The sequence below is a fragment of the Petaurus breviceps genome, unplaced genomic scaffold (genome assembly GCF_028583685.1).
Source record: "Petaurus breviceps papuanus isolate PSGF00001 unplaced genomic scaffold, PetGlider_PUasm1.0 90792, whole genome shotgun sequence".
NCBI lineage: Eukaryota > Metazoa > Chordata > Mammalia > Diprotodontia > Petauridae > Petaurus > Petaurus breviceps.
The window spans coordinates 17,894,721-18,038,899 of NW_027187347.1; the positions used below are offsets into that span (position 1 = coordinate 17,894,721).

At 38.8% G+C, this 144,179-nt stretch overlaps 1 protein-coding gene across 1 annotated transcript; it reads left to right on the forward strand.

The window, feature by feature from the left end:
- The first annotated feature begins 56,790 nt into the window (after positions 1-56,790).
- Positions 56,791-112,680, forward strand: CFAP91 (cilia and flagella associated protein 91). Its single transcript, XM_069070032.1, has 15 exons — positions 56,791-56,871; positions 57,687-57,743; positions 60,534-60,715; positions 63,966-64,143; positions 79,987-80,144; positions 81,319-81,501; positions 85,753-85,895; positions 91,174-91,290; positions 96,411-96,482; positions 98,791-98,937; positions 100,115-100,336; positions 104,471-104,619; positions 105,013-105,104; positions 105,987-106,166; positions 112,094-112,680. The coding sequence occupies exons 1-14, from the start codon at positions 56,810-56,812 to the stop codon at positions 106,163-106,165; spliced, it is 1,941 nt and encodes a 646-aa protein (XP_068926133.1). The 5' UTR covers positions 56,791-56,809; the 3' UTR covers position 106,166; positions 112,094-112,680.
- Positions 112,681-144,179: the final 31,499 nt, after the last annotated feature.

A 144,179-nucleotide genomic window follows, 5' to 3' on the forward strand; every position in this document is an offset into this window, starting at 1 on the left:
TCCTTCCCCTTTCCTGTCCTATCTTGTCCTGTCCTTTCCTTTCCTTCCTTTTTCTACCTTCTGGCGCAGCCGCAGATGGCCTAGGCAGTAACATACTTTTTCAACTGAGACGGCTTAACAAAGCAATACATCCTCATATTTTTACTTAGAGGAACTGTGGGGTGGGCTGAATCATCTCTTGATCCCCCAGGTGCCCTTCAAGACCTTAAGTATCCTCCCTCCTTCCATAAGAGCACACACTAGTGCCGAAGTGAGGAAGATCTGGGTTCCAATTCTGCCTCAGACACTAGCTGTGTGTGTGTGTGTGTGTGTGTGTGTGTGTGTGTGTGTGTGTGACCCTGGGCAAGTCACTTAACCTCTGGCTGCCTCAGTTTTTTAGCTGTAAAGTGGGGATAATAACAGTACCTACCTCCCAAGCTTGTGAGAATCAAATAAAAGAATATTTGTAAAGCACTGGAGAAGAGAAAACCCAAGGGGGATATTCGGCAAATTATTTGGATTTATGGGAAGCAAAGTTTTCAAACAATGTTCAGTCGTGTCTGATTTTGTGACTACATTGGAGGTTTTCTTGGCAAAGATTCTGGAGTGGTTTGCCATTTCCTCTTCCAATTCATTTTACAGATGAGGAAACTGAGGTAAACAGCATTAAGTGATTTGCCTAGGGTCACAGCTACTAAGTGTCTGAGGCTGAATTTGAACTCGGGTCTTTCAGACTCCTGGTTCATCACTCTATCCACTGCACCACTTAGATGGTTTTTGTAAGGATTAAAACTATTAAAAAAAAAAAACAAATGGGCTGATTGAATGGGTAGTGAGTTCCCCCTCCTTGGAGACATTTAAACATAAGACTTGTCAGGAATATTGCAGAGGGCTTTTTATTTTTGTTTTTGTGTGTTTTTCTAGTAATAGGTTGGGATAGATTGCCACTTCCAGTACCCAAATTCTGTAATTTTATGATATTGTGTGAAAAGCACTGTGCTAGACTCTTAAGTATACAAAGACAAAATAGAAAGAAAGAAAAGAATCTGTGCTCTTTTTTTCAATTCTTCCCATTCCAATGAGAGGATATGAAGTCAGAGTATATGGGTTTGAGTCTTGGCTCTGCTACTTACCACCTGTTTGACCTTGGAAAAGGCATTTTTAACTTCTCTGGGCTCATGTTGCACATCTGTAAAATGAGAAAATTAGATGAGGTGATGTCTACGGCTCCTTTCAGCTCCAAATGTTACAACTGAATTTCTTCCTGCCAGCTGTTCTTATTCCTGTTTCAGCAAAGTTGTTTGATAATGGAATATTCTATACTCCAAGGAAAAAGGTTGTATGTTGATACCAAAGGATACTCTCTTCCTAAAGGAAATATAGAATCACATAAGAGAGGTAATTTATTTCTATTATTTTTGTTCAGCAACAGTTCTCAATCTTCCACTTCCTTACTTTTCCCTTGTATTGCTTAACAGATCATGAATTCAGAATATGCCACTTTTTATTTTTCCATTGCAAAAAGATATACCTTTTGAATTTATGAAAGGAAATAAATTTAAAAGCATTAATTTTTAGCTCATGACTTTATGTGACTTCAGTTTTTTGGTGTTTTTTTTTTTTTTTGCCAAATAATTATGTCATTTGATTTAGGGAATAAATTCTTAGATTTTAAAGGAAAATTTCCATTTATAAAATGATGTGTAAAATAAATTGTGTTTCCATGCCTCTCTTAAAAACCTTAATAACAGTCCCAGTAGCACACCTCCCAGAACTCTTCAAAAAACAAGCAAATGTCAAAGACTAGGAAGGATGTTAACCTTTTTTGTGGGGTGAGGGGCAGGGAGCAGAATTCACTTGGTTTTGAGGACAAATGATGAAAAGAGTATTCTAAAACTCTATCGTATAACCAACTTTCCTAGTTACTGTGCCTTTACTACTACTTTTATATGCTCTTATTACTCACACTTCTAATTTTTAGCCAGAAACATTTTCTAATATGAAAGAATTTAAGTCTTTGGGAAATTTGTTTTGTAACAACGGCTCAAGTATCTTCTTTGACATAGAAGCAACAAGTCCTTAAGTGGTTATCTAAATAGTTAATAGTATACTAGTTGGTAGAAGTGTTATCTGAATAGTTAATAGTATACTAGTTGGTAGAAGTTGACTGTCAAAGGAATCCTTTCCCAGTAGATGGTTTGGCCAATATAGTGAAGACCCTGTTAATAATATGGTCATTTTAATTCATTTTTTTAAATATTTCAGTTCTTAACTTAAATGAATGTAATTTTATTTAAATGGGCACCCTCTTTAGTGGCACGGCTTGAAAACCATTCATTTGTTCATTCTGAGCAACTCTTATCCATATTCCATATAACTCCATATTCCATATAATTGCCAGGGACAGTTCTCATTACCAGTGGGTGGTCCATGTGTTATCTCTCACTTCAGAGCCATAATTCTCCACAAGGGCAAGAGGCATGCTCTAGTTTCAGTTAAGAGAAAATACAGTTGTGGATCTCCTAGGACTGCTAGGGAAGTTATATATGGAGTGGAGCCAGGTTGGGGAGGACCTTGCCTAGGGTGTATAGGGAAGAACAAGTATGTGTTCTTTGGTAGCTTCCTATTTAGATGAATTATTCTTATTAATTAATTACTGGACTTAGTTGTTCTAAGCTTTGGGAGAACTGTAAATACTATGAGATTTTAAAAATTTCAGCCCCACCCTAGTCACAGCCCTGCCTTGTACCCACCACGTGATTCACCCATTTCCTTTTGTGGTCATACTTATCTTTATTAAGTTCACTCTTCTGTACGCAAGTCTTGCATCCAACTTGGATCTCCCCATTTTCCTTGAGTGACTTACAAATTTGCTTCTTCAGAAATTGTGGTATTCCATCTTTCATAACCATTTGACATCATCTGAAGAATACTGGTTTTAAAGATATGGACTTTTGTTTCAGGGAGAAGCTTTGAAAGCCCTGCACTATTTCCCCAATATAATCTACCCCATTCTCTTACTTCATCTTGAGCCCAGATCATTGTCCTTTTGCAAAGATATCTATCAATGCTGCTTTTTGGATCTAGCACTAAATGTGGAACCTTTACTAGACTTTGTGGAGTAGGAGTGACACCATATGTTGAGACTGAAGAATTACAGTGTCATTTTTGGATCTTGGTCCCGAATAACTGTAATATTACTTCAGTTTTGTATTTCTATTACCTTCTTTCTACCTCAAAGCCTCATTCCTCTTACAATGAACTCTTCAAATACTTCAGAGTCCAAGGGTATGGTAGAAGGAACACTCAGTTTACAATTAGAGATCCTTGATTTGAATCCTGGCTATTATTTATTTTGTGAGATTGGATAAGTCACTTCTTTATGATTCATCTTTCTCCTTCATAAGATAAGGGGCTTGGAGTAGATGATAAGACTTCTTTTTGCTTTTAAGCCTATATTATATTTATTTATTTAGAGCATATATTATAATATATTCCATTACTAAGAATAACCCTTGGTTAACAGTTTTTAAAAGATCAATTAGAACCTATAATTCTTGAATATATGGGATATCAAAGCTTTACCATACATAATTAAACTATAAGTCACATCAGTATCATCCAGGGCTGCAAGGAAGATGTGTCAGGAGAGATATGACCTTGATCCACCCCCAAAGCCAACCAAGTGGTGGTTTTGATACCTTTTAGGGAAAATCTAGCCTAATCCACTTGTATTTAAGAGGGTAGGGGGAAGGAGGAACCCTGGTAGATAATATCTAATCAATCAACCCTGGTAGATAATATCTAATCAATCAGTAAAGATTTATTAAGTACCTGCTATGTTCCAATCACTGTGCTAAGCTCCAAGAATACAAAAAGGCAAAAGACAGTCCCAGCCTTCAAGGAGCTTACAATGTAATGGGGGAAACAACATGCAAACAAATATATACAAAGCAGCTATATACCTGAGAAATAGGAAATCATTAACAGAGGGAAGTCACTAGAATTAAGAGGGGTTGGGGAAGGTGTCTCCTAAAAGATGGGATTTTAATTGAGATTTAAAGGAAGGCAGGGAGTTCAGTAGTCACAGGGGAAGAGGGATAGTGTTCCAGGCATGGAGGACAGTCAGAGAAAATGACTGGAGCAGATAGATGGATTAGCAAGTAGGCCAGTGTCACTGGGTGAGAATGCATGTTGGGGAGTAAGATGTAAAAAGACTGGAAAGATTGAAGGGATCTAGCTTATGAAGGGCTTTGAATGACAAATAGAACATTTTACATTTGCTCTTGGAGGCAATAGGAAGCCAATGGAGTTTATTGATTAGGAGGGTGACATGATCACTTTAGTGACTGAATGGAATATAGATTTGAGTGGGGAAAGACTTGAGGCAGGCAGGCCCACCAGCAGGATATTGCAGTAATTGAGGCATAAAGTGATGATGAGGGCCTGCACCAGAATGTTGGCAGTCAGAGGAGAGAAGGGCAGGGAGGGGTGTATTGGTGTCAAGTCTGAAAACAAATGAACAAAAAGTCACAGAAGTTATGCAACCACTATTAACTCTGAAAATAACCAAAGAGCTCATATAACCACACTTAACTCTAAGAAATAAAATAAAAACAAAATAAAACCACAGAGCTAACAGTGGTCATAAGAAAAAAAGCTTTCTTTATTCCATTGGAGGAGGGAAGCTAAACACGTGCCCGGGCTTCCTCTAGTAGGAGAGCTACTGTAGTGTGGACAAATCTCAATACATATACTTGTGGTTATGCAGTGAGCTGTAGCCCTGACAATGATGGATAACATCAACAATGAGACAAGTTTGAGTCGTAGCAGGACTTCATGACCCAAACATGGGTACTTGTCTGAGTTCAGGGACCATCTGGGGCTGGTGCGAAACCTGGGATTTTGCTGCAGCTAAATTCCTCCAGAGGATGAGTGCAAAGTATTGTTGTTATGCCAACCTTAGGGCACAGTTTGCTTACTGGGCCTTACCTCTGGAAAACAAGGTGTCTCCTAATAGTAAAAAGAGAGGAGCATAGGGATCCTGACATTGAAGAGATCATTGCAAAGGTGAACTTGACAGGCCTGGGCAAGGGCTTGGATATGGTGGGTAAGAGACAGTGAAGAATGCACGATAACTCCTAGGTTGTGAGTCTGAGGGACAGGAAAGATGGTGTTGCCTTTACAGTACTAGGGAAACTGGGAGGGAAGTAAAGTTTAGTGGGGAGTGTAATTAGGTGCGTTTTGGACATATTATAGAGTTTAAAATGTCTACTGGACATCCAGTTTGAGATGTCTGAAAGGCAGCTGGAGATGTGAGACTGGAGGTCAGCAGAGAGATTGGGGCAGGATAGATTTAAAAATCATCAACATAGAGAGATGGCAAAGTCCTAAGGATCATCTAGATCTCACCACTTAAATAACTTTAGGATTGTAACTGGACAATTCTCCTGGCATAGGCAATTGTTGCTATTGTTATTCAGTTGTGTCTGATTCTTTATGAACTCATTTGGGGTTTTCTTGGGCAAAGTTACTAGAGTGGTTTGCCGTTTCCTTCTCCAACTCATTTTACAGATGAGAAAACTGAGGCAAACAGGGTTAACTGACTTGCCCAAGGTGACACAGAGGCAACATTTGAATTCAAGAAAATGAATCTTTCTGATTCCAGGGCCAACAACCTATCCACTTCACCACCTAGCTGCCTTTGACTTCATAGGTAGTACTAAGAGGAAGAAGAACAAAATTTATAGGTCCCCTCCCACTCCCACCCCCTGTGTAATCCCACCTATTCCTCCAGCGAGTAAATCATCATAAGGAAAAAGAAAAAAAAAGTGTGGTGGCAAAAAAAAAGCCAGAAATTCTAGGCTTCTTATTCTCCTCTTGGAAGGACAGAGTCTTAGATTTCAATCATTTGGTCCATGAAGTGGGTGATACCACATCTTTGCAATTCACACTGGGTCTCCTTATGCAGTATGTTGATAAATAAGCTGGAACAGCACCAGGGTCAGGCCATGGCACTGATGATGATACTTCCAATACAGTCAAAAATTCACTCTGCACCAGAGTCATCTACATGAAAGTGGCTAAGATGTCATAAGCCTCTTGCATGTTACCTGTTCCAAGATCTAGGCTGATACCAAGGCTTTGCCAATGCTGTCACCTACTATATATTCCCTGACTCACCAAAACCTTTTCCTCCTAAAGATCCACATCAGAGGAATAATAATAAATCTTTGCCTCCTTAAAGGCCTCTGTGGAGGAGCTGCCTTCTTCCACAGTGGCTAAAAAAGCACCCTCCCTCATCCCTATCCAAAGACTCAATATTACCACCAAGTCAGCTGGGGATCCCCTTCCTTCCAAGTAAGTACAACTTCACCATAGTTATATAACACAGTTTTACCTTTCTCTTACTGTTAGAAAACTAGGTACCTACCTTCCAATAATATCATGGCTTAGCCCCCCAAGTCTTTTCTGAGAAGGAACTGTCTGAACCCTGCTAGAGGGAAGTCTGTCAATTGAGGGGGGACCTGAGGGGGACTGAGGCTCAGGTGACTCTGTAAAGGAGAAGGAACAAGAAAGTGCCAGAGAGTCTGCTATTATATTTTGTCCAAAAGCAGTCCATTCTTATCAAGTAAGTCTTCCTGGAGTACCAATAAACTATTGGACTGGAAAGCCATTCACCTTCCTGTGTGATTTTTCATAGATGTGGCTTCTAGGAGATTGAAAGCCAGAACAAAATACCTTATAAAACATGTCCTATTGAATACAATTATGCACTGGAAGTTCACTATCTCCTATTGCCAGAGCAACATTTTAACCCTGGCAAGGTGTCAAAGTCCAAGATTGCCCTTTGAGAGACTCTTCTCTATACTTAGCACATCATTATTCCAAACTCTTGTCACCCATCCCAGGTTCAGTGGGTATGAACTTCTGGAGCTGTCCCTATTCCATGTATCAGAGCACACTGGAGTTGCAGAAAATGGCTAGGGCTTTTATAGGGAAGAGTAGTGTCTTGTCCAGGCTTCCTACCTCTGATGTCACAGGCAAGGAGATACAATAACTCTGCCATGGAGCAGGAAAGAATCCATACACAGAAGATTCCATAAAAGGGAGATGAGTGCAGGCCAGGGAAAGTAGCATTTTCAGACCAAAGACAACTGGTAACAAGAAATACTAAGTCTCCCAAAACGGGTTGGTTTTTTTTTTTTTTTTGAGGCTACCACAGTAATGAAAGACAACGATAATGGCAACAAATCTATATTATTATAGAGAGAGTTCAAAATGGGTCTTGGAAATAAAGCGACAGTTTGGTTCCTATCAAGTTAACATAAAAATCTTTTAGTTTGGAGTCAACAGTTGACAAATGACAGAAATTTACAGAAACAAGTACAATATTTGTTATGTCTTTTGTTTCCTTTTTTGTTTATTGTTTTTATTTCTTATATTTCTGTTTTATCTATTTGAATACTTGTTCCTGTAAAGAGATTAATTTTAAGGACCCCCCTCATATCAACAACAAATTGTTTCCTATTAAAATATAAAACATCCCCTTTTTTTGGTGATAGTTATTGTGGTATTCTCTATGTCCTGTACTTCCTAATTCTTTTCTGATAGGAAGTGTTTATAATACATAGATATGAGGTTTTGGTGTAGTCTACAAGCCTTTGTCTTTCCTGATTCCTTACTCCTATTCCATACTTTTTTATAATTTAAAATTTTTCTTTTTTATTTTTATAAATTAGACAAATACGAACATTTTCTTAAACAAAGTGGATTCAGTATGACACTATCAAACTATTAAAAACAACTTATTATATACATATATATATATAATTTAACATTACCCTGCTTTCCCCCTTGTGAACTTCCTTTAGCTTTTTTCTTCGAATTAAAAAAAAGTTTCATGTATGTTTTTTTCTTTTTTTTTTGTTATCATTATCATTAACTCCCCTCCTCCACATTTCCCCTATAAATCACTCCTCCCAGGATCCTCACATAACAAATGAGTATAACTAAACAAGATAAATATACACTGAAATGAAAATTCATTGTCTAACCTTATCTTCTGCTACAATTGTAACTCATGATTATAGATAACATAAACAACAATTTTATGAAGTGCCTAGTAAATTCCAGGCTGTGTGTTTGATGCTGGATGTACAATCACAAAACAAAAAAATAGCACTTGGTAGTTTATAAAGCATTTTTGTATTATGATACTTATTAAAGAAACTGAGGTTCAACCTGGTTAGTATAGGAGAGAGTATAAGGACTCAGAGGGTCCTATGCCTTTAAGTTCAGTATTTTTTCCACTATGATGTATTGTCTCTCACTTCCTGTTATTTTCCATAATATGCTTTCTACTTTAGTTGCCTCTTCACTGAATTCCACACAACTTATGCATCCTTATTCTAGTCTTTGTTCCTTCACTTATTGTGGTCACAGGACTGTAGGGTTTACATCAAGAAAAGACTTTAGATTGGGTAAGTCACTTAGCCCCAATTGCCCTCCAAAAAGCAAAAAAACAAAACAAACAAAAAAAACCTTTAGAGATCATCTCGTCCAATCTCCCAACCAGAATTTTATGGATAATTAAACAGGTCTCTAGATGTATTGATTTGACTGAGGTTGCACAGTTAACAAGAACCAATATTTGAACCTGGGTCATCTGGATTCAAATTCACTGCTTTTATCACACCCTCTTACTTGTATATCCCTATTCTACTATACTTCAGGATCACAAACAGCACAGATAGTGAATAGCAAATGAATCCACTTACCCAAGTCAATAGCAAATAGAAATCAAAGAAGGAATTTAGATGAGATTATACCAGATAGTACATAGAGTGAAGGAGCTCTCCCACTGGGAATGAGATATCTCAGTTCAACAAAGAGAAAGAGTCCCAGATTTCACCCAAAGGGAAATTCCTCAGTCTTGACTGTAGTAAGTTGGGGATAGGGCATGACCAAGGTGCTACGTAGCTCCTCTAAATGTTGGTTTATTCCCAGTCTTTTTCTACCTTCAAGAATCTGTTCTGAAGAGATTCTGGAACTGAGTCTTCTCTCTGGAAGCTGGAAGCTAGACCGGGATTTCTCTTCTCTGAAGGTCTTGCTAGCTCTGTCTATCCAAAAGTTGAGGAACATTGGATAATCAATCTCCATTAAGGAGGAGAATTATATACCAAGGGACTTTGAGCCATGGAAATGAAAGAAGACCACATGACTTATAAACATCTGATAATTCAACCTGAGATGTACACAGAGCCTATGAAAGAGAGTAAGACTTGAAAGGAAGATGAGAGGTAGTTTATAGAGGCTTTTATCACACTAAGGAATTTGTATTTTAATAATAATATCTAGCATTTATACAGCTCCTTAAGGTCTTCAAAGCACTATACATGTTATCTCATTTGATTATTTGATCCTTACAATCACCCTGTAAGGCAGGTTCTGTGATGATCCTCATTTTACAGATGAAGAAACTGGGCCTGAGGTTGTGATTTGCCTAGTGTCAATCCCGCAGCTAGTAATTATAGGAGGTGGGATTTAAATTCAGATCTGTTCTCTAAATCTAGAGTTCTTAACCACTGTGCCCCCTATCTGCCTCAGATTTTATCTTTTGTTTTATCCTTCAAGCCATAGAAGTTATGAAATTTTTCAAGTAGGACAGTGATATGATCAGAAGTGTATTGCTTTATCCTCGAGCCATAGAATTCGTGAAAATATTCAAGGAGGACAGTGAGTTTTATGATCTGAACTGTACATTAAGAAGATTTTTTGGACAATTGTGTAAAGGATGGATCAGAAAGGGGGCATGGCTGGTGGAAGGGAAACAAACAGCTGTTTTATTAGAAGGCTAATACAATAGTCAGATAATTAGTATTGAGGGCCTAAACAAAAAGTTAGAGCAGTATAACTGGATAGAAGGGAAAGAATTTGAGATATTGGAGAAGTACAATTAAGGGGTGAGGGCAATTGCTTTGATATTTGGAGAGTGAGAAGGAGTTAATACTTGAAAATGAAGTTATGATCCACAGAACCAGGGCAGGAGAATGAATCTGTTTGGGGTAGAAAATAAGCTCGGTTTCGAACATGTGTTTGAGGTGCTAGTGGGACATCCTAACACTGATATCCAGCAGGCAGTTAGAAATCACCTGTGCTCAGTAGACAAAACGGTGCAGTGCTGTGCAAGCAAGAAGAGCTACTGAGTTGAGAACAGAGATAGCAAGACAGCCCTGCACTAATCTGGGTGCCAGATTTTGGACTACATCAATTGTAGCTTGAATGGGAAGTAAAGGTGTGAATCCACTAAACTTTATGGGGAAGAATTAGTAGGATTTGGGTGTAGATTGGAGATGAGATTTCAATGTTAGATGATCTCAGAGAATGGCAGTCAGCAGAAGTGTGGAAGTAGGAAAAGGAATTTGACTTAGGGGGGAAGATGTTAAGTTTATAGGATCATGATCTACAGCTGGAAGGGACCTTCTCAGAGGTCTAGTCATATTTTTTCTTTTCACAAAGGAGGAAACTGAGGCCCAGAGAGGATAGGTGACTTTGACCAAGGTCACACACCTAGAGTCAGAGGTGAAATTAGAATCCCGATGCTTTGACTTCAGAGCCAGAAACTGAGTCCCAGAAAGGTTGAGGAACTTGCTCAGGGTCACATCAAACCTAGTTCTTTCCACTGCAGTTGTGGTTATGTTGAGCTTGAGTCTTTTAAGGCAGCATATCCTCATTCCCTGATGTCGATTGGAGGTGAGAAGGACTAGAGGTTTGATGAAAGGTCAAGGAGATAAGAGGTTTTATAATTACTAACTTTAGAGGTGTTGAAACCCTGAGAGTGCATGGAATTACAGGGCATCACATCACAGTAAAGAAAGGACCTGAATGAAGGCTCCAGGATATGGGCAAGTTGAGGGGAAAGTGCTAAACATAATAAGCCAATGACATAACATCTCCAGGGTGTCATTAGAGAAGGGGAAATCTACTAGAATTTAAAGGCCTTTATAAAACTCTTCTTTGTAATGTCATGACTGTCCTGTTTGGGGGTGGAAAGCACTGGCTTTCCAGTTAAAAGGTCCTTACTGCCTGAGTGAATGGGGCAAGGCACTGAACCTTCCTAAATCTGTTTTCTCATCAGTAAAATGGATGAAACCTAAGTGTCTCATCTCCAAATCTCAGGAAACCCGGCCCCATGCTGAACCCTGCCGGGGACGCGTCCTCGCTTCAGGAGCCTGAGACACTCCGCTACAAGGAGACCGCACGCACCGCATCAGAAAGCAAAATCTTCCGGGAATACGGAGCAAGTGTGGCGGTTTTCCGAAGTGAAAACCCCGGTTTTTCCTCAAGGCTCCGGGATTCCCCTAAAAGGCTGCTGGATTGAGTCTGCAAACAACCGTGGCGCTTCCTGGGGTGCTCTAACCTAGCCCCAGGAACCCAGTCCCTGGAGAAGCCGCAAGGTAACCAGATGACGGCGGCTCACCCCAGCCTTTCCCAGGACACCCCAACTACGCCTGCGCAACGGTTGCCATAGCGACGCCGCCCAACAATCTCCAGGTCTAGCCTGCGAGGGCTTGACCCAGGGCGTAAAGGACGCCACCATGAGCCGAGTGGTGACCATTAAGCAGCCCCCTCCCCAGCATCCCCGGTTCCGGCTAAGGCCAGGGCTTGGGGGCACCGTAGCCAGTGGGCGACTGTATGACTACCTGTACGGTAAGGATGGGACTCGCGCGCTACCCGGCTCCCACCACCCCCCAAAGTCGGCGGGAACTCCTTCCGGTAGAGGGACAGGAGGCTGGAGTTGGTTAGAGCCAAACTTAAGTGTCGTGTCTACGCAGGCACTGGGTGTTTCGGAGATTAGGAATCCCGCGCCCCTTGGGATGCGCAGTTGGGGCGCTCTCCCTCCTCGCCTTACACCCTATCGGCTCCTCACTGCGCAGGCGCGGTCTTGATCGCTGGTTTTGAGTGCGAGGTCCCCGGGGACCCCCTCCCGGCCGGGGCACCTTCTGTCCAATGAAACCGACCTTTTTTAAGCGCTTACTGTATGTGTGGCACCAAGTGCCAGGGCGTGGGGCTGCAGAGACAAAAAAAGGCGCAGACCCTGCCTTCAGGGAGCTTCAGTTCTTCTGGGGTGGGAAGGGCATCGTGTATTCAAATAAGGTGTCAATCAATGAGCTCTTGTTCAGCCCGTCTATGTGCCAGGCTCTCCAGTAAGCATTGGGTATACAAAGAATGGGGAATAAACAAAAACAAACAAACCAGAGTCTCTACCCTTGAGGAGCCCACACTCTGATGGGGGAGACGAAATGCAAACAAGATATATACAGATTAAATTGGAGAAAATCTCAGAAGAAAGGGACTTCCGTTAAGGGCGATGAGGAAAGGCTTCTTGTTGAAAGCGGGGATTTTGATTGAGAACAAAGTACAAACCGTATATACAAAATACACAGTAATTCCCCAAGGAGAAGGTGCATTCACCCGGAGATCAGGAAGTGCTTCTTACAAGAAGCAGACACTTGAGCTAAACCCTGAAAAGAACTATATACTAGATACGGTGTGTTACATGGGTTGAGAATGTCAGGTACCATTGGAACAGGAGAACTGCCATGCCAATTCACACCATAGATTTAGCGCTGGAAGAGACCGTACAGGTCGAACCCAACCAGTACAACTTGAGGCCCGTGAAAGTTAAGTGTTTGCCCAATGTCCCTCAACTAGCAAACCCAAGGTCGTCAGACCTGAACTATGTGTAAGCTGGATGTCCTGTAGACTCATCACTCTGTGTATCCAAAACAACTCATTTTTCCCTAAAGAACTCCCCCATCATGCTAATTTTCTGTCAAGATCATTATCATTCTTCTATAGTCACCAAGATTCACTTTGGAATAATCTTCAACTCTTCATTCTCCCTCATCCTAGATCTAATCATTTTCAAGAAATCTAGGGTTGTTTTCAGTGACTCTTGTTCCAAAACCATTAGTTATCTCCGATTATACCTTAAGTGTCTTATGTGTACACACATATGTATATATGCACACACATATATGCATACATATACATATATGTGTGTGTATTAGTTCATGTTCCTATAGTTCAACATTTACAAAGTATTCTTCCCACAACAGCTCTGTGAAACATATGGTTTACCTGTTTTATAGATGAGGTCTAGAGAGACATGATGTGCTTGGGGTCAGAATCAGGTTTTGAACCTTCTGTTTCCAAGTCCAGCACTCTTTCTTGGGCTCTCATCTTTTCTCTCTGTACCCTACCTCTGTGACCTCATAAGTTCCCATAGGTTTATTTGATTATTGTCTCTATGCAGGTGCCTCCGAAATCAATCTATTTCTCCGTCTACCATTCTGTCATCTCTCCATTTACATATTTACCATTTTCTGGCCCTCAACAACTGTTTTCTGGGCTATTGCCTCCAAATTGGTGGTCTTTCCAATGAGCTCCTCTCCTCTCCAATCCATCCTCCACACAACTACCAAGTTGATATTCCAAAAGCACAAGTGTAATCAGATCATAATCCTGCTCATCGAACTCCAATAATTTCTTCTTGACTTTTGAATGACATTGAATTCTTCTGGAAATTTAAAACCACTCACAGTCTGGCTACAACTTACCTTTTCTGGATTCCAAAAAAAGTCATTTAGTAGCATATATAGTACCTTCCTGCCAAACTGTCTTACTAGTTGTTCCTCATGTGCAACGTTCTGTCTGTCATTTCCATGCCTTTATGTACATGTCTGAAATGCAGTCCCTCGTTTCTGTCTCTCAGAACTCTTATCTTCTTTCAAGGCCCAGCAACAAGTGCTATTCCTACACACAAAACCTTTCCAAGTTTACTTTTCTCCTATCCCCCTCTTCTCATTGTTAGGGTATTCAATCCTTCAAATTATATATATATATATATATATATATATATATATATATATATATATACACATATATATGTAATTTGTGTATTTGTGTACATGTTATTTTCTTCAATAAAATGTAAGCTTCTTGAGCCTAGGAGGACTTGTTCCATTCTTATTTGTCCCTAGCAGAGTTTAGTCAAGGTTTGATAATTGCTTGTATAATTGAATAGCATACACCTGTCAATCTTTTGCTATAAAAACATAAAGCTGCATGCATAGCTGATTTTAAAACTTTTGATTTTCAGTTCTGAATTCTCTCCCTTCTTCCTTCCCCTCCCCACCCTTTAGGAAGGCAAGAAATACTATACCCGTTATATAATTGAAGTCATGCAAAACAAATTTCCACATTAATATGTTGCAAAATAGAAAAAGAAAAAGTGAAAGAAAATATACTTCAATATGTACTCAGAGTCTGTCAGTTCTCTTCCTGGAGGTGGATAGCATTTTTCATCATAAGTCCCTGTATTGATCAGAGTATCCAAATCTTCACAATTGATTATCATTACAATATTGCTGTTGAATGTATACAGTGTTCTGTTTCTGTTTTGCTTTGCATCAGCTCATATAAGCCTTGCCAGGTTTTTGTGAAATCATCTCCATCATTTCTTACAGCATAATAATATTCCATCACAATCATATACCACAGCTTGTTCAGCCATTTCCAATTTATGGTTGTTTTTATTAAGTTGTTTCAGTCATGTCCAACTCTTTGTGACCCTATTTGGGGTTTTCTTGGCAAAGATACAGGAGTAGGCTTTGCCATTTCCTTTTCCAGCTCAGGAAGATGAGGAAACTGAGGCAAACAGCATTAAATGACTTGCCTAAGGTCATATAGCTAGTAAGTATCTGAGGCTAGACTTGAACACAGGCCTTCCTGACTCCAGGCCTGATGTTTTATCTACTCTGCCTCCTAGGTGCCCTAGATGCCCCAGATAGGCAAACCCTAAATTTCCAATTCTTTGACACCACAAAAAGAACTGCAATAAATATATTTGTATATATAGGTCATTTCCCTTTTTCTTTGATTCCTTTGGGATATAGACCTAGTAATAGTATTGCTGGGTCAAAGGATATGTACAGTTTTGTAGCCGGTTGGGCATAGTTACCAATTGTTCTTTAGAAGGGTTGGATCAGTTGACAACTCTACCAACAATGCATTAGAGTCCCTTTTCCACATCCCCTCAAATACTTATTCTTTTCTTTTTCTGTCATATTAACCAATCTGATAGGTGTGAGGTAGTATCTCACAGCTGTTTTTACTAATAGTGATTTAGAGCATTTTTTTTTGTGACTAATTTTTTTTTTTTGTCTTTTTTGGAGAAGGGAAGGCAGGGCAATTGGGGTTAAGTGAGTTGCCCAAGATCACACAGGTAGGTGTTAAGTGTCTGAGGCCAGCTTTGAACTCAGGTCCTCCTGACTCCAGGGCCCATGTTCTAGTTACTTTGCCACCTAGCTGCCCCCTTTCCTGTGAATATTGTTAGCTTCGATTTCTTATTCTGAAAACTGCCTGTTCTTATTCTTTGACCATTTATAAATTGAGACATGTTTCCTATTTTTATAAATTTGTATCAGTTCCATATATATTTAGGAAATGAAACCTCTATCAGAGAATCTTAATGTAAATTTTTTTCTCAATTCCCTGTTTTCCTTCTAATTTTGACAGCATTGGTTTATGTAAATCCTATTAAACTTAATCAAAATTATCCATTCCTTTCCCCCATCCCCAAAACCTTTCTGTATCTTATTTGGTTATGACCTCTTCCCTTACCCATAGATCTGAGAGGTAATCTTTTCCACGTTCCCTTAATTTGCTTATGTCTTATTTGTTTTATGTTTAAATCATGTACCCATTTTGAGATTATCTTGGTATACAGTGTATCAACATGGAAAAATTCAGATCAGCTAGGTGATCAATAAATAAAGTGAGACTGAAACATGATAGTGTTAGTAACGTGGACCGCAATACAAGATGCAAAGCAGCATGCAGACAACATTGATTTCCAAAAAGATGAGCAAAGTACATACAGGAAGAGTGAGGAGTCCCTGAAAAGAGGGCAGATAAAATGTCAAGGCCAAAAGGGAACCAATTAAAAATGTCATCGATCCACCAATGGTGGGAGGGATCAAACTCAAGCCTCTAAGCCAGGAATGCCAAAAGCCAGATTTTTCTACTAAGGGGTAATGGGTTGGGAGTGACCTATCACCAAAGTTTATTTAATCATACATCTTACTTCTCAGATTTCCTTTTTAGCCATCTTGTCTTTTGGAAGTATCTTCTCATGTATATTCTAAAATAGGTGGTCTCATTCTCAGGGGAGCTTTGAAGAGGGCACCTCTGCAGTAGATTTCCTTTTCTGGTTGCATATCACTTGTAGATCCTTAGATGTTCTCCCTGAAATTTTTTATAAAACATTTCAATACATTTTAATGCAACCTCTTAAATATCATTCCTCTAATAACCAGTTCGTGTAGTGAAAACCATCTCAACCTTTTGGTTCTGATAATATTAAATTAGGAACCCATAGTTCACTTAACACTTCAGAGAATTTTGGTTCTTAAATACCCTTTGCTGTTTCTATCTTTATATAAACTCTGTACCTGATATAGATACTGCTAATAATAAGCTAAAGAATCTGAAAAAAAATCCATGAGAATGTGACCTGTAAAATGAGTCCTTCTGGTTCAAGATTTTTAATATTTACCAAAGTAGACTTATAAGCTATGTCTAAGAATGGTTTTCTGTGAATAGAGCACCGGCCCTGGAGTTAGGAGGACCTGAGTCCAAATCCAGCCTCAGACACTTAACACTTAGTAGTCGTGTGACCTTGGGTAAGTCACTTATCCCCAATTGCCTTGCTTTACCCCCTCCAAAAAGCAAAAAAAAAAGGATGCTTTTATAAAGTAATATTGACTCTATCATCATTATCTTTCTGCAATGTAAGTTAGCAGACTATTACATTAATATATTTAAGAAAATTAAATACAAACTGAAAAATCAAAAGCTAAATATTATAAGATACTACAAAAGGCATAATTCTCAAACCTTTTAAATATATGTATATAATCATTTGATTTTGTTGTCTTCTTAAAATTTTTACTGCAGTCATTATCTAGAACTCTAAAATTTTCAATTCCAGATTTTTCCCTTTTGTAACTCCAGTGAATTCCAGTTAAGGATTAGGGACTGATAAGGATCTAATTCTTACATAAAAACATAGGTACTTTTTATAAGATGTCTGCTAATACACAAATGAAAACACTAAAAGGTTGCAAATTGCACCTCAATTGTAGCAAAAGGTCCTGGGATATGGGATATGTAAATACACTAATAAAGTTCAAAGCAAAGCAAATTAAATAAGTGGTCAATAGTAAAATATATTTGCATTAGGGGACGTACTCTACAAACAGATGTTAATTTTGCATTAAATAATAAACCCAAATAAAATTTACTTTCTCTTTGAAGTAACACAAGATATTCCATAAGGCTTCTCTAAGAAAACTGGTTGCACTGAAAGTCTTTTCTTCAAAACAAAAGAAGTTTCTGATTTTAACTTGACCTATTAATAAGCTCTATCATCATTGTCTAATTACTGCTATGTCATTCTGAAAAATTTAAGGACTTTATCAATATGCAAATGCACGCTATAAACAGGCATATGACAAGGCCAAATGCTCATCTATCTAGATGTTTAGGATGTGGGAATGACTATAATCCCAGACTGAAAACAGGGAACTCATATAGTAGCATCTTATAGCAATGCAGAGATGTTAAAGAATTATGACAATAAGATTCATTGTAAAAAGTGAAAATCATAGCTTAATTTGCTCCGGTTAGAGAGAATTGCTGTGAATGACGAGGCAGGTTGGGACCATTGTAGCAGCATCAATATTGGTCCTCCAGGCCTAACCCCAAAGACACAGAATGACTTAACACATTTATAACAGGATAAAGGAACCTCAGACCCATTTGATTTCAGATGAGAATAGTATAACCAGCCAAGTATATGACAAGATACCACAGCCAGGCTCAGAATTAACCAGGTGAGGAAATTTCTTGCATGGGAAACTGAGTCAAGAGGGTCCTGTCTTTGCCTTCCCAAGGTCTTCCTCCCAATCTTTTCCCCAGTGACAGATAGATACACATTGATCATATATCACAGAACATTCACTCAATTAAGTTGCTGGCATATTTCAAAAATAGTGCATTAATGACTCACAGATTGACTAGACAATCATGCCTGAAATAAAAACTTAGAATAATATTAGATTATAGCCCCATGAGATTTCACCTCAAGTAGCAAATTTCACTAATCATGCTAAGGGACACACACACACACACACATAGTTATAAGTATAGTTTTTTTTTTTTTTAACAAATTACTCTCTTGTTGCTGTAAATAAACTTACAATAAAAATTATCAGGCTTTTTAAAAAATCACACAAAAGATTTTACTTAACATTCTTTTATCCTATTATTCTCTTTCTGAAATAGAGCTTAAAATTCATCTTGATGTAAAAGTCAGTCATTAGAATTTAATAAAGCAATTATATTGTATAAAATCACATAGTGAATATGTGAGTTTATTCAAAATACTGACAGCAATGTCCAGACTAACAAATATTCTTTTTTCAAAGTATTATATGTTAATATTATTAAAACAAAAATAAATCATCAAGACTGGAGTCTGTAAAGACTAAGTTGGTGGGGCGGCTAAGTGGCGCAAAGACGACCTGAGTTCAAATGTGACCTCAGACACTTAACACTTACTAGCCATGTGACCTTGGGCAAGTCACTTAATCCCAATCGCCCTGCTTCCCTCATCCAAAAAGCAAACAAAACAAAAAAAGACTAAGTTGGTTAAAGGTGTAATGTTAGTACAGACCAATCTGAGTATAGCTGCATAATTTTCATAATCACAAAGTAGTGCATAAATAATTTATTTACTATGAACACAGTTAAATTTTTCCCCTCCCTTATCCAAAAAGTCTTTATAGTGGGGAATGGGGATCCTGTTCCCTAAATAAACCAAAACATAAATTTTTTTCACAGGGCTGATAAAGTTCTTTGGACCTTGCTCAAGAAACTTGGCATAAAGAGATCCTTACAAAGTCTTTCTCCCCCTCCCCCCCAAAGTAAGCAATTATTATTGCACCCTTTAAAAATAAACATAATTAAATACTTCAGAGATTTTAACATTATTACAATAACCTCCAATAACTTAATAATTTCACAGTACCCAAATAAAAAAATAATACAAATCACCGATGACATAATTTTGATTACATTTACAACATTTCTTGTAAAATAGTTCCCCAGAATTTACAATGCAAGATAATTTAGGAAAAATGATAATAATATTCACATCATCAATTCAAAACATGAAACAAAATTTAGTACTAATCAGATGGTATTTAGTCAAATGCATTTCCAAATTACTTTTACATAGAAAAACATTTATCCTACCACAAGTGGCTCTTAAAATCATAGCTCTCATAATTTGGATAGGTGTTAGTACAACACACATTTCACATTTCATTAAAGACCAAATTAGCAAAAAGTAACATATACATAGGCCAATGAAGTTACACAAGACAAATGAATCTCACAGTAGAATTACAAGGAGATACATATGAGGCTTTACCAGTTTAAATTTACAACTTATTGTTAGTTCAATTCAAAACATGTAAGCCTAAATATTATAAGGGCTTTTAAGATATCAGGAGTCTGCTTTTCAAAGCTTAAAGTAAAATATCTGCTACATCAAAATCACAGTAAAGACCTGATTATTATCTGTTGTATTTATAAATGAACAGTTTCAAAAAATTTATGTCATTCTTTTAACAATTGAATTTGTGGGGTGGCTAGGTGGCACAGCGAATAGAGCACTGGCCCTGGAGTCAGGAAGGAGGACTTGAGTTCAAATCCGACCTCAGATACTTAACACAAAACTAGCCGTATGACCTTGGGCAAGTCACTTAATACCAATTGCCTCCAAAAAGCAACAAAACAAAACAAAAAAACAATTGAATTTGTAAGTTTAATCAGTAACCTAAAAGAATCCAGATTTAAAGAGAACTTACCACTTTATCAATACTTCTAATACAATAAATTATCAAATTAATGTCAAGTATAATCTTTATCCATAATATAGACTGGTAAATTGAGGTAACTTGTTTTAAAATCACACAATTGGTAAATTACCTGATTCATGGATTTTTTAAAGATGTTGTCTTAATGTCAAATAGTAAAATAAATTCTGGCTTATCATAAGCCAGAGTTCTAGCTCATTAAGAGAGACACATTTCATTTAAAACAAAACCAGAGTAAAATCAATCACATCTGCATCAGTTTTCCAAATGGTATCACACAGAATCTTAATTTATAATTTCAGTTATTTAGAATTTTTTTTCTCACAAGGGCCTGTATCTGAAGTAATTCATATTATAAGGGCCACTGTTTTCAGATAGTCTACTGCTAAAGATTTCTAAATGGTGTTCAAATATTAATTTTAGTCTACCCTAAATATCATTCTTACCAGCACATTTTAATTTAGTTTGAATCTGGGTTCTTCAATTGCAGAAAGATGACATTGCTCGCCAATTCACTCCTAGCTCTCTATAATGTTTCTCTATCTACTTTCAAATCAAGGTAAATTGCTATTACTGCAGTTTCCATAAAATAAAGTTTCTCACATATTTCTTCTTCTTTTTTTTTTCAAAGCATCGGGGTTAAGTAACTTGCTCAAGGTTACACGGCCAGTTATTTCTGGGTGTGGTGCTGAGTATCCAAGGCCGGGATTTGATCCAGGTCATCCTGACACTGGAGCCGGTGCTCTTACTCGCTGAGCCACCTGGCCGCCCCTCACACATTTCTTATTCCAACCAAAACCAAAAATCTCCCTTGAAGCCATCATTCAATATACTTAAACTTTCTCATATTTCTCTGTATATATCTGCAGTAGTGCTAAAAACCACACCTTTCTTATTCCTGTCATATTCTTCTCTTAAACTTTTATTTTGTTCACTCCCTAAATTCTCCTTTCAATAGTGTTTCGGACTATCTCTCTCATTAATCTTTACTTTAGGTAATTTTTCCTTTATAATTTGAGATTACATTAGTAATCAAAACCAGTGATTCCCTAAAAACTGTTACTGTAGTTGTGACTTTGCCAATAACTTGTAATACTTAAACTCTATTGAATTATTGCTAGTTCTTCTATTCCCTAAGAGATGGAAGCACCAAAATTCTTTAAGATATTTTTAGTAATTATCAAAATCTTTAACGGGTTATAAAAACTTGGTCTTTTTAAGTAGTAATTAAGTTCTGTTACATTATTTCAAGTTACTCTCTTAAACAAACTTCTCTTTTATGGGCAAGAAGATAGTCCATTAAAAATAAGTAGGAGTCTTATAATTTACAGCAAAATTTCTAAATTCAGAACACACAATTCAAAAAGTCATTTCTAAATTGACTTTAATTTAATTTGTAAACCCCCCAAGTATCCATTTAGATTTTTATTTTCATCAAATCCAATTTATAATCCCCAGAGGATTCTGGGAAGATGGCAGAATAAAGCAGGAAATTACCTGGCTCTTCTAAATTCTACCACAAACAATATAAAATAATGCCTCAAAGTGAACTTTTGAGCAGTAGAAATAATTAAAAGTCAGAGTAAAGCAGTTGTCCACCTCTGACAACTTGGGAGGACTTTAGGAAAGACCTGACCTCCGGGAGTGGTGGTTTGACCTGATTGAAGTGCAAATTGCTCCAGGCAGATACTGCTAAATCAATAGACAGCAAAAACCCTAGGGGAAGCTGAGTTGGGAGGCAGCCTCAGCTTTAGGAACTTTCACCTCATGGACAGGGTGGGGGTCAGAGAGCTGATTGGAGGAGATTGTAGGGCTCTCCACCAGTGCTGGATGCCAGTCCCAGTTGCACTGACCTGACATGGTCTTACCCTCTGGCTGTGGGTGAGTAGGAGTGAGTACTTGCTGGTGAGTGCAGTCCTAGAGAGTGGGGACCCTGCTGGCCGTGAGCATTCTCTTGAGTCCCTGCATTTGTCCCAGGACAGATGGATGGACTGAAACTTGCAAATGTAGGAGAGACCACAGGGAACAAGAGTATTTGTGGTGACTGTTACAGGGGACTCTTGTTGTGACTCAGGGGTACAAAAGAATGCCTGAAGTTAGGTCCCTGTATAGAACTCAGAAAACAATAGCACAAAAAACCTGAATCCTGAGATATTACACCACAGGAATAGAGCCAGACTTTAACACAAAGTTAACAGAAGAGAAATAAGTCACTAAAATAATGATGATGATGATAATGAGTAAGCAAAAAGAAATAACCCAACCATAGTTAGTTCCTATGGTGATAGAGAAGATCTGGGTTCAAACTCAGAAGAAGATAATGAAGTTAAAACAGCTACTTCTATCTCAAAATAAGAAGCAAAATGGTCACAAGTTCCAACAGAGCTTTTGGAAGAGCTTAAAGAGGACTTTAAAAATCAAGTAAGTGAAGGGGCGGCCAGGTGGCTCAGTGAGTAAGAGCACCGGCTCCAGTGTTGGGATGACCTGGATCAAATCCGGGCTCAGATACTCAGCACCACACCCAGAAATAACTGGCCATGTAACCTTGAGCAAGTTACTTAACCCCGATTGCTTTAAAAAAAAATCAAGTAGAGGTTGAGAAAAAATTAGGGGGAAAAATAAGAGTAATGCAAGAAAATTAAGAAACTTATGAAAAGAAAGTCAACCAATGGGAAAAAGAGAAAAAAACTTACAGAAGAAAATAATTCCTTAAAAATTAGAATTGGGCAAGGGAAAGCTAATGACTTCATAAGACACCAAAAAATAAACAAAATCAAAAGAATGAAAAAATAGAAGAGAATGTGAAACATCTCACTAGAAAAACAACTGATCTGAAGAACAGATTGAGGAGACACAATATAAGAATTGCTGGACTAACTGAAAGTTATGATCAGAAAGAGTCTAGATACTAAACTTCAAGGGATTATTAAGGGAAATTGCCCTGAAGTTTTAGAAGAAGAGGATAAAGTAGAAATAGAACTAAATCCACTGATGTTTTTTCACCACCTAAAAGAGATCACAAACTGAAAATTCACGTTAGACTTGTGAGGAGGAATAGGGTAAAAAGAATAAGAAGTGATGAAAATAGGACAGAGGGAAATTTACAACTATGAATTATAACTTTGAATGTGAATGTAATGAACTCACCTATTAAACAGGAATGGTTAGCAGAATGGATTAAAAACTAGAATCCAACAATATGTTGCTTACAGGAAAAAAACATTTAAAATGAGAGATACATATAAAGTAAATATAAAGTGCTGGATTAGAATTTATTATGCTTCAACTGATGCAAAAAAAGCAGGGGTAGCAATCATGATCTCAGACAAAGTTAAAAGTAAAATTGATTTAATTAAAGAGATAAACAGGGAAACTACATAATGATGAAAAGTTCCATAGATAACAAAGTCATATCAATGCTAAACCTATAGGCACCAAATGCTAAAACACCCACATTTTTATAGGAAAAGCTAAATTAATTACATATGGAAATAAATAACAAAACTATAACAGTGGGAAACTTCAATTTTTTCCTCTCAGAATTAGATAAATCTAATTTAAAATAAAAACACCTAAGAAAGAAGTCAAGGAGATGAATACACCATTGGATAAGCTAGATTTCTGGATAAGATAGCTATCTGGAGAGAATTGAATTGGATTAGAAAGAAATACAACTTTTTTCTCAGTGTTACATAGTACCTTTACAAAAATTTACCACATATTAGGGCATAAAAACTTTATAGTTAAATGCAGAAAATCAGAAATATTAAATGCACCATTTTCGGATCACAATGCAATAAAAATTATATTTGATAAAGGATTTTGGAAACATTAAAAATTAATTGGAGACTAAATAACCTAATATTAAAGAACTGAATGTATTAAAGAACAAGTTATAGAAACAATAAATAATTTTATTAAAGAAATTGTTTTGTTTGTCCTTCATTCTCAAGAGGACCATATCATCAGGGAGATGATGACATGACTTGCAGTTGATTTTGATTTGAGTGAGGGAGGGCTGGGCAAGGTCACCAGCCTCACTTTCTCCTCCAAAGCCATCTGGGTCCAGTGGCCAGATATTCATCAGGACAACTGGAGATGGCTCAGGATTCAATGGAAGACCCTGGCCTTTTTAGGCTGAGGTCTTTTTAGGTTCTCACTTTGAGTGAGTTAAGGCCCATTCAGTAAATAGGTATGTAACTCCATGGCTGAGTGCATGCTCTGCATATATGAGGTCCTGGGTTCGATGCCTGGTATCTTCAAAGGTGGTAGTGTTTTTATTAAAGAGAATGATAATAATAATGAAACAACATATTGAAATCTACGGGATGCAGCAAAAGTAATCACAAGAAGATTTATATCTCTAAATGCATACATCAGTAAAATAAAGAGATCAATAAATTAGGTATGCAATTTAAAAACTAGAACAAGAACAAATTAAAAATCCCCAATTAAACGCTAAATTGGAAAGCCTAAAAATTAAAGATGAGATTAAAAAATTTTTATTCTGATATTAAGTAATAAAACAAGTATTCCTATAACATAGAAGAATAGAAAAAGAGGTGATTGCACATGAAACTGTAAATCTATTATGTACAACTTGCTATTCTTTTAAAATATATATTAAAGTTATCTTCTAACTTTATTTTTCTTTGTTTCTTCCATTGGCCTCCCCTGCCTCAGAGATGGCTGCTATTAGACTCAAATATGTTTGTGTGTGTGTGTGTGTGTGTGTGTGTATAAATTATTCCACATGTACTTCTATTTATTAGTTCCTTCTCTGGATGCAGATAGCATCTTCTTTCATAGGTCTTTTGTAGTTAGAGTATTTATAATAGTCAAAATAACTTAGTTGCTCAAAGTTGTTCTTATAACAATATTGCTGTTACTGTATACAGTGTTTTCTCGGTTCTACTCATTTCGCTCTTCATTATTTCATGCAAGTCTATCCATGTTTTTCTAAGATCATTGAGTTCATCATTTCTTATAGCACAGTAGTGTTCCATCATGATCATATACCACAACTTGTCCAGACATTCCCCAACTGATGGGCATCCCTACAATTTCCAATTCTTTGCCACCACAAAGAGAGCTGCTATAAATATTTTAGATCATATAGGTGCTTTTCCTTTTCCCCTAATCATCTCTGGAAATGGACCAAGTAGTGGTAAGTTTAATAAAATTGAATGTAAGAAAACCATTGAATTAATAAATAAAACTAGAAGTTGGTTTTGTTAAAAAAAAACAGTAAAAATCAATAAACTATTGGTTAATATGATAAAAAAGAAAGAATACCAAATTCCTAGCATTAAAAATGAAAAGTGAATATTTTATTAATGAAGATGAAATCAAATCAATTATTAGGAGTTATTTTGCCTAGTTACATGCCAGTAACTAACAATTTAAGTGAAATGGAAGAATATTTACAAAATATAAATTACCTAGATTAACAGAAGAGAAAATTGAATATCTACCGTGTTTCCCCGATAATAAGACCTATCCCAAAAATAAGCCCTCCCCTTACTGTGTAAGATTTCTCTAAAATAAGCCCTCCCCTGAAAATAAGCCCTATTGAGATTGCTACTGCCCCCCCCGTGAAACGCACGCCGCGCTCCGAGCTGCATCCAATCAGAGCTGCAGCAGTGAGCGCATCATCCTGTTCTTTCCCAGTGATTTGCTTATTGAATAAAGGTACATTTTTTGGTTCACATTTACCTGTTTATTAAAACTGCTGTCAATGTTCATTAAAATAAGCCCTCCCCTGAAAATAAGCCCTCTGGTGTTTTTCTGTCCAAAAAAAATAATAAGACAGTGTCTTATTATCGGGGAAACATGGTAATAAACCTATTTTATAAAAAGAAATTGACCAGGCCTTAAGTGAACTTCCTAAGAAAAAAGCATCAGGTCCAGATGGATTTTACACATGAATTCTACCAAACATTTAAAAATCAACTAATTCAAATATTAAATAAATTATTTGGAATAATAGGCATAGAAGGAGTCCTACCAAACTCTTTTTATGAAATAAATATGATGTTGATATGTAAACAAGGAAGAGCAAAAACAGAGAAAGAATTATAGACCAATTTTATTAATGAAAATGGATACAAAAATTATAAATAAAAGACTACAATAATACATCACAAAAATTATACATGGCAACCAAGTGGAATTTATACCAGGAATACAGGGATGGTTTAATGTAAGGGAAACTACTGATACAATTGATTATGTCAATAACAAAAGTAGCAGGAATCATATTATTATATCAATAGGTGCATAAAAGCCTTTGACAAAATACAACACTCATTCCTATTAAAAATACTCAAAAGTGTAAGTATAAATAGATTTTTCCTCAAAATGATAAGAAGTATCTACCTAAAACCATAAGCAAGCATTATTTGTAATAGGGTTAAATTAGAATCCTTTCCAGTAAGATCAGGAGTGAAACAAGGATGTCTATTATCACCAATATTATTCAATATTGTATTAGAAATGCTAGCAATTTTTAATAAGAGAAGAAAAAGAAATGGAAGGAATCAGAATGACCCACAAGGTAATAAAACTATCTCTCTTTGTAGACAATGTGAAGATATACTTGGAAAATCCTAGAGATTCAACTAAAAAGTTAGTTGAAATGATAATTTTAGCAAAGTAGCAGGATATAAAATAAGCCCACATAAATTATTAACATTTCCATATATAACCAACAATTCATTGCAAGAAGAACTAGTAAGAAATACCCATTTAAAATAATTGTAGACTATATAAAATACCTGGGAGTATACCTGCCAAGACAAACCTGGGAACTACCTGAATATACTTATGAAATGCTTTTTATACAAATAAAGTAAGATTTAAATCATTGGAGAAATATTCATTGTTCATGAGTGGGCCAAGCAAAATAATAATAAAAATGCCAATTTTACTTAAATTAATATATTTGGTTAATGCCATCCCAATTAAGCTACCAAAAATTATTTTATTGAGCCAGAAAAAAATAGTAATAAAATTAGTTTAGAGGAATAAAATATCAAGAATATCAAAGGAGTTAATGAAAAATAATGTAAAGGAGGGAAGTTTACTAGCACCAGATCTTAAACTATATTATAAAGCAGTAATTATCAAAACTCTCTGGCACTGGCTAAGAAACATAAAGGTGGATCAGTAGAATAGAGTAGACAATGCACAGTAGTAAATGATTATAATAATCTTGCATTTGACAAATGTAAAGATATTAGCTCTTGGGATAATAATACGGTATTTGTTAATATTGTTGGGAAAACTGGAAAGCAGTCAGGCAGAAGTTGGTATAGATCAACATCTTACACCATTTACCAAGATAAGATCAAAATGGATACATGACTAGATATAAAAGGGAAATATCATAAGAAAACTAGAAGAACATGGAACATGTTACCTATCAGACTTATGGATAAGAGAATAATTTGTGAATAAATAAGAGCTAGAGATCATTCTGATATGTGAAATGGAAAAGGTTTTGTACAAATAAAACCAATGTGGTCGTGATTAGAAGGAAAGCAGAAAATTGGGGGGGGGCAATGATAAGATAGTTTCTTGAAAGATAAAGGTCTCATATCTCAGATATATAGAAAACTTTGTCAAGTTTATAAAAATATGTTTCATTCCTCATTTTATAAATGGTCAAAGGATATAAACAGGAAATTTTTCATTGAAGAAATCCAGATTATATATAATAATATAAATTCTCTAGATCATTATTGATTAAATTAAATTAAAACAACTCTGAGATATCTCACACCTATCACATAAGCTAAAATTATGGAAGGAGAAAATGACAAATATTGGAGGGGATATGGAAAAATTGTGACATTAATACACTGTGAACTGATCCAATCATTTTGGAGAGCAATCTGGAATTATGCCCAAAGAGTTATAAAACTGTGTACCCTTTGACCCAGCAATACTACTATTATGTCTATTTCCAAGAAAAAGGAAAAGAACCAATATGTTCTAAAATACTTATGGTAGCTTTCTTTATAGTAGAAAACAACTGGGAAACTGAGGGGATGCCCATCATTTGGGGAATGACTAAACAAGTTGTGGTGTATTGTTTTAATAGAATACAAATGTGCTGTAAGAAATGATGAGCTGGTTGATTTTAGAAAAATATGGATAGACTTGAATGAAATAATGAAAAGTGAAATGAGCAGAATCAGGAGAACATTATATACAGTAACAGCAATATTGTTTCAAGAATAATTGTGGGGGGCAGAGCCAAGATGATGTAGTAAAAACAGGGACTTGCTTGAGCTCTCCTCCAAATCCCTCCAACTACCTGTAAAAAATGACTCTAAACAAATTCTAGAGCAACCGAACCTGAAAAATGACAGAATGAAACAAATTTCCAGCCCAAGACAACCTAAAAGTTCAACAGGACGGGTCTGTTGCACGAGTCTGAGAGAGGAGCACAGTCCAGTGCAAAATGCACCAGCACAGATTGTGCCCCGCAAGAAACCTGGAGCAGGCCCCAGGGGACTGAATCACTGGAAGGTGTGACAGTTTCAATACACTAACACCATAGACAACTTAGAAGTAGGAAAGGTCTTTCAGATCTGGGTGAGAGAGGAGCGTGTTCTGGCTCCAGTCACAGGGTGGTGTCAACAGGTGCTTCTGGAGCTCTCAGCCCACAGATGGTGGGGGGATAGGGGAGGGCAGGAATCTAGTGGATGATCAGAGGGGGATTTCAGGGATCTTTTTGCTGGCACTGAGGCAGGATTTTCTTGCTTTGCCCATGCTTGGATCTGGGTCTCAGTCTGGGTAGTAGTCCTGGGGTGAGGAGGAGTGCTGGCATGGTGGAGCTTATGGCAGCAGTGGAGAGGGAATCCTCCTCACAGTTTCAAGGGAGAAAAGAGTGCTTGTGGTCACTCACAGACCAGACCACAGGCCAGGAGAGAAGTAAACACTTCTCCTTTGATCATACCACCTTGGAAGAACTGAAAATTTGCAGGTCCCTGGAAGCATCTCTGAAAACAGCTGCATAAACCCTGAAGCTTGGGACAGTATACCCTCCACACTGGAAGCAGAGTCCTACCTTACTTAACAAAGAGCTAAAAAGTCAAGAAATTGACTGGGATAATGAGCAAACAGTAGGAAAAATATCAGACTATAGAATCTTACTTTGGTGACAAAGAAGATCAAAACACAAAACCAGAAGACAATACTCCTACATCCAAAGCTTCTGGGAAAAATATGAATTGGTTAAAAGCCATGAAAGACCTCAAAAAATATTTTGAAAATCAAGTAAGAGAAGTAGAGGTAAAATTAGAAAGAGAAATGAGTGATGCAAGAAAATCCTAAAAAATGAATCAAAAGTTTGCTAACGGAGACCCCCCCCCAAATTACTGAAGAAAATAATACCTTAAAAAATAGACTAACCCAAATGGTAAAGAGTCCAAAAAGCCATTGAGAAGAATGCCTTAAAAAGCAGAATTGGCCAAATGGAAAAGGAGGTCCAAAAGTTCACTGAAGAAAATAATTCCTTAAAAATTAGAATGGAGCAAATTGAAGCTAATAACTCTATGAAAAATCAAGAAATTATAAAACAAAAACAAAAGAATGAAAAAATAGAAGACTGAAATACCTCATTGGAAAAATAACTAATGTGGAAAATAGATCCAGGAGAGGTAATTTTAAAATTATTGAACTACTTGTAAGCCATGATCAAAAAAAGAGCCTAGACATCATCTCAAGAAATTATCAAGGAAAACTGCCCTGATATTCTAGAACCAGAGGAGAAAATAGAAATAGAAATAATCTGCCATCATCTTCTGAAAAAGATCCAAAAATGAAAAGTCCTAGGAATATTGTAGCCAAATTCCAAAGTTCTTAAGTCAAGGAGAAAATATTTCAAGCAGCAAGAAAGAAACAATTCAAGTATTGTGGAACACACAATCAGTATAACACAAGATTTAACAGTTTATGCATTAAGGGATTGAAGGGCTTGGAATAAGATATTCCAGATATTAAAGGAGCTAAGATTAAAACCAAGAATCATCTACCCAATAAAACTGAGTGTAATACTTTAGGAGAAAAAATGGAAATTCAATGAAATATAGGATTTTTGAGCATTCTTGATGAAACGACCAGAGCTGAATAGAAAATTTGACTTTCAAATACAAAACTCAAGAGAAGAATGAGAAAGAAAACAGGAAAGAGAATCATAAGTAACTTATTAAAGTTGAACTGTTTAAATTCCTACATGGAAAGAAGATTATTTGTAACTCATGAGACCTTTATCAGTATTAGGGTAGTTGGAGGAAATACAAACACACACACATACACAGGGTACAGAATGAGTTGAATATGAGGGATGATAGCTAAAAAATAAAATTAAAAGGTGAGAGAGGAATGTACTAGAAGAAGGAAAAAGGGAGAGGTAGAAATGGGGTAAATTATCTCACATAAAAGAGGCAAGAAAAAGCTTTTACAATGGAGGGGAAGAGGGGGGAGGTTAGAAAGAATGGGTAAACCTTACTCTCATCGGATTTGGCTTAAGAAGGGAATAACTCAGTTTGGTTTGGAAATCTACCTTACCCTTTGGGAAAGTAGGTATAAATGGGATAAAAAAAGGGGATGATAGAAAGGAGGGCAGATTGGGGGAGGGGGAAATCAGAAGCAAACCACTTTTGGGAAGGGATAAGGTTAAAGGAGAGGATAAAATAAATGGGGGGGCAGGATAGGATGGAGGGAAATATAGTTATTCTTTCACAACACGACTGTTATGAAAGTATTTTGCATGACTACACATGTACAACCTGTATCAAATTGCTTGCCTTCTCATTAATGGTGGGTTAGGAGAGAGGAAGCTAGAGAATTTGGAACTAAAAGTTTTAAAAACGAATGTTAAAAATTGTTTTTACATGCAGCTGGGAAGTTATATAGGAAATGGGGCATAGAAATCTATTTTGCCCTACAGGAAAATAGAAGGGAAGGGGATAAGAGAAAGGAGAGGGTGATAGAAGAGAGGGCATATTGGAGGAGAAGGGGTAACCAAATGTATGCCTTCTTGGGATGGGGAGGAGGGGAGAGATGGGGAGAAAATTTGGAACTCAAAATCTTGTGGAAGTGAATGTTGAAAACTAAAAATAAATTAATTAATAAAAAGTAATATTTTAATGAAAGCAAAATTGTTTTTCTACCATTAAAAATAAAGTGATATATTTTAATTATTTTTAAATAATAATTGTGAACAACCAAGTTATTTTGAGTGCTATAAATACTGAAATCAACTATAAAGGACCTATGAAGGAAGAAGATGACATCCACCTCCAAAGAAAGAATAAATAGAAGTATTCATTGTATGGTTTTAGATACATTTATAAATCTGTGCCAAATGGTGGCCTTCTCTAGTATGGGGTGGGGAGGGAGAGGGAAATAATTTGGCTCTTAAATTGTAATTATTAAATAAAATCTTAATTACTTTTTGGTTATTCTCCAATTCATACAACTTTTCTCTTCTTCATGAAACAGGAAAGACTTAACATTGAAAATGTGAGCTTCACTTTAAAAAAAAAAACTTCTTGTTACTCCTAACAAGCATCTCTCTAATCAGAAAATGATCTTCCTTTCTTGGCTGTAAAACAATAAGTCTGTCTTCTGGGGACGGGGGAGAAGGGGAGGTAACTGGTCTTAAAACAAATTCTAAAGAATGTTTACCTAAAACTTGTTAGAATACTTCAGCATTTATAAAACCATTTAAACCAAATGGAATTTCAGTCATAAATTTAGTCTCAAATTAACTTATGTCATAAATTTCTGTAAATTGGGGAAAATATTCCTCCACCACACCTTACCTGTGTTTCCTCCTCACATCGTAACTTGGCCGCAGTTAAAAGAAAGAAACCCTTTTTTTTCCTCAAGAAAAGAATTTCTCTTTACTCTTGCTCTTCAGAAAAAAGATTAGTTTGACTTTTAAATGTAGTTAATATGGCAAAAGAGAGACAAAAGCATTTACTGGCAATGTCCTCCTTATTATCAGGGTTAAGCCTTACTAGCCTGTTGAGTTGTTTTAAAATTCCATCCTTCTTGGTTTCAGCTGAAGCACATAACTGACTTCACCCAGAAGCACATAACAATAAACATAAATTTGTTCTAATCTCATTTAACATTTCCTGGAGGGAGGCAAATTTAGATTCAGATTCTTATTTACAATCATCTTGTACCAAAGGAAAACACATCCCACTGGGGGGTTTTGATGGAGGGCCCCACCTTTATTATCCCCTGCTATTGTGGCAGGTATCTGTAGCCGTGGCCAATGGGTTAACTGGCAGCCATCCCAGATAGTGACTGCCCATCTCCATACATGGAGACCTAATTACCAATGGGAAAACCTTAATGATTAGTTACCAGAAACCTTTGAATAAATCCCCAAAGAACTCAAACAAGGTGGGAGTTCAGAGATCTGATAGGGGACTGAGGGAAGAATAATCTGGGTCCTGGGGTCTAGAGGGACATAATGGATCCACATTGGTACCAAACTACAGGGCTGAGTCCAGGGGCTGTCAGTGAATGCCCTTTTTTGAATACCACTTTTGACACCAAAAATGTCAACCTAGAAAAACTTAGACCTGCTAGGTGATCAGTAAATAAAGGGAAAAATTTATTCAGCATCAAGAAGCTGCAATTCATGACAACATGCTGCTTTATTCAAATAGCACTGCTCGGGTAGAGAGGGGAGAAGGGGATTCTTATAGGGCATAGTCATGGGAAACCGCAAAAGGGTGTATTGTCTGGATACACAGAACAGCCAGACTGCAGAAAGAGAATGTTATAGATGTTGAGAGATTATAAGAACAAGGTCACAGAAATGTCCTTGGAAGTGTCTCTGTCCAGGAAAAGGGGCAGTTAGAAATTGCTAGAGTATGTGGGGGTGGTCTTGGGGATAGTTAGAAAGTGCTGATCAGAGCAGTATAGGGGCCTGGATTTTTCACAGGGGTTGACAAGTGTGAGATATTGGTCTATACCTCATTTCTGCCACACTGCTTTCCAGTTTTCTTAGTAGTTTTTGTCATATAAAGAGGTCTTGTCCAAGTAGCATGAACCTTCAGGTTTATAAAATACTACTTTACTGATTATTGTGTACCTAATCTCTTCCACTGACCAACTACTCAATTTATTATCCTGTACCAGATTGTTTTAATGATTACCACTTTTTAACATAGTTTGAGAACTATGTTATTAAAAGCAGCAAGGCTGCTTTCCTTCACTTTTTTTTTTCATTGATTCCTTTTATATTCTTGACTTTTTGTTCCTGCAGATGAATTTTTTTTTCTAATTCTGTAAAATAATTCTTTGGTAGTTTCATTGGTATGACACTGATAAAGTAAATTAATTTAGGTAGTATTGTCATTTTCATTATATTGATTTGGCCTACCCATAAGAAATGAATATTTCTCCAGTTGTTTAGATCTGTCTTTATTTGTGTTTTGTATTTTGTAATTGAGTTTGTATAGTTCCCATGTGTGTCCTGGCAAGTATACTTCCAAGTATTTTATAGTGTCTGCAGTTATTTTAAATGGAATTTCTCTTTCTATCTCTTTCTGCTAGGGTTTGTTGGTAATATATAGAAATGCTAATGATGAGTTATTATGTAACTGCTTAAGTTGTTCATTGCTTTAGCTAGTTTGTTTTTCTTTTTAGTTCACTCTCTAGGGTTCTCTAAGTATACTGTCATGCCATACGCAAAAAAAGGAAATTATAGTTTTGTTTACTTGTTGCCTATGCATATTCATTTTTTCTTGTCTTATTACTATAACTAGTATTTATAATACAACATTTAATACTAATGGTAGTAATTAATATCTTTGCTTCACAACCCTGATCTTATTGGAAAGGCTTCTAGTTTATCACCATTACAGATAATGCTTGGTCTTGGTTTTAGATAGATATTATTTATAATTTTAAGAAAAGCTCCACTTGTTTTCTACTGTTTTTAGGAGAGATGGATGTTGTATTTTGTTGATATAATCACATGATTTTTGTCATTTTTTGTTATTGATGTGGTCATTTATGCTTGTAGTTTTCCTAATATTGAACCACACCTGCATTCCTTGTATAAATCCAACCTGATCTTAGTGTATTTATATATTGCCGTAATATCTTTGCTAGTATTTTGTTTAGAATTTTTGCATCAATATTAATTAGGGAAATTGGTCTATAGTTTTCTTTCTCTGTTTTGACTCTCCCTGGTTTAGGTATCAAAACTATATTTGTGGTAGATGGAATTTGGGAGGACTACTTTATCTATTTTTCCAAACATAGTATTAGTATAGTATTAGAATTAATTGGTTTTAAAAAAATGTTTGGTAGACTATGCTTATAAATCCATCTAGTCTTTTTTCTTTAAGGAGCTCACTTATGACTTCTTAAATTTCTTTTTTAAAGTTAGGATTATTTAAGTATTTTATTTCCTGTTCTGTTAATCTGGGCTATTTATATTCTCATAAACATTCATCCATTTCATTTAGAGTGTCAATTTTATTGGCATGTAGTTGGGGAAAAGAACTCCTAGTAATTACTTTAATTTCATCTTCATTGCTGGTACATTCACTCTTTTCATTTTTGATACTGGTAGTTTGGCTTTTTTTTTAAATCAAGCTAACAAATATTTTATTTTATTGTCTCTCATAAAACAAGCTCCTTTTTAAAATTTCTTTGTTCAATGATTTTTAAAATTTTTGATTTAATTACTTTTTCACTTGATATTCACAGTTTCTAATTTGGTATTTAATTGAGGATTCTTAATTCAACAACACCAAATCAAAATCCTGAAATGTTTCATTTATCTCTTTAATTGATGTAAGTGTTTAGAGATATAAAATTTACCCTAAGTATTGCTTTGGATGTATCCCACAAATTCTGTTATGTTGTCTCATTGCTATCATTATTTTAAAAGAAATTATTGTTTGTATGATTTGTTCTTTGATCCACTCATTCTTTTTGTTAAGATTAGTTTCCCATGAATTTTTAATCCATTCTTCCAGTGCCCTTTATTGAATGTAATTTTTATTGCCTTATGGTCTGGAAAGGGTACATTTAGTATTTCTGCTTTTCTGAATTTTTGTAAGGATTTATGTTCAAATACATGGTCAGTTTTTGTGAGAGTGCCATGTATAGTTGAGAAATAGTATATTCCTTTCTATTCCCATTCAGTAGTGTCCAAAAATCTATTATAGCTAACTTTCATAAAATTCTGTTCATTTCTTTAACTTCTTTCTTATTTATTTTATGATTAGATTTATCTAGGTCTGTGAGGGGTAAATTGAAGTCCCTCAATAGTATAGTTTTAATATTTATTTATTCCTTTAACTCATTTAATTTTTTTCTTTAAGAATTTGAATATTATGCCATTTAGTGCATATACATATGATGTTGATATTACTTCATTGTCTATAGTGCCTTTAGCAAGATTTACAAAGCCCTTTTCCTCAACACAACCCTACAAGTTACATAGGGTAAGTAATAGTGCCATTTTGCCACTTAACTGAGGCTAAGGAGTATCAAGTGATTTGTTGCAGATGTAGTAGTAGTAGTTGGCAGAGCTGGGGTCCATTTCCAAGTCTTTTAATTCCAGCAGCCTTATTTCACTATGTTGTCTCCTTAAAGTTTGAAGGATAGCCAGAAACTTAAGATACCATTTTTAATTGAAGAAGGGGTAGAGTTGCTAGTATTACCAGTACGTTTTGTATACTTGCCACATTGTTTCTTAGCTTCCTCTTTTTTGCTTACCTTCATATGCTTGCGATCTTTTCCTGCAATTTATTCTGGTTGTTCAGTATTTTGCAACCCAGAAAAACTTATTAACATCTCTAGACTTGGAAGGTTCAATTTAAATTCATTCTTGCAGATTTTAAAAAGTATTAAATAAAAATGGTCATCATAGTGCCATTGACAAAGGAATACCAGTATCTATACTTTTCTTTTTGTGGACATTCGTATTTCAGTCCTGATTTTGTCTCCAAATCTGTGCTCTCTCCATAACAAAATATTTCCATATTTCCATGGTAACTCACTTTTTAAAGTGCCTTTAAAATGGAACTTTGTTTTGAGTTCTTTTGATAAGTCTCTAAAGTTGTAGTGAAAAGAGCCTAGGACTTGAACTCAAAGAATCAGGGTTTGATTCCTGGTTCTGATAGTTACTATAATCCTTTGTGACCAAGGGCAAGTGTGTTACCTCTCTGGGCCTCAACTTCCTTATCTAAACAATGAGGGAACTGGACTAGATGATAGATGTCTAAGGCTTCTTCTAAATCTTTTCTTTGAGCTTTTGTTTACTCTTCTTTGTCTTCACTTATTTACTACTTCAAATAGCTTAGTGAGGAATGAATTCTGCTTACAGAAACCATGTTGCCTTATACTAAAGTAGGTGCCTAATAAACTCAATTTAATAAACATTTATTATGTACCTACTATGTGCTAAAGGTAAAAACACGGAGGGTAAAAACACAGAAAACATGTCCTTCACTAAAGGAGTTTATATTCCACTGAAAGGTAATATAAGATGTTCACAAATAAATACAAAACATATAAAGTAATTTATAGAGAGACAGTGATAATAACTGCAGGACTAGACGGTAGTGGAAAAGTTGAAGTCAAGAGGATTATTCCTCAGCAAAGGCATTTTGTAAGGGGGAACCTGAACTATAGACGTTTGTCAGTCACACTGTTTCTACCAAGAGGTTATGCTTACTGATGTTCAGTGGGCAGCTGTCCAATTCATATTCCATCATTTGACAGAATCTCTGTTAGGTATTGAAAATCAGAATCTCTTCTTTCTAGTCCCTAGGATCTCTTTGGGATCAGAATTATGTTGGTAACCTGCCAGTCTTCTGTTAACGATGACTGTAATTATAGGTTATGTGTTTTGGTGAAAGCTTACTCATGCGATCTTTCAAACCCTTGCCTAGATGCCAGCTTGCAGTTATTTATAGCTGGTGATTAGGTCTAGAAGCTTCTGTGAATTTGGCATCGTTTGTTCGAACAATACTGACCTTTCAACTTCAAAAGGTAGTTTGGAAGTGCAGTTCTCTAGTATCGTTAGTAAAATTGAAGCAGAATCCATCCAATACAATTAACCCTCTTTTCTCTTTTTCTTTCATATTCTTTTAAATCCATTACCTTACCCTTTGTGCATCAGTCTTCTTATTGCATCACTAACTGGCACAACCTACCTTTGTTGTGTTTTGTCTTGTAAGATGCTTCTCAAGTCTTTTTTTTTTTTTTTTTACTTATGTAACATTTTATTAGCACTTGATCTGCTATAGTTTGGGAGGTTTTCTATTTTCCTTAATCAACAATTACTCTATTTTTTAAAGTTATATTTTGCCCCATCCACAAAAGTACCTCTTACTTTGTGGGGGCTGTTGTATTTTTCATGAATATGGTCATTGCAACCAGATTGCTTTCCTTTGAATTCCTTTGTCATTTACTTGCTGTCTCTTACAACTCATTAGGCACTTATTAGATGCTACTTTGTATTAAAGCTATTTTTTCATGTTTACATGTTTTGTATTTGTAAATAGATTCCAAATTCCTGGAGGAAGGGATTGCTGGGCCTTTTTATTTTTTGCCTTTTTGTAGATGTGGATACTTAATAAATATTTATTCGTGATGATGTTCAAACATTTAGTCTGTTTTGACCTCTGGCATATTTTTGCTAGGGTTCTCCAAAAGAATTTTGCAGTATTTATTACTTTAATCCTTTTAGTTTTCCCTAATAAAGCCAAAATTTTATCGTAGTTTCTTTGCCTTAAGTTGAATGCCTATATGAAGGGGTTTTCTTTGTTGGTTTTTGGTCTCTGTCTCACTAGAACTTGATTGTGGGTTTTGTTCTGCACTAATTTCTATTTGTTACTGAGAACTTAGAACAGTATATTCCTTTCCTGGTAGATGTGTAAAGTGCATTTTAGAAGAAATAATTTTCAAACTCATACTACAAGATGTTATTTGGACACAAGCTATCTAAAGGACAGGGGTCTCCAATCTACTGTACTTCCTCTTTGGTCAGATCACATTTAGAAGTAGTGTGATCATGGAGTAGTGACGGATGTATTTACAGAGGAGTGTGTTCTGGATGATGAGGGTTTCTATAAACTATAATTTGAAGAACAATTGAAAAAAACTAAAGATACTTAATTTTTAAAAGAGATGATTTGATGGACATTATAAGTGTATTCAAATATTTGAAGGATTATCCTGTGGAAGATGAGTTAGACTTACTCTATATGACTTCAGAAGACAGAATTAGGACCAAGAGATGGAAGTTTCAAGGAGGCAGATTTTGAAAAATTATAGCAACAAACTTTCCTACAATTAGGCTAGTTTAAATAATTGACTTAACTTGCTTGTGGAGTTGTTAGCTCCCCTTTATTTAAAGAATTCAAGGTCAAACTAAAGGACAACCTGTATAGGACATTGTGAAAGGGAATGCTGCTCTTAATATTCCATGGTTATACCAGTTGGCTGATTATTTATTATCCCTGGACTGCAGCTTCCAACACATCTTGTGACCCTAAGACATTTCCTGGGAGGATGGATTCTGACTGGAGACTATATGAGGAAGATAGCGCTGATGACCCCCACACCTGAAATCATTATACCTACATTTCTTTCCCCTACCTCCTACCTTATCATTTGTTTGGCTCTAGGTAAGGACATTCTCACCCTCAAAAAAGTGAAGAGTGTAGTATAAGGAGATATTTGGGGTTAATATATAGCTATATGTTGCATCCTGAAGTCAGGAAGACCTGAGTTCAAATGTGGCCTCATATATTTACTAGCTGTGTGAACCAGACACTGTCTCAGTTTCCTCATCTGTACAATGAACTGGAGAAGGAAATGGCAAACCAAGCTAGTGTCTTTGCCAAGAAAAACCCAAATGAGGTCACAAAGAATTGGAAACAACTGGAATGACTGAACAACAACATACATTCCTATAGCAACATTTCCTCAAATATTGAATAGTGAATACTACTATGAATATAAATTTCCATATTTACAGAATGCACTGCAATTTGCTTTCATCTTCAGCCTGAAATACTGCTTATTGTTGGACTTCTAAATGTAAAATGAATGTACTGCTACATTGCCTTAATGAGCATGTTTTTATGAAAGTTGGTTAATTTGCCTTTTGAAGTTTGTGTGATGTTGTTTTGTCAACTTTTAGGGTCTGAAATTGAAATAATAGGAGTCAGCTCAGAACTCCAATGAATGTTTCAAGGGATTTGAAAAGCCGTGCCCCCCCCCCCCCACACATAATGAACATGCTCAGTTTTGATCTAAAATTTCATTGATGTGGATCAAGTCTTGTGATCAAGACTATGCTAAACTGAGGCATCAAGTTCTGAGCACGTTCAATTTATTGGTAGTAAGACTAGGAATTACCAATAAAAGAAATCCCTCAGCTCCTCAGCAAGCTAAAAGACTTGAGGTAAGGCAAGCTAGCTTTTTTTAATGACTTTTCTGGGAAGCATATAATGAAGAAGAGGACTTCATAGGTGGAGAATGAACTATGATTGGTTATAAAGCCTAAAGAAAACAATATGATTGGTAGCATTTTAAGTGTGTGTGTGTGTGTGTGTGTGGCAACAAGAGTGGCTGGAAATTAGGAATGTGGGGCTAGTAATAATCCCATTCTTGTCATTAAGGAATGCTGATTGATTTATGGAGCCTATCTGCAGCCTTTAGGTAAACAGAGGTAAGGTAACTTGCCTAAGGTCACACAGCTAACAAATTTCTGAGAGCAGATTTTGACTCAGGTTTTTTTGAGCCATGATTATCTTTTTTTTTTTTTTTTTGCTTTTTGGAGGGCAATTGGGGTTAAGTGACTTGCCTAAGGTCACAAGGCTAGTTTTTGTGTTAAGTGTCTGAGTCTAGATTTGAATTCAGGTCCTCCTGACTCCAGGGCCAGTGCTCTATTCACTGCCATGATTATCTTAATGCCAGACAATAAATATATTTTGAATTAGGTTCTAATTTAGTACAATTATCCTATTTAATAGTTTCACGACAAAATTTTATCCAAATCAGATCTGGATTTTTGATTGGTAATATTTAAAGCTTCAAAAAAAAAAATTCCCATAAGTCTTTAGTTGACAATACTTCCAAATCACGTGCTCAATGTTATCAGTTAGCTCAATCTCAAAGACTCCCAGCTGCCCATAACTTTCTCTTTATTTCTTTTTAAATCAAGCCCCAAAACCCAAACCAATTCCTTTTGGGTTCACAATCTAGCCCCCACTTTCTCACCTGTCCCCAAGGCTATTCAGTTTTAACTCTGTGTAAAAGATAGGAAGAGACTCTAAATGGCAGCCTCATATTTCCATACCTCTACTTTGGAGCCTGAGAGTTTCATTATGTAATTTTATTGCTTATGGCTTCCATATCATAAAGAATAACCACGTAACATTTCTCATGTCCTTCTTATCTCAACAGATCAAAAATCTTCCTCAAACCTTTCTTTGCAGAACTCCAAACTCCTTTTACTTTCAAACCCTATTTGCTTAAAATTTCCCACTTCTCTCTCTGTCTCTGTGTATGTGTATGTGTGTATGTATGTATACACACACACACACACATATCCCTCCAGTGGACTTTGGTTAAAACTCTTTAAAATAGGACCTATCTTTTCCATTCTTATCCAACACCACTCTTTCATATCCCAGACTATCTATAAACCCATCTTCATTCCACTGAATTTTTCCTTTACAATTTGGCACAACAGTTTTTATTCAACCCTGGTTAATTGCAATACTGTTGCCTTTGGCTTCTTAAGAGTTTACAAATGCATGGTCTTATTCAGTTTGTAATTTATTTATAACACCACCTCGAAAGTTTTCCTTAAGTGGGAATATGGTCAGAAGGGGTGGCAGAGGCAGTGGTACCCAGAGGTCTAATGGGTCTTTACAGTTTAAACACTTTATCTGCACTGGGTTTAAAAGGGGCTGAGCCCATTTCAACAGAATGAACATAGAACACAAGGCAGGAAACCTGCAGTGACTTTTCTCTGCTGGTGAGGGATAGGAGAGCAGATCTAAATTCTCCCACCCTTATTTAACAGCTTACAAAGATCTGAACTATTGAAACAACACTTTAATGTTTTTATATTATTCACTGTATTTTTCCAACTTAAATTTTACTTGCTCTTTAATTTTAAACAATTGCTTTTAGTGCAAGGGGGAATTTAAACAAAAGTTTCTTTCTGTGAACCAGGAAAGAGTTAATAATAAACAATTCTTAAGTACTAGATACAAACTGCAAACCTGTTTTTCTTTTTCTTTTTTCCTTTGGAATTTCACTGATAACTCTTTCTTCCTTCCTTCCTTCCTTCCTTTTTCTTTTTTTCTTCACTCTCTTTTTTATTTTTTAGTTTATATCATTCATTTCCACAAGATTTTGAGTTACAAATTTTCTCCCCATTTTCCCCTACCCACCACCCCAAAACAGCGATCCCACTTAATATCCCCTCCCCCAATCTTCTCTCTCCCATATCTTCCCACATCCCCCCTCCAACTTTCCAGTAGGGCCTGGTGGATCTCTATGCCTTAGTGCCTATATATCTTATTTCCCAGTTGCATGTAAAGTAATAGTAATAATAATATATATGTATATGTGTATATATATATATTTTTTTTAAACATTTGATTTTAAAACTTTGAATTCCAGATTCTTTCTCTTCCTCCCTTGTCACCCACCCTTGCTGGGAAGACAAGCAATTCAATATCAGTTGTACATGTGTAGCTAAGCAAAACATTTCCATAGTGGATATATTGTAAAAGACTGACTCTATTTCCCTCCTTCCTATCCCACCTCCCACTTGTTCTGTTCTCTGCTTTGATCCTGTCCCTTTTCAAAAGTGGATGCTTCCAACTTCCCTCCACCCCAGCCTGCCCTCCCTTCCATTGTCCCCCCCACCATTCCTTACCCCCTACTCTCCTGTAGGGTGAGATACCCTATTTAGTGTGTATGTCATTCCCTCCCCAAGCCAAATTCAATGAGAATAACGTTGACTCATTCCTTTTTGCCTTCCTGTTCTTCCCCTCCATTGCAACAGTTTTCCTTTGCCTCTTCTATATGAGATAATTTACTCCATTCTGTCTCTCCCCATCTCCTTTCATTATATTCCTCTCTCACCTCTTAATTTCACCTTTTAAGTATCACCCCTTCCTATTAAATTGGTCCTGTGCCCTCTATCTATGTATACCTATACACATATATACATACATTCACATATGTATTCATATGCCCATATACCCTCCTATATACACATATATGTATACATACATATATATATATATATATATATATATACATATTTCTATTCCCTTCAACTATTCTCATACTGAGAAAAGTTTCATAAGTTACAATTATCATTTTTCATGTAGGAATGCAAATAGTTCAACTTTGATACATTCCTTATGATTTCTTTTCCCTGTTTACCTTCTCATGCTTCTCTTGCTTCTTGTATCTGAATGTCAGATTTTCTGTTCAACTCTGGTTTTTTCATCAAGAATGCTTGAAAGTCCTCTATTCACTGAATGATGACATTTTCCCCTGAAACATGATACTCAGTTTTGCTGGGTAGGTGATTTTTGGTTTTAATCCCAGCTCCTTTGACCTCTGAAATATCATATTCCAAGCCCTTCAATCCCTCAGTGTAGAAGCTGACAGATCCTGTGTTATCTTGATTGTGTTTCCACAATATTCAAATTGTTTCTTCCTGGCTGCTTGTAATATTTTCTCCGATCTGGGAATTCCGGAACCTGGCTATAAAATTCCTAGGAGTTTTCTTTTTGGGATCTTTTTCAGGAGGTGATTGGTGGATTCTTGCAACCTCTATTTTGCCCTCTGGTACTAAAACATCAGGGCAATTTTCCTTGAGAATTTCTTGAATTTCTGGGTTCTTTATTTTGATTATGACTTTCAGGTCAGTCCAATAATTTTTAAATTATCTCTCCTGTATCTATTTTCCAGGTCAGTGGTTTTCCCAATGAGATATTTCACATTGCCTTCTATTTTTTTCATTTGTTTAGATCTGTTTAATAGTATCTTGATTTCTCATAAAGTCACTAGCTTCCATTTGCTCCAATCTAATTCTGAAGGAATGATTCTCTTCAGTGAGGTTTTGAGATGCTTTTTCCATGTGGCAAATTCAGCTTTGTAAGGCATTCTTCTCCTCATTGCCTTTTTGAGTCTCTTTTGCCATTTGAATTAGTCTATTTTTTAAGGTGTTATTTTCTTCAGTCAGGTTGTTGAGTCTCATTTCATGATTTTCTTGCATTGTTCTCATTTCTCTTCCCAATTTTTCCTCCACTTCTCTTATTTCATTTTCAAAATCCTTCTTAAGATCCTCTATTGGGCAGCTAGGTGGCGCAGTGAGTAAAGCGTCGGCCCAGAGTCAGGAGGACTTGAGTTCAGTTCTGGCCTCAGACACTTAACACCAACACAAAAAACTAGCTGTGTAACCTTGGGCAAGTTACTTAATGCCCATTGCCCTCCAAAAGGCAAAAAAAAAAAAGTCTTTAAAAGACTCATGATGGAGAGAAATATGTGCATCCAGAGAAAGAACTAGAAAGAACTAAGTTTATATCCAGGTGGAAGCAAAATACCTGATCTTTTTCATTCTCTTATTTAGTTTTATGTCCTCTTTACCATTTTTCATTCCAGCTGGTACAATCCATCCTTATAACCTGACTAATGTATAACGTGAAAGTATTTACAGATCCTATACTTGACTATAAGCCACCATGGGGGGGAGGGCAGTGAGGGGGACAGAATGTGAAATTCAAGGAATTGTGGAATTGAATCCTATAAACTAAAAGGAAACAAACAAATTAACTTAAAAAAATTTTTTTTTTTTAATTTCCTCTATTGCCTGTAACTAGCTTGTATTTTTCTTGGAATCTTTTGGTGCAGGAATTCTGACTTCATTGTCTTCCTCCTGTTCCATGCCGTGATCTTTTTTTGTCCCCAAAAATAGGAGTGTAAAGTTGGGTTGCTCTGCTTGGTTTGCTTACCTTGTTTGCTCATGTTGCCACTCAATTACTTGACTTTTGGGTTTTTTGCCACAGTAGGACTCTGCTACCAGACAGGGGAACTTTGTCCCAATCGCTGGGGTTTTCTTAGCTGCCGAAGGTATTAGTTGGGTTCCCTCTCTGAAGCCTCCACATTCTCTGGCAAGCTGGTCAAGCACCCCAGGACCTCCACCCTAGAACGCAATCCAGATCCAAGCAGGTTAAAGCAAGAGTTATTACCCCTGAAACTGGTCACTTGGTTCCCCTACAATCTATAGGCGAGGAGATCTGAAGCAGCATGGCCCTGGAGCCTCAGCTGCTTCTCACCCTGGGTGCAAAGGCCAGATCACACTCCCGGACACCCTGTTCCCACAAAGTCTATACTGACCTCTCACTTTGTCTTTGGCATCTATGGGTTGATAATTCTGGAAACCGCCACAGCTGCTGGTGATCTGAAGTCCCTCCAGCCAGCAGCTGGTCAGACTCCCCTGAGGCTAAAACCTCAGGCTCTTGCGGGGCTGGACTCAGCTCCCAAAGCACTGCACTGGCCCCTTCCTGCCAGCCTGCTGGGCTGTCTTCAGCGGGAGGTTAGCTTCTTTCTATCATTTTGTGGGTTCTGTAGCTCTAAAGTTTGTTTAGAGTCATTTTTTACATGTATTGAAGGAAGTGGAAGCCGGAGCTTTGCGGAAATCCTGTTTCTTTTTGCTTTATGGAGGGCAGTTGGGGTTAAGTATCTTACCCAAGGTCACATGGCTAGGTTTTTTTGGTGTGTGTGTGTTAAGTGTCTGAGGCGGGATCTGAACTCGGGTTCTCCTGACTCCTGGGCCGGCACTCTACTCACTGCGCCACCTAGCTTCCCCAAGGAAGTCTTGTTTCTACTCCTCCATCTTGACTCCACCTCCCTTTCTTTTTCTTTTTGAACATAGGTCTTTTAAACTTTATTTTTTTAAAAAATGAATCTTTGTCATTTTTAATAAAGTTACTTTTCCCACTTAATAGTATTTTGTTTTTTCCAATTACATGTAAAGATGGTTTTTAACATTTACTTGTATAAGATTTTTAGTTCCAATTTTTTTCCCTCCCTCTTCACCCCCGTCTAAGATGGCATGTAATTTGATATAGACTATACACGTACAATCCTATTAGACATATTTCCATATTAGTCAAGTCATGAAAGAAGAATCAGAACAAAAGGGAAAAACCATAAGGGAAAAAAAAGATAACATAGCATGCTTTAATCTCATTCAGACTCCATAAGTTCTTTCTCTGGTTGTGGATAGGATTTTCCATCGTCTTTTGCAATTGTCTTAGGTCATTGCATTGCTAAGAAGAGCTAGGTCTATCTATCAAAGTTGGTCATTGCACAGTGTTGCTGTTACTACGTACAGTATTCTTTTGGTTCTGCCCACTTCACTCAGCATCACTTCATTTAAATCTTTCTGGGTTTTTCTGAAATCTGCCTGCTCCTTATTTCTTATGGAACAATAGTATTCCATTGCAGTCATATACCACAACTTGTTCATCCCTTCCCCAACTGATGGGCATCCCCTCAATTTCCAATTCTTTGCCACCACAGAAAGAGCTGCTATAAATATTTTTGTACATTGTTATTCTTTTCCCTTTTTAATGATTTCTTTGGGATATAGACTTAGTAGTGGTATTGCTGGGTCAAAGGGTACGCACAGTTTTATACCCCTTTGGGAATAGTTCCAGATTGCTCTTCAGAATGGTTAGACACTGATACTACTTTCAAACCAGCTTCAGTTCCCTTTTCTCTAATCAGTGAAATTATCTTCTGCTTTGCACTAAAGCAGTAAATCTGCCACTTTCCAGATATAGAGTAATTAAGGATCTATGTGTTGTTTCCCTGTAACTTTCACAGTTCTATCCTCATTTTTCCTTAAATTCTACAGTTACCTCAAAACTCAGTAAAACATTTCAACATTTATAAAAACAATTAAACTACATTTTGGAAATTCACAGCCAGAGAAATTTTAGTCTCTGATTATTCACTAATCAATTTACAATACTAAAAATTTCTGCATACTGAGAATGAATATTCCCTCTTCTTTGTGTTTCTTGTCTGTCTTCTAACTTGGCTAAAGTTAGAAGACAGAAACTTTTTTATTCTGAAGACAAAAAGATTTTGTCTGACCAGGTCCAATCTAAAAAGTAATTTGAATTATAAAAAACAGATAGCATGACATAAGAACACTTAGCACAAGTAGAAGTCCCTTTACAGGCCAAATTTGAGATACACAGACACACACACACATACATACACTCTGTTTCTGGGCTTCCCTAACCCTCCCCCCCCTTTTTTTTTTAAAGCAGTTGGGGTTAAGTAACTTACTCAAAGTTACACGGCCAGTTATTTCTGGGTGTGGTGCTAAGTATCAGAGCCCAGATTCGATCCCAGGTTATCCCGACTCTGGGGCTGGTGCTCTTACTTGCTGCACCACCTGGCCACCCCTAAGCAGTTGGGGTTAAGTAACTTACTCAAGGTTACGTGGCCAGGTGTTTCTGGGTGGGTGCTAAGTGTCTGAGCCCAGATTCCATCCAGGTTATCCCGACTCTGGGGTTGGTGCTCTTACTTACTCACTGTGCTACCTGGCCGCCTCCCCCAACCCCTTTTAAAATGGGAAGTGTCCCTTATTATCCCTTCTGGCTTGGACCAGGAACCCCTTTGAATAAGAAAATTCTTCAAGAGTTCAGTTTCCTTACCAACTTGAACTGGGAGCCCCCCTTGAGGAGAAAAAATTTCCAAAGGTTCAATGTTGATTTTCCTGAATGAGTATTGATCCCTTAGGGGGATTTCCCTGGTTTTCAATGACCAACTATTGCCAAATGTCACTCTAAACACAAACAGTACATCAAGACAAACAAGCAGATTTGCAACTCTCCAATCAGCATGGATGGAGGCTTTACATTGGCTCACTAGAGTTGGGACTGAGGGATGAGTCAGGTATCTGGTGCCATCCTCTGTGGAGGAATTCTTCAGGGCAAAATTTCCCTGGAGTGCTGAGTTCCAGGGACCAGTATCCTTCCCCTATGCCCTTTGTGGTTTCCATTTAAGATGAAAATTAAGGCAAAATGAGGCATAAAGTTCTGAGCATGTTCAATTTATTGGCAAAGCTAGCAATTACCAATAAAAGGAGCCTTTCAGTTCCCAAGCAAGGTATAAGAACTCTAGGTGAAGCAAGCAAGCCTTTTTTATGTTTTTTTTTTTCTTCTGGGAAGCAGAGAACAAAGAACAAGACGTCATAGGTGGAACTTCAAGGCAGGAAATGAACTGTGATTGCCTGCAAAACCTAAAGAAAATAATATGATTGGGTAGCATTGTAGATATGGGGACAGTGTGATTGGCTGGAAATCAGGAATGTGGGGCTAGTAGCAACCCTTTTTTTGTTATTAAGGAATGCTAATTTATTTATGGATCCCATGTGCAACCTGCAGAGCTTGTTAGTGGTGCAGAGAAGAGAGATTTTCTGGTGCCCACCTGCATCTTGCAGGAATTGTTACTGAGATAACAGGTCTCCCTCACAAACTTCTGAAAATATGAACTTCTGAGCTTAACTCAGAGACAAAGAGATGCAATTTGGTATACAGAACACCTCTGGTGATACAGAATAGAGTCAGTTACAAAAATGGAGACAGTATTTATTTGATTTTCTCAATGTTCTCTTCACTGTGCATATCAAAACACTTCCATGTCTTCCCATCCTGTGCAATTAGATTCAAGTTCTTCTGCAGATCTTTCCCGGGGGTTCTGCCCAACATTCTGATACCTTCCCTTGAGTTCTCTTTCAGATGCATAGATTCCGTTGAATGTGCAGGCTATTCCTTCCTTGCTTTTGTTGTGTCACACACACATATGTTTGTGATGCTCACATGATGATACCACTTAGGTGGCATCATATATCTGTTAATAAGAGGATAGATTGTAATAATATGACAGGAACACAACCTAATGATGTTGACAGACCATAGTCATATCAGATATCACTGACACCACGGGGTAAGGTGGGTTTTCTTGCACCTTTGCTTTTGGTGCTCTCTCAGATGGTCCTGTTCTGAGATCCTAAACACTACTCACCCATCTCTAGAGGTTCAGTTAAGTTCCCATCAGTTGCTTTTTAAGGGCAGGTACCACATAGTGCAGTGACCTCTGTCTTAAAGTTCTTTACTTGGCTATCCTTACAGTGTTGCTAAAGGCTATAGAAATAAATTGGTACGTTCGATACTTGGTTGGTTTTTTTATGAAATTCATGCAACATTGTGGAATAAATACTTCTGTTATAATATTACTGGCCAGTCTACTCAGTGAACTCCCAGGATAAGACCAGGCCATTCAAGGTGTGTGTGTGTGTGTGTGTGTGTGTGTGTGTGTGTGTGTATGACCCCACTGGTCAACGGGAACCAGGGCAGCAGCAGAGTGAAGAAAATACATGTTGCATATCACAATGTGAGTTATTACACATGGAGAATTCACCGGAAACACCCTCAGTCTATAAACCTTCATCAGGTACCTGCTTAATGTTCTACGGTTTGATGGAAATCTTTCTAAAATTAAGTTTATGTCCTTCTCTGTCTTAAAACAGCAAATGAGGAACACAACATGATCTTCCTTGACTGAATTATAACACAGACATAACCTCAGGCTGTTGAATATAAGGCGATTTTCCCCACATCTAATGGGCCTATGTGACTGTACTTTGGGGGGTCTTATCTTATATTGTTGTTTTTCTGTCCCCTCTTACAAAGCTGTCGCTTTTCCCTACTGACTCTGTGCCAGCTTCTATCACTTCTCACTACCATACTTCTGCTGTTGTTTCTAATTTGCTAGTATTGTTTGATTAGCCACTTATTTGACTTGTGCATAAAATAAGAGTAAATAGGCTCTCAGTGAAGACCTGAAGACTTTTCCTATGAATAAAATTCATGAGCTTTATTGCATAGGTTTTATGGCATATTCCAGCTGCTCAGAGATCATTTCAGATTCTTGGCTGTCTTGCAAATGATTAAATTTATAGTGACTTCATGAGAGAAAGCATGCTTTTTAGCCATAAAGTGATATATGAATATGTTATTATTATTATTCTTACTAAATTTTTCTCCAGATGTTAAGGATTAGTTTCCTCTTTAGACATTATACCATGTCATTTTTTCTCAGCTCTGGGCATTTTCTCTGTCTGTCCCCCATAGCTTTAGCACTCTTCCTCCTCTGTTTCAATATTGACCTGACTTCCTTTAAGCCCCAACTAAAATCTTTTACTGGAAGTCTTCCCCAACTGCTCTTAATTCTAGTTCTTTCTCTCTGTTAATTATATAGTTCGCTTTGTATGTATCTGTCAGATGTTGTCTCCCCTGTTAGATTGTAAGCTCCTTGAGGGCCAGGACTGCATTTTCCCTTCCCTAGCACTTACCACAGTACCCAGCACATAGTAGGCACTTAATAAATGTCTTTCGATTATCACTGAACACAAAATGGGCCCTCATAAAAATTTCTGAGTTAAATATAAGGATTAGTTTTATACCTTATCTTGATTTTTTGAGGGAAAATTACTCATTGCTATTTTATTTGCACATGGGCAGAGTGGGCATCCATGGCCCTTCTTGGGTACGTGACACTTCTAACCTCCAAAGAGATGCAACTTAGTTTGTGTATGTGTGTAGGGTTGGTGGTGTTAAAGGAAGTAAAGTTGGGAACCTGTTATTCCTTTTCCATTTTCATTGACCTCTTTAAGCTGCTTTTGGAATACAAATTTGCCTATGGCAGTTTTTTTGACTGTGGAGTCATGAGGACAACCTGTTTTAGTATTGGGAAGTCTTGTAGATTTCTGTTTCATTCTCTGAGAAATTAATGTTGTTTTGACATTTTCTTCTTAGCTCACGAATAGCTTTGCCATATTGTTTATTCTTTTGCTTATGTTCTTATTGCAGATCCATTGTTTATAGTATCAAGTGCAAAGGACCATGCACAGGCTAATATCCAGGCTACTGTGATGAGAAACCAATTGGTAGGCCATTTCATCTTCCCTCACTTATTCAGGCAATTTAATAGGCCTGAAGCAGGCCTGAATTATCTTGTTGACTGTGTGCATTGATCATGTAAATTGAATAGCTGACAGATCTTCCCTAGGCTTTGTGTTGTAATGACACAATTACTTGGGACAAGACAGTTGGCCACTTGTTAACTCTTTATGAGGGTTAATGAAGTACTGTGAGTGTGTAAAATGTTTTAAAAATGTGATTGTATTACTTCCTCCATTTTTTCCTGTTTTACTTCTATTAGAAAAGAGTTCCCAGGTTTAGAAATATGTTTAGTAACCTGCAGAATTATCCAAGATACATGATGTATTTGAACCCCTCACATCCTGTCCCACTATTCATTGATCGAGAATGGCGAGGATGGGCGGAGCAACGTAAAGAAGCTCTCTACAGACTCACAGCGTAAGTGCCAGGCGACTTCAGCTTTCAAAAACTCTGCTCACACTATTGTTTTCCTTTTTCTGGTCAACTTAGTCTTTTGATTCAAATTATTCTGCTTTAAAAATAAATAGATTTCTAAAATGCATATAATTGTAATACCTAGACAAGTTGTCCTCAGACTTTCTTCCCCAATCCCCTTTGGCACCTGATGACATTTTGCGGTTATCTCGACACATTAACCCAATAACTAGTCGTAGGTGACTGAATAGAGGAGTTACCAATGGATCAGACCACATGTACGTAGGACAACTAGGAATCTGCCAGTGGACATAAGAATGCCTGAGAATTTGTGAGCCTGTGATTTACCTTATATAGTTCAGATTTCTTGGGGAAAAATTTTAAGCAGTTACTATATTTCTTGTAAGCATTTTCAGATATGTTCTTTAGAGAATTGTAGTTAGTACATTTTTTAGCAGAGAAGCCTAATTTCTGGAGTTGCTTTTCCTTTTGTTTATCCATAAGTTCATCCTTAGTAAGCACTTTTTGATACTAATGATGGGTATCTTCAGGCTAGGAACCAAAGAGTAATATTTTTAAATTATTCTTATTGTTTGGCCCTTAAAGACTGGAACATTTATGTAGTTTTATTGCAAGTGGATTTTGCCTTCATTTCTGACCCCTAACCTAAGAGTGACTGAGTGGCTACAGAAACTTCCATGCCTTCCTCACTGTTTACTACTTGAACTTTCTTTCCCTTTTCTTCTGAAGCCACCATATTGCCTGTAAATGCCTTCTCATTCATGCTTGTATGCATTTGCATAGATGTTCCTCAGCCCTTGGGTCAATCCTAGGTGGGCTCTTGATTGACAGGGGAAAAGGGCAGTCATTTCTCTAGTCCCAGCATTGGACTCCCTGGTCTCTAGACATTGATCCTCCTCACAATCCAAGGCCTTCACTCCATAGCTGCCACCTAACTCCTGTTACAAAATACTTAAAATAACATATGCTGAGTCTTTCCTCGAATGTAGGGTTTCTCCCTGAAGTGTAGGTAAATTCACAATCATTTGTGTACCCAAAGATTCCCAATCAACACAATAGATTACCTGTGTAAACTATAAGTGAAAAAAGAAAGGATTGTTGAGGAGAATAGAAGAAAGCTATTTTTAGTCATATATATTCATATTTCCAGAAGTAAAAATTCTCAGAAAAAAGTCCAAATGACAGTGTACACGTTTTGAGGACAGGAGAATTTTAGATATGAGCTGGGAAGCTGTATTTTCTTCTGCAGTTTATTTTGGGGTACCCTCTTTACATTTTCCATCCTCCCCAAAGATATTGCAGGTTCAAGGTATTCAGTGTGTCTTCAAGCCTCTTAAAAGCATAACTCATAAGCTCCCCTTCCCCCATGTATTTATTTTTACTAGTAAGCCAGAGGACACAACTGATTCAAAGAAAAACCTTTAATAAAATAGCGTAAAAAGAGAATCCAGGGCACACTCTCACACAAATAATTCTCGCTATCAGTGCACATAGGGTTCATGTATCCATGTGGTCTGGGCATATGCATGGCCAACACAGATGAATGAATAAGTAACCCAGTTCTTTGATATTGTAGGGTCACTATTGTGGTCATCTCTCGACTGTGCGGAGCCTACCCTTTCTTAGGTACTGCTTTCTCTTGAGTCTACTCCTGACTCTGGATTTCATCATCACTGCTGCCTGGGAGGTGTTTCTGCTTCCATTTATTCAGCATCAACCATAGTCTTCTGCTTAGGAATCTTGAACAGAAATGCTGCCCCTTCCCTATAAGAATAGGAATTGTCTTTGCCATTGTTGTGTTCCTAACTCAGAGTCTAAGCTTCATTTCTTTTGGTGAAAAAGGACTCAGTCATTGAACTAGGTAAAAGTGCCTTTCTCTCCATGAGGATAGAGGTCTTTCAGTAAGCTGATTCTTAACCCTGGGGGCTTAATAAACTCTTTTGTGGTATAGACCTACCATCTAGCTAATTAGAACCTATTTAGACATTTAGTTTGTCTTTCTCTTGTTAGCAGGATGATGGATTTGTACCAAGCCTCTAACTTTGGGTTAACTCTTTATGGGAATACTGTGCCTTTAAAATCTTTTTCCGGGGCTCTGTTCATATTGTTCATAAGTTATAGGCTGCCTCTCTTTTCATTAATGATATATTTATATTTAGGGCCAGTTTGACATAGTGTGATAGTGTTTTGGACTTGGGAGTCCAGGAACTCCACATCAGCTGTGTGAGCTAGGAAGCCCAGCTTAATTCCCAAGACTTTCTTGGGATTCAAATGAAAATGAATGTAAACAAGCAGATAGAGGGCATAGGACCAATTTAACAGGAAGGGATGATACTTAAAAGGTGAAATTAAGAGGTGAGAGGAATATAATGAGAGGAGATGAGGAGAGACAGATTGGGGAAACTATCTCATACAGAAGAGGCAAGGGAAAATGGTTACAATGGAGGGGAAGAATAGGAAGGCAAAAGGAAATGGGTTAGCCTTATTTCCATTGCATTTGGCTTGAGGAAGGAGTGAAATACACACTAAAGAGGGCATCTCACCCTCCAGGAGAGTAGGGGGGAAAGGTGATGAGAGGGGGGATGATGGAAGGGAGGGCAGGCTGTGGGGGGAGGGAAGTTGGAAGCACCCACTTTTGAAAAGGGACAGGATCAAAGTAGAGAATAGAACATGTGGGAGGTGGGATGGGAGGGAGGGAAATATAGTCAGTCTTTTACAATATATCTACTATGTTATTGTCTTGCATTAGCCACATATGTACAACCTATACTGAACTGCTTATCTTCCCAGTAAGGGTGGGTGACAAGGAAGGAAGGGAATGAATCTGGAATTGAAAGTTTTAAAATCAAATATTCAAATATATATATGTATATATATGTGTGTATGTATATATATGTGTATATATATATATACTATTATTAATACCATCTTACATGGAATTGGGAAATAAGATATACAGGCACTTTGGCATAGAGACCCACTGGAAAAGTCGAATGGGGTATGGGAGAAAATATGGGAGAGAGCAGATTGGAGGAAGGGATATCCTGTGGGACTGCTATTTTGGGGTGGTGGGTAGGGGAAAAACGGGGAGAAATTTGTAACTCAAAATCTGGTGGAAACGAATGAAGTAAATCAGAAGTTAATAAAGCATTAAAAAAAAAGAAAGATAAGTGGCCTAGTCTCTGGGATGTAAGGAAGGACATGATTGGCACTAAACTCAGGATGAAGAAATCTTTCCAGAAAGTTACACCAGTTGGACCTCATAAGCACATCATTTTCATACTTCCTGGTGCCCCAAAATCCAACTCTGCTACAAATCTTCCTCCCAGAGTCACTAACATTGGCTTAGAACTGACAGAATTCCCACTTGTGCTGTAAAAATGGAATTTCCCAGTATTCCAAGTTGGACTGGAGAATGCATTTTCCCATAAAAACATTGTTGCATGGGAGTCGAGAGTCTGTGTTACTATAAGTAGAGTGTGCTTTATCAGATATGTTCATATAGATGAAGGATCTGTCATTTTGGCAGGGTGGCAAGTACTTTATGAATTAAATTTTATTTATTTATTTTTTGTGGACCACCCTAGGCATTTCATCACTTTGTATAATAGTGGGAAAATATTTTTATACCCATAAATACAACTTAAGAGACTTGGGAAAACTCATTCATAAGTTAAAAGCTATCTCAAATATTTTAATTAATGATATATTTATATATATATATATATATATATATATATATATATATATGACATAGTGGCTTGAGTGCTGGACTTGGGGGATAGGAAGATCTGGGTTTGTATCCTGCCTCAGGCACTTACTAGCAATGTGACCCTTAACTTCTTTGAATCTGTTGCCTCAACTATAAATAGGGATCATTTTAATAGCACCTATTTTTACATAATTATTAGGGTCAATGTGAATCAAGGCCTACAAACACAGAGTCTGGGGACAGAGATTCATCCCAATTGCCTTGAGTATAGAGTGCATGGAAAGCCAGTAAGTCTGTGATTGGCTTTGCATTCCAGGCAGAAGAATTTGTTGGGAAGCTATCTCAACTGTCCAAGCAGGTAGTAATGAGAGAGATGGAAATTAGTGTGGTGACAGTAAGAAACATAGGGGATTAGACAGCTGCAAGACGTGTTTCAGAGATGGGACGTGACAGGAACTGGTAATTGATGAGATATCAAAGATGATAGAGAGAAAAGAGTCAAAAAATATTTGTAAGTTTACAGATGTGGAAGATTAGATAAATAGTGGTATAAAAGACAGAAATAGTGAAGTTAGGGACAGGTTAATAGGAGAGATAAGGAACTCAGTTTTTGAGTTGGTGAGTTTAAGGTACTGGTTGGATATCCAGGCAGAGATCATAAAATTATGGTTTTAGAATTGAAACAGATCGAAGCTGCCCCTAAAATGGGATAACTGGGATTTGAACTCAGGTCCTCTGATTCTAAATTCAGCCTTCTTCCCACTGTACCATGTTGTCTCCAATGTCCTATGGGTAGCTGGGAATCAGATCTGGAACTCAGAAGAGAGGTTTAGGTGAGAGTAATTTAGATTTAGAAGTGATTGATATAGAGGAAGTAATTGAAGCTGCAGGAATGAAGAGGATTGTCAAGGAAGAGAGTGTAGTGAGATCATACTGTCTATTTCTTTTTTCTTCCCAAGAACACTATTGGAGCAAAAGTATGAGAGAGTGCATCCTCAAATTCCTGTTAGACTATTTTATATTTCTAGTATCCACGGGGTACAGTGGAAAGGATGCTGGCTGTGGATGAGAAGACCCTGACTTGAATCCCAGTTCTGCTACTTACTGTTTCTTTGACAGTGGACAAGTCACTTAACTTCTTTGGGAGTCAGGTTCCCTGTTTGTAAAAGGAGAGAGTTAAACTAGATAACTTCTAACACAGCAGTAGCGATGATCCTAAATGTTCAGATTAACACTGTGGTTCCTAACTTTTTTGAGTATGGATACCCCTTTGCATTATTAGAATATTTCTAGGACCCTGACATGAAATAGTTAGATTGAGAAAGTACTTAAATAAGTAAAAATATATCATGACAGAAAGCTTTTATGGATTCGTTACTATTTAAATTTTTTATCATAGTAATAACAATATCAACATAAGTTTGAAAAGAGTAATATATGTTCAAGAAAGAATTTGTTTAGCCTGCTGACAGTGTGTTTCTTTGTTATATTGAGCCATACTATGTATTTTGTTTGAACTCAATAAAGATCAAAATTATGTTTTCTATGCATATAGACAGCAGTTGGATTGAGAGCCTTGTGACTACTAACTTTGTAGTATATGAAGAATATAAACATCATTTCCCTTTGTTCACTCGATCTTAAAGGTGAACTTGGACCAATTCTAAGATTTGCTTTCTTGGTCCTTGCTATTTACACCTTCTATATACTATTTATTGTTAAACTAGTGGTTCTTTTATTAGAGATTCTGTTATTACACAAACTTTTTTCACCTTCTAGACATCTTTCCTTCCCAATTATTTATAGAAATCTTTCCTCTACTAAATAGTTGAGATTATCCTATCATTCTAGAGTGTTTTCTATTCAAGAAGAGGATACAAAAGCTCTCAAAATTTAGCAATTCCTCTAGCTGTGGAACTTAATACATTTTTTTTCCTTTCTGCTGATCTTTTGCATAATCATATTGCCCTGTTAGGTCATTGACTGCCAAGAATGATCATACAGTAGCAGTGTGATAACCATCACTCACTGGTAAAATTACCAAATCTTGACTGTGGAGTGTTTCACTTAGATATTAACAGCCACAACCTGAGGTGCCTGTGACTAGAAGTAATCATCGTTTCCAGAGGCACATCTACATAGATTCCATGATGAAGTCAAAAACTGCCAGGCCCATTGCTCTCCTATAATTTTGAGTGTGGTAGTTTTTTATATTAAATCATATGATTCCCTTAACTTTCTACAGATGACTTTTAGAAGCTAAAGTGTCATGTAGCATATCAGGAGAACTAAATATCACCCTAAGACACATATATAATAACATAATTTACCTACAAAAAGTTTGGAATAGATATCTGAACTTAAAAAAGAAGTATGGAGTAATATATTAGAATTATATGGTATATTAATAGAATGTAAATTCCTTAAGGGCTATAGTTATTTTGTTTTTGTCTTTGTATCCCCTAGGGCCTGGAATGTAATGATGTTTAATAAAGCTTATTGATTGAATGCCAACTGGTATTCTTATTCCAGACCTGAATGTTGTTTTCTTGCTTCATTTTAGGGCTGACACTTCTTTTAAAATGCCTAAAGAAGATGAAGATCCTCAGGTTACTGGAAAGAATCGCTATAAATATTTTGAATGGTAAGAAGCCAACATTAATGTTATATGAACCTTACCTGGCAATTAAAGTCTATTGCAATATGTGTACATAGAATGAGAGGAAGAAATTTCCCTGTAGCTGAAAAGATGTTCAGTAGTTTATAGAATGGTGTGGGACCTAGACAGTGAAAATGGAAAAATATTAGAACTAACTGGAAAGTGGTATACATAGGCTTTCTCTGTGTGTATGATCAATCCAGGTCGGACTAAAAGATTCATTCTGCCTATTTGCCATAGCTCAAAAAGGTAGCCATAAATTGGCTATTGTGTAATTCATTTGAATCAAGAGATGCCCCTGAGTTTCCTGTGGAATCTATTCTGGGACAGAAGTGAAATCTTGAGTCTTTGTCTGCCTAAGCTACCTTGAGAAAGTAAATTTCTAATGAATATTGTTTTTCATAAGCAACCTTTTTCTGTGAAACTCAGCTGCAACTGCGGATGGACTGTCTTGCTAACTGTCTTTCAGGACATCTTTCCCCTTTCATTTCCAAACGTTCTAGACTTTAAAGGAAGAGTTGTAAAACTCTTCTTAGCCATGATCTTGCTATGTGGGAGGAAACAAATGTTGTAATTTCACGTAAACATAACACAGTACAGATGAGTTTGGCGACAGAATGAGAAATGATATGCCTTATTTAAGAAACTGCCCCCAAGTTACAGGGGAGAGCTAGGGTTACCATGTTTAATGTGTACATCACAGCATCTTGGAATCATAAGGGACCTTAGGGGTTATGTCAGCAATCTTCTACTCAAGTCAGGAATCCCATTTAATTATATTGCCTCATTTCCCCCACCAGGCCTTTCCTTCCATTTTACAAGCAGATGCCACTCAATGTTATTCTTGCAACACCAAAGTAAGTAGTAAACTAAGTATTATAAGTATTTTTCAGCTTATTTTGTTTCTTCACTTTTAGAGATGTAGACTGCTTACCTTGGCATATTTGATTTAAAAACAAATTAATCAAAATAGTTTTGCTCCTCTGCTAAATATATTTGTTGTTTGATGCTGTGACGCAATTTGTCACAATAACCAATTGATAAATATTTTGTGAATCCTTCATTTTTCTTAGACTATCCTGCTTTAGTGGAATTTATCAGTCCTTTCAGAGCTAAGCATTATAAGGTACCCATGAAAAGATAAGCAAATCTATGTCCTGCAATATCTCATTTAAGTTATGAATTTAGGAAAAGAAATGTATTTAGTTCTGTGCATGCAAACAGTGAATATTTATTATTCCTAATGCTCACATATTTAAGGTATTGGAAAGTAGCTTTGAATGATGAATGTTTTTAATAATGAACCTTTTTCCCCTTGGTCTTATAAAGAGGAATAGATTATAGAGAGATACCTTTCTCTTTTACAGGTGTAGAAAACAGTTAATTTCTTACACAGAGAAGTAGCAAATAACTTCTCAGCTAGCCTAGGGTAGTTTAGGCAGATGACAATAGATCTTGTGTGGGCAAAATGCAGAGCAAGCTAGAGTTAGCAGGTCCTTCAGGTGAGTCTTGCTAGTCTTGTCATGTTCACCTGCATGGGGCAGAGAAGAAGACAGGTCACATTTAGCTCAAATATACATGGTACTTTTCTTCCTTATATTATCTTATGACAGGGAAAAGCTGTATTTTAAAACTCAAGCTATTTTCCCTTAAAAAAATACACCAACAACTACTTTATTTCAGCTTTGTTTGAAAATATGTATTTATACTGTATTGAGGGAAATTTTCTAGATCAATGCCACATAACTGGCTATTATTGAATCACATTTTCTGGTTCATACACTAGTAATAATGGGTCATTCTTGGTATATAAAAATGATTCTGCTAGTCAATAGCAATAACATTTATTCATCTACCCTTTTTCACTGATACCAATTAAGAATAATGATAAACATTTAGGAAATGGCTTGCTGGGCTTAGGGGGTCAGCCTATGACTACTGAACAGAACAAATCTGATTTACTCACATTGTCTACAACAGTACTGATAGATCCTTGTGCAGTTAATAAATATGGTTAATGATTGAATGACTGAGGACTTACTTTAGCACCATGCTCTTACCAACTGATTAAATCTTTCTGATTAGTTGTTCATAAATTAGAACTTTGAAAAAACCAGTGTGTTTTCTAGCTCCTCCTAATTCTCCCTCTTCCAAAACCCACCAGAATGAGGAAATGGGACAATTTGGTTGTTAAGGTAAGTAGCCAGAAAAGGTGGTCGAGAAAGGAAGAGTGTTTGTTGTATTATAGAAATTATATCAGAGTAGCAGTGTTATTTGGTATCCACCAAATCTTTTGAAGTATAATTGATCGGTCATACATCAGGAATCTGAACTGGAGGGATTCATTAAGTTCTCCTTTGCATGTTTGATTAGATTTATCACAAATATATACACATATAAGCAAAGTTATCTATCTTGTGCTTATATACACTGTAGCTTAAAACTGCACTAAGACTTTTGGGCCATCACCTGCCATTCATTTGAAATAGCTATGGTTTATATTCTGTAATGAGACTAATACTCTATTACCCAGAGGAAGGACTAGGTTTCTGTAGAAGGCAGACTCTATCCTCCCTTCTCTGTCCTCAAACTGGGTGCAGCAGGGTTGGGGGTGGGGAATTAGTTAAATTTGGTGCTATGACCATGGGAGGGAAGGTAAGAAGTTGGAGAGCACATAGCTTGAGGGGTTATACAGTATTTTAAGGTTTTCATGTGGCACCCAGAATCCACATTTTATATTGGCTATATTTATACTGGCTTCCCTTCAACTTCCTTATCTTCCCACCTTCTCCCTTCATCCTGCCCCTCAATTCAGTATGTGGGTAAATGACTTTTTTTCAGTTGTTATGCAGATGTGGAGATAGCAAGGAAATTCTTCAGGGACAGTTGGGCAGAACCCTCGTCATACTGAAGAATCTGAAAGAGAAACAGAGAGGATTTTCTTCCTGCCCCATGGTGCCTGGGCACAGTACTTTATGTCTCTTTGAGTTGAAGGGTGAATAGGCTGATATGTTCTCAGAGTTTGATTTTTAACTCCTATTCATACCATACCTGTATTGTTGTATCAGCAATGCCATATTCACAATGCCTATAGAGATTATAAATATGCTGATATAATTATCCATCACAAAATACATCAGGTTTGCCATTTGGGGAAATAAACTAGAAAATTTATTAAGATACCAAAAGACTGAGTCCCAAAACCAGAAAGTGAAAGCCATCAGAGTAGTTATGACATTGGCACAGGTAGATAAAGTAGAAAGCACCCACATTCTCAAGCCTTTAAAACAGAACAGGCTACCTCAGGCAAAGGTCCTCCTCTCCCCACTCACAGCAATCACCCAGCGCGCTCCCAGCAGCTCCGGCCCCTGGCAGTCCTTAGCAGAAAGTCCTGCTCCCAGCAGCTCCGGCTGCTGGCAGTGCTCAGCAGGTCCTAACTCAAAAAAAAAAAAAAAAAAAGGCAACTGCCGCCAACTGCCAACCACAGGACCGTTAGCTCGGCTTTTTTCTTTTTTCTTGCTCTGCTATGTCAGCACGTCCATGGGGCATGGGAGATCTTTAAATCCCATAACCCTTACAATTGTTGGGTATTCTAAATAATGCTAACATGATTTAATTTTTTTTCTTCTTTCTCTTCCACCTTTCAGGCAGGATATATACAGTTATGTTCCAGTCTCTAAAAAACAGCCCCAAATTGCTTTGGTGCATACTCAAGGCACCCAGACAGATTATCGGGATAGCGAAACTCAAACAGATCCATATTCTCCAGAATACGTAGTCTGCCAGGATACCATCCCTGAGATCTTGACGCTGGCTACTCTCACTTGGGGTAAGTTGTCCAATGGGTTAATAATTGGAAGTGACTACTACTGTTGATGGATAATTGTACGTTCAGGTGTAGGGAACGAAGTCCTAGCCATGACCCTGGTGTGGCCTGTTGTTCTTTCTGCACTATAGATTCTCGAAGGCTGCCTTTAGTTATATTGCAGCTGCTGTTTGGAGAACCTTATTCTGTACAGCTTCTTTTAAAATTCAGTCTCACATAGGACTTTGTTCAAAGATTGCCACCTTGCTTGTGAATGCTTGTTTATCTGTCATTATTGTTTCTTGGCAATCAAAATTAATTTTCACAAACATCCTTTGGTCATTTTGCTTACCACTCACTCTCTCTCACATACTCATTCACTCTCTAAACCACCCTCTCTTTCTCATTTAGGTTTTTCCTATCCAATCGCTTAGTGTCTCCTGTTTACCAGTCCACATAGCCTCTATGAATCAACTTTTTTGAGGGTACATTCATGTGTGCATATTAAATCAAGTCAACAAGCCTTTATTGAGCACCTGCTGTGTTCTAGGAACTATACTAAGCACTTCAAAAAGGCAAAAAATAAAAATGCAATAATTCTTGCTCTCAGAGAGCTCAGTTTAATGAGACAACATGTAAACAACTTATGTACAAACAAGATATACAGGATAACTTTTAGATAATCAAAAGAGGGAAGGCACTAGTGTTAAAAGGAATCTGGAAAGACTTCTTGAAGAAGACAGGATTTTTACCTGGCACCTGAGGGTAGCCAGGGAAGGTAGGAGGCAAAGATGAGGAGGAAGAGAATTCCAGGCATGGGGAGCAGCCAGTGAAGACGCCTGGAGTCACAAGATGGAGTGCCTTGTGCATAGAAAAGCAAGTGGCCAGTTTCACTTTTGATTGAAGAGTATGTGGAGGTGACTCAGATTTAAGACTGGAAAGGTAAAAGAGAGCCAAGTTATGAAGGATAATACCAAACATTGGATTTTATATTTGATCCTGGAGGTAATAGGGAGCCATTGTGGTGTATTGAATGGGAGAGGGTGGTGACTTGGTAAGACTTTTACTTTAGGGAGATTAATTTTACAGTTAAGTGGAATAAGGACTGATGTGAGAAGGGATGTTTTTTAAAGACAAAAGAAAAAGAGAAAGAATAGGAAAAAATTCAGTAAAATAGATCAGTGAATTGAAAAAGTCTGACAATATATTCAGTGCTCTGGACACTGAATGGAGTCTACAGAGGAATGAGGAAGGTGTGTTCTCATATTTCTTCTTTTGAGCAATGCTTGTTCTTTGTAATTTTGCAGCATTCATTTTCACTTGTTTTATACTAGTTCTTTCATTTACATTGTTGAATTTGTATATATAGTTTTTTTGGTTTTGTGCATCAGTTCATGTAAGTCTTTCCATACTTATCTGTATTCATCATATTGTTTCTTATAGCAGGTAATTCCCTTACGTTTATGTACCACAATTAGTTTGTAGCTGTTCTCCAGTTGATAGGCATCTACTTTGTTTCTAATTCTTTGCTCCCCCCTAAAGAGGCTGCTAAAAATCCTTTGGCTAACATGCAACAATAACATTTTTAATGTTAAATTTCTAAATAAAATTTGATATTTTTCCTAAACATTCTACTGAAAAAATTTTTAAATGTTCCATTTTTGTTAAAGAGTTTGAACTTGTGAGCAGTATCTAGTCTTATTTTAATTATATGTCAGTTCAGTAATGAGGTGCTTTTGATATTTGGAAGGATGCCAGATTTACCTAAAGATGTGGAGAGTGAGACCTCAGTGGGAATGGCTTGGGTTTGGATTAGATGAAGAGACTGAATTGTTGCCAACCTGTAAAGTGTAGACAGCCTGTACTGTTTGTTTTTGATGGCAAATTGGAGGGTACAGGTAGGAAAGGAGAAATTTTCAGGTGGGGGAGGGGTAATGTCTGTTTTTAAGAGCTTTGAAAAGATACTCGATTTTATCATCTCTCTTCCCTTTCCCACCATTCCTTCCATTTTTAATAGTGAATTAGCCAGTGTTAGTATAACCCCCCTCATGGCATCTGATGCTGAGAGCAGATGTGGACAGTGGCAAGGGACGGCCTCTAGAGAGAATGGACAGAACTTGGACAGAGTGGAGAGAGGGGAAGAGTTGGACTCTCACAGGCAGGAGCAGACTAGCTGCAAAGAACCTAGAGGAGCTTTGGAGCCCCACATTTGTGGGGATGTTAATCTCAGGGTATAAGTACATTTTTGTTTTTTCAGCATCATCAGCATCTCCAAATGTAGTAAACAGGCAGAGAAGGAGCAATAACCAAGTTATGCATACAGGCAAGAAGATTAAAAACCTGGTTTTATACGTAATTGATATGGTGGTTGATTTGATGATTAACAGTATTTTGAAGGTGCTTCAGGAAGTTTGTTAAGTGTGTAAATCTTGGATAATTACACTAAGTGTCAGTGCCCTATAATTTCCAGCTGCCACCACCTCTGCTTTATAATTTTAGGGGGATCAGGGGCCTTAAAGAAATGATACCATCATTTTACAGAGAAAGAAACCAATTTTCAGAGATGTCAGTGGCTTGCCCAAAGCCATCTCAGCACTAGGTAGGGGCAGAGCTGGGACTGGAATCTGTGTCTCCTAATGCCTAGCTCAGTGTTCTTTCCACTTCTTACCTCAAATCACTAATACATTTTGAAAAGAAATGCTAAAATGTATTTACATTCTGACAAGAAATAGCCACCTCTGATGCCATTGTTCTGAAATCTACAAACATCCTATTTAAATGATGCCATCTAACCCATCCCCCTTTCAGATGGTGGTCACTGGATCTCATGCTTTTTTGTTTTGTTTTATTTTGTTTTTGGTTTGGTTTGTTTGTTTGTTTGTTTGTTTTGCTTTTTTTGGAGCGGGGAGGGCCAGGCAATTGAGGTTAAGTGATTTGCCCAAGGTCACACGGCCAGCAAGTGTTAAGTGTCTGAGGCCAGATCAGAGCCCAGGTCCTCCTGACTCCAGGGCCAGTGCTCTACTCACTGCGCCACCTAGCTCCCCCTTCATGCTTTTTTAAAAAAAGTTTTTCTTTTGTAACAAGGAAGGATTTAATCTTAACAAAGGAGAGTTAGGAGGGAATATACTAAAGAACGTAATGCGGCCCCAAGGCAAGGCAAGGACTTGGGAAGAAACTGGAGAAAGCTTACCTGAGCCTTTGCTTCCTTTCTGGAATTTGTTTCTGCTGGGGCTTGTAATGTTTCTTTGTAAAGTGTTCTCCTTTTATCCTAAAGGTCGGGGACTTCCAGCAGGGCTAGCTGAAGTAGAGATGATTGAACGTGCCAGAGAGAAACGTGCATGGGAAGCCACTCTTCCACCTCTGAGTAATGATGCATTATTCAACAAAAGGAGGAAAATGATGAATGACATGGAAAGGAAGGAATGGGCCTTTAGAGAGCATGAAATTGAAAAGTAGGTACTCGATCATCAGTACTATTATTCCTTTACCAATACGTACTGTATGTGTTATCACAGTAGTTTTGGGTTTTTTTTTTTAAACACATCAAAGTATATTCCCTTTATATTTACACCACACCATGCAGGGAAGCATTAATCAATTCAACTGCAAAATACTGAAGTATCTAGAGACCTAGTTAGCAGCTCCCAAAACTGTATCATTAACCTGTCCCAAGAGAAAGAGAGGGTGAGGTCAGATGATTCAGGCACCTTTGCCTTGACTAGCAGGAAGGAATAGGGCTGCTGTGGCTCCAGTCCCCCGTGTGTTTTAGCTGAGTAAATATAGCTGCTTGGACTTGCCCATTATGACCACATCTCCAATGGCCTTTTCATCTGGACCTCTCTGCAGCCTTTGACCCTGTTGATCATCCTTTTCTCCTTGATACCCTCTTCTCTCTAGGTTTTTAGAGCACCACTCTCCCCTCATCCTCCCTGTACATATCTCAGTTTCCTTTGCTGGATCTACCTTCGTTTGTGCCTGTTAACTGTGGATAAATCAAGGGCTCTATCTTAAGCTTGGCCTAGACTGACTGATTAATAGCAAAAATAGTATTCCTAGATGCTTTAAGAAATTAATAATGGAATAGAGACTTGAACATTGCCCAGTTTAATTTAGTTCTTCAAAGTTTGATTTCCATGCTGTGGATTCTCCCTCTACCAACGCATGTTATAACTCCTTTTTACATTAGCAGATGGCCTTTGAGACTTGTTGTGGCCAAAATATCTACCATCCTGCCATGAATCTAGTGATAAACAGTTTTGAGTTTAGTCAGGCTTCTGGTTGTCAGCTAATACATTGTCTGTGCCCAAAGCTTTTCTAGGAAGTAGGCCTTGCAGAATTCAGGGTCTGTTGGTAAGGCCTTTGACCAGCCATGCATACCCCCACCCACAAGGAGGCATCAGAGGAGGACTTCAGTGAAGCTTTGTTTAAGTAATGAGAAGTAATTAGCATGTTAAAATCCATTTGCTGCATCCCCTTGGCAGGGGTAAGGGCGGGGTGCATATTTTGAGCCAGTTCCCATTGAACTGGTCCGTAAGGCTATTAGGGTAAATAGAATAAAAAGCAATAGGTAGTCCACGAGTACTTTTCCTTCAATAGATTTAACTCTTCTCAGTCACATGGATGGAAGGACCAGTAAGATTAGGCATGACAATTCATACCCAGCGGCAATGTTGCTGGATATTTATGATGGTGAACAAGCATGACTTTGCCATCACTTTTGTGATGGCTGCCCATATGATAGGGTGAGCAGATCTTACTTCCTCATTCACTTTAATATCCTAGCATATGGGGAGGTTAGGTGGTGCAGTAGTTAGAGTGCCAGGCCAGGAGTCAGGAAGACCTGTGTGACCCTGGGCAGATCACTTAACCCTGTTTTCTTAAATTTCCTTATCTGTAAATGACATGGAGAAGGAAATAGCAAACCACTCCAGCATCTTTGCCAAGAAAACCCCAAATGGGGCTCTTCACCTAGATTTTTCCTGACTTTCCGGATCCTATTGTCATTTATTTATCTGCCAGGGATATTCTTGGAAATGGAATTTACCATGGTGCTCCAACCTCCACATAGTTCTTTTGGTTTTTCTCTGGCATAGTCCCTCAGCTGAGCTTTAGAAGTTCAGGATCCCAATCAAGGATGTAGCAGAATTTAGAAGGAATTTTCTAATCCTGAATTAGATAGTTGTTTGGGACCATGAACTTTGAAGTTACTTTGGACACAGGGAGTTAAAAGAATACAGTTAATCACTGCCTGGTGACTCTCTGTCTGGTTTTTGTTGGCTGTCTTGCTAGCTGTAGCAGCTTGACTCTAGCTCCCCTCCACTAAAAGTGCCCAGGCCATCTTTGTGAAGAAACACCTTTCCCGTCCTTGTTCTGTCCTTAGTGGGAGGAGAGCAGCTTTGAAGAGCTGACGTTTAGGAGATGGAAATAGAGAGCAGTGATGAGAAATACCCAAGCACATACAACACAGGACCCGTCAGAGAGCAGGGATAGAATGCTCAGTACAAATTCCTGCTTCCCAGAAGAGATGATGGGCCACGTGGAGATCCACACAGTGATATCACCAGAGGCCTATAGGGTAGCTCTGTAGGGAACATCAGCGGTATTAGTAGACCTTGTCACGTGTGATGACACAGGATCATGTGTGATTTTGACATGTGTGCTCTCTAGCAATGTGCCCTGGCCACTGGGGTTCCTGGCATGTGCTCTTTCAGGCACATTTCCTGCCTGTTTCCCTTCCACAATATTCTTTGCTCACATATATTCTCTTTGTTCATATACTTCCCTGTGGCATGGCACTTGTGGAAGAGCATAGTCTACCTGTGCTTGGGAAATTTTTTCACCTTACTTTTTAATGAGTAAAGCAAGAATGCGCCCTCTTCCCACAATTACTTGATGTAGTTCCAAAAATGTTAGTCTTAGCAGTACACCAGGAGAAGAACATTAAAGACATATTTGCTATACTGTTTACTTAAATGTCTTTTGCTTTCAACTAATGCATCCCCTAGTTGGTAAAAGTTGATACATCAGTAGGGGCTCATTTGAGGCACAGAGTGCCTCAAACAAATGGGTCTTTAAGCTTTTCTTGGAGGCTCTCTCAGGGGGTGCTACATTCAAAATGTTTCTCAGATTTATTCCTTTCCCTGTATTCTCACAGCTGATGGACTCAAAGATAGGCCCCAATCACCTCACATTTCACACTTCATCTCTGCAAATTGAATTTCTTTCTATCTAAATCTATCTTGCTACTGTACTCTGCAACTTTCATGTCATCTTTCTGTCCCTTAAAAACCTGTAGGGCTTCTACGTTACCTTACAGGTCAAGTCTAAACTCCATGATTGAGTTCCACCCTACCCAGTCAGCCTTTGTTTCTTATTACTCTCTGCTCCAGTCAGGCCAGTCTCTTTGATGTTCCTTACATGCCATGTTCATTTTCTCCCCCTTTCCTCATACTGTTGCCCTTGTCTAAAATGTTCCATTCAGTCCTCCTGGCCTATCAAAAGTCCAAAGCCCCATCTCCTTCATGGACTCTCATGTCATCCAGTCTCTGAACTCCTCGATAGCACTTAGAAGCCATACAACCCTTAGACCTTTGCCATTCTCTGTTGTTCTCTAATTGTTTTGTATGTCTGATGTCCCTGACTAGATTGTAAATGGTTTGATAGGAGCCTAGATTTAGGACTAGATGAGACCTTAGAGATCTGGTTGGACTAGAATCTAACTCCTTAATTTTGAAAATGAAGGAACTGACATTGGCAGCAGTGAAGTCCCTCAGCCAAGGTAACAGAGGTCACATGTGGCACAGCCGACATTGAAAATCAGGCCTTCTGTCTCCAAAGCCAGAACTTTTCACCAGAAACTTTCTTTCTTAATTGGAGCTACCATCTATACTTACTAAATATCAACTATACTTAAACTTTTAAGTTCACGTGTGTTTTGGGCCCATCTAGATATGTATTTTGCTCAAGTAAATTTGATCATTCTGTAGTATTGGTGCCATACAATCAATAAGCATTTGTTTTTTGAGTGCCTACCCTGTACTGGACCCTGTGCTAAGCACTGAGTATACAAAGACAAAAGTGAGACAGTCCTTGCCCTCAAGGGGCTTATTTTCTTAAGAGAGAGTCATGTAAATATGTACATATGTGCAGTGTGTGTGTGTGTGTGTGTGTGTGTGTGTGTGTGTGTGTGTGCAGCAAAGTGACTCACTGGGTAGAGCACTGGGCCTGAAGTCAGGAAGGCTCATCTTCCTGTGTTCAAAATCTGGCCTCAGACACTTATTTGCCATGTGACCTTGGGCAAGTCATTTAACACTGTTTGCCTCAGTTCCTCCTCTGTAAAATGAACTGGAGAAGAAAGTGGAAGATCACCCCAGAATCTCTGCCAAGAAAACCCCAAATAGGGTCATGAAGAGTGAGACACAACTGAAATGACTGAACAACAAGAAGTGTGTGTGTTTGTGTGTGTGCTCGTAGTAGCTTTTGTCAAGGGGGAAGGAACTAGCTGGAGGGATTGGGAAAGTCTTTAGTTATAGATCGTGGCCCCTGTTCAGGTTCTTGAAGGAAACAAGGGGTTCCAAGAGGTAGTGCTAATGCAGGAGGTCATTCTAGGGCTGGAGGACAGCCAAGGCCAAGGCTAAGGCATGGAGACAGGAAGTGGGGTATATCTATTTTTAAAGTTGACTGATGTATATATGTGGATATGGGGTTATTCATTCATGAGCATGTGTGTATAGAAAGGTCTCTTCAGTGCAAAGTGCAGGAAACATGAGTCCAGATGGATAAACATTCACACAAGCCCTTACTGCCATCACTCAGAATGTCAGAGGAGGAGCCCAAAGACCCACTCTGCTAAGGCAGGGAGCTCCTCACTCTTTCTGTCCTTTCAGCCAAGTCTTTGCTTTTTTTTTTTTTCCAGCTAGACTTTGATTTTATTTGTAGAGGAAACTTCTGGTGAGGAAACCCCATCTAACAATGCATATGTACAAGTGTTTTGCTACTTTGATCGTATTAACAAGCTTCCTGGGGTGTAAGGGGCCAGGGTGGACAGGGAGAGAGCACTGAGAGGCCAAGTGGTCTGCCCAGTGTCACACAGCCAGGACATGTCAGAGGTGGCACGGAATCCAAGTCTTCCTTGCTACACACAGCCTCTCAGCCAAGTCTAATTCCAATGAAATACTTTTTTTGGGGGGGGGAGATACTGTATTTGTCTTCTGAATTATGCTAAAAATTATCTCTGGGTACGTCATCTCTCCTACATAGTCCTTGGAGCAGGGTTTCTTAGCTTGGGGTCCATGAACTTGTTTTTTTTTAAACAATTTTTGATAACTATTTCAGTACAATTGTTTTCCTTTATAATCCTTTGTATTTTATTTTGTGCATTTAGAAATATCATTCTTAGGAGTCCTTTAGGCTCCAACATGCTATCAGAGGGTTCCATGACACAGCAAAGTTAAGAACTCCTAACTTAGAGTAATTTCGTCCCTTTGGATAGATAGTGCAAAATTAGAGATATTTGGGTCTCAGAAGTGAAATAGCTAAAGAGTTTTGGACACTGAAATGAGACAGGCAAATAAATTTTATTCACTTAAAGCCTACAATATTCTCAAGAAATATTGTCCATTGATTGCCTTTTGATATGGATAGGGTATTATAAAATACAAAACATAAAGAAAGCCTAGGGGAGGCTAGGTGGTGCAGTGAATAGAGCACCTGCTCTGGAGTCAGGAGGACCTGAGTTTAAATCTGACCTCAGACACTTAACACACTGGCCATGTGACCTTGGGCAAGTCATTTAACCCTAATTGCCCTGCCTTCCCACCTCCAGAAAGAAAGAAAGAAAGAAAGAAAGAAAGAAAGAAAGAAAGAAAGAGAAAGAAAGCTTGGTGTACAGTATGGGGGGAGACAGTATGATTCACTGGGCAGCTCTTTACTGCCCTGTGGCAAACAACAATTGGGACTTTGGAACTAGTGAGGAAACCCTCAACGTTTCCAATAGATTTAAATCACTTGGTAACATTCCAGGAAACTGTGCTGACTAACCTGTTTTCTTCAGATACCAAATTAGGCAAGACCACCCACAAAGAATTTCTCATCATTTGAACAAGGAATCCACCAGATTTAGGGGCAACTAATGCTTCTACATATGCCAAGATCCAATAATGAACTTCCTCAAAAGTGGGTAGGGTTCCACCTAGTTAACTTTACCACCAGCTAAAAGTCATGCCACAGCTTTCTTAACCTGGAGGGATTTTGAGAAGATTCCATTTCAGCTTTTTCAGTGTACTGCCTAGGAGCCCACAAAGTTATTTTTTTATATTATATTGTCCCTGATACTCTCAATGGCAGCTTTGGGATGGTTGGTTCTTTCTTCAGTGTAGAAGAGAATTTAAGTGAGTGATTTTTGCAGTGTCTGAAATGCGACCTGTTTTAGCCTGACCAGATGAGTGGATCCATGTTTAGGCTTCAATTACAAGGTGCTGGAAGTGGTTACAGGAGAAAGATGTGCAGGGACAAGATGTGCTAGGAAGGAACACCAACCAAGTGGAAAGCAGCAACCTTCCCTGCCAGCCTTGAAGGAGAAGTCACATCCATTAGAGCCAGTCCCAGGCCCCATTTTTCTCCACTTTGGAGTATGCTGTGGGCCCCACTGACCATCAAGCAGATTGAATGAGTGGGTAATGGGCAGGACAATTGTCCTTACACCAACCTGTCCAAAAGACTTCCTTCAGGGGAGAAATTCTCACACCCTTTAGGAGCTAAGTGAGAAAGTACTGACCCCTGGGTTTTTTCAATGAGGCTAATTTCCATAATAAGACCTATCCTGAAAATAAGCCCTCCCCTTACTGTGTAAGATTCCTCTAAAATAAGCCCTATTGAGATTGCTACTGTAGTGAAGGTGATCCCCTGCGCTACACGCTACATTATGGTACCCTCTGTATGCACCGTCTCCCCCCCCCGTGAAATGCACGCCGCCTCCGAGCTGCATCCAATCAGAGCTGCAGCAGTGAGTGCGTCATCCTGTTCTTCCCCAGTGATTTGCTTATTGAATAAAGATACATTTTTTTGTTCACATTTACCTGTTTATTAAAATTGCTGTCAATGTTCATTAAAATAAGCCCTCTGGTGTCTTTCTGTCCAAAAAAATAATAAGACAGTGTCTTATTATCGGGGAAACACGGTAGTATAGAAGAATACAGCCAAGCCTTTGACTGCTAGGGTCTTTTTCACTATTTAATATTTTTTTTTATTATTTATATTCACATTTTAAAAAGTACTTTTAAAATTATTATTTGTGTAAGTATTTATCATCTCTCCCTCCTAAAGTAATACATTGCATCCCACCGAACAATTTTTTAAAACCCTCAAAACAAATGGGCATAGTTTAGCAAAACAATATGTATATTGACCAGGTCCAGGAATCCATGACTCGTTCTGGATTTTAAGTCCACTATCTCTTTGGCAAGAGGTAGGTGGTATTTGCTGTTATTTTAAGATGAAATACTACCTAGGTTGGCCTTTCCCAGGATATCTGCAGGGGGAAGGAGCTAGATGAAGGTGATCCTGAGAAACAAATTTAAAAAGAAAAGCCATATGTAAAAGGTAGTTAGTTAACTATTTTATTTCTGGTGAGATGGGGAGGAAGCTAGAACAGGAACTTCTGTTGAGATATGCCTTCCATCTTGCTCATTATGGAGCCATAATGCCGTATGCCACATATGCTGACAATTGTTGGAGTCATTGGAGTCAAGTTGTGGAAACATGCTTGGAAAAAGTGTTGATGTGATCAAGGACATAATTATTAACCTCAGGGAAAAAAAAACACTAATCCAATGATTTACATATCTTTTCTTTGTTGTTTCAACAATTACTGCTAAAAATTTCACTGTGAAAAATAGGGGCAGATGGACTTGTACAAGCATTTTTTTCTACATCTTATAGATTTTGTTAAAACAAACAAACAAACAAACAAACCTTGAAGCAAAAAACCATGAAGGGAATTGCAAGCTGCACATGGCTTTCATTTGTGGTTCCTAGTTCTAAGGAAAGGACAAAAAGCCTGGAGCAGAAGGACTCCCATCTTGACTCTAAGTACATCCTCAAGCACTTCATGTATGAAACAGCAAAGACAAGCTAAATGTTCACCCTGATGACATTAAGCTAACACAAACAAAAAACCAAACAAACCCCAAAATCAAACCATTGGAAGGCATCACTGGTCAAATAGGAAAGGATATTTGTGCTTCTGAATGGTAGCTTGTATGTCATTAGGTAGCTTGTTGATACAGTAGATAGTCGAGTCAGGAAGAACTGAGAACTGAACTCTCAAAATCTGCTTCATCTATATCAGATACGTGCATGTATGACCCTAATCAAGTCACTTACCCTTTCTCAGCCTCCGTTTCCTCATATGTAAAATAATAATAGCTCCTATCTCATAGAGTTGTGTGGATGAGATAAAACACAAAGCAAACCTTAGAGTTCTCTCACTCTTTCTCATCTATCTATATCTGTACTTAACATAGATAGATATAGATATACACACATACATATATTTTACTTTATATATAGTGCTCTCTATATACATGTGTGTGTGTACATGTGAAAGCTAGGTATTGTTATTATCCTGAGCAGTCGATAACTTCCAAGTAATAGCAACTGCAGAAATGAAATCTCTCATAGCTCTAAGAAATGACAAGCAGGATGCTTTCAGAAAAAACCTGGAAAGACTTACATGAATTGATGCTGAGTGAAGTGAGCAGAACCAGGAGAACAGCAGTATTATATGCTGATGAACTGTGAACGACTCAGCTGTTTCAGCAGTACAATGATTTAAGACAATTTCAAAGGACATGATTAAAAATGCTCTCCACCTCCAGAGAAAGAACTTGATGAATTCTGAGAAATGAATTCTAAATAGAAGCATACTTTTTTAAACTTTATTTTTCTTGTCTTTTTTTTTACTATTTTCTTTCACAACATGTCTAATATGGAAATATGTTTTACACAATTGCACATGTATGTCCTGTATCAAATTACTTGCCTTCTTAGTGAGGGTTATGGGAGGGAGAAAATTTGCAGCTCAAAATTTGAAAAAAAAATGTTAAATATTGTTTTTACTTGTGATTGGAAAAAAAATTTTTAAATAAAAAAAGAAACATCTCATGAATTGACAGGGCAAAACATTAGATCAATGCCATATATCTCCTTCAATTCTTGCTAGAAAAAGGAAAACCTTTTGAAATTAGTTGTCAAATAACAGTTTGTAACTTAATAAGCATTATGCTGATATTTGAAGACTCATTTTTCAGGAGAAATAGTTATCAGGTAAAATTTATCAAGTTAATCTTGTGTTTTATGTTCTAACTATTTTAACTGTATACTCAGTTAACAGTGATAATAGCCAAAGCGATGTATAAGGTAGAAAAAGTCTCCGAAATTGTTAGGAACAGAAGGAAAATCTTGGGGACATCTAGATTTATATTCTGCTGCTATCTGCAAGTTGTTCCTTTAATAGGTAATGCTGCAGAATTAATGAAATAAACTTTGATGCTAAAATTCCCCATGACTGACTGCTTACCAGAACCAATATCTCAACTGAAAATTGCAGTCATTATTGATTTCATGTCACAGATTCAAGCAATGTATAATAATAAATTCTTTAAAAATCTCTAGTCATATACTAAACACAGTGGTCAGAAGTTCCTAATCTGCCCTCTGGTACACACACCACATGTACATTGTCTTTGATTGCCACTTAGAACGGTCAGGAGAGAAATAACAAGAGAATGGTTGAGTTGAAATGTAATGCACCTGGAGTGACCATATTCTTCTCCTAAGGGTTAGGGAATGGACCTGCGATTTCATTAGCAGAGAGACCTGGCACGTGAAGAAACTCCCTCTACAATGCAGTTCAGCACCTTTTCTTTGTGACTCATAGTCTCAGAGTTGCCTAAAGGAGAGGTGTCAGACTTAGGGCTGGACACATGTGGCCTGCAAAACTCCTGAATGCAAGCAAACCAGATTAAAATGTAATAGAGGAGTGTTTAACCAAATAAAAATGAAATACAATATAAATAGTAATTTGCTGTTTTCTAAGTCATTATGGGGCTCGCAGGAAAGCATTCCTATTTCTGCCATTTTGTCTCAGAGACAAGACTTGAACTCTTGTCTCCCTGGCTCTGAGGTCAGCTTTCTACTTTCTATGCCACATTGCTTCCCTTCAACCAATTGGTGAAATTGTACCAACTAGCCAATAAACTAGTCATCACTTTGGGCTGTTTCCTCCCTCTCTGATGCCCCTGGAGCATGGAGGCTTGCTGCATTGTTAAAGGCTATGGCGTGGGATCACAAGCCTGGCAGGTCCTACTCCGCTGGAAAGTCTTAGATTTGATATGGTTAGCAACTGATTCTGTTTCTGTCTTCTGAGGATCAATCAGCCTAGCAGAGTTGGTAGCATATTGGGTGCAAGGTGATGATGGGGTAGGTGAGTAGATGTATAGTGTATTGCTCAAGAACCAAATGAGTCTTAGACAAATTGTGATCTGCATTAGAGGAAGGAGTGTGTACCCTGAATAATTTCAATTATCGTTGTGATCATCAGTAATGAAATTACTTCTATACAAATGTATAGAAATGACAAGAATTAAGAACTTTGAAGTCTCAGAAGCAAGGCTAAGAAATTAACACAACTGGATCTCCCACTTAAGTAACCCAGGTCAGTACTGCCCCAGTACTGATGTCATAAGTGTTTCCTCATGATATCCTTAAAGTGATATTTACTATATCCCTAGTGTTGTTTACCTGAAAATACTTCTTTTTTACCAATTTTTTTTTCAAATTTTATTTCCAGGTCCATGTTCTCTCTCTTCTGTCTCCATGCTTCCTTGCTCCCAACCACAATTAAGAAAGCAAGAAAAATAAAATCTCTATCACTAACAGTGTATAGTCAAGTAAAACAAATTCCTACATGATGTTGTTTAGTCATTCAGTTGTGTCTGACTCTACCTGACTTAATAGACATTGTCCATGAGGTTTTCTTGGTAAAGATACTGGAGTTCTTTGCCATTTCCTTCTCCAGTGTGTCTCCATTTTACAAATGAGAAACTGAGGCAAATAGGGGTTAAATTACTTGCCCACGGTCACACAGCTAGTAAGTGTCTGAAGCCAAATTTGAACTCAGATCTTCCTGACTCCAGACCCAATGCTCTATCCACTGAACACCTAGTTGCCGTTAAAATTCCTGTGTAGGCCACATTAAAAAAAATACATCAGTGTGCTCTCAAAGCCCATCCATCATCTCTCTATCAGGAAGGTGGATAATATATGTTTCATCACGAATCCTTTGGAATTGTAGTTGGTCACTGTGTTTATCAGAGTTCCTAAGTCTTTCAAAGTTATTTATCTTTCTAATGTTTTTATTATATAAACTGTTTCCTGATTCTACTCACTTCACTTTGCATCAGTTATACAAGTCTTCCCATGTTTCTCTGAAACCATCCCCTTCATCATTTCTTTCAGTACAATGGTATTCTATTATGCTCATAAATCATAACTTGTTCAACCATTCCCTGATTAATGGGTACCCCCTCATTTTCCAATTCTTTGCCGTCAAACAAAAGTGACTATAAGTATTTTTGTTCACATGGATCCTTATCCTCTTTCTTTGATATCTTTGGGGTTATATATCTAGTAGTGTTATTTCTGGGTATTCACAGCTTAATGACTTTTGGAGCATAGTTCTAAATTACTTTCCAGAATGGCTAGACCAGTTAACAGTTATGTCAGCAATACATTAATATACTTATTTTTCTATAATCCCTCCAATATTTATTTTCCCTGTTTTTGTCAGTTTTGCTAATTTGATGGGTATAAGATGGAACCTCAGGGTTATTTTGCATTTCTCCAGTTAGTGATTTTGGAGTATTTTTCCATATGGCTGTTGATAGCTTGGATTTCTTCCTCTGAAAATTACCCTATTCATATCCTTTGACCAGTTTATCAATTGGGGTATGGCTCTTATTTTTACAAATTTGAATTAGTTCCTTCTATATCTTAGAAATGAAAGTTTTATCAGTCAAACTTGCTGCAGAAATTTTCCTCCATATTTCTTCCATTTACCAAAATATTTTCTAATTTTAGCTTCACTGATTTTGTTTGTGTAAAAACTTTTAAATTTTAAATAACCTGACAATTATTAATATCACAGACTTGAGGGACTGAAAAGATACTTTATCAAAGAATCATAGCATTAGAACTGGGAGACACCTCAAAGGTCATCTTTTCAAAATCTCAAATTTCCTTCTAAATAAGGTTGCATCATCCTGGAACATGTTATGTTTTGGGAAAAGTTTGCAGTTTTACAGGAAATAATGCTTTGAACAAGATTGTTGCTAAACATGAGGTATTGAGTACATAGCCTCACACTTTCACAGTTTGGAGAGACAGATGCCTTATTACAAAAAGACACTGAAGATGCAGAGAGGCATCTGGTTAGTGTGGAGACAATTCCTACAAAATGAAACACTTGTCAAGCCAAAGGTTTATGTGTGCAGAAGGTCAGTGTTTCTTACAGATCTGCCTCCAGCTATATCTCCATTAGATGATGCAGTGTAAGATTAATGGGATTTAAGTTTGGGATGGGGGGAACCAACCAAAAATAGGCCTCACATGGAGCCCATTAAGGCAAGCTTGCTTAGGGGAGGCTTGCTTGTAGGAAGGCTTTCACAACTTTTGTTAACTTCTAATTAGGCACTGAGTCTTGAGGGTTGTGATACCTTTTGGCTCTGAGATGTGTATATATATTCTGAGTTGGTATTTTACTTTGGGGGCTCGCTTATGAGAAGGATCTTGTGATTCCCTGGTGAAGATTCTGAGTAGCCATATGTTCAGAGCTCCCTGACTACTCAGATGTAACAGATCTCTGATCCAGGGATGTATATAAAGTATATAGTTGATTCAGGCAGTCAGAGCCCTGTCTGTTGGTCTTTATTTCTCTGCTTGTATTTTCTCTGTTTGTAATTTCTCTGAAGTTCAGGGTGCTTACTTTTCCCCTGAACTAGTGAATGTAATTTAAAAAGATTGTTGACCCCTTAAACAGCTATCTTTCCTAGTAAAGCACATCTGAGAATCTGTGCTAGCAGCCATCCTGGGTATGCCAGTGTGATTGCTGCTATATGCAGTCAGTGAGCCCTCCCTGCTATCAGAGAATCACTCTTTAGAGTTTTTTTCTTGTTGAATCTAAACCTGGGAAGAAGTTGAGAATGCTTTGCAATAAATTGCACACACTTTTATGAAAAGAATAGAAAATCATTTAGCTGCAAAACATTTGAGATGCAAAAAAGTTCTCAGTAATCTGCTGTTCTTTCTGCCAGCAATTAAAGCTATCTCACAAGGAATTTTAAATGAATTTAAAATATTAAAATCAGAAAAATATGTTGTATTGTTTGAATGTTTCTACTTCTAATTGTGGTTAAATTTTTATTTTACTAAATTTTCCCCTATTTCTTCCCAGGAATTCATACTACCTTCATAACATTATTTTTAGCAGTGACATGGAAGAAAGCTTGGTTGCCATGCCTGTCATGTTTGCAAATGATACAAAGCTGGGGGTGGGTGACTGAGAGGTATCAGATACAAGATTTTAAAAGTTTGTTTTTTTGTTTTCTTTTTAAAGCAATCGGGGTTAAGTAACTTGCTCAAGGTAACATGGCCAGTTATTTCTGGGTGTGGTGCTGAGTACCTGAGCCCGGATTTGATCCAGGTCATCCTGACACTGGAGCCGGTGCTCTTACTTGCTGAGCCACCTGGCCGCCCAAGATTTTAAAAGTTTTAATAAGCTAAAGCTAATAAGGTAAAATGTAATGAGTGAGTAGAACCACGAGATAGTTTGTGTAATAACAACATTGGAAAGATAAATAACTGAAAGACTGAAGAACTCTGATAAATACAATGACCAACCACAATTCCAAATTCCAGCCTATACTTGGGTTAAAAACAATCAATTACACAAATACAGGACAAGGAAGTGAGGCTAGACAGTAGTTCATATGAAAAAAAACCAAGGGGTTTTAGTGGACTCAGAGCTCAGAACGAGTCAACACTGGGACATGGCAATCTCCAAAGCTAGCAGGGGCTGAGGCTGGGGGCTAAGAAGGAGAGAGAGGATGTCCAGAACAAGGGAGGTGACAGTCCCTATAGGGGACGGCTCTGGTCAGGACACATCTGGGATGTCATGTTCACATCAGGATGTCCAGTTTTGGAAAGGACTTTGACAAGTTGTAGTGTATCAGTAGGAGGATGAGTGGGATGGAGATGGGCCTGGGAAATGGTCACATAGGGATCATTGGAAGAATCTGGAGAGGTTTAGCCTAGAGAAATGAAAGTTGTTGTTGTTGAGTTGTTTTCAGTCATGTCTGACTCCCTGTGACCCTTTTGGGGTTTTCTTGGCAAATATGAGTGGTTTGCCATTTCCTTACAAAGGAGGAAACTGAGGCAAGCCTGCTTAATCCTGGTTAAGTAGCAATGACATAATTCTTCAAGTACTTGAAAGGCTTCTATGTGAAACAGGGAATAGATGTGTTTTTCTTAGATCTTGAGGATAGAATTAGGTTATAAAGACACTGATTTAGATGTTTAAAGATCTTTTCTAATTTTTCAGAAGTCAGTAGGTTCTTCTCATGAGAAATGTTCAAGTAGAGACTAGATAGTTGTTTAGGATGATGTTGAAGAGAATGTTTCTCTCTAGGTGGAGGTTGGGCTGAACGACTTCTGTGGTTGTTTAATCACTTTCAGTCATATCTGACTTTTCATGGCCCCATTTGGGGATTTCCGGGCAAAGATACTGGAGTGGTTCGCCATTTCCTTAGGTACCAGGTACAGAGATATTCTTAGGTAAGTATGTGCTTAGGCTCAAGCTTTTCAAATTGAATTCCCTGGCCCAAGGCCAGGAAATAGTCTCATTGAATGAAACTTCACTGAAGTTTGTGGTGAGCATTTCCTTTTTGTTGTTCAGTCATTGCAGTAGAGTCCAGCTCTTCATGACCCCCTTTTGGGGTTTTCTTGGCAAGATACTGGAGTGGTTTGCCATTTCCTTCTTCAGCTCATTTTATAGAAGAGAAGACTGATATAAACAGGGTTAGGTGACTTGCCCAGGGTCACACAGCTAGTAAGTATAAGTGAGTCTTCCTGAATCCATACCTGGTGCTCTATCCATTGCACCACCTACCTGCCCTAATAAATGACCTCTGGAGGCCTTTATATCTCTGAGATTCTATGATTGTAGGATATATAGGTTTTGCTAAAAGACAAAAAGGCTGAATCAATGAACAGAACAGAGATTTGAATTCATGTCTTTTTTTATCTTACTCCCCCATTCTTTTTTTTTCTTTTTGGAGGGCAATTGGGGTTAAGTAACTTGCCCAAGGTTACATGGCTAGTATTTTTGTGTGGGTGTTGTGTCTGAGGCCAAAACCGAACTCGGGTCCTCCTGACTCCGGGGCCGATGCTCTACTCACTGCGCCACCTAGCCACCCTCTCCCATTCTTTCTGGTGGTTATAATAGTTACTTATCATTATTTTATTTATTCCAGACTAACTTGTAGTATTTTGCTACTAAAATGAGCTTTTGCCATGCACTAATTTACTAGTTAATCCATATCCATATTTGAATGTTAGTCATCCTTGAAAATAGCAGTGGCAGTTAATGCCACACAATGGCATTAAGACGGGAAAACAAAAACAAGATACTCCCCAACGGGATCTGTGGTAGATCCAGAACCATAAGGGCTAGGGACATGGCATAGCCTTCTTTGGTAATACTTGAAGTCCTTAGTAGACAGCTGGAAGAAAGATAGAGAACTTTAGAACCAGAAGGGATCTTTGGGGTAGGTACTCCAATAAATCCCTACTCATTGGTTGATTTCCCCAATGACCTATAGCAAGAGTAACCTAAGCTTTTTCCATATTAAGAGGGTGAGGAGGGAGCAGCAAAGATTTTTTATCCATGGAAATTATTTTCTAGTGACCTTGCATTATAAGAATCTCCTTGTTCTGATTTGTTGATGTAGTCAAACCCTGACAGCTGCAAAAGAGTATAGGATTTTAATTAGGTCAGTACTAGATCAATTCAGGGTATGAGTTTAAGCTTTCTTCCATGGAAATGTCACATAACAAAATACATAATTGACAAATGAGTGCTAGCCAAAATAAAGGGAATAATTTTTGACAGGAACTCCTCTGCACTTTATTGGAGGATTCCTATTTGAGATGTCATATGTTTGTATATTTGTCATTTAAAGACTGCAGGAACTTCAGCTAGAGGTCCTCAAACATTTATTGAAGAAGCGTGAAGATGATCAGAATGAGGTGAATATAAAGCGTTTAAATGCCCAGTGGTCTGAACTTCAGGAAGAAAAGGAAGAGAAACTGTCACAAATTAGACACACACATGTATCAGGTAATTTGTGTCCTAGGAAAGATCATGGAAATTGAAAAATTGGGTTGAAATAAGCTCTCAAACTGACTGTATAATTAAATATGCTGTTGGTTTTTTTTTTTAATCATCTTAGTGTACACAATCAGAGCTGGGAAATGGATAGTAGTTTATTGTTAAAAGTCAGAAAGGAAAAAAGGCAAAAATTGAATTCTAGAAAAAATCTATCAATAATTACCTGGGTTGTTTAAATCAGGAGGTGGAAGCGTAGTGGACAGATGCCCACCACAGAGTTTCCCTCATTTGGGTACTGGAGTTCCAGACGATTAACCTTACCAGGTGGCAAGACCAGAGGTGAAGTTTGTACAATAAAGAGAAAGTAGCCAATGTGAATCTTTAGTTAGGTTTTAAGTGTGTATGGCAGTGACTTTCTTCTGGTTACAGAGCAGTACTAAAAATGCTTCTCCCAACTCTTCTCTCAGGGAAAGATTTAAGCTTAAGGTTGAAATTTATATTGTGTTCAGCTACTTCTGAAGCTCCTGCTGTGGAGTCAGATTAAGTAACATCCACCTTTTTAACAGTTGACTAGCCCATGAGGCTTTATATAGGTATAAATTTTGGTGAAAGAGAAGGATCCCTGAGACTTTCATTTTTGTATCTTTAGTGTATAGCATTTGTAATATGTACTTAATAAATATTTCTTGAATTTAGCTTTCACCATGTGAATACACTAGAATCAGACTTGTCTCCCACGTGATGATATGGTTTTGAATGTCACATACATGACTTTCAGCATAGTATTGCAAAATACGCTAAACTCAAACATCATATTCCTCTACATAAAATGCTTGTTGAAAGAAAAATAGGTGTAAATGAATGATGTAAACTAAAAATAAATATAAATTTTAATTTTAAAAAATAAAAAAATAAAGTGGAGAGCCCTTACCTTACAGAGCTGTAAGGATCAAATGAAACAATAATTGTTAAGTGCTTAGCACAGTGCCTGTTACATAATAAAAAAAGAAAAGAAAAATAAGTGTAACTGAGATTATTGTTGGACATTAACTATAACATTGGTCATGACTCTTGTTTAGTTTGGGAGGTGGTCTTTGGGTAAATTTAGATATGGTTTGTTAGGTAACCACTTTTAGAACAATATTTTTGAAGCAGTTTCTCATGGAGATGTATTGTATTTCAGCAATCAGAAAAATGATGACAAAAGGAAGAAATGTAGAGGGAAAATTTGAGAGAAGAAACATTATTAATGAATATAATGATTATGCATCTCAAGTCTACGGACCTCTTTCTCGATTGGGTCGCTTTCCAGACAGAAATTCAGAACGTTTTGTTGTCAAAAACCACTTTCTTAACACCTATGAGGGTAAGTCATCATGAAAAATTCAAGTATATAAGTGTAATAGACTAACATATGTTTTTAACAAACTATAGGGGTAACACACTTAAAAGGAAGCTCAATATAAGAAAGCCATAGCTGTGGAAAAAATAATATGGAATATGGAAATTATTCTTTTAAATGTATTATTATTTTGAAGAACAGAAACTCTTGCTCAGGAAAAGCTTATAAAATATGTGCATCAGGTATACTAATAGTAACAACCCAAACCAAAGAAACTGAAGAAAAATGTACTCCTTTAGAAGGAACAACTAAGGGCAGCTAGGTGGCACAGTTAATAAAGCACCAGCCCTGGAGACAGGAGGACCTGAGTTCAAATTCGGCCTCAGACATTTAACACTTACTAGCTGTGTGACCTTGGGCAAGTCACTTGACCCCAATTGCCCTAACTTCCCCCCTCCAAAAAAAAGCAAAAAAAAGAGAAGGAACAACTAAAAGTTCGTGGGGAGTTGGGGTGGGGTGGGGGGCTTTGAGGAGGTAGTTAAAAGATAATGTGGACCCTGGGAGAAGAGACAGTCATAAGTTTTTCTTCAAGGTGATTGAAGCAGAGTATCTCCTTATAAAGCTCCTTGAGTCCACCAGGAACAATTTGATTCTCCGTACTTGATGTCTACAGACTGTTCCACCTCCTCTAACTTTAGCCAACCATCTAACAGATTTGTGCCATTGCATTCGAGAGAGATCTAGCAAAAAACAAAAACAAAACTATAAAGAAACTTGTACAAATCTGTCACCACTACTTAAAAAACAATTCAGAGAGCAAGTCCAACTGACAGTGAATCAATAGTTAATAATAATGAAGGCTCACATACATAGTGGACTGACTAACTTCTTTTGAGTGATATAATAATAATGTTTCAGAGTTTTTTTTAATTTTTTTATTAAAAAAATTTTAAACATGACTTTTTACATATTCTTAATTCTTTTAATTTTTATTACACCCAAAATTATTAGATACAAAAATTGTTTTGATTTTTATTACATTCCCCATTGTTTGTTTGTTTGCTTTGTGAGATTGCATCTTCAGTTTTATCATCATGGAAAAAGATGATTACATTTAAAAAAGTTTTCTCTACTGCCACCTGTTCAGGAACAGATTGTATTGTATTGTATTGTAGTGTGACATTATGGAATCATATAGTCATAGAGTTGGAAGGATCTTGGAAGTCATTTGTTCTAATCTATACCTGAAGCATGAATTCTCCTCTGTATCAAACACTCATTTGAACACTATATTTCCCCTTTCAGAATCATCCAAAAACGAGATGGTAAGAGAGTTTAATTCTTGAGAGCCTCTCTTCCCTTGAATCAATCTCTCTTTTAGACTCCCAGGCTTCAGGATCATAGCAATTTTTTCTTTGAATTTTTAAAAATCTGCTTACTTAAGTAAAAGCTGGGGTACACATCCCCAAAGTTCTTCTCTATCACAAGAGCCAGATAGTATGGTCACTCTTAAAGTTTCATTTGTCCAGCTAGTTTCTTCCTGTTGGTCCATATCAGTTTCGCCACAGCAGGGGTGGAGATGTAGCTTGGATCGCACAGAGTACCTCATATGGTCTTGACAATTTGGGCCAAGGCAGAATCTAGAGTCTAGCTTAGACCCAGACCCAACGTGTTGCTCACAGTCTGCCTTCATGCAGTAGCTCTTGGGCCCATCCTCCAACTCAAACCCAACACACTACCTCCTCCCCAGGAGCCATCGGCTCCTAATTGGTGAGGCATCTCTATCTGTCCCAGAACCAGACCCAGACCCAGTACACTGCCCTCCCACCGTTTAATACTCTACTATAGCTCTTCTTCTTTTCTGTCGCCTCCTTCTTCCAACTCCCCTTTCCCCCTCACTCTCTGTAACTGTACTCACAATACCATTCATTTTTCCATGCCCAGCCTTGACTCTGTAGTTGACCATTTTAATGTTTTTTATTAGCTAGCTGCTTCCATCAAATCAGAGGATCATAGATTTAGAGCTAGATTATGGTCCTTCAGACTGCATCCTTGCTGCCTCTCTCTGCTTCCTTCCTTGAACTCTTGAGCTCTTCTTCAAAGCACCATAACCAGTGGGGGGCAGTGGGAAGGTAGGAGGAAAATATCCTCCCTGGATCCCTGTAGCAGCAAGCACCCTAGCATACCCAGGATGGCTGCAAGCACAGGTTCATTGATCTGCTTTTCTAAAGGAAAGCAACTCAGAAAGGGTTACAATCTTACTTTAATCAGTCAAACATATATCATTTACCTAGTTCAGAGGAAAAAGTCAGCACTCTGAACTTCAGAGAAAGTACTCATAGAAGTTACAAGCAGGCAAAAATACAGACAGAGAAAATAACACATTTCAACAGACAGGGTTTCCAGCTGTCTGATCATCACATCCATCCCTAGTTAGTCACCAGAGAGAGAAGAGCCAACATCTGGGTTTTCAAAGCTGTGGGGCTCAACAGCTGCCCAGAGTCTCATCAAATCACGCAACTCTTCCCAAAGTGAGCCCCAAAGCAAAACCTCATCTCAGAGGTAAATATAGCCCTCTCCAGCATCAGAGAACAGCACACCCTCATGACTCACTTGACTACAAGTAACAAAAGTGCCTTCCTGAAAAACAAGCCTCCCTTTTACAAGCTTCTCCTGTGGGCTCTGCTCCACTCTTCAGCAAATTTCTCCCACCCAAGGCTCCATGTGACCACATGCAGGCTATTAGGGGGGCAGGGTTTGCTTTCAAATCAGGGAAAGTCCTCACATTCACTCAAGCCTGTTTAAGGGGCAGGGAAGGTCTTCAGATTGCCATTCCCATGATATTTCCCCACCCCAAAAAGAGAAGAGCCGCTAGTTCTTGCTTGTGTGCTGTCTCTGCTTAGCTCAGTTACAGGTCCTGGATATGTTTAGTAAGCTCACTTTTTTTAAAGTGACCAGAGGCATGGCCAGTCTTCTTCCTTCCTAATTCTATCAAGGAGAACTTAATAGAATAAATAGGGTAATGGGACATTAGTACCTTGTTAATACATCAAAATTTCATACTTTGTTACCTTCTTTACTTCCTGAGATTGCCTAAGTCTTCACACTTAGTTTAACACCCTCTTAATGAAGCTTACTTCCCAAACTAGGAGAAATCAGTTGGTCATTGTGATAGGTGCTAAGTCCTAAGGGCCTGTTCTACTGTAGGTTAAACTAGTTTTTCTTTACAAGATATCATAACTGCCCTCAAGACTTAAGTCATGAGTTTAAAGGGTTAGGCCAATTAATATGGATTCTGGGTGGCCTAAGTACAAAAATCCCTGGTTTCAACAGAGTCCACAGTATCTCTCTCATCCTTTTGAGCAGCTGTCAGGGACAACACAGTGGCTGAGAAGCTATACCAAGTCGAATCAAAACTACATACTGTAATGGAATGTAAATTTTTAAGATCTTCCCTGCCCCTAGGCTAAAGTACACCTGGAGCCTGGGGTGGGAGGCTTGTTTTTCAGTAGATACTTTTTGATTGGGCGGTGAGTCAATAAGGTTGTTACATTCTCTGAGCCAGGAGAAGGCTATCTAAGCCCCGATGTGTAGCTTTGTTTTGGGGCTCACTTTGAGAAGTGTTCTGTGATTTGATCAGATGAGACTCCGGGAAGCGGTTGTTGAGAGTCCCCAGGCTTTGAAAAACCCAGATGTTGATTTGGTATGGATGTAATGGTTGGACAGTTTGGAAATCTGTCTACTTGATCTGTTTCTCTGTCTTGATAATTCTGCCTGTATACTCTGAAGTTCGGGGTGCTGACCTTTTTCCCCTGAACTAGGTAAACGATATATGTTTGACTGATTAAAGTAAGCTTGTTAACCCATTTTGAGTTGCTTTCCTTTATCAAAGCAGATCCAAGAACCTGTGCTGGCAGCCACCCTGAGTACACCTGGGGTGCTTGCTGCTGCACATACTTGTTAAATAATTATCCTTCCCTTATCCCGAATATTCTTCCCCTGCTATGGATAAGTGAATCTCCTTTTGTTAACTGTGAGATGTTCTAAGAGTCTTCCTTATCTCCAGTCTGAGCTACCTGAGTCAGGCTTAGCCTATTACAGTTGGGGAGCAACACTCCTCCCTTCCTCCCTTTTCTCATCTTCACGTTTAAGCATTTTTTTTTCTCTCCTAGTTCCTCGAATAGTGTGGTAGGTACAAAGGGCATTAATTAATAAGCATTAATTCAATGAATGTTATATCAAATTCCTTCTTTTTCATGTCTTTTGTTCTCCTAGGATTACTTGAACTTGAGGCCTCCCTCCCAGATTTTGTAACACAGCCTCGGATCAAAGCTCCAAAACCCAAAGTGATCACCACAAAGAGTAAATTTCTCAAAAGGTCAGCAAGAATGGATCTTGAGTTAGCTGAGGTTCACCAGGTACACAGCAGCCACATTTTCTTTTCTTACAAATGACTCTTTTTTTTTTTTTAAAGCAATCGGGGTTAAGTAACTTGCTCAAGGTTACACAGCCAGTTATTTCTGGGTGTGGTGCTGAGTATCTGAGCCCGGATTTGATCCAAGTCATCCCGACGCTGGAGCCGGTGCTCTTACTCCCTGAGCCACCTGGCCGCCCCTAAGCAGTTGGGGTTAAGTAACTTGCTCAAGGTTACACGGCCAGGTGTTTCTGGGTGGGTGCTAAGTGTCTGAGCCCGGGATTCGATCTCCAGGTCATCCTGACACTGGAGCCGGTGCTCTTACTCGCTGTGCTACCTGGCTGCCCCACAAATGACTCTTAACTACCCCTAGATCTAGACTATGATATTGCCTGTGTAGTTCATGCATTTGGAACAAGTTACTCATGATGACGCCACCCCACAGTGAGATTAGAATGTGGTAACCCCATAATGGGAGATGAAGCCAGAGACCAGTTAATATGTAGCTGGAGTTATGCTGTGTTTCAGGACCTGGGGTGGGAGGAGAAATGAGGATGGGGTGGGGGAGGGCCAAGGAGAGGGAGGAAGATGTTGCTTTGCCAAATGGAATTTCCAAGGGATTATTGGATCTGAGATTTAGAGTTAGAAGTCACCTCAGATGTTATCTAGTTTAACCCCCTTATTTTACAAAAGAGGAAACTGAGGCCCAGAGAAATGAAATCCATTCCTTAAGGTTACCCAGGCAGTAACAGTAAGTAGGGGAGTCAAGAATTTATGTTTCTCTGGGAAGAAAGGGTGCAGCTTTGTTGTGGACTGTTCCTCTCTAGGTGAGGTTTCTGAAGATACAAAACTCTCTTGCTCTCTTGGCTTCCATTATACTTCTTGTCTTTCCTTCACAAACCTCCTTGGAGGTTTTCCCTAATCAGGAGAATAGTCCATAGTTTCTGAAAGATAAAAAAGTTATGGATGGGGCACGGGAGGAAGAAGGTGTGAGATAATGGAATAGGAAATAGTGCTAAACTCTAAGCCTTTTGTTAAACTACATTTTTAAACCTTTGATTAGGTGTATTATAGTAAAGCTCTAGCACATTATGTTTGTCATTAGTTTAAATCATCCTCTTTTTCCTTTTTGCTTGACAATATCCAAGCTTCCTAAGCAAAAAGGAATCTTTACTCTTCCCCGCCTGGTTTAATCTTAGGTGAAGAGGAGGGTCTTTTGACTACTCTGGTGAATAATATCTGTCATCAGTAGCACTTTTTGTATAATTACTATTTTATGAACATAGAAACCTCAGAGTTTCAATGAAAACGATTAGCGTATGCTTTCTATTTATTTCTAATAGGGTAGATCCTATTTCCCTCCTGTATCAGTGTCTGACTCTTTTGAACCACGTGCCTAGGATTCTTTTTTACAGTATCACAGCAGATGTTTAGAAGGGCGGGGGAGGAGGAAGTTATTTCCTTAATTACACATACATTAATTCAAGACAAGGTCTTTGGAGATTATGCTGCCTTCTAAAAGGAATCAGTCAATCAACAAGCATGTTTTAGATGTAGGTGACTGTTATAGTCAGGGCACTGTAATGTCATTGACAATAAAAATACAAAAGTGGAAGCTGTCTTTGCTCTCAAGAAGCTTATGGTCTAACTAGAGGACATAGCATGTACAGATATAGATGTATACAAAACAGGTAGAGGGTAGTTTTAGGGAGAAGGCACTAGCAGCTGGTGGGATCAGTTTTTACTTTATATAAAAGGTGGAACTTGACCTGAGTCTTGAAGGAATATATGGTTTCTGAAAAACAGAAGTTAGAAGAGAGTACATTCCAGGCATGAGGACCAAGGTCCAGAGTTAGGAGATGGCATATTATATACAGGGACCTGCAAAAAGACATCCAAGCCAAATTGACTGGATCATAGTATATGTGAAAATCTGGCGTGGCCCAGTAATATATTCTTTTCTGTAGTTTAAATATAAGAGGACTCTAATATAATATGTTTTGTTGCATAAAGGTATAATTTTACACTGAAATATTTGTTCGTATCATATTGGTAGATAAAATGATATTAGTCAGCCATTACTGTTAAAATACTAGGTTTCTTATGTAATTGAAATCATTGGTCTGGTTCTTTCCTTATTCCTTTCTGACCACCCTTTCTCTCCATGTACACACAACCTATTAGAAAGAATCTATAGAAATTGTACTATTTTCTGAAAGACAAATATAAGCAGTTAACTGCACTAAATCACATTTCACGTTTTCCCCTATTACTAGGCACCTTAGAAGGCAGGATGTAGGTAGTGCATTTACATTTACTATTAGTTGTTTTTTTTTTTTTAAGCAATCAGGGTTAAGTAACTTGCTCAAGGTTACAAGGCCAGTTATTTCTGGGTGTGGTGCTGAGTGTCTGAGCCTGGGATTCGATCTCCAGGTCGTCCCAACACTGGAGCCGGTGCTCTTACTCACAGAGCCACCTGGCTGCCCCTAAGCAATTGGGGTTAAGTAACCTGCTCAAGGTTACACGGCCAGGTGTTTCTGGGTGGGTGCTAAGTGTCTGAGCCCGGGATTCGATCTCCAGGTCTTCTCAACACTGGAGCCGGTGCTCTTACTCGCTGTGCTACCTGGCCGCCCCCTACATTTACTATTAGTTTTAAAGGTTCTCATTTCTCCTTGTCCTACATGAATATTAAAGACAGAGGAGCCTTTTTCATGGTCAGAGATCTCCTACTTGATTTGCCACCTTCTCCCCTCTGCCATCTTTTTTTTTTTAACCTTTCAGAAAATTTTGCAGTTACTATGATTTATTATTTATACTTTGGACTTGATCAAGTCATACCTTTTAACCTTAATTCTTGCAATAATTTTAGCATATAAATCTATTCTCCCAAATTATATTTGGCTCTGATGAGCCCCTTTGGTATGGAGGTGACTTGAGTTTTTTCCAAGGTTATGCCAGTGGAGTCCAAGTTTTGGCCAGTGTCGCCAACCTGGAAGATTATTCAGTAACAGACAGACTCTGTGTCTCATCTAAGGACCAGTTTAGCCAAGTTTGGTTCATTATCATGAAGTTGGCCACCAGATAAACTTTTTTGGCTGTAGTAATTCATTAAACAATTCACTAAAGTGTATAGTTTTGACTATATATGAGCAAGAAATGGAACGGGTGAAAGAAAATTGTTTATATTACAAACAATGCTTTGGGAATCAGAAAAGATATGAATACTGATTTTTCTAGTGAAGGCTGCAATGTGAGAGGTTCAGAGGAGGCCAGTAACCTTACATATCCCTCAAAAAATTAACAGTTGTGACACCAAAGAAAAGAAAAATTACAACAAAACACATGCTTACAAGAAAATAAAATTCAGCCAAAGCAGTAAAAAAATATATAGTGAAAAACAGCTATTATTTTAAGAAACATTACAGAATAACTGAAATAGAAAAAGAATAGAAGTGAGACAGATAGGAAAAGACACAACTGGAGATACTCCAGGAGACATTCTCAAATGGATACATGTTTAAAGGGGTTAAGAAAGAATTAACCCTAACAAGGACTTCCCAGGAGTTAGTAAAAAAAGGAGCTTGTAGGAAACAGATCACAGGAAGAACTAAAGCCAGAATGAAAGCACAAGGATAGAGACCAGACTTGTGATTCCATTGGTATAGGAGACTCCTGAATGAAGAAGCCGCTTCCAGTGCAGGTGTGGCCCAGGGCACCAAGAGGTTAAGGGAGTTACCCACAATTGTAGAGTTAGTATTTGTCAGTGGTAAGACTTGTGCCCAGGTTCTCCTGGATCAGATTTCTCTCAAATGTTAGATTTTTAAAACTGTATGGAAATGGAAATAAAGACTAATATGGGTCATGTAATAGAAAGCCTTAAAGAATCAGTAGATACAATCAACTGCAGACTTTATTGTAGCAGAAAATAAAATTGTAGATGATGAAGAACAACTGGAAAAGCGTGATCTGAAAATAATTGAATCATTAAATGATCTAGAAAACATGCAGACTCAAGGGACAGCCCTGGAGGATAGGTCATGCTGTAGCAATCTCAATTATTAACACCCTGAAAAGTTAAGGGGGGCAAAAAAGCCTAAACACTGTATCGTAGGAAAACATTTAAGAAAACTTTTCAGAATTAACAAAAACTGGTGGTAGTCATATATAATTGTCAGGACGTATGCCAAGGAAAAAAACCCAAGATTCAATTCTCCTGCACCCAGTATAGTTAAATTTCAATATTTTAATATGGTAACAGTTCTATAATCTGCAAGAGGACAGAAATAACACACCAAGGTATTCCAATCAAAATTACAATAGAATTCTGAAGGCAGACAAGGAGATACACAGAGAAATTAGAATATGACATATATGCAAATAAGCATGGATCATGAACCAAAAATTATCTACTCAGCAAAACTTAGTTTTACTATATGAAGGCTAGAGATAGAACATTGAGAAGAATATAGACTTTAAAGAGAGCACAACTCAGTGAAATATTTGAACAACAACCAGTCTTCCAAGACAAAAAGAGAAATATTTGAAACAATCCAAACTTATCAGATCCATGCAAATCAGTTGCTAACAAAATATAAGAAGCTTCAGACTATTAAACTGGCTAAACTACTCGATGTTGTAGAATGTTGTTTCAGGTAGACCAAAAGAAAAAAAAAAGGTAAAGTTATAGTAGGCATGGTTCTCAGCAGAAAGAGCTCTGGAGTCAGAGAACTTGGGATCAGATCCCACCTTTAATGTGTCTTAAATACTCATGGGAAAATGGGCAGGTTACTTTACTTTTCAGCCCCTCTTTCCTCATCTGTGAAAAAGAGGGGGTTAGACTGGTTGGCCTCTGGAGTCCCTCCCAGAGCTAGATGTATGATTCTGTAATCTAGGATAATTACCTATCCATGGGAAGTCCAAGTTAGAGGAAGCTAAAGAATTGTGTTTAGCTTGGTTTCCTTAAGTTTGGATTAGTAGCAGAAATAATGAGAATAAAAAGGTTTGCTGTCACTTCAAAAAAAATTCCATAACAATCCAAAAAAAGTGATAGAAAAAAATCTAATAACTTTAATGCTAAATAAAAATGGACAGAACTCTTTGATAAGAGAGAGTGACAATGCAATTTTTATAGGAGTTCATTTTGACATTAATTTGTGGGATTTACTTTATAACTAGCCTAGGGTGGTCATATTTATTCCAATTACAGAATATATATGCTGCTAGGATTTGGTTATATCAGAGAAGGACTAAGATAAAGAATAAAATTACATGTTTCATTTCAGGCACTGTTGGATAAGAAGAGGAAAGGTCCCGAACCAAAGAAAAAACTCTTCTTTCTTCAGAAAAGAGTCATACCACCACCTCGACTTCCAACACCAACCTTGGAAATGTGCTCTTCTGTGAGTTAAATATGCTTGCTCTTAATTTGAAATTCAATAACGTTGTTATTTGAGATGGAAAACTGCCCCTCCCCTATTTACCAGTGCTCCTACACTCCAGCCCTGGTTTAATTCATGCTTTCATTCTTGTTAAAAGTTAAAATATCCAAACTTTTCAAGAATGAATAAATGAAAAATACACCTAGAGAAAACTGAATTTTTGGTATGCAACCTTAATTTAGTCTTAATACAGGAAGACTGATAGGTAATGTAATTATTGTTGTCAGATATATGAAATTAAACAGGTACCTTTTGACTTTTTCATTCATTTCAGTCATGTCCAGATCTTTATGACCCCATCTGAGGTTTTCTTGGTAATGATACCAGATTGCTGTTTCCTTTTACCACTTATTTTATGATGAGGAACTGAGGCAAACACGGTTAAATGACTTGCCCAGGGTCCCACAGCTAATAAGTGACTAAGGCCAGATTTGAACACAGGAAGGTGAGTGTTCCTGACTTCAGTCCCAGCATTCTCTTCACTGCTCTGCCTAGCTGCCCCAGCAGCTGCCCTAGCAGACCACTATCAGCTAAATAAAGCACTGAGCCTGAAGAGAAGAGGACATGAGTTCAAATTCGGCTTCAGACACTTACTGGCTGTGTGACCCTGGTCAAGTCACTTACTTCAGTTTCCTCATTTGTAAAATGAGCTGGAGAAGGAAATGGCAAACCACTTTAGTACCTTTGCCAAGGAAAACCCCAAATGGGGTCTCAAAGAGTTGGACATGACTGAAACGACTGAACAACAACAAAGTAACAGAATATTTTCAGTGAAGACAGAAGAAACTATAAGCCAAAAGGAAGCTGTAAACTTGTATGCTATTATATTAGCCGTAAGAAAGGAATTACTGAGTGTTCAGCTCAATTCAACAAGCATTTCCTTAATTCCTCTTGTACGCAAGGCACTGGGGCCTAATGCAGAGTAAGTCTGGTTAATAGAGGTTGGTACCAGATTGTGAAAGGCTTTCTTTCTACATCAAGTTGAGGTGTTTGTATTTTATCTTAGAGGTAATTGGGAACCACTTGAAGATTCTTGAGCAAGGGGAATGACATGGTAGGATGTGTTTCAGGAATATTATTTCCTCAACTGTCTGGTGCAGAATGGAATGGGTGGAGAAAACTCAACACTTAGGAGGGAGATGATGCGGGCCTGAACTCAGCTGGTGTCTGGGTGAATGCACAGAAAGGGACCCAAGGGAGGGATTGTTTGGAAGTCACACTGACTAGATTTGGCATGATTGGACAAGAGAGAAAAGAGCGGAGAATGACTTAGAAGGTATGAACCTAGGTGACTAAAAGGGTGGGGGATCCTAGCAATAAAAATAGAAAAGGTTGAAGGAGAAAGGAGTTTATGGTAGAATTTAAGAGTTGTGTTTAGGCTATTAAGTTTGGGATGCCTCCATCTGGAGCCATCTCTAGCAAGTATCAGTGATGTGGGTCTGGAGCTCAAGGGGCTGCTTGTAGAGATTTGGGAACTGTCTTCATAAAGGCAATGATTGAAGCCATGGAAACTGAAGAGATGATATGGAGAGAGGAGATAGAGGGGTCAGGCTATGCCCAGAGGCTTGGTCTAAGAAACAAACTGAATCAGGTTCCCCTCTTAACCAGAGTCTTGTTCAAAAGAATTAAGTTGTATGTGCATGTTTATTTTTCTCAAAGTTGGAGACATATATGGGTCCATACATAGGAATCATAAGAATGAGCTCAAGGAAAGGACAGTTGAAGAAGACTATATCCTCAGAGCAATCCCCCTCCCCTCCTGACTCAGGATGCTAGTGTTGACCAAAATTATAGTCTCCATATGTGTCAACCATAACATGGAAAGAACAGGAATGTCTTAAATGGATAGAGTCATAAAACATGGATGTCATAACAGGACAGTGGCCATAAATACCAAGATCAGAAAAGTCCCATTATCCAAGATAGTGTCCCATTTAAAGCACCTGGTCCTAGTCAGAAGAATGTTCCCAGTCAGCAGAATCCGGAAGGGAAGCTTGGTTTCACTCAGAGAGCAAAGCAAAGCATGTCTGTTCTGCCAGAACACACAAAGCATTATAGTAGGTTAAGCTCAGAGTGGGCCAAAAATGTCTTTCTCCTCATTGACCATTTCAGCTTTTGGGCCTTTCTCAGGTGATGGGGGCTCAGGCCAGTTTGGGGAGGGGGTGTAGCTGGTTTACAAGAGTGAAGAGAAGATGACCCAAAATAAAGACGTTAGAGAGAAAGCTTGCAGTTCGGAGATGGGAAAGATTGCTGATGATCCTGTCAAGGGGATGGAGGAAGACTAGAAGAGACCAGAGTCCCATAGGCAAAGGAAACAGAGGAGAGGGGAGGATGGTCTGTAGTGTCAGAAACTGAGGAGAGGTTAAGAAGGATGAGGACAGAGAAAAGGGCAACTTACTGAGCAATTAAGGGATTGTTGGTCAACTTAAGGAAAACGGTTTCAGTGGTAAGATTGGGAACCAATAGTGGAAGAGTTCAGCTTTGAAAGTGAGGAAAGATGTAAGACAATAGTTTGAAGGCATGACAGGGTGGAATGAAGGTTTGAGAGGTTTGCTGTTGTTTGTTTAAGGGTGGGAGAGCCTTGGGCATGTTTGCAGGTAGCTGGAAAAGAGCCAATAGGTAAGGAGAAACTGAAGATAAAGAGGACATTCTGGAGGGGCAAATTCCTGGAAGAGTCTAAGGAGAGATGGAATGTTCAGTAATGGCAGCTGTCATGAGATTGGTGTCCAACTACAATGGTATTTCATTTGCCCCAGGGTGGCCAAGGTAGTGACTTGCCTTGATTCAGGTGCATGAATTCCTCAATGATCTCTCAAGATCCCTTCAGACAATATGATTCCAGGGTTAATTAGAGCATAAATAAAGCAGAAATAGGAAATAACTAGTATTTAATACAAACTTTAAAATATTCCCACTTTTGTACAAGGTAAATTTTTTTTTTTAAAAATTAATAGCATGTATTTAGGATATACTTCTTTTAACTATGGTAAGAAATACTAGCTGGTATAGCATATTTGCTTACCCTCTTACATTTAAGCTGAGTTTATGTTTTTTGATGGTTTTTTTCTTCTGATTTCTGCTTTATTGAAGGGAATTTTCCATAATCTTGATACTGTCCTCGTAAATAATCCTCCCATCCTACCTAATTTCCTCTGGAAGTCAGTATAAATCAGTGACATAGAAAGGAAAAAAGTTAGACGCTTACATTATTTGGGGGTCATCCCCAGTTTAAGATTTTTGAAAAGTCTGTTGGTTGAATCTCTGGAGGTCTTTTCCTATAGAAACATTGTGGGTTCCTGCTATGGTGGGTAGGTTATCAGGCTGGACCATTAAATCCATCCTGTGCTCGAAGTACTAAGAGGCTGGGGACTGGACTGTGATTTCCTTGGGGTAGGGAGCTGGGTGAGGAAACTCCTCTACCAAGGCATTCAGTACCTCTGCTGCAGTTTATATAGTCTTTAGAGAGTTGCCTAGAACAGAGGTGTCAGATACTTAACCAGATGAAAATGTGACTGGGAAACACTTAACAAAATAAGTAAAAATACCATAGCATATAGATAGTGTTAATATGCAGTGTTCTAAGTCGGTCTGCAGTCTGCATGTATTTATGCACAGTTTAATGGTCCCTGTTTCTATTGGAGATACCTCTGATCCATAGCCCTGAGAGGTTAGGGCCCAACCGTCACAAAACCCTTAGGTGTCATAAGTAGGACTTGAGGCAAGGTCTTCTAGGCTTGAGGAATAGTGATACCTCATCTCCTGTCTCTATACCAATAGTCCCTTAAAATCTAACCATGCTGTGTAGCAGGGTGTTTCTCTGGGAAGTTATGTTTAGACTTGTGTATCTGGTTTCCAAATATGTATCTTTGCCCTCCTTTGGAGTGGTAGGATTATGTGCACAGCTAGAAAGAAGCCTGCCTGAAAGAGGGAGTGGGGGTTTGCCCCACTGCAGACTTTGGGCACTGGTTCCTGTGATCTGAGGAAGAAACCACAGCCAGGCAGGGGGGCTGTTGTGGGGTGTGAGGGGCAGGGACCTGGAAGCTTGAAGCTGTCTGTAAGACTGGGATTCTCATGCAAGCCCTGCTGGACAATGTTCTATCCTAGTAGGTGCCTTTGTCAATCCTGTTCTTTTGTCCTTGGGGCCCGGGGACTTGGTCTGTCTGCTTCCCTTTCAAATTGCTGAGGCCCTGTCATTTCTGCCTAAGGTTTCTCAGTTTCCCCAGAAGTTAACTTTATAATCTTTTGGAGGTTTTCAGGGGTTTCCAACAAAGGGGCCCAGGAAGTAAAAAATTCCCTTCTATATTTCTCCAAAATCACACCTAAGCCTTCTCTTTTTTCCCATAGAACATAAAGACGAAAAACCAAGTGGAACATAGGTTAATAAATGGTGGGGCTTTTGTAGATTATGAATTGAATGAAATAAGACTTTTCTGCACTCCAGAGGAAAACTACATTTGAGATATCCTAGGCCCCCTCATAGGGGTTAGGGTAGAACAAGGGTTTAGAGGTGAGGAGTAGGCTGGCCCTTTGGCTGGGGGAGATTACAGAGTGGAGCCTGTGCTGCCAGTTGGGGCCAAGGGAGTCAGGCTAGTGGGATTTTGGGCAAGGCCAGTCTGAAAGGAAGAACAGCTCTAAGGGATTACTCTCTCCGTCCAAATTCTCAACACCAGCAGCTCTACTACTGCAGATTCTTTCTAGGACTGGCCCTAGAACTAGTAATAATTGATGATAATGTGGGGTCGGGCAGAGACAAGGGGGGCAGGGCAGGCGGTCCTATGTGACTGAGGTAGAGGGAGAAAGTGGGAGCAGAGCATTAAAGTTTCCCGTGACTGCAATGATGACTGCCTCTGTACCCTAACTGTCAGTGAGGAACCTGCCACCCAGACAGCAGTGGGAATGATTAAGCCTCCTAAACATCCTCCAAGCTTCTTCAGTGAGGTGGCGGTCTCAGGGATGCACATTCATTTCTCAGTCTAATCTCTGTAGCCACATCTCTGCACCCCAGGAGGGCAGGTTGAAGACCAGTGGCCGTGCATTTTAATCTCTCCGCCTTCTTCTGTCTGCTTTTTCACCCTTTTCAGGAAGAAGATGAGATTGAAATGGCTGTGGTGTACTTACAAAAGCTACTTCGTGGCCGAGTCATCCAGAACATGGTATTCAGTCTCCCTTGCTCTCCTACAAATATACTTTGCCATGGGCAGTGTGGTTTGATTTCAGTCAGTGAAATCTTCATCTTGGGCTCCACTTCCCACTGACTTCTTTTTAAAACAGAATGTTTTCCCAAGTTTGAACCACCCATCTAATTCTTCTGAAAGGAAACTGGTTGTGCTGCCATGTTATTACTGCCATTGCCCTAGCTGGGCATCACAGCAGAAAGGGAAGGAAGGACATGACGATGGTGGCAGCAAGATACCCTTTCTTTTTTTTTGGAAATGCTGAATGAAAGAATTCCCTTCACCTGGGAATCTACATACATTTTTATATAACAGCAGCATAAACTGAGTTTATTTCCTAATTTACCAATTCCCTAATTCAGAATTCTGTTGCCTGATCTTCCATATAGCAAAGGACGCCTGGGTTTGAAAAGTAAGAACAAAAGTAGATGAAAACCATCGAGGCACTTAGATAAGCTCATTCCAAAAATTCTTGGAAAATTCTTTTGTCACAACTTCTTTAGGGGCCCACCTAATGATAATGAGAAAGGTTAGGCTGGATGAGCAGGAAGCATACTTATCCCATTAATGTATTACTAATTTTTCCCTGAGGAGGTTGCCCTTCTGAGTGTAGACTGGAGAACGTGTATTGCAGACTGATAGTGGCAGCCTTAGAAAGTAAATGAAGAGGGGTGGCCAGCTGGCTTAGCAAGTAAGAGCACTGGCTCCAGTGTCGGGATGACCTGGGGATCAAATCTGGGCTCAGATACTCAGCACCACACCCAGAAATAACTGGCGGTGTAACCTTGAGCAAATTACTTAACCCCGATTGCTTTGGAGGAAAAAATTGAAAAAAAAAAAAGAAAGTAAATGAAGAGGGGCAGCTAGGCGGCTTAGTGAATAGAGCACTGGCCCTGGAATCAGTTGGACCCGTGTTCAAATCCGTCCTCAGACACTTAACACTTAACTAGCTGTGTTACCTTGGACAAGTCACTTAACCCCAATTGCCCTGCCTTCTCCCTTCCAAAAAAAGGCAAAAAGAAAGTAAATGAAGGTAATGTGGCTCAGAAAAGGAGGCACCCATTTTTCAAAGGGCAGAGAAGAAAAAAAAGCCTTTGAAGGTTTTCTTTTGTGGGGAGAGGGAGAAGAGAGACTTTTGCCTCATTTAGCCCAGTCTCTTGCTATAAAAAGGAAAAGAGGAGATTTGGAACAAAAACAACCAAGCCCATCTTTATGTTCAGGATCCACCATTGAGCACTCCTTATTTAGGGATAAGGGATTAGGAGTCTGTATGATTCAGATAGATGGCTTTTGGCCGGATCTCACTCTCCCATTGTAGGACACGGCATGTGTCCGCTCTAGAGCAACATGGGCCATAACCCCAGACAAACACAGGTACCTGGGAAAGCTTCCCCACCCTCCCTCCTCGTCCCAGTGCACAGGGAAGAAACAAGTGGAGATTCCCCGGCTGCAGCCCCAGGCGCCGCGAGTTCTGTCATTTCTCCTAGCCTCGGCTGATCTTTTATGCCGCGTCACACATCCCACTCCCCCGCCACGTCTGGCTCAGCCCCATCACCAGCCCCATTCCCACTCTGAATCTCCTAAATCCCCTGGCAGCCATGCTTGCGCACCCAGCCTCCAGCTTCATTTATTTGTCCACCACAGCCCTGGCAAAGGAGCAGCGTTTCAGGGAAGTCTGTGGGCTGCGCAGTCTCCACCTCCTGTTTCATCTTCTACTTTCAGGCTTCCTTTGAGCTCATTCTCCTTGTTCTAAAGATACACTTTTAAAACATCAGCAATAAAGCATGTTTGGTCAATTGGATAATGTCGTTTGAAAGCAAGGAGCGTACACCCAGGGTCAGTCTGTCCTTCGCCAGAGCTCTCGAGGCTGGCCAGTTAGTTATACTACCCACTTGCACAACATTAGGGACGCTCCGGGAGAGAATGTCCTTTCCCATGTGCTCTTTCTTAGGCTATTTCAGTACATTTCCTTAAGGACGTATCCTGATATTTGGTCTCTATGGAGCCTGACAGTACAGGAGTGCTGGTTGACTCCCCGTCTTTGAGAAAAGCTCCAGAGACTCCATGGGCTGATGGCAGCGGCCAGGGGCATGTGGCAGCACAGTGACCCCCCGCTGCTTTTTGGGGAAACACATTGTTTCACCCACATGAACTGGGGGCCATGAGGGTGGGAGTTCCCCGGGCTTAGCACTTACAAGCATTTTAAGACAAATATCAGTGCTTAGAACAAAGCTCGTTCTGTTCTCAGAATTCCTGAATCACACCTTTTCTGTCTGCTTCAATTAAGATGTTTGAAGGAAAAGAAAAGCGCTTAGAGTTGATCAATGAACTGCGGACCAGCTCCTGGCTCCAGGAAGATGACAGACTGGTGAAGAAACTGGAGAAGCAAGTGACGTTGGCCTTGCAGCGGCAGCGCAACTTACACGAGGAGAAGGTCTGGTCTGTTCTTCCGTCGGAAAAGGACACGCTACGTTTTATCAGGCATTGGCGGTGTTCCGTATTGACGAACTATAATTAGTATAACTTTACATTACAATCATGCCATGAGCCGGGGCCTCCTGAGGCGATCGCCCAATCACTCTGGCAGTCAGTGTCCCAGGAAGGGGCAGCAAGGCACAGTAGGGATCATAAGGGACCACTTTCAGTACAGCAGCAGGACTAGATACAGGCACCGTTGCAGAAGGCCACCATCGCTGTGCAGTGGGTAGGGATGCATTGCCTTCTGGTTACCAACCCAAACATGGAAGGAGGAAGCCTCAGGGGTGTTTGATTCTGTCAAGGAAAGTGGCTTCAGCCAATGGGGAGGGACTTCATTCAGTATGTAGGGCAAGGGGCATTGTCTGTGTTATGGGGTATGGTGGTAACCATGACCCACCGTGATGCAGCAGTGTTGGAAACCGCCAAACCAGGAAGCCAACATGTAGGCATGACAATGGCCCAGCCAGCTGCTGGGAGGCATTTTTTTTAATGCCTCCCCAGAGCCAGTGATTGAAAGCAACACTCTGCTGCGTAAGATGTTATCAAGCCTCTTCTGGGCTTAAGACCAGCCATATTGGCTCCGAGGATGATAAAGCTACCATAAAGAACCACTGGTGTGGTGGAATAGTCATGGCCCAGACCAAGATCAGGATGTTGGGCTGGAGGGCTCATGCACGCAGAGTAGTCTGGGCTCCCAGCCCTGTTTGTTTTTGTGCATGAATTAGTGCTACCAAGAGCCTGCCGTTTCCCAAAATTGTGTGAAAATATCAGGTATTTTATAATAAATCAGTATTGCTCCTCACATCGAAGGAAATCATGTTTGATTACAGCTTTGCTGAATTCTTAGAAAAATCCCAGCCTATTTGATTCCTGCCTTCAAGCCAGAGAGGGCACAGGAAATTCCCCCTCTCCCTCCGAAATATAATAGTGTGGCTAGAGATACTCCTAATAAGGACGCTTGAAATGAGGGCTCGTCTAGAAATCGTTTGAATAATTTGATATTAAGAATAAATCAGGGTCAAAAAGTGACCAGGCAGGCAGGAGCGTTAGCTGCTCTAACCTGTTCCAGCACAGCAGCCCTCTCTAGTGATAGTCACACTATGTAAGATTCCTTTTTGAAAAATGTTTTCCAGATGGCAATGATTGAAAATCACTTGGGCGCACTGGAAGGAAAGGTCTTAGCAGACATGTTTGACTTCCTCTCCAAAGAACTCATCCGACTACAGGAGGAGAGGAGGATCCACGCCTTTGCAATGCTGGCTGAGAGGCAGCGTCGCATCCGAGAAGCCGAGGAGAGTGGCCGTCGCCAGGTGGAGCAGAGGCGTCAGCGTGAAGAGGACCAGATATTTAAGGAGGCGAGTAGAATGAGGATACCGAGCCAGATAGACAGAAACTGACAGCACAGCATAGATTGAGGTTATCTCTCTGACGGCTCAGACAACCAAGAGCCCTGCTTTACTGATCTGAGTATAGTGGGATGGGAAGGAAGCTCCTTTTAGGAAAGTGGTTCTTATGCCTTTTAAAACTCACTAGTGATGGGGCGGCTAGGTGGCAAAGCGCCGGATCGCAGTACCCACACAAAAAAACTAGCCGTGTAACCTTGGGCAAGTTACTTAACCCCAATTGCCCTCCAAAAGGCAAAAAAAAAAAAAAAAAAAAACCAACTCACTAGTGGTTGTCTGAACTATGCATCCCCTTCCTGAATGATGTGACTGACAATAGAAAAGTAAACAGCTTTTATCCATTTTGAATATCACAGTCAATATGCCTCTTACATTTTACTACGTTAAGCCGAGTCATTTGGGGACATTTATCTTTCCCTACCTGACACAATTTATTGAAATTTGAGTTGGAAATTTGAAAACTTCCATCAAATGCCATTTTATTTCAAAGTGGCAAACTAAGCCAGAAATCCAACTTAAAGCATCTCTTTATATCCTCCAGTAATGACCACATTTGGCCAAAATCAGTTAAGTATATTCAGAATTGTCATGGAATAGACATACAGAATATGAACTGCTGAGTAGTTAAAATAAAGAGAAATCACTTGAGTCAATAGCAGAACAAGTTGTTTGAATATGAACCAAGTACAGACAAACGAATGTTTGACATTAAACAATGTTAAAGAGAGCTACATCTTCAAACCTCTCCTAGAGATGGGAAAATCTCAGAGATTAAAATGTTAGTGAGCTTCGTGTTAATGAAGCAAGTTTCAGGAACTTCCCCTTAAAGTTAACTTGGAAGAGGCAGTATGAGTAGAAAGAGCACTGGATCTGGAATCAGAAGACCTGGGTTCAAATCCTACCTTGGTCACTTCCCTGTGGTATCTTAACCACTCTGGGCCTCGGTTTCCTTATCTGAAAAATGAGAGTTAAACTAGAAGGCCTCGGAGGTGCCTTCTGGCTCTAATTGTATGAGCCTGTGAGGTCACTGGGAATCAGAAGACACTGCTTCTCTTTCTGTTTCATCAGACTATGCTATTCATGCACTTTAATTCGCTCATTAAGTGTCAGATAACTACTATGTGCAAAAGGAATACGAAAGCGTTTGTCCTCTGATAGGAGAGCAAGATGACCCCTGCTCTCATGGAGGTCATTCTCACTGAGGGAGGCAATACATAAGGGAAAGTCTGTTGCAGAGCGGATGAAAAGACCCAGTGGTCTTAAGGGTGCAGTGTTAGGGTTGATAAGTCAGGCCCCAGTCCTCCATCTGACCAGCAGCATTCTGTAGTTGGTGATACAGTAGCTGTGTCTGCCTCATAGTGGAGGGGCCTGGACCCATGGCCACCAGGGCCCAGGGGTGGCCTTCAAGGGCAGAAGTGGAGCATGAGCTTCACTCTACCTCTCATGGGGTTGAGGATGAGGAGGGGCATATGGAGGCAACTGGCAGCTCGGATCTAGCCCCAAAAGGTGATAGTAGATCTCCAGACTGATATTCAAATCCAAATTTTACCCACTACCTACATTCATTTTCCAGGCAGAGAAAGCATTATTTTCCCATCTCCCACCATGGTAGGTAAAAGAGAATCATGTCCATTTGCATATTAGAAGACTTAAGAAGTATTCTGTCACCCTGTTACAGTCTTGTGGGTGATTTGTCTTGATTTTGCTGTTTGATTTGTGACTCCTGCCTGGCCCAAGAGTAGAAAGCATTGCACTGCTGGGAGTGCAAGCTGTGATTTGCAAAACTGTCATCCTAAAATCCCTTATACTGAACCTGGGAAGTAGGGTAGGGGTCCCTGAGTCCTTATGAAAAAAGTTTTGACCTTGGGGATCCCCAGGTTCCCCTGGACCACACTTTAAGAACCACTGGCTTATACTAAATTTCTTTAACACTTTATGCCTACACCATACTTCTGTGGCACTCCAGCTCATATTTTTGAATCTTAGGATGGCTTTTCAAGGTTTATGGAACCACTACAGGCTCAGAGTCCAGCTAATAGTCTAGGTTAACTTCCAGGGGTGCAGGTCATGGGTCTTCTCCCTTCTGTGATGCTCCATAGTGGTGTTCAGTCCACTCTGGGCTCTTGAGGGCTGCACAGCTAAGCGCAGGCTACAGTAGGCTCTCTTGTGCTTGTGTACTTTGTGTACAGTCTTGGTTACAGATTATGTCTGTTTCCTAAGGACCAGCCTAGCTGAGTATTTATAGGCTCCCCACCAGGAGGCCAGCCGGCCAGTGAGGAACTCTTTGGCCCTGCAGACCAATAAGACAAAGAAAAATACAAAATGGTCTTCAATACTGACCACCTCTTCCCCTTTTGTAATAATGTGGAAAAGTATTGGGAATGGTGCAAGAGGGTGCAAAGAATCACAGAGTATTTTAGAGAACACCTATAAACATTAATTTCGCTTTTGCTATGTACTCTACATATGAGAACCTTAAATAGCTACTTTGTGCTGTGGAACTGACCTGGGCACCACAGATAAAAATGAGAGTGAAGAGTCTCAGATCTTGAGGCACTCACATCCTCCTGAGTCAGGGGTAGAGGGAAAGAGAACAGGTGACCATGGGATGCTGTAGAAAGATCTGGAGTCACAATTTGTGAGTTCAGCCGTTTGGAAGAAAAATTTGGAACTATGTCCAAAGGGCTAGAAACCTGTGCATACCATTTGACCTTTTGTTTGCTACTGTATCTACCTCCCAAAGAAATCAAAGAAAAAGAGAAAGGACTTGTATGAACAAAAATAATTAGAGCAGTGCATTTGGTGGTGCCAGAGAATTAGAGATTGAGGGGATGCCCTTCAGTCGGGCATGGATGAACGAGATGTGGTATAGGAGCATGATGGAATACTACTGTGCTATAAGAAATGATGAGGGGGGTGGTTTCAGAAAAACCTAGGAAGGCATATATGAACGGATATAAAGTGAGGTGAGCAGAACCAGGAGAACATTGTACATGGTAACAGCAATATTGCAGTGATAATCAACTGTGAAAGACTTAGCTACTCTTATCAAAACAATGATCCAGGACAATCCCAAATGAATTGTGATGAAAAATGCTACCCCCCTTCAGAGAGAGAAAGGATGAACTATGAGTGCAGGTCAAAGCATATTGTTTTTTCACTTTCTTTATTTTCCTTGCTTTTTATGACACAGATAATACAGAAATGTTTTGTATGATTTCACATGTGTAATGGGAAATATGCCTTTCCTTCTTAATGGGTGGAGGAGGGTCCAGAGGGAAAGAGACAATTTTGAACGGAAAAGTTTTAAATGAATGTTAAAATTTTTTTTTTCAATTTCAAATTTCAGTTCTGCCAGTTGGTACCTTGGTGACCTCAGGCAAGTCCCTTAACCTCTTTGGGCTTCAGCTTGCTCCTTCATAAAATAAGAGAGCTGGTTTTGATGATCTCTAAAGATAAACATTAGCTCTAGCACTCTCAATACCACAATAAAAAGTTCAAGATGGGAGCGGCTAGGTGGTGCAGTGAATAGAGCACTGACCCTAGAGTCAGGAGGACCTGAGTTCAAATCCAGCCTTAGACACTTAACACTTACTAGCTGTGTGACCTTGGGCAAGTTACTTAACCCCAATTGCCCTCCAAAAAGCAAAAAAAAAAAAAAAAAGAAATGCAGTAAAGTTTGTACAGATGATGCAGAGAGCGAGGCTCTCTCAATAAAAATAAGAATAACATGCACACTGACTAAAATTACATTAAAAAAAGAAGGCAACAGATTTTTATAAGAACACAGGAAGATTCAGAAGAGGTTAAAGCAAACGTGTTGTTCTGGTTAAAAATGTAAATGAATTTGATATTAAAAAGAAACTTTCTAAAATAATCCAAACTGTTTAAAGTTTTATTTGGGAAGTTACTCAACATTTGGTTTAATTTTTTTTAATCAGCATTTATTGTGAGTTCTTAATTTTTCATACATTTATCAAGTGCCAACAGTATGCAGTAGGTCTAATGCTGAAGTGGATATGTCTTGAACTGCTTGGCCATCACTTACCTGGCATAACTAAGCAGGATATTTTATGTTTGGTACAGGTGATTAAAATTCACCAGAGTACCGTTACCTCCTATCTGGAAGATATCATTCTAAATACTGAGGAAAGCACGGCAGAAGAACAAGCCCGGGAAGAAATCCAGAAGATGGCTGAGGAAATCAACGACCTTGCTTATGAAATAGAAAATCGGTATGTACTCTGAGAACAGGCCATAGGATGAACAGGTCTGTTCATCACCAGCCTGAAGTTTTTCACAACACAGGATTAGCTAGCCTCAGGTCTTAAGAAGCCTTTGTCGTTGGACACCTGTGTATTTTCCTTTCTTTTTTACTATATCAAAGCATGAAGAAAATGTGACGAGTGACAGAATCTCAGATAGCACTAGGGTCCTGTTTCAAAGTTTCAGACATTCGTGACACAAACCCTGTCCTTCCCAGCCCTTTTCCCAACAGAGGCATTGATTCAAACAGAACCAGACTGCATGGATCCTGTGGTCACTGCACATTCTCTCTAGACTGTATATTTCATAGAACTTTAAGTGGAGCGAATGTTTTAATCCACTTGATTTTGTTTCTCACTTAGTCGAACTCATCTTCAGTCAGAAGAGATCGTTGCAGAGCTGGTTTATAGTTTCCTTATTCCAGAAGTGCAGAAAACATTTGTGAAGGAGAAAGGTAAGGTCGTGAAAATGCCTCATTTCTGCTTTTATTCTAAAACTTATATAATGTTTTGTGAAAATGGTAGGGATGGATATCAGGGCAGACTGTATTTCTAGGATCAGGTCTGAGAATAGCTACCCTTGGCTCCCAGCAGCACTGGGATACAGCAACAGCAAGTCCAATGATAAAAACAACAACAATAATAATAACAGCTAAGATTTTTACATAGCACTTACTGTTGCCCAGCCCTGTGCTAAGCACTTTACAAGTACTATCTCATTTGATATTTGGGAGGTAGGTGCTAGTATGATCCTCATTTTATAGACTGAGGAAAAACAGAGGCCGAGTGACTTGCCCAGGGTCACACAGCTAGTAAATAAGTGTCTGAGACTTTCCTGCCTTCAGAACTGGTGTTCTGTTCACTGAAGCATTTAGCTACCTCTTTGTCCTTTAGAGTAGTAAGACCCACTTCCCATTCCCAAGTCACCACATGGAATTTTAAAATTATGTCAGATTTTACCAGGAATATCTTACCCCACATGATATTGGATTCAACTACAGTCACAGCAGAAACAGCAATCTAGAAAGCACCGTGAGAGGAGCATGTGTCCCAACCTATCCAGTATTTGTTTTATAAATACTTACATATATGCACCTGTCTCCTAGAACAGAATGTCAACTCCTTGAGGGCAAGGACCCTTGCCCCCGCTTTTGTCTTTGTATCTGTGGCACTTGGCATAGTGCCTGACACACAGTAAGTGCATAATAAATGCTTACTCATTTGATTGATGTGCACATTTTTAAAACAACATTTTCACATCCGTCTTCTCTAAATGCCATTAGAATATTATTGCAAAATAAATTTTCAAAGTAAGTATTTCTTTCCTTTTGCTCCAGTGAGGAATTCACAAAGGAAGCACATCCTTGCAGCTCATCAGATAATCCATGAAGGTACTGAAAAAGTCATCCGTCAGTCTCAAAGTGAGGAAACCTCTCGCGTCAGGCAGAGGCCAGTCTCGGAGATCGACAAGATGTTTGAACGGTTAAAAGCCCAAAAAGACAAAAAGTCTGACTGAGGTGAGTCTGACCTGTGGTTTGCTTTTCAACATAGCCTGAGGTAAACTGTGGAATAAAAAGAGCCTTGTGAAAATGATTATGTCTTTTATATTCAATGAAGGCAAAAGGTGATTCTTGTCTGAGGGTTTTCTGGTCCTTCCAGAAGCTATGGAGTGTAGTCATCTGCCGGCAGATAGGACACAGGGCACCATGATGGAAAAGAATGATGGGTTATTAATGGATTTAGTGGTTATACTCGATTGAGAATTGCTGTTTTCAGACTATCCTGAATTTCCCCTTCTAGTAGAGATAGAAAGGGTAGGAAAGGAAATAACTTGTTAACAAGGCCTGGAATCTGGGTGCTGGGAAGGGATCAGGAAGAAAGAACAGAACAAAAAGACAGTTGTTGAACTCCAGCTCTGTAGTTCTTTATCAAGATAGCACTGACCAGTTAGGACATGGAAATATGGGGAGGAGGAGTGTCCTCTGTGAGGAACGGCAGGAAAGCCAGCGTGGCTCGCCCATAGTGTGGGAGGAAGGGCATGATGTAGGATGAGGTAGAAAGGTTGGTTGAATCCAGGTTTTTAGGGAGTTTAAAAGCCAAACAGAGGAGTTTATATTTTAACCTAGAACAAGGGTTCTTAACACCTATGGCCTGTGAACTTGTGTTTCTAATCTTGTGGTGACTGTATTTCAGTATAATTGGTTTCCTTGGTCACCCTGGGTATTTTATTTTATGCCTTTAGACCCATGATTCCCACGAGGAGGGGTCCCTAGGCATCCCCAGGGTGCCAGAGGGCTCCATGACACAACAGACAGAGGTGAGGACCCCCAGACCAGGGAGTCTGCTGTGACAGGACCACATCAGTTTGGCAGCCTGGTGGAAGATGGATTAGAGAGGGGAGGCCATTGTATTGCCAGTAGATAGTATGTATACTTCTCCTGAAGGTTTGCAAAGTGCTGTGCATATGTGATCCTATGGGAGGTGCTGTTATTTTCCCCATTTTACAGAGGAGGAAACTGAGGCTGAAAGAGGCCATGTGACTTGCTCAGGGCCACATAGCTGGTATGTGCCTGAGGAAGGATTGGAACCCAGGTCTCCCTGACTCCAAGGTCACTCCACCACGTCTCAAGAGGTGATGAGGGCCTGAACTCAGGTGGTGGCTCCGTGAGTGGAGAAAGGAAGACAGAGAGGAAAAACATCATGGAGGTAGATTGCATTAGAGGTGGTGACAGATAAGTGGATATGTGGGCTAAGGGAGATCAAGGAGAGGGAGATTCCTGACACTGTGAGCCCAGATCACTAGAAAGATGAAGGGTGATGGTGTTCTCAATAAAAACAGAAAAGTTAGGAAGAGAGAAAGAGAAGGAGCTTTGCTTTGGACAGAATGAGTATGAGATGCCTATGAGACCTTCTCTTAGAAATGTCCCCTAAGGGGCAGCTAGGTGGCACAGTGAATAGAGCACCAGCCCTTGAGTCAGGAGGACCTGAGTTCAAATTCGGCCTCAGACACTTAACACAAAAACTATCCAGGTGACCTTGGGCAAGTCACTTAACCCTAATTGCCCTCCAAAAAGCAAAAAAAAAAATGTCCCTTAAGGACCCGGTGACTGGTGCTGGAGAGAGTCTAGTCAGGAGCCAAAAGCCATAGCAAAGCAGACCTCGGAGATTGGGACGGCAGGAATCAGAACGGGCTAGTGGAGTTTGGCTGCTGTTGAATCCATTAGTTTTTCAGCTCAACAAATCCTTTCTTCACTTATCTCTTGGTAAGACCAGTGTGAAACAATCGGGGAGGCCCAGGAGCAGGTGTGGGCTCACTGAAGGGACTCACCCTGGTGTGAAGAGCAAGGACAAGGTCCAAGGTAGAGTTAACATCCACAGCACAACGCTTCAGTTAACAAAAGCGTGTTTCAGTTTCCACAGATACTCTATGTTACATTATATATACTATGTAAGATAGTAGCTTAGTGTAGTGGACAGATTTGGATTCAGCAGAGGCCTGGGTTCAGATCCACCCCTGACACTTCTTGGATGTATGATCATGAATAAGTCACCCAACCCATCAAATGAAAGGGTATGTGTAAAGCGCTTTGCAGACCTTACAGCACTATGTAAGTGTTAGCTCTTGATATATTTAACTCAGCCTCCATGACCTCCTTTGTGAAATGGGGATAATAATGGCTTTTGGAGGTCCCCACAGGGCCGTTGTGAAGGTCAAATGGGGCCATATCCATAAAGTGCCTCGCAGACCTCCAAGTGCCGTATAAATATAGGTTATTCTTAAACTGCTTTTGTGGTGGCTTCACAGGATCCCTCACTATTGTCTAACAGCTTGTGTGAGTAATGGTGATTGCATAAAATACTTTAGCCTCTTTATTCCAATCAATATTATTCAGTCTAGGGTGATTCCACAGAGATGGCTATAATTTCCTGTTATATTTGTCTAGTAATATAGTCAGTCTATTCATCAATATTAGTACACCTATTTTATAGCTTATATTTAGAGATAATTCGATAATTTGAGGTAGATTCTTTCTTATATTAGACCCCCAAACTTTAAACTACAAGTTCACTTGCTTAACCACAGGAAGCTGACTAGAGGACTTCCACCCTCATTCCCTGCTGAGTAGGTGACCAAGGTCAGCATAATGGTGATGACCTAATGATATGGAAAGTCCTCTAGCTTACTTTTGTTTCTCTGTCCTCAGTGTTCTTCTCTTATTTGCCCAGCATGGGGAAATGGCTCTGTGCCCTTGGCCAGCAAGTGAACTGGCCCTCTTTGACTGGAGCGTCAAGGTATAGGTCTGTCAATCAATGAAATCCTGTATTTTACTTGGCATCATCTCTGTGTCATCTCGTCAAGCACTATAAAACCAAGGCCCTGGAGAGAGGGCACAGCTTAGATCGTGAGGAAGATCTGAGGTCTTGTTCAGTAAAGGGGGCCAGGTCCCTTTAATAAATGGTTATTGACTAAGAGCTCTGCCTCAGGGGGTTTTCTTGCAGATTGGATATTTTGGGGCCCACATAACCCCTCCGACCAAGTACCAACTACATCAAGTAGGACTAAGGCATAGTATTAAAAGGATCCAGAATTAACATTGATTTGTCAGCCTAAAAGTTACAGGGTGAGCAGGCCTAACTGTGCAAATTCAGTAAGGGTATTCCATACTGGATGTTGTTCCATTTTACATGAAGTATTCAACATCAGCCAGCACTTTCGAGGGCAGATACCTCTAATAAAGAAATAAACCCTGTACTTCTGTAAGAATTGTCCAGAAGACAAGGAGAGCTATTTACTTAAAGGTTTTTATGGTAGTGTTATTTATAATTGCAGAAAACCGGAATCAGCCTAAATGTCCAATAACAGGGGAATGTTTAATAAATCATGGTACCCTATTGTAATGGAATTCTCTAGTGTTATTCATGCCAACCAGTATAAGGAATGCAAAGAAACCTGGAAGGACCTTTTTGAAATCAAGCAAAGTAGAAGAAACAAACAAACAAAAAACGGCAGCCTGAAGAACAGAGTACGGTCTGTGCTAGTTACAACCATATAGGAAGAAAAATAAATAAAAGGTAATTAACAGAAAAACCTGATGGAGAATCAGATCATTAGTTTTGGAGTCAGAAGACCAAGGCTCTGATCAGATCTCTGAGCTTATAACCCCATGTGCCACTGGGTAGATCACTTAAGCTCCCCTGGTTCCCTCAGTTTCATTATCTGTAAAAGGAGGGGGCAGGACAAGTTGAGGATTGCATTCTGTGACCTGTGCGTGGGATATATTTAGAGCTAGAAGAACCTAAAAATGTTATGGCATTTTATGCATTGATATTCATGTAAATGTAAATAGTTATAAAGCAATTTTAATTTATATTGATATTTAATAAGATTTTGTTTTATGTAATTTATCACCCTTAAAAATAAAAATATAAATGAAACCATAATTCATGAATTTTTGGATGTTGTTTCTTGCTGGTTTCTATCCAAGCATAACAGTTTTCAATGTTTTTTTACTTAGATCTATTTAAAGCAAAAAATTCTCTTTTATTTGGTTCAGTTCACTTCAAGACTCAGGACTACGCTTTGAAAAAAGTGGGATGTAAACTTCTCAGGCCACAGATGGGGCTACACCCAGATAATTTTCAGCTTCCTAAGCTGAAACCACTGAGTCTGACTCAGGTTCATCTCTTGGAGATATGTTGTCTCTACCTGTATAGGTTGTATCTTAATTTACTGAGAAGGGTGGAGCTAGGAAACAAGGGACCAATCTCCCCCTCCTTCCTGCCCCACCCCCCACCAAGGAGATGCTACGCAAGCCATTCCTGGAATCATAACAATTAGTGGTAATAAATGGGGCACTGAACCTGGAGTCAGGAAGAGCTGGGTTCAGATCCTGCCTCATGCACTTCCTAGCTGTGTGACCTCTGTCTGCCTCAGGTTCTTTGTAAAATGGGGACATAATGGAACGTATCTACCAGGATTGTTGGGAGGAGAAAATGAGATAATATTTGCAAAGTGCTTTCTAAACCTTAAAATACTCTGTAAATGCTTGTTCTTAGTGGTAGTATTGCTTGTGTGACTTTGGCAAGTCACTTCTCTCTGCCTCAGTTTCTCATCTGGGAAATGGGCTTGGGCTCAATAAGCTCTCAGTCCCCTCCAGCAATCAGTCTACAATCCTCCTATGAGGAGCAATAGCTCAATTAATGAGGTGGTTGCATTTATAAAGAAGCACCAGATTATATTGAAATTGTCAGAGTCCCCCGAGGAGCCATAAGGCAAGCAGCTGCAGAATGCTTTGTGATTTCTGCTCACCCTGAGAGATGCCCCCATTGGCTGACTGGCTATTCTTCAGCGTTGTGTCAGGACTGCTGGTTAGAAATACTGGAATAGCTTGTGATTGCTTATCCCTTACCCACCAGGCCCACATCTAAATTTGCCTGAAAACTTCTCTATAGCATTACCTCACTGTTCATCAAAATACATACCCTTTCCCTTCATTCTGATAAGACAGTTAGCTTTCTCCAGGAAAAAAAAAGTTTCTTAAAGATGGCAGCTGAATTTAGCCACTGTTTGCCTTTGGTGTGGCATCCACAAAAATCTGCTCGTTGCACACCTGAGTTGTCAGCCACCGAGATCATGGGATGATACGGAAAAGCTCTAGCAAACAGATGGGAAAATCTAATTATATTTTGGTGGTTACCAAGTAGCTGCAGCTTCCTAATCCAAGATACCCCACAAAATAGAGGGCCCAGCACAGCCTCCACAAGTTTCTCTACCCATGAGGTGATTCTCAAGAGATCCTTGATGACCTGAAGGAGTAGTTTCAATAGAGCTCCGGATTTCAGAGTCACAAGAAGTGAATCTGGTGGGAAAGTACAGTGGGCACAGGTCACTCATTTAGAGAAGTTTGGCAGTAAAAGGAGAAGAAATAGGATTAGCAGAGTTGGGTGATTAACATATTTAGTTCCATTTGTAAAAACTGCCAAAAAGAAAGCACATTTGGAGCATCTTCATAATATTTTTTTAGTCCATAGATATGTAGTGCCTGTGAGAGTCATAGAAACAGAAAAAAAAATTAAGTATTAAAAAAATAAAAATTTGACTCTTGTGATAACTTAAAATTCTCAGCTTGAGTTTAGTGATGTATCCATTTTTTTTTTTGCTTTTTTGGAGAGGGGAAGTTAGGGCAATTGGGGTTAAGTGACTTGCCCAAGGTCACACAGCTAGTAAATGTTAAGTATCTGAGGCCGGATTTGAACTCAGGTCCTCCTGACTCCAGGGCTGGTGCTCTATTCACTGCACCACCTAGCCATCCCTCATTCTTCTGAGAAATATAAAATGTGATGGGTAGGACAAATCTGGTAATGTTTCTAAATGAATACTGAGTTGTGTTATAAATTATTTTAAAATGCAGACATTCACGTATGGTTTTTTTTTTTTTACCAGATCATGAATGTTGTAAAGAAGATGTACATATCAGCAAGAAGAATTTCCATCCATCTTTGCTTTTTACAGCTTATGATGCACGCGAGATTTTGTCATGTGTGGTCCACGAGGAAAAGAATAGCTTTGGGAGCCTTTTATCTTTATTAAATGCGCAATAATTTCAAATGATTTTTAGTGATAAAGATCAAATGTAGGAACTTAGTTTTTAGAATAGACTTCCTCCAGAGCCACTTAACTGTTGGGAACCCTGGCCTGCAGGTCCAAGCCCTAACTTGGCCTTCCTTCATTGAAGGCCTTTCACATCCCCGATTAACTTATTTTCTATCACTGCTTTTTACTGAAGACTTCACTAAATGCTAAACATCCACCTTTACAATAAACACGAGAACAGCAGTGCACTGAAACAAAACATATGTTTAATAACTATTATTGGTTTTCTGTTTGGGACAGTTTTAAAGACTTCTTTTTGGTCACAGAAACAGGAATATACTTATACAAAGGCTCTGAATAAAACAAAAGGAAATGATTAATTAAAACAATACAATTATTTTAGGTAATTAATTAAAACAATTAAAACAAAAAAGAAATAATTAATACATTTTATCAATGTCAAAAAAGTAGGTTTTATTCATAGATTATCTAGAAAAATAATTCATAATAGAATATCTATTATTATTGTGTTGTTTTATCTTAATGTTCTTTGACAAGTTTGCTCATTTAATCCTCACAATGGGAAGGGGAGGGGAGGTAGATTAGTTATATGATAGCTCCATTTTATAGATGAAAAAACTTAGTTACTGATTTTTCTACCACTTAAAAGGATTTGTGGGAGAAAGATACTTTGCACAGGCTTTGTCCTGGCTAAAGTGAGGAAATTAGAGTCAATTAGACCTAGGCTAAGTCTTGCCTCTAACAAGTTAGTAATAGGACAATGGACAAGTTTTACCTTAAATTCTTCATGCACCAAGATCACTAAGACTAAAAATTAGAGGGATCATTATCTTCTAGGATACAGAAAGTTCCCATGTGGGAGTTAGCCACACCACCTGAATTGTGGGTCCAGATTCCCCTCTCCCCTAAAAACCTTTGACTTTTAAAGGGAAATACTGTAGAGCAGGCTCCCCACCCTATCAAGTAGGAAGCCTGGGTTTAAAATTGAGGGACAAAAGTATTGCGATGTATCTGCTCTATACAGGGCATTAGCATTTCAGGAGGAAAGGAAGAATGCAGCACATGGTATTACTAGAAACTGTTGCTTCCTTGATAAGGTTTGTGAAGGTATGTCAAGTGAGAAGGCAGATGCAGGCACAGTGGTAGTTTCCACTTGAAAGGCCAGGCCCTACCTTTGCTAGAGATGTCCCTGGATATACACAAACTCTTCCCAGGATTAGATCTGCACAGTGATAAATTGACCATCAAGGTGGGACTGCCCCACTTACCTTCCACTTCATCCCATCACAGATGTCACTGTCAATATCAAGGATTCAAGCAAATGAAAGATGTCCTCACAACAATTGGAGATATTCTGCCCAAAAAACGAAGACCTTTTGTTTCCTCCAAGGTACATTGCCTACAGCTTGAGCAGCTACCACTATGAATGGTGGTGATGGATTTGGGTAAAGCAGATGCAATAGTAATTAGGCTTGATTTGGATGTAGTGTTTTAGGTGCTTCCAAGGTGGTGTGATCCCAGGAGAGGTATTATCATTGCTGTCCTTGTCTGCACTCTGATCATTACCCAGGAAGGGCCCCAGTCCTCTACAGCTGCAAGCATTAGCACACTTTGCCTTGGAATGGCAACCCGACCTTCTGTTCCCTTTTGACCAACCCCCAGCTCTCCTCTCTGCCCTAGAACTGTGACCCAAAACTGCATACAAGCGACAGAGCTTCCAATCAGTGCCAGCTGTACCCAGTGTCACTATAGGGTCCCTGTAATCTCTTTCTAATCAGTTGTCTGATCTCCTTTACTGTTTCTGGGCTGAGAGTTTTCAGAGCTACTGTTAATGCTGTGACCACTGTTACTGTCACTGTGTGTGTGGGCTCTGGACAGACTTCTACCTTCATGTCATAGATTTCTCCTGCTGACCTACTAAGTTTTCTTAGGCCAGAAAAATGTCTTAGCCTGACCTTTTGTTGGCTTTGCTGCTCCAAAATGTGATTTGAGGCATTATTTTAAAGGTTTTTTTAGAGGGGAATGTTGGAGTTCAGCTGGATTGCCTCTAATCTACCATCTTGGCTCCTAAACCATCCACGGGGTTATTTATAAAGAAAGAGATGTTACTAAGAAAGAAAATTTTTAAAAAATTAAGAAAAAAACCAGAAGTTCCTTAATTGTTATTAGCTTTACCTTTTAAATATTTATTGTAAAGAGGCAGGAATATTAAAGTCTCTATCTTAAAGCTAATGTAGGATTAAAATGGCTTACTACTGAAGCTAACATAATTAGGCCATAAACTGTAAACTCCAGATCACTTCCTTTAAAAGCCTTTACTTTTCTTCAAGGAGGAACATCCTCTTAGTGCATTGTCCCTTCGCTACAGCAAAAACACAAAGGTGTGGGTCACTGGTAGCCATACTTGCTGGAGGTGTCTTTATTCAGAGTGACATCTCTCAGAATTTCATTTTCTTTATATGTAACATAAGGAAGGTAGATTGGATGGTTTCTAGTTCTAAATTCATGAATCTATTATGTCAATAAAAAAACTACAGAAATCATGATTATATCAATAATCTTTGATAGTCTTAACCTCATGTTAAGAATTCCTATCCAAGGAGAAGAATTCCTCAAGGCCATGCTCCTTGTATCAAGAAAAAGATCATCACCATGACCTTCAGAGTTAGAAGACTGAGGCCATGTCATGGAGGTAAGGAGATCTGGACCTCACTAACCTGTTCCTTACTATTGTTGTGAACTGTCTGAAGAGCATTTTGTTCAGTAGCCTCCAAAGCCATCTTCAGCTGGCCGTGGGGGGAGGTCCAACGGGCTACTTGAGTACGTCATGCTTCTGTGTTTGTTCATGGCCTCCTGCAAGCAGTTGGAGTTTACGCATTGGGTGATGGGTGAAATAAAGGCTGTTCCATACACATATGTTATATACATAAATTTCCTATATTAAGGGACCATATGACACATTTCTGGGGAAACCTAGAAATGACCCCTACCTATGCTTTATTTTGGAGATTTCTTTAGAATAGGAACATAAGACAAAGAGAAAATTATCTTTGGAGTCAACCTCCCACCCCCACCATCAGACCTGAGACACCTATGAGTTCTGTTATATACATTGAGTGTTATATACATTATCTCATTTGATCCTCATGATATTCTGTAAGGTTAAGTGGTCATACAGATATAATTATCCCCATTTTGCAGATGAGAAAGTTAGCCTTTAGAGATTTTCATTGACCTATCCATAATCACATAGCATAGACTCCCATTCAGGAACAATCCTTAAAGAAAGGCATTAAAGGCAAAGACAATATTTTGTAAGCTGCCAAGGAGAGAAAAGAAAAAAAACCATCCCAAAATAGGAAGATAAGAATGACTTTGAAGCTCAGTCTTTGCAGAGGAGAATTTTTACACCAAAAAATTAAAAAAAAATTGGAAGCAGCCAGCCTTTTTTGAGGCAGGAGAATGCTTCAAAACCTGAGGACCTAAAAACAATTTTCAGCCAAGCCCCATCACTGCAAAGGTCACTAAGAGAATTACCACAGATCTGAGAGTAGACAAGTCACTCCAAAAAGTTAAGCAGATTAGAATGTTAACAAATAGTAAAAACAAGGCTGTGAGGTAAATTTATATATTTATATATTGGACAGCGGATTATGAAACAGACAAGATAAAAACCTAACAATTGATCATTAGATTTGTAGTTGAGGGGACCCAGGTTCCCATCATGGCTCTCCCACTTACTCATGTTCAGTACTTCCATAATTAATATTCATGCCAAACATTTTATTTTCCCATTTCCTGTGTGATCTTAGGCAGGCATTGTAGGCCTCATTTCCTCATCTATAATGGGTCATTGTACTCGATGACTTCAAAGGCCCTTTCTCACTCTAAATTTTTGAGCCTGTGATCTTTAATGTTCTGACCAATCAATTACACAGTTTATAAGGTCACCAGTTTTGACCCTGAGAAGACCTTAAAGCCTTTCTCCTTCATTTTATAGATGAGGATACTGAGGTCCAAGGGCACACAAGTGGAGGTATTATTGCCATTTAGTCATTTTTTCAGTTGGGTCTGACTCTTCATGACCCCATTTGGAGTTTTCTAGGCAGAGAATCTAGAGTGGTTTGCCCTTTCCTTCTCCAGTTCATTTTTAAAAAGAGGAAACTGAGGGAAACAGGGTTAAGTGATTTGCCCAGAGTTACACAGCTAGTAAGTATCTGAGGCTGGATTTGAACTCACAAAGAAGAATCTTCCTGATGTAGGCCCAGTGCTCTATTCACTGCACCATTTAGCTACCCTGAGCAGAGGTAGCAGAGAGCAATCCAAGCTCATCCCCAGATTCTACGTCCAGTATTGTTTTCACTGCCTTTTCTCTGCCAGCAGGTGAATCTCCTTCCCAGGGCCCTCTGCTCTCCTGAGAGCAGAAAAGATAAAACTCTAACACTAAATGGCAGGCCTGAACAAAGGTGAGATACACAAGCCCACCCAGATGAACAAAACAGAGAAATGTCAATACCACACTGGGTTAAGGTCTAGCTGTTTTGTTTAAGCCTCGTTCCTATAATTCAGGTTCTAGCCATATTGGCTTACTTGCTGATTCCTGAGCCCAGCACTGCATTTCCAACCTCCAGGCTTTTGCAAAACTGGCCCACATACCTGCAATTCACTTCTCCCTCGGCTTCCTCCTCTTAGATTCTTTAACATCTCTCAAGGTGCCGATCAGGTAACACTCCCTATGGGAATCCTTTTCTGATCCTCTTAGCTGTTTGTGTTCTCTCCCTTCTCAGATTATCTGGTATTTATTTATGTGTTTTATTGATTCTTCCACAGTAGAATGTAAGATTCTCAAGGGCAGAGACTTTTTCAATTTTGTAATTGTATCTCCAGTAACTAGTATAGTGCTCTGTACATATGAGCACTAACTAAACACTTATTCAAATGAATTGAATTCAAATTGGGGTAAACTCACATTAAAGACAAAATGAAGACAGGATCACCTTAGATATGAAAACCTGTGAAACATTTCTTTGAATCAGCCATTTTATAGGCTCTCTTCTTCCCTCACCCCCATTTCTACTGTAAATATTTTTCACAATTAAGATAAGACTAGGGTCCTGTGGGAGAGAAGAGATTTGAGATGACGAAAGATTTACATGGCAGGTATGACCCATGGACTCCTGGCAAGCCACCTTAGAGAGCAGGGTTCATGCCCCTTTTCCTGGAAATAGTTGGCCCTATTGTTACTCTGGAATGAATCCTTAGACTTTTTTCATCTTGGGAATACAATTTTCTAGAAAAAAATAATTTGATTTCTTCTTCAGTCTTCCCTTCTCCACTGGCAATCCCTTCTCTCCCAAGAAAGGCAATCCTTGTTTTATGTATTGCCCAAGCCTTTCTTGGTTATTTCTTAGGAACCATTGGGTTCCTGAGATCACAGCAGTCTTCCCTTCTCATCACAGGGTCAGGAGAGACAACCTTCCTAATCCTTCCTCCCATTCCCATGCTTTTTTCACCCAGGTGGCCCAGTGTCTTATATACCACCATTACAGAAGTATAGACATTTTGGGCTGAAAGGAACCTTGGAAATCATCTCATTCCACCCCCTCATTTTATTGCCCACTTCAAAGTGGGCAATCTCAGATCAGAATTAGATATCAAATTTTCTTATTATTTCTGTGCTCAGGTTATACTTGTCCCCCAAAATTGAATTCTTCCTCATGCTGATGAATTGTGAACCTCAGATGCCTTCTATTCACAGCTGAAATCACCAGTGACCTTTCAAAAAAAATCAGAAATCACATTTGGAAACCTACCTATAAGAAAGGGGCCCATATTCTCTCAGGAATCACAGGAAATAAGTAGCTGGCAATGAACTGTTTCAGAAAACTCTATTTTCTGTAGCCATGAGAAGGAAGGAAGGGTAGTGATCTTGCTTCAGGGGAATATGAAAAGTGAGGGAAGGCATGGGGTAGAACAGGAGAGTCAAGAGGTGTCTTAGTGGAAGGAAAGAAAGGGATAGAGACTTAGGGAACACATGAAGAGGTGGGGAGTTTTCCCACCTGAGTTCCGTGAGAGGCCAGGGAGTACAGGATCCACCATGAGGTCTGCAAAACTGAGGATTAAGAAAGGAGAAGCCAGACTGAAAAGGAAAAAAAAATTAATGCCCTAAGGAAAACTGCTCCCCAATAACAGCTGCAGTTTTTTAGGGCACAGATTGGGTTTTCATATAGTTTTTTAGGCTCATTTAGAGCCTATCAAATGAGATAACATTTGTCAAGTGCTTACCACGATCCCTGGCACATAGCAGGTGCTATAGAAACGTTAGCTAGTGGTACAATACTATACCGTGTTTCCCTGATAATAAGACACTGTCTTATTATTTTTTTGGACAGAAAAACACCAGAGGGCTTATTTTCAGGGGAGGGCTTATTTTAATGAACATTGACAGCAATTTTAATAAACAGGTAAATGTGAACAAAAAAATGTACCTTTATTCAATAAGCAAATCACTGGGGAAGAACAGGATGACGCGCTCACTGCTGCAGCTCTGATTGGATGCAGCTCGGAGCGTGGAGGGGGGTACGGTACATACAGAGGGTACCGTAATGTAGCGTGTAGCTCAGGGGATCACCTTCACTACAGTAGCAATCTCAATAGGGCTTATTTTCGGGGGGAGGGCTTATTTTAGAAGAATCTTACACAGTAAGGGGAGGGCTTATTTTCGGGATAGGTCTTATTATCGGGGAAACACGGTATCTACAGTTGGGAAGATCTGCGTTCAAATCCAGCCATAGACACTTATTAATATTGTGACCCTGGGCAAGACACTTAACCTCTATTTGCTTCAGTTTTTTTCAACCAGAAAATGGGAATAACAGTACCTACCTCATGGGGTTGTTATGAGGATCAGATGAGGTAATAGTTGTAAAAACACTTAGCATAATGCCTTGCACATAGTATGCATTAAATAAATGTTTATTCCTTTCACTTTCCCTCTTAGAGTTCAAAGCCAAGCAGTCAATGAAGAATGGAAATGGGGGAAATGTGTGAGCCTTTGGGTCACAGGGGTTGTTAAAGTTCAAATTTGTCTCTTTGGGGAAATGCATTTCTTTCTTAGTAGTGAGTCTTATCAGAATATCCTGTGTTGGCAATCTGAATCAAAGCTGCTAAAGCTCCAAACCTGAAACTTAAAAGGAAAGGAAATCCTAAATGTGAATTTATATTTTCAATCCCTTTGAAAATCATCCCCACTGGCTGTAGTATGGGCACTGCCATTGTTGGGCTGGCTCCTTCACATGTGGAATCTCCTTTTCAATTTTTTCCTTATTAGAAATGTTTTCGAGGGGCAGCCAGGTGGCACAGTGAGTAAGAGCACCAGTCCCAGAGTCGGGAGACCTGGGATCAAATCCGGGCTCAGATACTTAGCACCACACCCAGAAATAACTGGCTGTTTAACCTTGAGCAAGTTACTTAACCCCGATTGCTTAATAAATAAATAAATTAATTAATTAAAAAAATGTTTTTGGGGGTGGCTAGGTAGCGCAGTGAATATAGGCCCTAGAGTCAGGAGGACCTGAGTTTGGATCTGGCCTCAGACACTTGACACTTACTAGATGTGTGGCTTTGGGCAAGTCACTTAACCCTAATTGCCCTCCAAAAAGCAAAAACAAAAAAAAATGTTTTCCTGGAGGCCTGGATGACACGGCGTGTGAAGGCCGGACAAGGCCTGGTCAATGTGTCAGCAAGTTGATCCACCAACTGCAAGGGCCATTCTCAGGCCTGTCACCACAGGCCTGAGATCTGACAGAGCTGGGTAAGAGACAAACGCAGGACCTGTGGCAGTGGCAGCAGGTACTCCTGGGATTACCAGCCCACAGCCTGGAAATTTAAAAAGCGCCTATCTGAACTTCCAGGCACCAGGATGGCAGAGTGAACCCCGGCTGCTTCTATCCCCAACTCTGACCCTGAAAATGCAGTAATTATTGCCTCAGAGCAAAATTTTAAACAGTAAAGGCTTGGAAGTCCTAGAGGAAGGGCATGGCTAAGACCCTGCCTCAAAATGGGTAAAAAACACTGCAAAGACAAATATTATAGAATCCTATCATTGTGAACGGGAGGAACTAAATTCAGAAGGAGACAGTATTGACTCCACACCCACAGCTGAAACCTCAACAGGGAATGTGAACTGGTCTCAAGAGCAGAAAGCACTTTTTTTTTTTTAAAGCAATTGGGGTTAAGTAACTCGCTCAAGGTTACATGGCTAGGTGTTTCTGGGTGTGGTGCTGAGTATCTGAGCCTGGATTCGATCCCCAAGTCATCCCGACACTGGAGCCGGTGCTCTTACTCGCTGTGCTACCTGGCCGCCCCAGAAAGCATTCTTAAATGAGCTCAAAAAGAACTTTGAAAACCACATTAGAGCAGTAGAAGATAAAATGAATAATTCTTTTTAAAATCAAAATTGATAAATTAGAAAAACATTACAATGAAGAAAACAGCTCCTTAAAAAGAAAAATTTGTGAACTAAAAATGAAATCTGAACATATAGAAAAGGAACTTCAAGAACTAACTGAGGAAAATAATTTGCTAAAATTAAAATTGGGGCAGCTAGGTGGCACAGTGAATAGAGTACCAGCCCTGGAGTCAGGAGAACCTGAGTTCAAATCTGGCCTCAGACACTTAACACAAAAACTAGCCATGTGACCTTGGACAAGTCACTTAACCCCAACTGCCTTACCTTCCCCCTCCAAAAAGCAAAAAAAAAAAGAAAACAACTTTAGACTCAACCAAATTGAAACTAATGACTCTATGAGGCACCAAGAATTAGTCAAACAAAATATTAAGAATGAAAAACTTAATCCTAAAGTATGAGTGGGTCATACAAGAAATTATAGAAACAATAAGTAACTTCATTCAAGAGAATGACAATAATGAGACAATATACCAAAACTTGTGGGATGCAGCAAAAGCAGTTCTTAGGGGAAGTTTTATATCCCTGAATGCATACATAAATAAAATAGAGAAAATGGAGGTCAATAAATTGGGCATGCAACTGAAAAAGCTAGAGAAAGAACAAATTGAAAATCCTCAATTAAATACTAAATTAGAAATAAAACCAAAGGAGAGATTAATAAAATTGAATTTAAGAAAACTATTGAATTAATAATAAAACTAAGATCTGGTATTATGAAAAACCCAATAAAATTTTTTCTTTTTTTTTTTTTTGGAGGGGGGAAGGTAGGACCATTGGGGTTATGTGACTTGCCAAGGTCACATAGAAAATGAGCTTTGTTCTTTTTTTTCCTTCTTTTTGGAGGGCAATTGGGATTAGGTAACTTGCCAAGGTCACACGGCTAGTTTTTGTGTGTGTGTGTTAAGTGTCTGAGGCTGGATTTGAACTCAGGTCCTCCTGACTGCAGGGTCGATGCGCTACTCACTGCACTACCTAGCCACCCCTAAACCCAATAAAATTGATAGACCTTTAGTCAATATGATAAAAAATAAAAAAAAAGAAAGAAGAAAACCAAATTATGAGTATCAAAAATGAAAAGGGTGAATCTACCTCCAATGAAGAGGAAATTAAAACAATAATTAGGAATTATTTTGCCCAATTATATGCACATAAATTTGACAATCTTAATGAAATGGATGAACATCTACAAAAATATAAATTGCCCAGATTAACCGAAGAGGAATTAAACTACTTAAATAATCCCATCTCAGAAAAAGAAATTGAATAAGCCATCAATGAATCCCCCAGGAAAAAATCTCCAGGGCCAGACATATTTACTAGTGAATTCTACCAAACATTTAAAGAACAATTGACTCCAGTACTTTACAAACTATTTGGGAAAATTGGAGAAGTAATACCAAATTCTTTTTATGACACAAATATGGTACTGATACCTAAATTGGGAAGAGACAAAGCAGAGAAAGAAAATTACAGACCAATTTCCCTTATGAATATAGATACAAAAATTCTAAATAAAATATCAGCAAAAAGACTATAACAACTTATCATGAGAATAATACACTTTAATCAGGTAGGATTTATTCCAGGAATATAAGGGTGGTTTAATATCATGAAAACTATCAGTGTAATTGATCACATCAACAGCAAAACTATCAGAAACCACATGATTATCTCAACAATGCAAAAAAGGCTTGTAACAAAATACAACATCCATTCCTATTAAAAACACTAGAATGTATAGGAATAAATGGAGTCTTCCTTAAAATAATAAATAGCACTTATCTAAAACCATCAGCAAGTATTATATGTAATGGGGATAAGCTAGAAGCATTTCCAATAAGATTAGGGGTGAAACAAGGATGTCCACTATCACCCCTCTTATTGAATTTGGTATTAGAAATGTTAGCAGCAACAATAAGAGAAAAAAAGAAATTGAAGGAATCAAATTAGGCAAAGAAGAGACTAAGCTATCACTCTTTGCTGATGATATGATGATATACTTAGAGAATTCTAGAGAATCAAGTAAAAAACTACTTGAGATAAATAAATTTGGCAAAATTGCAGAATATAAAATAAACCCACATAAGTCCTCAGCATTCCTATATATCTTTAACAAAATCCAACAGCAAGAGATAGAGAGAGAAATCCCATTTAAAGTTACTTTAGACATTATAACATATTTGGAAATCTACCTGCTAAAACAAACCCAGGACTTATATGACCACAATTATAAAACACTTTTCACACAAATAAAGTCAGATCTAACTAATTGGAAAAACATCAATTGCTCATGGCTGGGTTGAGCTAATATAATAAAAATGACAATTTTACCTTAATTAAATTACATATTTAGTACCATACCAATCAATCTACCAAAAAATTGCTTTGTAGAGCTAGAAAAAATAGTAGCACAATTCATTTGGAAGAACAGAAGGTCCAGAGTATCAAGGCAATTAATGAAAAGAAATGCTAGGGAAGGTAGCCTAGCCATACCAGATTTTAATCTGTATTATAAAGCAGCAGTTATCAAAACTACTTGGTACTGCCTGAGGAATAGAGTAGTGAATCAGTGGAATAGATTGGGAACACGACTCAGCAGCCAATGACTATAGTAATCTACTGTTTGATAAACACAAAGACCCCAGTTTTGGGGATAAGAACATACTATTTGACAAAAACCACTGGAAAAACTGGAACATAATATGGCAGAAATTGGGCATAGACCAATATCTAACACCGTACACCAAACTAAAGTTGAAATAGGTGTATGATCTAGGTATAAAGGCTGATACTGTAAGCAATCTGGGAGAGCAAGGGATAGTTCACCTGTCAGATCTATGGAGAGAGGAAGACTTTATGATGAAACAAGAGTTAGAGAGCATTATAAAATGCAAAATGGATAACTTTGATTGCATTAAATTGAAAAGCTTCTGTACAAATAAAGCCAATGTTACCAAGATTAAGAAGGAAGCATAAAAGTGGGAAAGAATTTTTACAACCAGTGTCTCTGATAAAGGCCTCATTTCTAAAATATATAAATAATTGAGTCAAATCTATAAGAATACAAGCCATTACCCAATTGATAATTGGTCAAAGGATATGAACAGGCAGTTCTCAGAAGATGAAATTAAAGATATCTACAAGCATATGAAAAAATATTCTAAATCACTATTGATTAGAGAAATGCAAATCAAAACAACTCTGAGGTACTACATCTCACCAGCCAGATTGTCTAAAATGACAAAACAGGAAAATGATAAATGCTGGAGAGGATGTGGAAAAATTGGAACACTGGTGCATTGTTGGTAGAGTTGTGAACTGATCCAGCCATTCTGCAGAGCAATCTGGAACTATGCCCAAAGGGCTATAAAAAGTGCATACCCTTTGACCCAGCAATATCACTTCTAGGATTATATCCCAAAGAAATCAGAGAAGTGGGAGGAGGACCCATAGGTACAAAAATATTTATAGTGGCTCCTTTTGTGGTGGCAAAGAATTGGACATCAAGAGGATGCCCATCAATTAGGGAATGGCTGAACAAGTTGTGGTATATGAATGTAATGGAATACTACTGTGCTGTAAGGAATGAGGAGCAGACAGACTTCATAATAACCTGGAGAGAATTATATACACTGATGCTGAGCAAGAAGAGCAGAACCAGGAGAAATCTGTACAGAATCACAGACACAAGGTATGTGTGACGACCAGCTCTGATAGACTTAGCTCCTCTCAGCAATGTAAGGTTATAAGACAACTCCCAAAGACTCCTGATCAAAAGAGATGACCCCATCCAGAGAAAGAAATGCGGAGTCTGAATGCAGATTGAAACAAACTCTTGCTCTGTTTCTTCTTGTTTTGCTTTGTTTCCTCTTTCCCACTGTTCATTCCATTGGTTATAATCCTTCTTTATAACCTAACTAATGTTTAATGTGAAGGTATTCGTAGATCCTAAATTCGAGTGCATGCTGCCATGATGGGGGGTGGAGGGGGAGGAAAGGGAGGAGAGAAAATTTGAAACTCAGGGGACTATGGAACTGAATGTTGTAAACTAAAAGTAAATAAACAAATTAATTTTTAAAATACAATTTAAAAATTAAAAAAAATGTTTTCCTCTTCAGGAATATATTTGAGGCAAGTAGAAGGAGAAGTGTTACAGGACACCTAGATTCCTCTTAGATCTGCCATGGCCTGCTGTACTCAGAATGAGAAGGTTAAAGATTAATAATAAAAGTTGTGGGGCAGGGGGCAGGACGGGAGGGAATTGGGAGTGGTGGCAGCAATTCAGGACTCATGCTGACAAAATTACTTCTGCTCCTCCCCGAGTTTGAGAATGCAAAACCTCAGGTTTGGTGAGGAGAGTGAGGATTAACAAGAGCAAATACGGTACCACATCCATTTACTAGGTTAAAAGTCCCTGGACTTGGGACTCAGGAGTGCCGGCCACAGGGCCACTAAAAGCTGCACCAAGGAAGGGAATTGAACTCAAGGTACCAGACAGGATTGGCTCACGCCCTATAGAATGACCTGGGAATAGGTTCAAAGGAGAAAGTGTTGTCTTTATTCCTGCCTTGGAGCAGGAAACTTCTGGAAGAATCGAACAGCTAAATTCTGGAATTGTCTTAGGATTTCTTTCTTTTAGCTTCCCTTCCACGGCTGGTCATTTTGTGTTTTTCCAAAGTGACTTCTTCCGCCTCTTCCCCCGAGGACTAACGGAGGTGTTAACACTCAGGTAGGATTTCTTTTTTCTTTTCCAAGTGTGGAGGCCCCATACCACTATAAGGAAATGGTGTTGAGAGAAGAAACCACATCTCTATATATTTTAAAGGCTGGGAAACCATCCTGACTGGTTTCATTTTATAGGCCAATAGTTTTTGACCTAGGAGAATAATAACTTGGGGTTTTTATTTCAAGATTAAGATAGTGATAAAGAAGGGAGTATAGTATATTTTTTAAATTTTTATTTATTTATTTGTTGCTTTTTGGAGGGGGGAAGGCTGGGCAATTGGGGTTAAGTGACTTGCCCAAGGTCACATGGCTAGTAAGTGTTAAGTGTCTGAGGTTGGATTTGAGGTCCTCCTGACTCCAAGGTCAGTGCTCTATTCAAAGATCTGCCTAGTGACCCCAGAGAGTATAGAATTAACAGCATCTGGGAGGCCTAGCTGTTTATCACTTTTACCCCCCCAGGACAGAATCACAAAGCAAGTGTAAGGCTGGCCTCCTAAGCAGAGTCAGCATGGTACCACGGAAGGAGCACTGGATTTGAAGTCAGAAAATCTAGGCCCAGATTCTGGCTTTTCCACCAATTGTATGACTTTGGGCACATTACATAAACTCTTTTATTCTCTACAGTCTTTGATTGTATTAGTCGGAACTGCTGTCCTCCCTGTCATTCTCCCTCCCTCCACAACACTCTCCATTCTCCTGTCTACAGCAGTTTCCTGGTTACTGTCAGGTGAAGGTATAGTTTTGAGCCCAGTGTAACAACTCGACTCCACACTCTTCCTTCCCTTATTGCCAAGGTATTGCCCCATAGTAACGACCAAGTAGAAAGAGAAGGTGAAGGAACAAAGGAACTGGGTGGTACAATGGTTAGAGCACTGTGCCTGCAGTCAGAAAGATCAGAAAGATAATATTTGTAAAATGTTTCATTTAATAAATGCTTGTTCCTTTTCCTCCCTACTAGCTGTACCTCAGTTTCCTTATTTGCAATACAGTGAGACATTGGATTCAATGTCCTCTAAGGCCCTAAATCTATCATTTTAGAATAAAGTTCTTAAATCTATCTGTAGATATCGTAAATCTATAATAAATTTCTAAATGTATCATTTTAGAATAAAGTTCTTAAAACAGCAACAAATTTAGGCTGAAGGTATTATCCCCATGGTTGTTGCTGTGTAGTAAATATTTGAGGGAGGATTTGAACACGTCACTGACTCCAAAGCCAGTGTCCTGTCTTTTATAACATGACTTTCAGCAAAACTAGAAGTAACAAATATGCATGGTCAAGTAAAACAGATTCTGATGTTGGTCACATACAAAAATGTGTCTCATCTTGCATATTTACTTTTAAAAGACTTAACTCTGATGGACACAATGACCAACCACAATTTCAGAGCCCTGATAATGAGGCATACTACCTACTCCTTGGCTTCCCTTTGGAGAGCAGATCTAAGTGGGGCTCTCTGGGCAGTCAGAAATGAATTTACTGAGTACTTAAGGAAAGGAATCAATCTAAGGAGAAAAGGGGGCAAAGACAGGGGAGGTGGGAACCTGCAAGAGACTCAGCTTCACCTGCTTCACAAGTGGACCCAGACCATTCTCCATATAAACATACAGGCAGACTCATCTCAAGGACTCCATGATTGGAGGTCCCTCAGGAGAGCCTTGCCACCTCTGGTATCTTTCTCACCAACTCTTCATCTCCTCATTGCTGTGTCCTTGACTGGCAGAAACTCCCAATCATCTCTCTCCTATCCTAATAATAGGACCCAAGGTGTACCTTTCAATTTGATCAGTCTAGTAAGAGATGTGGACCCTGGTTACAAAGAGAGTAGAAGAGAGCTTTGTAAGAAACTGTGCTTAGCACATAGTAGGTATTCATTAAATGCTTGAAATGTAGGGGAAATGGCTCAAAACAAATGTTCTGCATATAATCCTTTAAAGATTGGTTTGACCATAAAAGCAGTGTAATAGAAATGCAAAACACACCACAGAAGGAAAAGAAAATATCAATATCCTGTTTCATATGAAGGATCACACTCTTAGTTTTAAGAGAGAATTTCAGTTAGTGTCTTGGATTTTCATGAAGAAACTATTAAATATTTCTCAGCAGTGATCTCTAGAGCTGTATGATCAAATCCATCAAATAATATGGTAATAAGATTGTGAGTTTCCTCATCACAGGAAGTATTCAAATAAGGATTGGACAACTAGTCATGGTTAGAGGGCACTTAATGTTTTGATCAAGGTTTGGATTAGCTGACCTGTGACCCTGACATTCTAGAAATTATATAAAATTCCTTTTCTGGGCTCCTCTGTATCCTGGATGAGGATCTTTCTGGGTTACACTGGGATCTAGGTGATAAAGCCAAAGGAAAGAAGTGTATTAAGAGATGGATGGTTGGGGCAGCTAGGTGGTGCAGTGGATAGAGTACTGGCCTTGGAGTCAGGAGTATCTGAGTTCAAATTCGGCCTCAGACATTTGACATACTTAATGTGACCTTGTGCAAGTCACTTAATCCCAATTGCCCTGCCTTCCCCCCTCCAAAAAGAGATGGATGATTGAAATCAGAGATAACCTCAGAGACAGATAATGCAGAATAAGAATCTCGAACTTTTGACTTGAATTGGTGGCAAAGGACAACACTGATTCTTTCTTCATAAGATCCCTGACCTTGTGAATCTGGTGATCAGCTCAGTTGCAGACTCGAAGACCAACATTCATTTATGGCATTGAGATAATCAAGGACTTCTCACAATTATGTTAAACTCATTGAACTGAACAAAGGTTATATTGAGAACTCCGTCTTGCAGCTGGCTAAATCTTCCATAAAATTTTGAAAAAACAGAGATAACACCAGCCCAAGAGAAAGATATGAGGAGACATAGAAACACTTAGTCTCCAGATATTCCACAGCTAGACCTTTGGAATATGTTAGTCAAGATTATGGAGGAGAAAGAGTGAGCAAACTATAGGAACAAAGTTTATGAGGTCTTTTTAAAAGGAAAGGGAGGAAGGACAAAGAATCCCAATCTATAGCTAAAGACTGGGATGGCAGGACTGTTGAAGTTTGCAAATATAGGAGTCAAGAAAAGAAATGACAATGAAAAATATCTAACTATTCTGGAAGGAGTTTACTAGTCATTAAAGCCACTACCATGTTTCCCAGATTTAGAGAGCTTCAGTTCTTGTCATGGCAGCCCTTTGACTGACTGACCCCTTGACATGAAGCCCTTTTGACTGCCAAATTTCACAGAACAAATCCCCTTAATAAAAGGATCTGTTCTGTGAAACTTGGACCCAGTCAAAGGTTGGCACATGAGGACTGGAGGGCCACATTTAGCCTTGAGGCCAGAGATTTCCTACCCTTGGATAGTGGATAGAAAGCTTGCCACAGAGTCAGGAAGAACTGAATTTAAGTCCCACCTTTGCCAGTTCCTAGCTATGACCCTGGATTAGTCCTTTGGCCGCTCAGGTAACTTTGTAAGACTATAAATAGTAAAGAATATACTCATTTGTGCTGACAGAAGTTCTTCACTAGGAGTTCCCAATACAGATGACTCATGGATTCTGTTCTTTTTTAAAAAGTATAGTTAGAAAGTAAGCTTAATTGATAATAATGATTCTCAATTTCATAATAAATTATTAAAAATAATTTTATCAATAGATTTTTGTTTTAATATCTATATTTCCCAATGTAGTCTTTCCTCTCACTCCCTCCCTGAAAGCCATCTCTTACAATAAAGGAGAAAATAGAGGGGAGGAAAGATATGAAATACTAGCCAGCATTAAAAAGTTTGATGTTATATAAAATGTTCTATACCCATGGTCCCCCACCTCTGCAAAAAAAGCAGGATGAGTTTTTTATCCTTATATTTCTTGTTTGAGACTGAACTTGGTCATTATAAGTTCACAGCATTCCGTTCTTATGGCTTTGTTGGTGTTGGTGGCTTACAGTTGCCACAGTCCCTCTGATTCCATCTAGTTCACTTTGCATCAGTTTGTCTTTCCATACTTTTCCCATATTCATCATACTATCACTTCTTACAGCACAGTAATAGACTATTATAATCTTCTACCACAATTTCTTTAGCTATTCCCTAGTTGATAGCTATCTACTTTGTCTCCAGTTCTTTGCTACCAAAAAAAAAGCTCTACTATAAACATGTTGATATTTATAGAGCCTTTCTTTTTGTTATTAACTTCCTTGGGTATATGCCTAGCAGTAGAATCTCTGTATCAAATGGTAGAGACATTTCAGTTACCTATCACATAATTCTTAATTGCATTCCAGAATAATTGGACCAATTTACATTTCCATCAAAAGGGCATTAGTGTACACAACGCCCCCCCCCCCAACCTCCCCGCCATGTTGACTATTCCCATCTTTTGTCATCAGCCAATTTGCTGGATGTGAAGGTTAAACCTCAGGGTTGTTTTGATTTGAATTTCTTTTATCATTAGTGATTTTTTTCATTAGTTTTTCATATGGCTGGTAATATTTTCCAATTCTTCTTTTGAATCTAATTTGTTTTTACTCTTTGATCACTTAACAATGGCTCTTGGTCATATATATTACTTGTATGTATTTTGGATATTGGACCCTAATAAGAAATATTTGATACATTTTTCCCAGTTGACTTGTCTCCTTCTTAGCCTAGTTGTATTAACTTTATTCAGGCAAAAGCTTTTCAATTTCAATTTAATTGAAATTATATTTATTCAATTCATTCAACTGAAATTATATCTTTTATCTTTTGTAGTCACCTCTAACCCTTGTTTGGTTAAGAATTCACCCTCTTCCTTTAGCTGTGAAAAACATATGTGTGGGGCACTAGGTGGCACAGTGAATAGAGCACCGGCTCTGGAGTCAGGAGGACATGAGTTCAAATCTGGTCTCAGACACTTGACACAAAACTAGCAGGGTGACTTTTGGCAAGTCACTTAACCCCAATTGCCCTACTTTCCCCCTGAAAAAAAGCAAAAAACACCCAAAAAATAAAAAAAAATATGTGCTTCTCCTCTCATTTTTTATGGCATGATTTTTAACGTCCCAATTACATTTCTATTTTGAATTTGTTATGGCATATGTTGAAAGATATTAGCCTAAACCTAATTCCTCCCAAACTGCTTTCCAGTTTTCCTAGCAAATTTCATCATCATCAAGCATTTATTAGGTGCTTACTGTGTGCCCAGCACTGAGAATAGAAAGACAAAAACAAGATCCCTTCCTTCAAAGAGCTTACATTCCACTGGGGGGCACAACATGACCACAAGGAGACAGTATTAGCTAGGAGGCACTCCCAGAGGGAAGGAGAGACAAAGGGATGGCAGTGTGATCCCAAAATTCCAATCCAATATGCAACAAAGGAGACATTTTCAGTGTATTAGAGAGTGTGTGTTGGGGGGCGGTGCTGTCCCTATTAATTTGGGTCCAAGATCTTCCTCATGATCAGGGACCCCTTGCCTTAAGTGCTCGCTACTTATACACACTTGGGAGAGCACAGAAAATAGAATGAGGCAGCACAAATTCATCCCAGAAGCAAGGAAAACCCTATGGTTGATTGAGGGTCATGTTCATGGATCATAATCACTTTGTCAGCAGGCTTTTGAGTCATTAACTGCAGGTTTTTCCCAGTAAAGGCATTCCACCTGCCACGTCAGCAGGAGCTTTCAAAGGAATTCAAACATCCAGTGTTTTGGTCAGCCATTTCCTAGGACATGAGGAAGTGGTGAAGGAAAGGAAAGGTCACAATGGAGCAATGTCAGTGATCCATAGGGCCAAAGGGTATCTTATATGATTTTATACTATAATCTACAATTAATTTATTACATTATAAAATGTTATTATATATAAATTATTATATTATAAATAGAAATATTATATAAATAAAATTATTACATTATAAAATATTACAACAATTACATTAATATGTAATATTGGTATCATTTATACAGAAGATGTTATTTGGTCCTAACAATTCTATTTTGCTTAATTCACTAATACAATCACGGATAGCCACCAAATCACAATGAACTGTGTAAATGCTGATGCATTTGAGTAAGGGGCATCAAAACTGTTGTCACAGCAGAAAAGTGGGAAGTAAGATTTGAACTGAGTTTTGAAGGAACCCAAGAAAATCAAGGGGTATAGGAAAAGAGGAAGAGAATTCAGAGGCTTTCTTTCACACTATAAGCATTATAACTCTACAATGCCTATCAATACTGTTAAGTAATTATAATTGTTCTATAATCATTGAGAAAAAGATATACCATATATTACATGTACCATAATTAGGGTTTATACTTTTCCATAGAAGAGTGCTGAGAGAAGCTTGTGATGAGTGTAAATGGTTGTGGCCCACCTGTAGAGATTCTGTGGAATGGCTCAACTCCCAACATCTCCTAGGGCTTTCTCTCTTTCACCCTTCCCCAAATTCCAATCCGTAAATATTCCTAAGTGGGAAGTAATTAGTGCCTCAGTGCCCTCTGGCATGGGATTAAGCACAGGTCTGTAGTAACACCATCAGGTGAAGCTTCAGAGCTAAGAATCAGTTTATTTAACAATTTAAATATTTAATGAGCTCACAGTCTGCTAAGAGGCTTCCACTAAAATCCTATTCCATGTCTCACGGGGGTTTCAAAGGCTATATTAGCCAAATGGAATCTCTGGAAGGGCTTACCAAGATGGCAAGGCCTTCAATATGGCCCAATGGACTGTATATTTGTCCTCGAGAACCAACCTATGTAAGCATGGAGAGAACTATTACCAGAGGGTTGGTGATCAAGGAAGAGATTTCCTTAGCTACGGCAACTCATTTAAACCATTTTGTGTTGTTGTTTTTCGTCCTTCATTCTCAAAAATGTCCTCCTGACGTCAAGAGTATTATGACTTGTGAATTGAGTGAATTTAGGCAAGGCTGTGCAAAGTCTCTCTCTGCTCCAGAGACATCTGAGTCCAGTAGTAAGACATGGGTCAGGATTACTGGCAATGACCCAGGATGCAGTGGGAGTCCTTGGCCTTTTTGAGCTAAGGTCTTTCTTAGGTCTTCCTCTGTCTGAGGCATCCACTCATTCAGCGATTAAAGCTAGGTAAGAATCGTGGCATAAGATGGCCTAATTTGCTTTCACAAAATAATCAGTTTGGGAGGAGAAGACCCCCGTGGTTTTTGGTTAGAACAGAAACAATTGCTATTTACACTCCAACCATCTAGTAAGTAAGGCATGGAGAGGTTACAAGCAGATCAGAAGGTTACTCACACCAAGGAAATGAATGATCCTTGAAGCACAGAAGACTATACAAGGCATAGTTTCCACACACCATGTAAGCAGCATTCCAGTATCACAGTCTCCCACCTTTCCAGTGAAAGGGGAGAGGTTCATTTTCTCTTCACCATAGTCAAGCTTGGCCATGATAATTATACATTATTCAGTTTTGTTTTATTGTTCTTAAGGTTCACATCGTTATAATAATTATGTATACGGATTTCCTGGATCTGTCTGCTTCACTATGAATCAATTCATATGTTTTCCCATGTTTCTCTGAATTCCTCTTATTCATATTTCTTAATACACAATTCTATTACATTTATATACCAGAATTTCTTTAGACATTGACCAATCTTTTGGCACCTACTTTGTTTCCACTTCTCTATTACCACAAAAAGTGTTGCTATGAATAATCTAAGACTTTATTTCTGTCTTTCTGACCTCCTTGGGGTATAATACTCAGTAATGGCATTCTTGGATCAAAGGATATGAAATTTTGGTCACTTTTTTGCATAATTTTAAATTGTTTTCTATAATGGTTGGACTAATTCACAGTTTCATCAATTATAACTTGTGACCAATTTTCCTTTGGGAAACAGGCCTTGGTTTTGTAATCTCTTCTATTCCTTATTTGGTTACTATTTCTTAGGGGGAATGCTATATAGTAATACTGGAGACAGAGGAGCATTAACAATTGGAAATTAAGGAGGACCTGAGTTCAAATGTGATCTCAGACACTTAACACACACACACACACACACACACACACACAAAAACTAGCCGTATGACCTTGGGCAAGTCACTTAACCCCAATTGCCCTCCAAAAAGCAAAAAAATAAAACAAATTTTAAAAATTGTAAATTAAAGAAGGGCTCTTTGCAGGAGGTGGTAACCCAAGTTACCTTGAAGGGAACTGGGGATTCTAAGAAGTGACGGTGGGGAAGGAGACTATTTCAGGCAATTAATGCTACCCAAAAATGGAATGAGTTTTCTTTGTAGGTAATGAGTACCTCATTACTTGAGGTCTTCAAGTGAAAGCTGGATTAACCATTTCTCAGGACATTGAAGAGAAATCATCTATTCCTTTTTTTTAATAGTGCTTTATTTTCCCAATTACATGTAAAGACAGATTTTAACATTTATTTTTTAAACGTTGAGTTTTAAATTTTCTCCCTCCCTCCCCTCTCCTTTCCCTAAGACAGGAAGCAATTCGATACAGGTTATGTATGTGCAATCATGTAAAACATATTTCCATATTTTAGTCATGTTGTAAAAGAAGAAACATACCTAAAGGGAAACACACACACACACACACACACACACAGAGAAAATTTAAATAGTATGCTTCGACCTACATTCAGGCTCCATCATTTCTTTCTCTGGATGTGAATAGAAATTTTCTTCATGAGTCCTTTGGAATTGTCTAGGGAAATCATCTATTTCAACCTCCTCGTTTAACAGATAAAGAAACTAAGACTACGACAAGTGAAGCAAGTTTCCTAAATTCTCATAGCTAATAAGTAACAGAACTGAGATTTGAGCCCAGGTCTTTTGACTGCAAATAGAAGAGCTTTTCTGTTAAATCAAAAGTCCTGCCAGATTCCGGTGTGTCTAGACTATATGCCCTCTGAAGTTCCCTTCCTCTCTCTGGGATTCTAATCCTGGAAGCTAGATAGCTTGGGAATGCAACTTAAAAGTTGACAATACCATCGAATCTATTTGAATTGTTGAGCTTTCTTTACTTCCTGGCCCAGGATAATGATGATGGTGATATAACCTAGGTGGCATAGTGCCATGCCTGGAGTCAGAAGGACATGAATTCAAATATGGCCTCAGACACTTACTAGCTATGTGACTCTGTGTAAGTCACTTAACCCTGCTTTACCTCAGTTTCCTCATCTGTAAAATGAACTGGAGTAGGAAATGGTAAACCACTCCAGTATCTTTGCCAAGAAAACCCCAAATGGGCCATGAATAGTCAGACACAACTGAAACAATTCAACAACAACAAAAAAAAAACCCCTCTCTCGTTAGGAGTCCTGGCTCCGATTGCTGCCATTTTCCCATGTCAGAAATGAGGGAGTATGCATTAATTCTGAGCCAAACTACTTGACAGGATAGAGCTGTAACAAAGTCAGTATGCTGGCATATCTGTTCCATGGCTGTCTCCTTCCTCCCATTGCCTTGGAAATGTCGACTTTTTCCTTCCTTTTATGGACAATATCTTGGGGATCAGATAGAGACACTCATTACCATACCAATGGATTACTTTATACAAATCAAAAAAATAATAATGAAATTCATCTGGAGGAGCAGAAGGTCAAGGATCCCAAGAGAAATGATGGGAAAAAAGTAGGAAGGAAGGGGACCTAGCAGTACTAGATTTTAAACTATATCACAATTCAGTAATCATCAAAACAATTTAGTAGTGGTTAAAAAGCAGAGAGGTTGATCAATGAAACGCATTTGGGGCACAATATACAAAGGCAAATGAGCACAGCAGTCTAGTGTTTGATAAACCCAAAGATACCAATTTGGAGGGCAGGAGCTCACTATTTGACAAAAACTTCTGAGAGAACTGGAAAGCAGTCCGGCAGAGACTAAGTATAAAGTAATATTTCACAGCACACATCAAAACAGACTCCAAATGAATATATAGTATAACTTAGATAAAAGGGGTGATATCATAAACAAATTCGAGGAGCAAGGAAGTAATTACTTTTCAAATCTATACAGAAGAGGAAAGAATTCATGACCAGAGAATAGAAAGAATCACATAAGATAAATTGACCATTTTTGATTATATGAAATTTAAAAGATTTTGCCCAAAGAAAACCAATGCAACTAAAATTAGAAGGGAAGCAGTTAAGTAGGGGGAAAATCTTTGCAGCAAATTACTCGATAAAGGTCTGATTTCCAAGATATATAGGGAACTGTTTCAAATTCATAAGAATAAGAACCATTCTCCAACTGATAAATGGTCAAAGGATATGAATGGGCAATTTTTAGAGAAAAGCACATAAGTGTCAATCATATGAAAAATGCTTTAAATCACTAATAATTAGTGAAATGTAAATTAAAGCAACCCTGAGGTTCCATCTCCCACCCATCAGATTGGCAAAGTTGACAAAAAGAAAATGGCAGATGCTGGAGGGGTTGTGGGAAAACAGGAACATTAATGCACTGTTGGTGAAGCTGTGAACTGGTCCAGTCCTTCTGGAAAGCAATCTGAAATGATACCCTAAAAGTTATTAAACTGAGCATACCCTTTGATGCAGCAATGCCACTACTAAGTCTCGACCCCAAAAGAGATCAAAAAGAGAGGTAAACAGCACATATGTACAAATATATTTATAGCAGCTCTTTCTTTGTATCATCAGAGACCTGGAAACTAAGCAGGTACCCATCACTTTGGCAATGGCTGAAAAAAATTTGGTATATAAATGTAATATTATGATCCTGTGAAAAACAATGAAAAAGATAGTTTCAGAGAAACATGGAAAGACTTTTATGAACTCATGAGCATGGTCAGGAGAACAGTTTATGCAGTAACAACACCATGAAAACAAAACAACTTTGAAAGGTTTAAGAACTTTTATCAACACAATAACCAACTATAATTCCAAAAGATTTATGATGAAACATGCTGCCTTCCTCCCAAAAAAGAGATGATCTCTTTTCATCAATCTCAGTGCAGATTGAGACATATATTTGCTGGACATGGACAATTTGGGAATTCGTTTTGCTTGACTGCTTATTTGTCATGAGGATTTTTTTTTCTTTTTCAATGGCGGGGGGAGGTAGAGCTAGAAGGGAGAGAAAATAGATTCTTGTCAATTAAAAAATTAAAAAACTGAGCTGCCAGAGGGTAGAGCAGGATGGGCTAAAGCATAGAAGACACAGCCAGGCTACAGCTGATAGAGAAGAAAGAGGGATTATATGTGTAGTTTTCCCAAACACCAAGTCAAGGTACTCCAATATCAGCCAGGTGAAATTTGTACTCCATGTTGGCTTCTGAGACTAAGCTAAGAGGGGATACAGAGCAACTAGCAGTTTTCCTTAACCTTGTTTCTCTTGCATTGGAAAGGTGGCCCTGTGAGAGTTTTCCAAAGGGTTGATGATCATTTCTATATGGAGTTTCAGATGATCCCATTGTATGATTTTCTGTTATTACTTTTCTATTCCTCCCGAACTGTGGCAACTTAGTGGAAAATGTGGAGGGGGAAGGGTAAAGAATGCCACTGGGTTTTGTTGTTTTGCCCTAGAAACTGAGAACTTTGGCATGATGGGAAGTGAAGTTCACTAAAAAGCTATAGTGGGAGAGCCCAGATGCCCACCAGTAGCCAGGGCCACCAATTAGGGATTAGAATGAGGAGGTCTGAGCTCTAATCAGATGCAGAGCCAAAGTAGCTGGTGAGGCTAGGAGAGTATCTGGACACCCCCACCACTCCTGTTTCACTGTTTTAACTATTCCCCACCCCCCAAATGCCTTGGATTGTGGCCCCCATGTGCCTTTCTTTGACTTGTGGATACAAGACGAATTTGGGAAGTTGATTGGACAATGAGTTTCATGGAAGGGAGTACTCAGATAGTTTCTTTGTAGTTTTGACATGTTTAATAAACCACAGGGCAAAAAGCTGATTCTTGTATAATAGCAACGTAAAGCAAGGTTTCTTAAACTTTCTTGAGTTTAGCAATGTTTTGTTGCCTGTATTTGTAATTTAAGGAAATGCTAAATTTTAGTGAGAAGTTAAGTAAAAATAAAGATGCAATTCTTTTCCCCATCCAAATTCCTGGACCCTCTGAAATCTATTTATGGATCCCAGAAGAAGAACTCCTGATAACAGAAAATGAAAACTGAGCTAGAGCATTTCATAGGGGTTGTCTAGAGGCAGATATTGAAATACTTTAGTAATAATGAGCCATATTTTGTATTGTGAAATAGATTCATTCAGAACTTGAATCAGCAAGGATTTATTTTCTGCTGGACCTTTTGAGGCTGGCAGCTTGGTGGGGTTGGTCTATGGGCATTTTCAAGAGAATAGAGAAAATCTTTTGTGCTTATGTATCCAAGAAACCTTGATGAAATCACTGGGCTGGTGACTGGAGTAGCCCTCCACCTGGTGGGAAAAGTTGTGAACAGCATGTCTTTGCATGTCAATAGCAAAATAGAACCTTGGCTTTCTGTTGTAAGCCTAAGGAAGAAAGGACACAAGCCAGTGTGGGTTGCTGCTACTGCAGCATCTTAAATGTCACCTGGCCTACTCACCAAGTGCTCATGCAGCCCACACCCATATTACATATCTTATTATCTTTGTTCTACAGATGAAGAAATGAAGGGCTAGCTGGCACAGTGGACAGCACACCAGGCCTGGAGTCAGGAAGACTCACTGGCTTCAAATCTGGCCTCAGACACAGGTGTGTGATCCTGGGCAAGTCACTTAACCCTGTCTGCCTCAGTTTCCTCATCTGTAAAATGAGCTGGAGAAGGAAATGGCAAACCACCCCAAATGGGGTCACAAAGAGTCAGACACAACTGAAACGACTCAACCACATGAACTAGAAGACAGGCTGAATGTCCAGTTGTTTCGTTTCAGTCACATCTGAATCTTTGTGACCCTATTTGGGGTTTTCTTGGCAAAGATACTGGAGTGGCTTGCCATTTCCTTCTCGAGCCCATTTTACAGAAGAGGAAATTGAAGCACAGAAACATTAAGTAAAAGTAAGCGCTGGAATACTCTTATTTTCTAATACTCCATGCTGTGTCTCACATCTTCCTAACATTCACATTGTACATGCAAAACAAAAATCCTACTCCCATAAGCCACTCCTTTGTAGGCAACGAATTTGCCTTTTTTTTTTTTTTTGGCTTCATCCACTGTCTCTTCTTTGGGACCCCATAGGCAATAACCACAGCCCTCTTAGTTCTTGAGCCATTTGTATGACAGTGTGTGTGTACATGCTGCCCCTTCAGCTGTGCTTTGTCCTTAAATATGTGCATTTGCACCTTTGCAGATTCCACTGAACTCTCCCACCTCTCTCCACTTTTCACTCCCAGTCCACCTCTTCCATGTATCTTAAGCTCCATGTTACTTTTCTCCTATATTTCTTTTTCTGAGACTTGTGTTCTATTTATAGCAGGTTCATCACTTTTATCCCTTCTTGGGTCTCTCTCTATTCCTTTTCCTTCTCCACAGACTTCAGACACAGCCATCTCTCCTGAAGTGAGAGCTTTCTGTCCTTTTTCCTCCACAAGCGGCAGCCAATTCCCAGCTATTTTCTTGTTAGGCCCTAACTAATTCATGCCTTCCTTTTCTCCTCACCACAACCTGAGATCTGTCTCCTTTATTTTCCCTTCCTTTCTTCCTGACCTCCCTTCTCGGATCCTTTCTTCCCAGCCGGTTCTGCTGGATTCACCTGAGCAGACATTACCAGCTTAGTTGTTTCTCTTCCCTGCCTCATTCTGGGTCCCTGAAACTCTCTCACCAATGTCTGCCTTCCTTTCATCATGAAATACTCTTTGCCAGTTTGCATCTACACCTCATTTTTCAATACAGACAGTTCTACACAATTCATTTTTTTAATAGGCCCCTCTGCTGTGTCCTTATTATCCATACCTAAAACATTTTTCCTGACTGCAAATTGTGTTCCAGATATTTTGAGCTTCACCTATAGGATTATTTGGTTATTCTTCTCCCCTTCCCCACCCCAGTACCTCAATGGAAGGCTGGAGGGAGGTTAACTTCATGTCTCCATTACCTTAGAGCTCTGGTTCACGCTTGTGATTCCCAAACCTGTTACTTTTATAGGAATTGTTATTATGTACTAATATCTTTCAGAACAGGTCACAAAATATCTTATATCCACTGTTTTATTTTATTTTATTTATTCCAGAAGACAATGAAGAGTCTTTAGTCTCAATTTACTGAGTAGAATCACTGTAAAATTCCCCCACTACTCCTGAGATTCAGAAAAAGAGCTCAAGCATTTATTTCATAAAAGACACAGGCACCACTGGTCAGTGTTATTGTTCAGTCACTTTTCAGTCATATCCAACTCTTGGTGATCCCGTTTGGGGTTTTCTGAGCAAAGATGCTGGAGTTGTTTACTATTTCCTTCTCCAGCTTATTGTGCAGATGAGCAAACTGAGGCAAACAGGGTTAAGTGACTTGCCCATGGTCCTATAGCTAATGGCTGAGGCTGGATTTAAATTCCAGAGGCTTCCTGGCTCCAGGCATGGCACTTTATCCATTGTGTCACCTAGTACTCATTTATTTCCTCCTTGGGAGAAATTCTTTGGGAGAATTTCAGTTTCTCTGCTGATTGGAAGCTCATGCCAAACTTCTTCCTTCCCAAGTACTGCAATTATTGCTGAAACAATGACTGCAAATAGGTCCCATGATGCTTCAAATGCGAATAATCAGGGTCTTTGATGCATAATCTCTTTCTTGGCTACTGCTTTCTAGGTACCTGAATTTTCAGAAGGTAGGCACTTGTGCCTCACACATAGTAGGTGCTCAGGAAATACTTATTGACTGACTGGATTCTCACATTAAATCTTGACTTAAAGGGGCCATCTAATTATTCTTCTCACCTCAACAAAGCTTTTCTCTTCCTTCAGGCTTCTTATTCTCCCATACTGCTTCTGGAAAACAAACAGACCACACCAGCCCTAGAGACTTTCTTTCTTTTTCTTTCTTTCTCCCTCCTCTTCCCTGTCTTCGTCCACTCCTTTATCCTGCTTCAGTTTCCCAGTCCTTTTCCTTCTTCCCTCTTCTTAAAAGTTGATGTTGGCCGCCGACCACTGGCTCTCACCACACTCCTAGCCAATTCTGGGAGAGAGAGTGAATCAGCCCTCAGCAGATCCACAATCTTGCCACGCTTCTCTTGTCGGTGTTGCCCTTGCAGGCTTTGTTTGCCTCAATGCCCATGCCATGGGAGCTCTTTCTTCCACCTCCTTTCCCCCGCCCCCACCTCACCCTGGTCTTCCTACTCTCAGAAGTGGGGACTCCCAGGGCTGCAGTATTTTCTTTATAGCCCTCCTTACTGGCCAGGGAAGCTTACTTTATTCTCCCTTGTGGAATAGATAGGGCAAGTATTATCTCTAATTTATGGCCGGAGGGGTCTTAACATGGCAAGGGAATGTGACTTGTCTGAGTCTGTGCAATGATTTTATAGTAGAACTGAGACTAAAACCAGGTGTCCTAACTCTAGGGTCCATTAGCTCACAGTGCCTCATTAAGTAAATGAAATGGGAACTGATCTTAAGGAGTTTATGATCCAAAAAGGTACACAGGGATATGCTGGTAAATGAAAGTCATTTCTCTGGAAAACAAAATCATATACACACAAGATACTTTTAAGTTTAATTAATTAGTAACTTGCCAATTAATTAATTAATTGATTAATCAGTTAATCAAAGGACTTTACAAGTACTTTTAATTACAAGATACTTTTAAGCTTAATCAATCAATTAATCATTGTCTCTTAAGTCTAGACAACCAGTAAAACGATAAATCAAGCTCTGATTTGTAGGGATTGCTGATCTGAGGTATAAAATTTCCATGCTGGAAATTTAACAACTGATACTTTTGAAAATGGCTCCAGCAGACCCCTGAATGTATCCCACCTGTCAAATCTTCTTAATTCAGAAAACCACACCCTCATTATATGGAACAACATGACAGGGTACCATAGGAATGATGGTATGAATGAGCAGTCAGTCAAAAGACTTCACCAGGAGGTTTCATGGTTTTTCAGGGGTAGAAGCAATATCGTGTTATTATGCAACAGCATTAGTTCGGGTCACTTCAAAGAAGGCTTGCCCGCAGCTGGGGTCACCTTGAATCATGGCCTGAACTTTAGCATTGTCTTCTTTGCTTTCATATCCTTTGGGGCTCTTGAAGAACTCTATGACCTTGTTAAAAGAGATGTCTTGATTGATAAATAAAAATTTGCCACTTTTAAAGGAAGATCGATCACTATGTGAGACCTTTAATGCTGGATCTGCCACTGATGATTCTGGTGACTTTTGACAAGCTTCTTAACCTCCCTATAATCATAGTTTGCAGAGTTATAAAAGTAGGAGTCAGGCTAAAGAATCTCTTAGGGCCATCTTAACAGTCTGGCTCTACAGGGTGTCCCAAGATTGCATTTTGGGGATGCTATTAAGCCGTCAGACTGCATTAAGTCTTTGGAGACACCCTGTATGACTCTGTGATCCTGTGTTAGTGGTAGAAGCTTAATGTTTGACTATCCTTCCTCCTAGACTCACCAAAAGATTCTTCTATGATATCATGAAATCATTATCCTAACTTTTCTTATAAGTTAATACTAGGGGCTAATTTGGAAGAATGGAAAATTAGTGTAAAGACAATGGGGTCACTCCCAGGATTGGGCTTCAGAGTCAGGAAGACCTCAGAATTAGATATTTTGAATTCCACATTTGTTATTCAGTGAATCAGCTAATCTCCCTAGCTTTGTGTCACCTGAAAATTTAATAAGCAAGGTGTCTAATGCTCTAAAGCATTAATTAACACAAGAGTAAGCACAGATCCTTGGAGCATTCCACTGAGGACTTCTTTCTTGCCATGTTGACATCAAACCATTAATACCTACTCTGAGTTCAACCATCTAACATTAATTGTACTATCATCTAGCCCACATCTTTCCTTCTTTTCAACATGAACTGTATGCAATACTATGATGCTTTGCTAAAATAAAATTTAATATTTATACTTAAATATTTAAATGTAGATTTAATATATTAAATCTTTCCCATGATCTACCAATTTGAAAATTGACCAAAAAGGAAATTTGGTTGGTCAGTTACTCTTGAGGAAGCATGCTGGTTCTTTGTGATCACTGCTTCCCTTTCTATATGTTCACTACCCATCCCTTTTTTAAGTAGATTCCACAATTTATGTAAGAATTGAGGTCAAGTTTGCCAACCTATAGTTTGCATTTTCAGGGACAGAGGCTGGCAGAGAAGCATGACAAATAACTAGTTTTCCTTCATTATGTAGCTCTCTGCCAACTCTGATTAATTCCTGCCAAGCTGCTACATATTAACTACTGTGTTAGGATAAGCACCTAATTAGTAGAGATTTTCTGCCTAAAAAGAGGGACTGAGAACCAGGTTTTGTTTCTAATGTTTTTTTTTTTAACAAATACACAGCAAGTTTATAGGTATTAAGAGTTTCCAAGCTTATAAAAATCAAAATAAAGTTTCTAGGAGCTGCAGGTCCTTGCTTGAAACCTGTATTCTGGTAGTAAATAAAATTCTGAGATTTTTCTGGCTCTGAAATCAGGGTGAAAGATTAAGGCAACAAGGCTGGGAATAATTCAGAGATTTCAGGAAAAAGCAACTAAGTAGGTGAAGTGGTAGACAAGAGGTCTCAATTTACATTTTCTATTTCTTTATGAATTAAGCTGTTTCTGCCCTTTCAGCAGGTAAGTCTAAACAAGTCAACTCTTTACCTATGTCAGCCAACAGTTATGACTCCAAAAGACCTGAGTAGTAACTCATTTTATTACAAGAGAAAGCAGAAAGACATGCATGTTGGGTCCCCTCTTGTATAGAGTGCAAAGGAGGACAATGATGTAGGCAGGGCCTTGGGTATCTCCATACCTGGTAACCAACTCGAAGTACAAAACAACAGTGTGATACAGTCCTGGGGTGCATACTCTATGCACGGAGGAAACTCAAAGATCATTGGTTGAATCCAGACTGCTCAGACTCTATGGAGTTTTCTAGGTTTTACTCTGTTCTGGCTAGTCTGCACCCCACCTCGGGCATCTTAGCCTATGGTGCTTCACCTAATTTCCCCTCCCATAAATAAGACTCCATTTCCTATCTCCTTTCTATAAAGTATTATCTATAAATGTATATGCCAATGTTTTTTAAAAATTAAGGTAATTTTCTCATTGTTTTTAGAAAAAAAGCAAATTCAACCCTGGAGTGGACATTTCCGGAATTCTCGGTTACTGACACTCATATCTGGGGTCTTACATATCCAATAAAGAAGCTACTCCATCTTTAGCCAAGACTCTGACTAGCATTTAGACAATCAGTCCAGGAAGCTGTTTCTGCCCTTTCAGCAGGTAAGTCTAAACAAGTCAACTCTTTACCTATGTCAGCCAACAGTTATGACTCCAAAAGACCTGAGTAGTAACTTATTTTATTACAAGAGAAAGCAGAAAGACATGCATGTTGGGTCCCCTCTTGTATAGAGTGCAAAGGAGGACAATGATGTAGGCAGGGCCTTGGGTATCTCCATACCTGGTAACCAACTCGAAGTACAAAACAACAGTGTGATACAGTCCTGGGGTGCATACTCTATGCACGGAGGAAACTCAAAGATCATTGGTTGAATCCAGACTGCTCAGACTCTATGGGGTTTTCTAGGTTTTACTCTGTTCTGGCTAGTCTGCACCCCACCTCGGGCATCTTAGCC

Coding starts and splice junctions, on each gene's coding strand:
- CFAP91 (XM_069070032.1), top strand. CDS start 56,810: ATGCCTAAAGAAGATGAAGATCCTCAGGTTACTGGAAAGAATCGCTAT. Junction 56,872..57,686: donor CGCTATAAATATTTTGAATG/GTAAGAAGCCAA, acceptor TTCCCCCACCAG/GCCTTTCCTTCCATTTTACA. Junction 60,716..63,965: donor GCTGGCTACTCTCACTTGGG/GTAAGTTGTCCA, acceptor TTTATCCTAAAG/GTCGGGGACTTCCAGCAGGG.